Source organism: Strongylocentrotus purpuratus, unplaced genomic scaffold, assembly GCF_000002235.5.
Source record: "Strongylocentrotus purpuratus isolate Spur 01 unplaced genomic scaffold, Spur_5.0 spur5_scaffold_3, whole genome shotgun sequence".
NCBI lineage: Eukaryota > Metazoa > Echinodermata > Echinoidea > Camarodonta > Strongylocentrotidae > Strongylocentrotus > Strongylocentrotus purpuratus.
Window position 1 is genome coordinate 7065833 of NW_022145609.1, and position 123124 is coordinate 7188956.

General features: G+C 37.1%; 3 protein-coding genes and 2 long non-coding RNA genes across 8 annotated transcripts in view; all 5 read left to right on the forward strand.

The window, feature by feature from the left end:
- LOC115928451 (receptor-type tyrosine-protein phosphatase mu-like) overlaps positions 1 to 2142 on the forward strand; it is an 8857-nt gene extending 6715 nt beyond the window's left edge. Inside the window, exon 7 of the mRNA XM_030995622.1 lies at positions 913 to 2142. Coding sequence (XP_030851482.1) covers positions 913 to 1033 — 121 coding nt within the window. The 3' untranslated portion in view covers positions 1034 to 2142. The remainder of the gene's footprint in view (positions 1 to 912) is intronic.
- Positions 2143 to 18581: 16439 nt separating this feature from the next.
- Positions 18582 to 44351, forward strand: LOC100890772 (tyrosine-protein phosphatase Lar-like). The gene is made up of 14 exons (XM_030996682.1): positions 18582 to 18687; positions 19153 to 19284; positions 20293 to 20448; positions 22187 to 22324; positions 22615 to 22836; positions 35718 to 35949; positions 36383 to 36685; positions 37374 to 37691; positions 38783 to 39082; positions 40724 to 41017; positions 41428 to 41754; positions 42348 to 42485; positions 43212 to 43376; positions 44053 to 44351. The coding sequence occupies exons 1-14, from the start codon at positions 18637 to 18639 to the stop codon at positions 44349 to 44351; spliced, it is 3075 nt and encodes a 1024-aa protein (XP_030852542.1). The 5' UTR covers positions 18582 to 18636.
- A 464-nt stretch (positions 44352 to 44815) lies between these two features.
- On the forward strand, positions 44816 to 45990 carry LOC115928637. The gene is made up of 2 exons (XR_004066130.1): positions 44816 to 44904; positions 45918 to 45990. It is a non-coding gene; the product is annotated as an uncharacterized LOC115928637 (long non-coding RNA).
- A 626-nt stretch (positions 45991 to 46616) lies between these two features.
- Positions 46617 to 50603, forward strand: LOC115928864. Its single transcript, XR_004066260.1, has 4 exons — positions 46617 to 46821; positions 47521 to 47620; positions 48469 to 48712; positions 50580 to 50603. It is a non-coding gene; the product is annotated as an uncharacterized LOC115928864 (long non-coding RNA).
- A 14520-nt stretch (positions 50604 to 65123) lies between these two features.
- Positions 65124 to 116763, forward strand: LOC100890753 (receptor-type tyrosine-protein phosphatase F). Of its 4 annotated transcripts, none has more exons than XM_030996244.1 (44): positions 65124 to 66334; positions 72712 to 73026; positions 74210 to 74458; positions 74886 to 75017; positions 75651 to 75806; positions 77680 to 77817; positions 78805 to 78843; positions 79517 to 79948; positions 80367 to 80681; positions 81744 to 81811; positions 82685 to 82916; positions 83501 to 83803; positions 84411 to 84731; positions 85651 to 85944; positions 86939 to 87223; positions 87564 to 87890; positions 88489 to 88626; positions 89764 to 89934; positions 91697 to 91947; positions 92956 to 93031; positions 93953 to 94056; positions 94778 to 94988; positions 96017 to 96110; positions 96794 to 97037; positions 97690 to 97729; positions 98491 to 98590; positions 99475 to 99561; positions 100118 to 100158; positions 100848 to 101044; positions 101353 to 101440; positions 101821 to 101897; positions 102347 to 102383; positions 103349 to 103446; positions 103829 to 103942; positions 104664 to 104818; positions 105783 to 105918; positions 110835 to 110984; positions 111629 to 111728; positions 112152 to 112225; positions 113049 to 113183; positions 113617 to 113751; positions 114609 to 114763; positions 115118 to 115253; positions 115751 to 116763. In XM_030996244.1, the coding sequence occupies exons 1-44, from the start codon at positions 66256 to 66258 to the stop codon at positions 115826 to 115828; spliced, it is 7107 nt and encodes a 2368-aa protein (XP_030852104.1). In that variant the 5' UTR covers positions 65124 to 66255; the 3' UTR covers positions 115829 to 116763. The 4 variants fall into 4 exon arrangements, with proteins under 4 accessions (XP_030852104.1, XP_030852105.1, XP_030852107.1 ...); XM_030996245.1 differs by having other exon boundaries at positions 104667 to 104818; XM_030996247.1 differs by lacking the exon at positions 85651 to 85944.
- Positions 116764 to 123124: the final 6361 nt, after the last annotated feature.

Here is a 123124-nt window from a genome sequence, read left to right on the forward strand (position 1 = left end):
ATATTATTCATATTTAAGCATTCTTTTTCACTACATATATTCATTAGACCATTTGGAACAATAATAAGACAAAACAAATTAGAAGAGCCAGCTTATTCCTTATGTTATCTCTTGTTTTGATAATTTCTTATGTATTTCATTGTTTTTTTAACTTATTTATGTTATTGTTTTTTTTTTTCTTTTTCATTTCTTCCTACAATTCAACTATTTTGACTCCCAAAACAACCACCTAAACTTTAAACAAGACCCAATAACCAATGTTTGATCTATTTTTAGGAAAAATGACATTTCCATATGTTTTGTACACAAATCACAAAAATGAGCGATTTTCGGGCTGACATGCAAAGACAAAAGGTCACGTGACCTTGTAACTATAGGTCCGATTTTTTTTTTTTTTTTTTTAAAGATGCGCAAGACTCTAAAGAAAAAAGTCAGCGAGCGGCGAGGCGCCTTCCATATGCGTTCTCGAAAAATCAGAAAAATCGTGGAGGGGGGGCCATAATGGCCCCCCCCCCCGGCCTTATTAGGGTTAACTTGTCCCTCTCATCAGTCCATTTTCATCGAAATCCTCCATGCAAGATGCTAAAACCGTATGGCCATGTAAATAAAATCTAAATATGATTGTATTAAAAAAATATAGGCCTATATATAAAGTTATATTGTTGCCTTTTTTTTCTTCTTTCAAATGCTATTAAATGGAAATATTCTAAAGCATAACTCTTTTAGAATGTTATGGCAATCCGCTTGAAAAGACCTATTATGTTAATGATATGCATTTTAAAATTACCATACCACTTACCACATTTAATGTTGACATGTTTCTATATGTCTATTTATTGGGAATTGATAATTTGTTTAATTATGCATTTCATCAAGGCAATTTATGTATGCTTTCATAATATTAACTTTCAGCGATGAATCAGCCACTACTAGGTCTAAAGGGAAGGAGTCCGATTCGTCTCCGCAGTACGAAAACCCGGTATTTGATCCGTCAAAATATAGACGTCAATACCTATCAAGGCTTGAACACTGACATTCATAACTACCAAGATGTTAATACCGATGCTGTGAGCTACGGTAATCTTGCCGACGCTCAGACCGACCAAGATCCAAAGGAACCTGATCAAGAAGCTATATACGAAGACATCAATACAGAATATGTCAACGTGCTCAAGAAGAATTGAATACATTAGAAGAAGGAAGATCCAAGTCAATCGCAATGATTTTGAGTCATCAAGAATTTAAACAAATTAAGAGGGATAACATATTTTCAGTCTTAATTTATTAAAAATATATTTTCATGTATCAATCATTTCATCAAAAAGAAACCATACCTTAAATCTTATCACGAAATATTAAAGATTATCTTAATAGCTGAAAGAAAAACTATTCTGATGGACTTGGGCGTTTTTCTTCATGCATCCCATTAGAATACTATGACGAAAAGTTGTCAAAAACTATCATGGCTTCCTGTCCGTCGTCTTGTGCTTCTCTTTCTTTGTTTATTTACACCTTGTCTACTCGGGTTATTCCCAAATCTTTTGATATCGGGGATCACTCGAAATGTTCCCTTTTGAATAACATGATTCGCACAAGTCTAAAAAATTTGGGTAAAAATAGTTGTAGATCTTAGGTCCCACACTACATGAAAGTCAGGGTATGGGATGAGTTTCTTTAAATGTACATATGTATATATACTTATCCTCGTTCATTGAAGTTTGTTTTCTACTTTCATTTCCTGAATAATGTGAATGTATAGGAACGCATGAATTTTACATCATGGAGCAAGAAAGATAATTCTATTTTCGATTTTTTTTTTCTTCTCCCTTCTTTATCATCTGCTGAGATTTCTGATGAAAACGATTTTAGAAATATAAGATATGTTTTTGAATTATTCAATGCAGGTATAAGTATAAAGGAAAACTTATTGAGTCATGTATATACACGTGAAATACAAGGCATGTTCCATCATGTTAATCGTGTTTTGAGGTAGGCTATCAGTAGGACAATACAATATTCCGCTGTATGTTTTGTCTGCATGGATTACTAGTGTTAACGCCTGCTATTTCTGGTGTAAAGCATTATTACCCCATTCTTTGACAAGAATGAATAAATTACCAATTATTATTATTGTCATTATTATTATCATTATTATCATTATTACTATCATCATTATTATTATCATTATTGTTATCATCATTATTATTATCATTTGTATTATTATTTCTACTTCTACTAAGCAGTGGAATTCAATTTGATTAATAGGTCAGCGATAATGTGATAGAATGTGAACAATGAATTACGAAAATATAAGTTGTGAATATAAACATAAACTACGCATCATAACATTTATGTGAAAGCTTTGTGTCATGTAATGGTGGATGTTTAGGAAAAGAATTGTAAATAGTAGAATTAGAAGTTAATTAATAGAGTTAGATAATGCAATCCAAATCAACATTTATATATTTCCATATGAGCAGGAAATGTTTAGGCGCATATTAAATGTGAATACTGATAACTAAAAATATAGAACACACAATATGTAACCCTTAAAGAAGTGTAAACAATAAAGAATACAACAACAAAAATAAAGTTATTTTGTTTGGTGTAAGCTCGTCAATTAGCACTTTGAACGTTTCTCAACTAAAATGAATCCCTCAGATTATTAAGGCAGTTTGGAATTTGCAGACAGTGCTAACAGTCCGCCGAATACCAGCCAGATTACTTTGCGGTAACAATTAATACCAACAAAAAAATGCAATAATCAGGAAAAGATGATTATACAAAAATCACTTCCGAGATGATTTGCCAGTGTTTCTAACCGTCTGAGTATACTTCTTTTAATGGTGGATGATGGCGTTGTTGAAAAGTAAATGTCAGGCTGATTTGCATTTACAGAAGTTTTAATTGATGTTGTATTGCAAATTGTAAACACCGCGCCATTACACGTCGTTTGTAGATCTCCATTCAGATATACCATTCAATCTACCCTGACTTAGCAAAGTTTGTCCAACAAAAACCCAACAGAGAGGGCATTTCAATACTCATCTTTCTGGGGCCCGTTCTTCGATACCAACGACATAACAGTCACAACGATACTATTGGCGGGAAGAGGAGCCTACGCTTTGTTTTTGAGATCGGTCCCCTCAAATATTTTCATTTGATAGTTTAAGAAAAATACAACTTTATAATTTTCGTAGTCAAAATACGATGCTATGAAATTTGCGGTTGATGTTTTAGGCTTCAACAAAACAGTAAAATGACACAATTTAGTTTTAGTTCAGGTTTCAGTTTTAGTTGTCATATATATTTCACATTCAGGCTAACTTACGTTTTGTGAGTTGAAACATAAACTTGAGACTTGTTTAAATGTTTTAAACTATTTAGTTTATACATTTGGGATCTTGACATTAATATGGGTCTGAAAACTAGAGAATATACTTCTGACTATGGTTTGCCTGCGGTGGCAGATTAACCCTCCCTTCAAGGATTTACCGTTTTCAAAGAAAGAGTTGTAGAAAACTTTAACATGTAAACGTTAGGTCAACCGTTGGTTGTCAGAGACTTTAAGATGATCTAAAACCTACACCTACTACGAATCAGTTATATTTAGAATCGGTAAATCTTAATTTTTGTCATGAATTAATGTTCTTCTAAATACCTGCTTTGATCCGTGTATTCTCTTGTTTACTGTGTAATGAATAAATGGGAGATTTATGGGATATTAATATTACAAATGTTGAACCTCTTTATTCCATCACATTTTATAATGCTTTATATATCTTTAGTACCTTCCATGCATATCCCTTTACTTTTTTTGCAGGCCTATCTAACAATTTTCTTCGTTGTTTCTCCTTTTTTCCTTTTTTGTTGTTGTTGTCTTAATGTTTGTTAGTTTTCTTTATTATCATGTATTTTATGTTTCATTTCCCTTTATATTTTACGCAATAACCTAAGTTCAAAATATAAATTTGTAATAACAATGTGGAAACAAATGCGTAAAATCAGTTCAATTTAGTTACAACCTTAAATATGAGCATGACATATTTTCACAAATTAGTCATAATTGTATAAAGAAAAATATATCAAGAGTGTGCAGAAAGATCATAGCTGGAATATTCCGTGTCCCTTTTTGCCTGTCATAGTCTAGACTACCCGATAAATGACATGTGATAGCGCCACACATCGACTGAAAAGTTATAGAGATGTAACAGGGTTAGAGGCGTCATAACTTGTTATAGTCAGTATGTTGTCCTCGATCTCGGCAAAGACGGCTTCGTGAAAAGAGTAATAGGGTGCGTTTAAGCTTAAATTTTGAAGGCAGAATGAGCGATTTGTAACGCTCATCGTAAACGCTCATCGTAATCGCAGTTCCACGGTGTACTGTTTATGCTTACTTCTCTGGCTCCTCCAGGCAATTCTCCCTGTGTGGCCTTAATTAGTCTTCCAGCTGGATTCGCAAACCTTCACTGTGCATGCTACGTAGACCCACTAGAGGTCAGTGCGTTGACCCCATTTAAACGCGTTTACAAATTGTAAACGCATCTTTTTGTGAGTTTACGATCGGCGATCGTGATCGCCGTTTTTCGGTGATTCTACAAAAGTGAGCATGGACGCAACCGTGTTTTAAACTAAACGCGTAACAGATGCCTGATTCTGGCCAGAAAAAGTGAAGCATAAACACGCCCTTAGACAAGTAGCTGGGAAATTGCACTACATATAGTTAGCAGCTGATAAGGGGAAATGAATGTGTGACCTTGCATGTTAAAACGCTTATACACCTCATTCAAGATCGCGGTTGTTCATGCTATACATGCACAATTGACAAGGACATAACAAGGCAGTGAGCCACGAGGCGTATTTCATGAGAATATACTTAGCTCAACAGTAACTAGTTCAACGTTAAAGATAAACTTGAGTTATGGTAAAAAAAGAAAAATGAACTCTCACAGAATCAAACGAAACTTACACTGAATGTTCAAGATTACAAATAAATGTCATTTGCCGAACCATTTTGGTAGAAAATGTATACTGGCAGCTAGTATACATTTAATGAGCATAGCTTAAATACATTTAACCTTTTTATAAAGAGAATGTTTAAACAAAAACCTGTTTGATAAATGTTGCCTTGCCAGTCCCTATTCTGTGTTTTTATTGTTTCGTATTTTTTAAAAGCTTTAATGGCCTGAGTTTACAATGAACTGACAGTGTTACATTTAGAGTTGTTTGGATCCAGAAGGGCATTGATGCTGTATAACAATGATAGGAGTCAATGCCCTTCTGACTCCATACAGACAGAAATGTGGTGTTTGTATTAGATTTCTCATTTTGTATTTACCGTTAGAGTTTCTCATTCTGAATGGAAATAATCTCCACCTTCAATATGATATCATGGAATCAACAGAGATACAAAATGAAGCATTTATAAACATGCCCAGAAGGCCAGAACTGAGTACTGAAAAGGACGTCGTAAAGCTTACAGCTTGAAGTGTATGTCGCCCTCAATTTACATGTTTAAAAACAGAGTGGAGTGACTGAGACTGAGAGAGGGAAGTAACATGCCTATTACATGCAGTGTTACGGACAATGCCTTCTCGGCTCTTTTACACCTGCAGTGATACTATTATAAGGAAAAAATGACTGTTTTGAGGGGCACAGTTAAAATTAAAGAAAGAGAGAACTGTGGAACAGACTACTACAGAGAAAGAGAGAGAGTGAGAGGGAGAGTGGGGGAGAGAGAAAGAGAGGGGGAAGAGAGAGAGAGAGGGGGAGAAAGAGAGAGAATTGTGGTACTGAGGGAGAGAGAGAGTGAGAGGAAGAGAAATATACAGAGACGAAGAAAGTATAGAACATTTTTGTAAGAGGGAGAACGGTGGTATAGAGCGGGAGAGAGAGAGAGAAGGGGTTAAAGGAAAAGAAAGAGAGATAGAGAAAAAAGAGGAAGAGAGTATGGAATAGAGAACTGTGGTGCAGAGAGAGAGAGAGAGAGGGGGGAGGGGGAGGAGGGGTCAGGGGGTCCGCTTTTGTTTTTTGTTTAAAAAAAGGTTAAATTTACGTTATCATCCTATTTTTTTTTACCGTTTTGGGGGGCTTGGGGGGGGGGGGCCGGGCCGGAGAAATCGCCACGTGGATCCGCGCATGAGTAAGGAATTACATATCATTACTCCAAACAGCACTTGAAGATGTTGATATTCTGATAGCTTTAATTACAAGTATGCACATGGCGTCTTAGATATCAGGTAAAATAAACCATCATTCAAACCAATCAAAACCAATACTTAATTCTATGAAGTACTCTATATGCATCACTGTGACAACCTAACTTCAATTAGTTATCTAGTAGTATTTATCTTAACCTTCTCAATAGATTTGTTTTCTCATTCTCTGTAGACAGATGCTGTGTATAGTTTATAACGTCTGTCAGTGTGGTTCACGTTTTTTAAATAATACAATTTAACCTTTTTATAAAGAGAATGTTTAAACAAAAACTTGTATGATAATAGTAAAATCGTGCCTTGCCAGTCCCTATACTGTGATGGTATTGTTTTGTAATTTTTTTAAAGCTTGAATGGCCTGAGTTAACAATGTACTGACAGTGTTACATTTAGAGTTGTTTGGATCCAGAAGGGCATTGATGCTGTATAACAATGATAGGAGTCAATGCCCTTCTGGCTCCAAACAGACAGAAAATGTGATTTTGTATTAGATTTCTCATTTTGTATTTACCGTTAGAGTTTCTCATTCTGAATGGAAATAATCTCCACCTTCAATATGATATCATGGAATCAACAGAGATACAAAATGAAGCATTTATAAACATGCCCAGAAGGCCAGAACTGAGTACTGAAAAGGACGTCGTAAAGCTTACAGCTTGAAGTGTATGTCGCCCTCAATTTACATGTTTAAAAACAGAATGGAGTGACTGAGACTGAGAGAGGGAAGTAACATGCCTATTACATGCAGTGTTACGGACAATGCCTTCTCGGCTCTTTTACACCTGCAGTGATACTATTATAAGGAAAAAATGACTGTTTTGAGGGGCACATTTAAAATTAAAGAAAGAGAGAACTGTGGAACAGACTACTACAGAGAAAGAGAGAGAGAGAGAGAGAGAGAGAGGGGAAAGAGAGAGAGTGAAAGGAAGAGAAACATACAGAGACGAAGAAAGTATAGCAAATTTTTTGTAAGAGGGAGAACGGTGGTATAGAGCGGGAGAGAGAAAGAAAGAGAGAGAGAGGGAGAGAAAGAGAAAGAGAGAGAAGGGAGGGGTTGGAGGAAAAGAAAGAGAGATAGAGAAAAAAGAGGAAGAGAGTATGGAATAGAGAACTGTGGTGGAGAGAGAGAGAGAGAGAGAGGGGGGGGGGAGGGGGATCGACGCCTATCAAACATAAAGATAAAGAGTGTGCAACCATGGACCTACTACGAAGTAACAATGAAAGCGCTAAAACGTTTTTGTTCACCTCTCCCCAGAACTCAACCTTCTCATTAAACAGTACAAAATATTTATACCAGACTTGCGTGTCCAAGGGGTGGTGCCTAGAACCCAACTTTTTGCAACAACAGAAACGTCAACTCGTAACATGGTATATAATCGTTTAAACAAACAATCATTTTTGGATAGCTGGACTGCAGTAGGTCCTAGTTTAATTTTATGGAAACCAACATCAATGGCCACAGAATCTGAAGCAAAAGGTGAGGAGTTTCTTCCATTTCTTGCTAGTCTAATTTCAGGCACCCCAAAAAGAAAATGCAATAACAGGAACGTGCCTATACACATATACTAATATCAAGTAAAGGGTTCTAGGACAACTACCCCCTGGACATCACCCCCGGATAACCACCCCAGTCAACTACCCCCTAGGACAACTACCCACTAAGACAACTACCCCCTAGGACAACCACCCTCTACGACGACTACCCCCTGGGACAACTTCCCCCTGACAACTACCCCCGGACAACTACCCCTAGGACAACTACTCCAGGACAACTACCACCCAGACAACTACCCCCAGACAATTCCTCCTACGACAACCATCCTCTAGGACAACTACCCCCCAGACAACTATCCTAGGGGGTAGTAGTCATAGTTGCAGTTGTCTGGGGGTGGTTGTCCGGGGTAGTTGTCCCGGGGGTAGTTGACTCGGAGTGGATATCCGGGGGTTGTTGTCCAGGGGGTAGGTGTCCGGATACGCAAGTAAAGACATTATGTGATCCAATGATAAAAGTATGATAGATCTCATTTAATAATATTTGTATAATACAGCAAAAATTATAAGAAATACAACAAAAGTAATGATAAAAAAGAAAGTCTGAAATGAGTCTGGGGAATGACGCTTCATCAAATTAAACTAGGCGTGGTGGCGTGCGCCTGTAATCCAGCAAACAGTGGAAGTTACAAACTGATTCAGCCTAGGACGCAGGTTCGAAACTGAGTCACGTCTTTCGGATGGTGACGGTTAAAGGTCGGTCCATAGACGTAAATAATCATATCTGATTGATACACGTCTGTAAAAACTCAATACACACACACTCTCACACACAAACACACACGCACGCACGCACGCACACATACACACACACACACACACACACACACATCTAAATATGTACAATTCTATGCGCAGCCGGATATCTGACGCAACCGAGAGATTCTCGCCTGTGACACCGTACGACCCTACTAGCGAATATACTGGAGCACCACCTTAACTTTTCAAATTTTACCTGTCCTAGTTTACCCTCTTATATACGATTTCCCGCCGAAATTCGCGAGTTTGTCATTCGAATTCATTTATTTTGCATTAAAGTTAGCGCAGATCGGCTTTGCCATGCCAATTATCATTCAATTTTCCCGTTTTGGTATTTAATTTAGGATTTTGGTCGAAGGGTTTCATAGATCTGTCAATTATTTTAGAAACTGCTCAACTGGCATTCAAATTGGTCGTCACTTGTCGAGGCGCCATTTTTATCATTCAAATTAACACCTGTCATTCGTATTCGAATTGTGTTTATTCAAGTTAGGAATGTTAGGGGGAAGAAATGCAACACACGTTTACAGTTTTTTTTAAATGCAATTAAACGCATGATTTGCCATTGGGGTCTTTTCTGTTATTACATTTATTAATTTTGAGGACAATGCATATGGGTGTAGTCAGACAGTAGGTAAAAAAAGGGTGAAATCAAGGGATACGGCATTTTTGCATTTCATCAAAATGGAACCAAAAGGTGTTAAATGATCACCATTGGGTGCAAATTTCACTCCTTAAAGGGAGTACAATCATAACCTTGGGGTGCAAATTTACACCTTCTTATGAACAAAATTAATTTACCCCCTACATTGGGGAGTAAATTTACTCCCTGAGGGGTGTTACTTATGTGACAAGCAGTTACTCCCTATAGGGAGTCAATTTACACCTACTTTTCTCTGTGTGTACAGTCCCTATTTGGGAATCGCCAAGTAGCCAAATGTGGAACCGTAAGCTTCACCTAAAACACTGTCAAGTGCCAATCAAAATTAATAACGACAGAACTTGTACCTTACCCTAGCGGACCAAACAGTTGTAAAAAGACTGGTTTTGAAGAGCTACATGTACAACGTTGCGCTTGGATTATTCAAGAGATTCATTTTGGAGCCTGCAACTTAATTCAGAGGCCGTTATGTCCTGGTTGAAGTATTGAACACACTCCATTACAGAGAATTCATTTATGATTCGGAATGGTGTATAGAGCAAAGAGCTCCACTAATCACTGACAAGCCTATTTTACCTGTTTACTAGTGTGTTCACCTACGTATTATGGCGTCTTTACTAAGTTGGAGCAAGTCCTTTTCTGGACTCATGCTTGTATTGTTCTACATAGCTGCTACAAGTAATGGTAAGGAAATAATTACACATTATCACCTTACAATGTACCTTGTAAATAACCTCCTCTCATTAAAAAAAGTATTCTTGAATAAGAAGAAATCATTAAGCTATGCTTTAAAATAAAAAAAGTCAACAAGCAAAAGACAAACATACATAATAAATTCATCTTTTACAAGTCGATATAAGTCTATACATTTTATGTTATATATATCGGGATTTATGTTGCATAATGTTACTTTGTACTAGATGTGACAAAAAGAAGTAAATAAGAAGCTTGGACCCTTTTGAGTGTTAAAAGCTCAAAATTTAAATCTCCAACCAGATTAAGGGTTGCATATGGTATAATATTTAAGGATATTAATTTTTGTTTACATTATAGCTTTTTTGAAAATTCGAAATCGTAACATCCGTGTCAGCATTTAATTCAGAACACAAAAGTGCTGTTGCAAAATGTTTAAATCTCCTCTTATAACACAGGGGTAATGTAGACGAAGGTCGCTTTTCTCATTAGATCTTTTTCGCAACGCATTCAAATAAATCTTTGCATATTCATTCACCTGAATAATTGTATTTCAGTATGCACAATTGCATACATTACTTGTTGTTAGGTAGCGGGTATAGTTTCATTCTCGTACAAACGTGCAGAATCACATATCCTCCATGCAAATTTGCCTTTTATATGTTTAACATATATTTTTCGTCACATTCGTAGATATTTAGACGGGAAAGCCTTGTCCGTGCATCTATTAAACGTAGGCTTGACTATTGTAATGGATTATTGTTTGGCTTGCCAAATTCACAAATAATCAAGTTGCAGCGCGTTCAGAATGCATGTGCAAGACTTGTGTTTTATTCCTCAAAAGTTTACATATTACATCTGTTATTAGTTAAAGCCCCTCTACAGTGTTGGAGCCCCAATTCGCCAAAAATTTGATTGCCAAATTTCACTTAAATTAGTTCATCATGACTTGTGCAAGATGATGTCATTTAAGACACACTTCTGCAAAGATCGCCCTCAATAAATATTTTTGTAGACAAATATTGGTAAAAGAATACATAATTTGGCATCAATATTCGACATCAAACACATTTGTTTTAAAATTCTTACAGAAATGTGTCTTAAAGGTTGGTTGAATTCCAAATATATCTTAAATTCCAAAAATTATTGTCTAATTATTCTCTTTTAAATCAAGCCCATATGCACATAAGTTACGAAGTAAGCAGTACAGGCTACTTTTAAAACTACCTCACAAAAACAACCTTTGATTACGTTTTCAGTTGAGCCGCTCTAAAGCTTTGGAATAACTTACGACTAAACATAAGAAAAGTTTCATCTGTTGGTGTCTTTTAAGATTTGTTGACGACGCTAATTTTCAAGAGCTTTTGATTTAAAAAAATGATGACTGTAAAGAAGCACTGTTAGGAGTTTTGTTTTCATAACAGCGCAGTAGAATACATTTGTGTAGTAGCTGCGCTATATAAATTGATCGAATTATTATTATTATTACTATTGTTAGTGCAAGTCATAGTATCTGTCAGAGTTTCAGACCTATAGCAACAGCTATGTACGCAGTTCGTATTCTATTGAAATACAATGATATATATACAAATTGAATTAAATAGCTCTTTTCTAGGAAAACGTGTATGAATCTGATAATATTTCAGAATACATATCAAGAATGGTTCAATGACGATGCTGACAAAATGAAAACAGTCACCTGAGAGTTACAAAATCAACAAGCTCTCGGGAAAACGTCTCAATGCTGAGACATTATTGGTTATTGGAGTTTCTATTGGTAAGAGGCATACCAAACATGGATGAAATATAACTACGCCACGTCTGAGGCATTGTACGTTGCATAATCATTCTGTATTGATCTACTACGAACACACAGTAATCTATCTTTTGAGATAATACATCATCTGAAGTACAGTCAATATTGTCCTTTTGGACACATCTCTATAAAGACCACCTGTATAAAGTGGCCATGTATTTCCCTCGAGAACGAAATGTGTGTTGTAGGAACTGTCTAGAAAAGGCCAGCTGTCTACAGTGGCAACTTATTCTGTTTCCCCTGGGTGAACTTAATAGACAGGTTTGAATGTATTATTATGTTGATAGAAGACCGAGTGATTACGAGTTTAACAGCACACACGAGCAGCAACATCGGGCTCGAATGCGCAGAGAAAGTGTCAGAAGATTTGCGAGATCGAAGGATCCCTAGACATCTCATGAACACTTATAAAAGTTGTCAACCAATCTAAGAATCCGAACTGTCGGGCCGCTTGTCTCGCGGGCCGTCGGTCTCGTTTGCCGCAGATAAACTGCGACATCCTTGTTCGGAATCTACCCGTTAGCTGCATGTAGAACATGCGGGGAGGGGCTACCCAAGCTTGATCTAGACTCGAATACGTTGGGATGTACATCAAATCCATCATAATGTTAAGTCGGTCAGAAATGCAAGCTGATAATATAATTTTCTAAGTTCATGGCGAAAATACAAGTGCTCTCTCGGGAAGAATTTGAAGGATTTCCCAGGTTATTGCATTTTTATGGTTTATCACTTAAGATATATTGGATAATTATGAACAAGGACGTGAGAAGACACATCTCCCTACTCGGTTTTTCAGCTTTCTTTATATTTTGTATACCAAGTAAACCCCCTATCCCCACACATGCCAAATAATTGGATTAACCCTTCGCCGCTAATTTGCATATAATGGATTTGAATGAACTTTGACATTCAAGTGGAACATCTGTAGGAAATTATGAGCAGGAAATAGGACATGGTGAAATAAAGGGAATTTCCAATTTCTGTTACTTTTCTAGGCATACATTGAATTGAAAGTCCTTGAAGGAAGTGAACAAGAGGAAAGGGTGAAAATTAACTACAGTTTTACCTGAAAATATCAAAAAGGGATAATTTGTATTTAAAAGATGTGGTCATCTCTTTGAAATAGGCTTTCATGAGTTATCAGGTGTTGGAAACGAAACCAAGCCCCATCTTTGAAAGAGTCGAGATTAGAATTGGACGTATATTCACTTGACTTAATACCAATCTAAAATATATTCAGAGAGATAGGAAAGTGAAAATAATGATTTGTTTCCTTTAAAAAAAAGGTACTATAGAATTATGTAGCCAAAGTTTTGCGCATGTGAAAATGTACACCTCTGCGTGTTAGTTCTGTATTAACGGTAGCATTTAATACACTTTCAGTGAATTGCGGGGTGTTCTGGAAATAATTGAAAACTGTTTACTATTTAAGGCATTCAATACTTTCTACATGATTTATGATTGTGTTGTCAAAGATTAATTTTATCCTAATGATCCTACAAACCACTGAACAATTCCCGAACATGTCGAATGTAGGACCAAATACAAGTGCTCTTTATTTTTCCTAATAAGTAGCGTTAGAGGACTATTTAAAATGGGAGAGGGGTAGGGGCGGTCTGACCATTATGCCGACAAGATAGCCGATGATTTTCAAACAAAGAAATTTCATCATTTTATTGTGGGGGGGGGGGGGGTATTTGTCCACAGATAATAATAATAATAAAGATAACATAATAATAGTAATAATAATAACATAAATAGTGGTAATAATAATTGGATTTATATAGCGTCTTTTCCAAAGGACACAAGGCGCTGTCCCTTAGTCTATTAACAAATAAAAGAATCGATCGCTTAATCGTAGAGGTATCTTTTTCTACGTTTTTGAAAAAGTCAAGTGAAGTACTCTTTTTTAGGAATGCAGGGAGTTTATTCCGTAGGCATGGGACAACGGATTGAAGCCAGCCTGACATCATTATGACATGTATCTCGATCCAAGTAGCCTCTGATACAGTATATATTACACATGTGCCTGTTTAGGGTCCGACATAAGGAGGTAACATGCTCAGACATTTTCATTTCCCTATTTTCTACACCCACTCACATTGACTCAATCTATATATTAAATAAACTATGCAGGGAAACAGAAATACACTGGTTAAACACAAGTCATATCTGCTTGTATCCTACATTACAAATACTACAGATGAGCATGGTCTGTACGTGTTAAGGTATAGCAACCTGATCTGTTGCTACAGTGACAGGAAACCAACTTTTATAAAGGAAGGAAATGTGCCAGGGTAAGAAGCGGTCGGTCGACCTTTCAATATTCTTTTTTTAACAAACATTTACAATTTATATCGGTGAAAAAAATTGAGAAGAATGTAGTTATATATAATTACACACATTGTGAAATACGTCAGTGACAGTTTTACTTTTAGTTAAGGCCTCCCATAAAAGATATGCCAATTACAGCGGCAGTGTATAAATGTGTACGCAGGTATTTCAAGTTTATATGAAGTTTATCTAAAATAATCATATATTTATATTAAAAGAAGTTGTATCACGAAATTGATGAGTACTAATAGGTTAAAATTTGCTAGACCTCTTGAGGGGGGGGGGGGGGGGATGCAACACCCCCGCGTGCCAAAAGGCCTCTGCCAAATGTACGTTTTGTATCCTATAGAGTATGGAAGTGCCCCGGGAAGTGCTAAAGTCATATTCGCCCGTCATCCAGGTTACTGTTTCTAAGCAACAGAGCCTGCGGATGAAGTTCACCGCGAAATCATTCAAGCAACCGGGTGGAGCAGGCCAAATACAGTGATTGGCACTCGTGTGATCACCACGCCAAAAAATATCACAAAATTGTTTGGAACCAACAACCTTGACAAGTTGGTCAGGATGACGTCACATTTCGGTACTCCATTATTATTTGTTTAATGTTTAATGTTTAATTATCTTCGTCCTTGTACTTTAATCAAGAAAGATGGGTGTGTGTGTTCGCCCTCTGCATCTCAGTAGGCCAGATGGCACACACGGGCCGCTAAAATGGTAAAATAAACCTAAAAAGGTGTTTTATTTCACATTTTATAGGTACTATGTCCCATTTGCAGGTCAAACAAATTGAAAAGATTACATTCCAACGGTATTTTAAAGAAAATAATAATTTAGAATTCCCCTAAAAAAGGGGGCTTGAAAAAGAATGTCTTTAAGTGGGAAATAACGAATATTAGTTGTAGAATCGACTTAACCCTAAAAAGGCCTGGCTATTTGAGGTCTTAGTACGGCCGAAGGGGGGCATTATGGGCCCCCATAAGATCTCGGCCGTGAAGCGGCCGATCTCCGCGAAAATTTGCACGCATGTCAAGTGAAGTGTATAGAATACTATGATATTTTCAATTTATTTTTTGAAAAATTCACTTATTTGCATATTTATGGTAATTTATGCAAATAAGGTCATACAAATCACATTTTTACCCATAAATCATATATTATTCATATTTAAGCATTTTTTTTTCACTACATCTATTCATTAGACAATTCTGAATAATAATTTTAATGTTATCTTTTGTTTTGATAATTTCTTATGTATTTCATTGTTTTTTTAACTTATGTATTTTATTGTTTTTGTTGTTTTATTTCATTTCTAACTACAATTCAACTATTTTGACTCCCAAAATAACCACCAAAACTTTAAATAAGACCCAATAACCCATGTTTGATCTATTTTTAGCCAAAATGACTTTTCCATACCGGTATGTTTTGTACACAAATCACGAAAATGAGCGATTTTCGGGCTGACATGCAAAGACAAAAGGCACGTGACCTATAGCAATACAGTAAGTAATAGTCTGATTTTCAGACCATTGTACCGAATGGTTGTACGTTTTGTGCTGCGCAAAGATTCAATCAATTTAATGTTGGCCTTTACAAGAAGAGGGTTATTGATATTTATTTATTTCTTCCACAATGTGGAAATATGCTTCCTATCAGCATTACAATAATACAAGAAACAGAGTTCAATAATATGAAACATGCGATTCAATAAGGCAAACGATTTCAAAACAGAAAAAAATCTTGTCCTTTCACAGAATAATTTTTATGACATCCAAAATTGTAAAACTTCTTTTCTGATTAGATGATTAAAAATATCTCTCCACTGCTTTTAACGGGCTATTCAATATAATCATCATTGATGTATTAAGCTTTATGAGAACAAATTATAAATTCAAATAATTATGATCATTATTGCTATTGTTATTATTATTCAACGCCATCATTATCCGTCAAAATGGATAGATAACTGCATATCATTGTGGTCGTATTAAAATCACATATCCATGTATGTGTACTAACAGTAGTGGGTAATAGTGGGGAACTGAAATGTTGAACTGCTATCGTTTATTATCTCTTTACGAATTGGTTGAACATGTGAATAGAGTTTGGTACGAAGGATTGGCGGAAGCGTGCTCGGTTTGTGCGCGGGACGTTTAGTCGAATTCCAGAACGGTCGAAAGAAACATTACATCAATACATTGATGTAAACAAATGCTCATGTACCCTGTATAGCTCATTTATGTATGTTATTACTAAAGAAGAAACAAAGCCAGTCAATCACTCAATAGTGTCTGACAGTGAAGTGTAGCAAGTAAACGGGTTTCCTTGCATAATTTGAATATTAGGACACTGCTAACGTTTAAATTTCACAGACAGGACATACTTGACATATTCATAATTCCTGCTAAGTTCTACAGAATTTGATGTTGGCTCCAAAAGGGACATAGTATCTTTAAGCTGGATATGAATAGGTAACACTCAAACTGCGATATGAATAATAATCTAGGAGTATTTTTGGAAATGTTCCGCCTCCTCTTAATACATGGCGATTTATATGTACATGAGTAAGTCTCTGTAATTTCAGAACATTTTTTGTCTTCTAACACATTAAATAAGAACCCCATGTCCAAGCAGTGTTTAACAAGTTTTTTCTGTTTTCATGTTCCAGTTGTTGTTGTTGTTGTTGTTGATTTTTGTTTTTTTGGGGGGTGTCTTGAATATTCATGTACTAAGCTCTAATACGTCCATTGTGGTTCATTTTAATAACAGATTCAGACTAGCTACTATTTAACTTCCCATTTAGCTTAGGCCCAATTGCGAATGCTATTGAAGATGACTCCCCTTATTCAGGACCGGAAGCCTAAATGTTGGTCTTTGTAGTCCGCTGGGATGTGCATGCTATTAAATCTATTATTGACTATTGTTTTTTTTTGTTTAGGTGACATCGTAGACCTGACATTAGTGACCAATCACCCCCTCCTGGATCCTCCAAACACACGTGATCAATATATCGGCGCCTACATAGGACATAAAGATGCAAGCATCAGAGACAGTATCACGTTTAACCGAATTATCCGGACCGTTGGTACTGCAAGTCTCCCAAACTATAGCAACATAGTAAACGAAGGTCAACGTATAAGAAAGCTTATCTTCGAACAGTCTTACCAAACCAAGGCAATAGGAGCATTCCGTGCAACTTTCGAATATGATGGAATCACACGTATGACTTCAACTGTTGTCTTAATGCAAAATGGTGAGAATACATATTTGTAAAATAGAGAGCTTTTAATACGTCGGTCACACCGCCAAACCGACCAGTTTGGGCCTCTGGAGGTAATATAACACGTTTGTTGGGTCTGTAGTCAGTCTCATATCGGTCTCGTTGGTGTGACTGAAGAATAATGCTTGTACAATGCTTTAGTTTCTTGGAATATATAACAGCATGCACTGTCAACTGGGAGCCACCATTTTTCGGAAAATAGTAAAACTCAGGAACCAGATTATCGACCTCTAATTTAGGAGATTCATGTAACTAGCTTCAATCTAAAGGAAAACACATTCTCCAAAACTGAAAAATAATATTAATATAATCTTAGAACTTTTAAAAACGAGATTAGGGTAAAAGCAATTTCATGTATAAACACTGTCCTATTTCTTGAATTTGTAAAGAAACAAATCTACTTATGTACTGTAAGAGAACACTGAAGAAAAACACATCAAAGGATAGAAAACATTTAGAATAATTAAAAAACATTTTCAAAATTGCATTTCCTGATCATTTTCCCCTCATTCCCTGACCTGATGTAATATAATAATGATACGGTCTTCCCTGTCTTCGGGTAGCCTCGTCAATTTTAATAATGTTCTTCACGAGGGCCTTCAATAATTCTCCCCCACTTCTGCCGGGTGACCCTGATAAGGCCCCTAAGCATTGGAGGATTTATTCCCACCGGGTACCTAATCATTTGATAGGGGGGAGTGGCAAATGTAGAGAAATGTATTGCCAAAGGAAAGTATTGCCGTGACAGATATTTGACTCCGTACCATGTACTTCAGCGACTTTACTGCTAGACCACGACACATTCGATACAATTATTGTCTCAACTGCGTCAAAATATGTACATATAAGCCTATTCATACATCCAAATGGATACCCCGTTTTGACTTTTACATTATTTTAATGATTTCTATACTTCCAGTACTAATACTTATGTGCTTATGATCGGGAAAAAGAACCCCATTCATATACGTAAAAGCTTATACAGATCATACAGTCGATCAGCGACTTTAGAAGTAGCCTATACAATAAATCTATTTATTTTGAAGAAATTTCCCCCAAAACTGCTTCTACAGTTTATAATTATTTTCTCTGGTATATTACTCCCATCATGCTCCCATTTACTATACAGCGACAGTCTTGCCTGAACGAACAACTTTGACTGTCCATGCCGGGGAAACTGTAACAATCGCTGTCGTCACCAACATGGCGGAAGGTGACCTCCGGTGGGAGTTTAATGGTGATAGGATATCTGACAATAATGGAAAGCAAAGTCTAACTTTGGAGAACGTACAACTAAACCAAACTGGTGTATACAAGTGTTTCGTATATGGAAAACGATGGGATGCAGAAAATGCAATATTCCTTCTTCATGTCATCAGTAAGTTAGTAGCATACATATCGTACATGTATCTTACATAATATCTTATTCCGGAGTACCTTTCATTTCCAACACGATCGTTGAACTTGCAACAAAAGTAATTATAATTCTACATGATTGCTGTCAGCGAAATATCAGTGAAATTAATCCGAAAGGTCCTAAAAATGTATCTATGTTCTGTTGATTTAAGCGTATTTTTACGGCTTTTCCCATACTAACATGGCAATTTTTGTATAGATTCCTTTCCCTTAACAAAAGATAGAAGCAATAATATCAGCATATTGAAAATTGAATACTGAAAATTGTTATATTTGTTTTATGTGGGGGAGGGGCAATTTACAGATAGAAAGTGAGAATGCAGGTATATGTCGATGCATATTGGCATATCGGTTATCTACCTCTGATATTGGTTAGATGCTGGATTCGTATCCACTTTGAAATACTAATACTGTTTACTTCAAACAGGATGCCCAGCTTATCGTTGGGGATCTGAATGTGAACATACCTGTAATGAGTGTCTCAATGGAGGCAAGTGCGATGCAGACTCAGGAGAGTGTGTATGTCCTCCTGGTTTCAACGGGACAACATGTGAACACGGTATGTTTTACACTTGTATGGGTCCTCTGCACTTCGATACACTGACATACACATACTTCTTGAACGAGGCGGGGGTGGGGGGGGGGGGGGGGGCACAGATGGAGGATGACACACAAAATTAAAAGGTCACATACTCAAACAAACATCAACACACACGCACACACACGTACACACACGCGCGCACGCGCATGAACACACTAGTGGTATAGGTTTAAAGTCTCGACCTTTAAAGCTAAAGACCAGTTATGGACATGCAATTGCATAGTGAAAGAAACGTTGTGAAATCGATCAGAAAAAAATGTACACAGAAAGATGTATATGGGACTACACACACGTGCGCGACACGTGCATTTGTATCTCTTAACAGGTCAGAGATATACTAATTTACCAAATATATCAATTAGTAGGCGGTTTCCCGTCAAAAATGTTATCGTCATGTAATATTCAAAACATATTCTTTCACATGATTGGTAATAAGAGCTTCTATTTCATTTTTTGAAATTGGGGCGTTTCCAATACTGGTCTTTACCTATAAGGTTCCTTGATGACCCCTTTTTTCGAAGTGGATGATTCACCCCCCCCCCCCCCCCCAGACTACCAATATGTTCAACAGCAGTCAAACGAAATGTCCAATTATATAATCTTTTAATTTACATCTTTTAATTGTCACATGTCTTGGATTTAGCTCAATATGTTTTTGATGTGAATAAAAACGATGATTTCATTTTTAAATACATGCTTGAAATAAAGTGCTATCTGCAATACTATATAATTTACGTACAATGATAACAAAACAACATAAGTATTCATTAAGAACCATCAGTCGATGAGCGGCAATTTCGTATATTTTGATCGTTCAATACCCATTACTCTTTTCAATATATAGCTATCACGCAAATCAAAAGCAATTCAACTCAATGTCAATACAGTATTACTAATTTGTTGCGTGAAGTCATTTGCAGCTCTATTTTGAAGGTGCTTAATTGTTCCTTATCTCTTTATCCTAAGTCCTGGGCAGCAACTGGTTTGGGCAGGATGGCAGCTTTTCTTGTGATTCCTCAGGAGATGATCACAGTCCAGGGTGTCGGGGTAAACTCTTCTGCCTACCAGACCCCTTTGGATGCACCTGTGCAGCAGGATTCATGGGAATCAATTGTACAACAGGTACTTATAATCATGTAAATCAAATTCTGGAATCTTCCATGAGCGAATGTGTATACTATAAAGAGAACTCCCAAATACATAATCTTAAAGGAAAATTTGATATAACATACGTGTGTAAATATGGATTACTCATAAATGTACATAAACATGTATACTACAACAGTTCTTCACATGTTTATTCCGGCAAACTCCAACGCTTGAAATATTAGATATTCTCTGGCGTAAGTGAAGGTAACGAGAAAAGAGATTAAAGAAACAAAATCAACCTTGTCGCAGCTTTAATTATTAGCCCCGGCAAAAACTGAATACGAAAGATATGAGTGACGAAGAAGGTATATCTATATTTGTAGAAATGAAAGGGTTAAACCATTTGATTCTCAAGACTGAAAGAGAGGCTGCCCATGTGCGGCCTTGCAACTCGTGTGATGAGAAGAAGTATTTGTCTACATAGAAATGCTTTTCAAATGACAATTAGTGTTCTGATCATGACATTTTAGCACGGTTCAATTTGTTCCACTTTTAATTGTTTGAAACCTGAACTTAAAATAAGCACAATTATATCCTGAAAAATGTAATTGGATAGTGTGTATCAAGGAACATGGTTACATGTAACCATGAAATAGGTACCTTTTTTTAGGTTGAAATAGATTTCATCATGGGATATACTCTGCCATTCGAAACATCAGTTTGATATCTTTTAACAAGTGGTGCTTGGGTTGAAAGTGAAGGTGTTTTAGTTTTCATTATTCTGTCATGATCGAAACCTCAATTTTGTTATCTCTTAACAAGTAGTGCTTTGGTTGAGAGTAAATGTGTTTTAGTTTTAGTATTATTCTGACATCATGAAACTGAAAACAAATATGTATATTCTTTTCCAAGGGATATTAATCCCTTTATTCGTGTTTCGAAAAGCGAAAATAAAATACAAGGAGTTACATAAATCTGTCCAACAAAATAATAATTTGTATAGCGCCGTCTATCTAGAAATTATATTTATTATCACCCAGGCTTTAGCCTAGATGCCATTACAGCGCTCCTGTCAGGTACCCATTTACATCACCTGAGTTGAGTGTGGCAAATGTAGATCAATGTCTTGCTAACCGCGGACCTTGTGATCGACAGTCCGGCGACGTATCCACTCGACCACAACACCTCTAAGGGCAGAAGGTTGCATTACTATTAAAGACAACATGCATGTACAAAATTTCTTTGCTTTAAAACCCATGTACTGTAAACTATATTGATTCTATGTAAATCCTTCTAGGCGACCCCGTATGAATTTAATAGGTTTTTTAAGGTCTATTCTACAATAAAATGTATAAACTTGCATATCAAAATACCTAGGTACTTTATTCGATGCTGTACTGAATTTAAGAGTTGATTTAAAAATGATTGAAATCGAGCTTTCTATAATTATCACTAGATTTATCTAATTATTAAAGACGTTCTAAAGCACTTGTGGGCGGGAGGAAATCGAAGAAAATACCCCGAATCAGCTGGACCAAATCTACCAAGCATTCAAAACGCACCCTAGATACCTCAATGAACCATTTATTTAGGATTTGTTTGAATTCATTCTCGAAATTCAATATCAAGGCAACAATTGCATTAATGTATATTGGGTTCTTGGTCCTGCTCCTCAATGTGAAATTGTGATGTTTAAATAGTACATTTGGCCTACCAAATAATGATGTTCCTTATGTTCTATTACTTATCAATTCCCATGATTTTGTTAAAGAATGTAAGCCAGGAACGTATGGAGCCAATTGTTTGCAACTGTGCCACTGTTCTCCAAGTAACACCTGTGCCAAGGGTACAGGAGAATGCATTGATGGGACTGCATGTCAAGAAGGATGGACTGGTGTCAACTGTCAAGGTGATTTTTTTCTCGAACGTTCAGTTTACATAGTTAAGTTTTTTTTAATGAATTTATCTTAAATGTATTCAATATACTATATTATCACAAAATAAACACATCACGATTTAAGAGCCGCAATCATTTTATTATACTTGTCAAAGCAAAACGATTTTTTTTTAAACAGATTACTAGTTTTTAGCTCATTCGTGGCTATAATAATTTACTTGTTTATTATCATTATCCTTTTTGTGACAACTCAAGCTACTACCAGTGCTACCAACCCTGTCAGCACTACCGTCCCTCCACAGACTGTTCCTTATTACGCCATAGCGAGCTTCTACTACACCAAGGTTAACAATGGCGAACCTACAACATTGGTTTGTGTCGTGACAGGATCCCCTCCACCGACCTCCGAAAACATCATCGTCACCGATGCAGCCGGTGCAGATGAAGGGATTATCCTTCTGGGGACCAATGTCACTGAATCAACCAGGACATCCTGGTACCGGGTTATGGTGAATCTGGATGAGGTACCTCAGAATTTCATGTGTCTTTTGCGCATACCGGACAGGGAAAGTGTCTCGAAAGATCTGGCTGTCTCTGTTTATGGTAAGTAATTCTGAACCTCAATAGCATTTTGTTGTGCTACGATTAACCGAAAAGAGCTATAAGCGTCCTTTGTCAACAATCACTGTTAGTAGTATGATAATTTGTAACTTTGTTTGTATTGTCTTATCTGTCTATAAAAGGGTTTCCATGTGTTATTATGAAAGGTTTCGATAGTCAATTTTGGGGAATATTTTTTTTAAACCTCATTTGTGAAGGTCGTGGGCTCGATCGCAGGTACAGCACCGACGTAAAGCGAAACATGACTCTTACCACTCTGTATCCATTGAAGAAATAAATATGGACCTAGTGAAATGACGAAAGACATGTTACCACTAATTGAAAATTCCCTTCCTTATGCTCACGCTCACCATTGTCTGGAATTTTGTCCAGGGAGCAGAGATAGAGCACATATTGTGTTCTTTTAATGTTCCAGATGACGGGGAATATGTGTGAAACGTTTAGTGACGTTATTTTGTATCAATCGATATATATCCAGATATTCAGTAACATATTGCAACGCGATAGGTGGAAAATAGGCAAGATAATTCCATTATTTAAGAAGGGAGATAAAGCTAATCCTGATCATTATAGACCGATTTCTCTTTTACCTTGTGTGTCGAAGCTTTTAGAAAGAGTTGTGCAGCGGCAACTCACCCGTTTCTTGTCGAACAATAATTTGTTGGCCAAACAACAATCGGGGTTTAGGTCTAATCATTCGACGACCACTTCACTTATAAAAGTTACGGATGATTGGCTCATGTCACTGGACAAAGGCGTGTACACAGGCAATGTTTTTGTTGATCTTCAAAAGGCTTTCGACTTAGTAGACCACGGAATTCTTCTGGCAAAATTAACCTCTGGTGTTGGTCTACAGGGTTCATCTTTGAATTGGTTTAGAAGCTATTACCCAGGGGGCAAGACAGGTTCTTGAGACATGGAATGTTGTAAAAGGTTGTTGGGTATCAACCTGTTCAGAGGAACTCCCTTAACAATTTCTAGGTGGACTACCTTTACAATTTTTTGCCGGAAAAAAATGGCGGCCATTTTTTCAAAATGGCCGCCATGAAAAACTCATTTTGAACAATCTGACGATAATTTTGTAATAGAACCTCATTTTACCTTGTGTGTGGTATCATATGAAAGGGAATTAGATTTCCTACAAGATAATACCTCATTCAATAAGTTTTGGGATGATTTGCATACCAATTTTGAGCCAAAAATGTGAATTTTTACCATTTTTTTCAAAAATATGAATTGCGCCAAAATACATATTTCTCCATATTTATTTGATTATGATGCTGACTGACTTGAAACTTGCTTAAAAACTGTTCAGTACCCTGGTTGATATCATATCCACATTTCAAGTCTATTACTTTTCTAACTAAAAAGTTATAGCGCTCTAAAGTTGACACCTTGTTATGAGCCAAAATGGCAAATTTGGTTGCTAAGGGCTATCTTCTCCTTAGCAACGGTAACATAGTGGCTGAAAAATAGAATATATCACAAGAAATTGCTATCACCAAGCAGATGACTACTTTGATAGGAAGTATGATGTCAAATGATGCATTTTCATCATATTCTAATGATAAATATCGCTTAGTTCCCGTTGCTATGGTAATAATATGCCTAGCAACCGATATATAATGTGTTTTCATAGTCAAATTAGGATATGGGTCAAATAATACGTAAAGTCAGAGCTGTTCCAAGTGACAGACATAATTTGCCATCTTAAACATGTTCATAGTGCATGGTGTAGTTCAGAACTTTCACCCTTCCCCCTCCTTCCGCTGAAATGCCCCCCCCCCCCCCCTGCCATCAAAAGTAATTTTGGGGTGGGGCAGTATGTTGTTAAGGACATGATGGGTGTTCAGAAATGACGCAGGCTACTCTGTCAAGTAAAAATGAGTTCTGGATCCAGGTGATAATCATGAATTTTAGTCTGAATCATGAAGACAATGGATGGAGGGGTTCAGAATGTGCACCCTCCTTCTCCTCTAGAACACAATTTGAGCAATTTGTCCAAAGCTGTATGCATTACATTGCAATCGAAAAATTGGTCCATTTTTTTTTCTCCAAGAAATCTCCACAATGCATTTCAAATATAATGGTTAAAAACTTAAAATTGCATGAGAAGTTTGTCAATGTCTTCCTACCCCACTCCCCCCCCCCCCTGCCCCTATTAACCTGCTAAGTGTAAGATGATTAGAGACATGGATTCAAATGATAGACTGGTATCATTCTCTAAAAAATTGATTCTTAAGGAATCAAATCAAATGATGAGTTGGAGTGGGGCAGGGGGTGCAGCTCCCCTGCCCATTTTGGATGTATCCATTTATTGGGCAATCGTCACCTCTTATCCAGGCAGCAATGGGCTAGAATAACGACATTTACGAGTATGAGGCTAGTTGCTGGAATGCATCTTATCTGGTGTATTTTGATGACGAAATGACTTATTTACCGTAACTAGGTGTACTTTTTAAATGTTTGCAATTTGGAATTACATCACAATGGGCAAAAGGAGTCTTGTCAAATTATTTAAATATTTATAAGGGATTATAAATGCCAATGCCCAACTCTTTTTGTGTGTCTCAGAGTCCCTCCACTCTCCTTATAGACTTTGGCCGAAATTAGATTTTACAAATATTGCCTTCTGCAAGAAACCAATATACGTCATTAGTGAAAATACATGAGTCCAGTAAATGTTCATCATTAAGAGTTATGATTTATCCAGTTTGATCAAAAGCCTTCCAACCAATTACAAACCTATAGATTTCTATCTGTTTGGTACGCAGTGGCATCTCTATGGGGGTAGTAGCCTATAATCTAGGCGGAGTGCCGAGCTTTTTTCTTTGCTGCTAGACTAACCTTAAGCAGAACGTCTGATACGGCGAGACTACGAACCGTGAGCCGCGAAGCGGCTCACCGCCTATAATCACTGGTCTAGCTTTAGTCGTTTTTTTTATATTATCGACCATGAATCCGTGGCAGTTTTTCGTACGAAAAAACCTCATGAGCTAGACCAGTGATTATAGGCGGTGAGCCGCTTCGCGACTCACGGTTCGTAGTCTCGCCGTATCAGACGTTCTGCTTAGGGTTAGTCTAGCAGCAAAGAAAAAAGCTCGGCACTCCGCCTAGATTATAGGCTATGGGGGTAGGGGCACAATCATTTAAAGAGAGCACAAAAAGGAGGGACACAAATCGTAAAAGAGAGAAGAAGAAAAGGGGAGAAAAGAAGAAAAGAAGACAACTTTTGATCCTATTGAATAAATGCGCCTCAAGATGCGAGGCTAAATGCATTAGTAATATAATTTTGTTAAAGCTAGGTCGCAGCTCGCATTAGTAGGTTGCACGGGATCTCCTAATTTTGCACACAAATATAGATATAGTTTATAATTAGCATTTTTTTTAAATAGCTCCAAATTTGACACAGAAATGTAATTCCCCTTGCTTTGCCGTCTCTCATAAGTTTCACCAGCTTCTTGTGAGATATTGCACCCTTAATAACTGAATTTTTACAATGTGATTCAATTTTCTCAAAAGAAAATCATCTTCCAACCTTTGAAGAAAACTTCAACTCTTGAACAAATCTTATCTTTGGGATACCTTGCTATATATTCATTGACCGACGTGTTCGTTAATTTTGTTCACCATTTAAGTAGAAATGAATAGAAATCCCCTTTTCTATGATTAAAATACGAAACTATACATAGACCTACAACTCGATCGCTTCCCAACATACAGAGTTGTGAATTGATTTCAAGATATTCAAGATAACGTTGGTTTGGACAAGGAGTATTAGGCTCTTTAGTTGGATATATCACAACAAAGACGGGGCCCAGAATTCAAAAGATAGATGTGATTTAAGCACAATACCTAATTGAGATATACTAGACGGTTTGGGTTCAGAATTTGTACCCCACCCCTCTTTTTTCTTCTTTAGAATGAAAGACATCAATTGCAGATACTAGATGATAGCATCCTCTGCTGCTACCTGGTCTACAATTTCTCTTCCATGGTTCCACCTTCACTTTATTGTGGTTTTGGGCCATTTAGCAGCTTGTCGTAGGCAGTTGTGAGGGAGATCCCAGATGTAATTTTCTCATTGATTTCCCTCTTCGATTTGTCACAATGTGTTTGCACAAATCTTTGGTTCCTGTAAGAGTGTGTGGAGTTTGATATTATCTCCTCCATAAGCCACTCCAGCTACTTCAGGGAATCATTGGTGCTGTGGATGCAATCGGTGCATATTTACTTATAAATCTTGAACCACGTCTCTGATCTAGGACTGAAATACTCTGGAACTCCCGTTTAAGTGTATATTCGTCCGGTATTAATCTGTCATATCTACACCAAGTTCTTTAACAATTTTCTTGGTACATGTACCTGTTATGAAGTGATTCAACTAGCGATCATAGCAGGTCAAAGATGGGAGGAGCTTAATCCAGCTCATCCAAAAGCCGACTGAATGCAACATCATTATGATCATAAAGGTTCAATTTCAACAAATCAAAAGGAATACTCAAGGACTTTGAGTTATTAATAAAGGATTTATATGTTATGTTTTATCATTACATACCAAATTATAACCTCACCAAATTAAGCGAAACTAATTAAATGACATCTCAGCTAAGCCTCCTCGCTATTTCCTCATTTGATTTTTAAAAACTTGTTTTTGTTTGCATAACTTGCACATTGGCCCCTTTCCCCTTATAAGCCCCTGATTATTACAAATCTCTTAAATCGTTTAGACCCTGTCTGTCTGATGAATCCAAATCTCATGTTATTTCACTAATGACTTTACCTGGTTTCTTGTCCCTCAACAAATTAATCAATCACTCAATCGTGACAAAGAAAGGTAGATACTTATAGAAATCGACTTTTGTCAAACTTTAGAGAAAGAGGGAAATGAAGCAGGAAGGATATGGTGTTGGCATAATTATGCTTGCCCTTAACAATTCAGCCATAATTGATTAACGCTGATTTTACAAAATTATATTGTACTTGGCACTAATATCTAGTTTATCTACATATTATTTTCAACTAGGGGAGCGTGGATGGGCATGTCACACTGAAAGGGTGAGGTGCAAGTTATGACCCCATTACCAAGTGTGTAAATTTAAATGTTTCACAGTGTAAATCCTGTCTATTATTTTAATATAAGTCTAACCCGAACACCTTTGGAGTGCCAATTAAAGGGGCAAACCGTGATGCATGAAGAGGGAGTGATGGGTCCGTGGGGCAACCACTCCGTCCCGGGCAGATAATTACACAAATGGGACCACCTTTAATTTAGATTAACTACAGGATTCTTTAAAGACAACAAAAGGCACGGACACAGGCTGATTTATGTGTCACTTAATTATTTACTTTATTAAAATCATTTACACTTTCTTCAAATAATCATCAAACTACAGACTCAACGAAATATTTAGATTCGTTCACATAATGAGGTTAGTACGTCAGGGGAAGGGAAAGGGAGGGTATTAGAAGAAATGTTAAAGGGGAAGATGACTTACATGCACGCGGTAGTTACTTGCTTATTTCTTGTTCGCGACTTGACTTGGGACGAGACGCGACTGGGACGAACTTGGGCGTGACTTGGCGGGAACTGGACTTGGCGGGAACGAAGCTGGACGTGACTTGACGGGAATGAAACTGGACGTGACTTGGTGACTTGACGGGTACGGGAACGGGAACTTGACTTGGACGAAACTGGGAGTTGACTTGGACGAAACTGGAAGTTGACTTGGACGACACTGGAACTTGATTTGGACGAAACTGGAAGTTGTCTTGGACACTTAATTTGATGGTTGTGTGAAAGTCCTTTAGCTAAACGTTAAAGCTTTGTTTCAATTTAACTGTTGCTTTCTGCTGATCATGAAATGGCCACAACCTGACACCGTTGCTCTTTGTTAGAATATATCGTAGAAGGTTAACCAAAACTGTTGCTTCACTTCTCCAAAGTCCGAACTTGCTTGCAGGGCGTATAATTATTAGTAGATGAAATTAGAAGAAGTTGGGGTTCCAGGTGGGGAGAGGGGAATCCAAGAGAGGGGTTCAGCTAGGTGGGGGGTTCCAAGTGAGGGGGTTTCCAAGTGAGGATTGCATGCAAGGGAGGGGGTTCTTATACCTCATTACATATTCACAATCTCGATTCCGAGATCTCCTCCTACAAAATACTCTTACACTAAACTCCACTATTTCATTATAATTACAGTAGGTGACTGGGCGGGCGTAACACTTGATGGACACTCGAACAGTCATCCTGAACAATTTATCCTAACATTCTGATTGGGCGAAAGTAAAAATAAGGGGAAGGAGTAGAAAAGACAAAGGCTCATTGGACAGTTGGGTACATCCCTGCTTCTACTTCCTGCGCTGACTCAACTCCTTTTCCAAGAAAACAAATGCTTTGTCTACCAGCCCAAACTGGTATCCGCAGAGGCAGAGGGACAATTTATATGTTTGCTTATAATTAAAGATTGTCAACATTAACTTCCTCTCTCTGTGTTTCTAATCTTGGGGTAAATAAATCTAAGTCTTAAGTTTTGGCAACACTGGTTGAATAGGGGCTTTGTCTACTATAGGTCATGTACCTTTTCTATGTGAACAGATTTAATCCTAAGTTTTCATTCATGTGAATGGACCTAAACTCCAATAACATAAGGGGCATTCTCATTATCTACAAACATCCTATTCTTGGAATATTCGGACAAGTGGAAATGACCAGGTTTCATCTCACTATAGTTTGTTGACCTCCAGTAGAGAGGATGATGAAATAGGAGAGAGAGAGAGAGGGAGAGTTCACATGGTTTAAAGGGAAGATCTCTACCTCGCTACATAAGTCTCATTTATTCTGTCTTGTTAATCGGTTTCTGTCACAAAACTGTAGATTAGATTTTTGATTTATGACTTATCTGTCTGGATTTATTTAAAAATTCAAAGGGGAAGAGCGGGTAATGTCAAAATTTTCCCTGTATCATTTGATTCTTCATCTATTTTTAAAATTATGTATACTTTTGAAATAAATGATGCTCTCACTAATTTTGAGAGTGTGTATACGTCTCGGAGTCATGGGAGAGGGGAATTGGCATGTCACAGAAACGGTAGTGGCATTTGAATTGCAGGTTCTAATGACTTTCATCAATGTCTTTCAATCTAGCAAAACAAATATAACAGACGTACAAGTTTTGAACCAAACCGTCCAGTATCGCCATTTTTTGTTGCTATTAATAGCTTCGTAGCTATTGGATTATGCCAAAGGTTTGAGATGAAAATTATGGAGGGTGGGGGGGGGGGCAGGGCAGCAAGAAGTACCACTTACAGACAATTTCACTATAGTCTACCAAGAAATTACAGATGCTGTGTGAAGATTATATCAAATCTGTTTTGTTAACAACTTACTTTATTAATATAGCTTCGCACTAATTGCTCTAATTTTGTTCTAGGAGAGGGGGGAGGGTCACCGAAGGGGGAAAGGGTGCACATTATGAACCCCTACATCCATTGTCTCCATGATTCAGACTGAAATTCACGACTATCACCTGGATCTAGAACTCATTTTTACTTGACAGATAGCCTGCATCATCTCTGAACACACATCATGTCCTTAACAACATACTGCCCCACCCCAAAATTACTTTTGATGGGGGGGGGGGCATTTCAGTAGAGGAAGGGGGCAGGGTGAAAGTTCTGAACTATACCATGCACTACACTGTAAAAAATAATTTGTTCATTGGTAATTTTTACGTATTTTTTCCATGTAGAATTTACTTGTAAACATTAGTTTTGCCACTTACGCACTAAATTTAAGTCTTGCTAACTCAAACTTTCAATTTAGTAGAACATACGTGGAATATTTAAGTAAAATCAAATACATAAGAACTTTAAGTAATTTCAGCTTGTATTAATTTAGTAATTTTAACTCAAAATCAGAAATTATACGTATTACTCAAACAATTTATGTTGATTATTCTTATCTTTTTAAAGTAAGGACCGATGCAGTGCGTAATAGAAATATTTACATAATTTATGAATATTCATTAAGACCAAATTAAACTCTTTTTTAAATAAAACAATTCTTTTTTGTGGTTGAATGAAAATTTAAGGACTTTAAAACATTTACTAATTCATTTAACATGGCTAAGCAAAGACAAGACAATTTTTAATTGTTACCCAGTTCAAAACAAATCAAAACTTGATATTTCAGGAAATTGTCAACCAATTTTCCTTTTAAGATGCTACGATCAAGTATATATAAAATTTGGAGCCTTTCAATATGTGTCGAATTGAAGCGTATGTAATAGTTTGTGATGGTGGTAGATATATATATACGGTTAAATCTTAAATAGAAGTAGTGTTAGTGATTAATCTTAAATAGAAGTAGTGAATGATTAGTGGATGTTACTTGTTAGATTAGATGGGTACCAAATCGTGCAATATGTTATCCTATCATAGCTTTTTTTTAATTATCTAAAATGATTACAATACTTAAATTATTTACGTTAATGTAACTCGATTTAACTGAGTAAAAATTTATTCAGCAAAATAAGTAAATTCTACTTAAGATGCCGTAGGTAATATTTACTTAATAAAAATAAGGCAATTCTTTTCCTCAATTTTATTGAGTTATTTCGACTATTATTTTGTTACAGTGTATGAACATGTTTAAGATGGTAAATTATGTCTGTCACTTGGAGCAGGTCTGATTTTACGTACCGGGTATTATTTGACCCATATCCTAATTTGACTATGAAAACACATTATATATCGGTTGCTAGGCATATTATTACCATAGCAACGGGAACTAAGCGATATTTATCATTAAAATATGATGAAAATGCATCATTTGACATCATACTTCCTATCACAGTAGTCATCTGCTTGGTGATAGCAATTTCTTGTGATATATTCTATTTTTCAGCCACTATGTTACCGTTGCTAAGGAGAAGATAGCCCTTAGCAACCAAATTTGCCATTTTGGCTCATAACAAGGTGTCAACTTTAGAGCGCTATAACTTTTTAGTTAGAAAAGTAATAGACTTGAAATTTGGATATGATATCAACCAGGGTACTGAACAGTTTTTAAGCAAGTTTCAAGTCAGTCAGCATCATAATCAAATAAATATGGAGAAATATGTATTTTGGCGCAATTCATATTTTTGAAAAAAATGGTAAAAATTCACATTTTTGGCTCAAAATTGGTATGCAAATCATCCCGAAACTTATTGAATGAGGTATCATCTTGTAGGAAATCTAATTCCCTTTCATATGATACCACACACAAGGTAAAATGAGGTTCTATTACAAAATTATCGTCAGATTGTTCAAAATGAGTTTTTCATGGCGGCCATTTTGAAAAAATGACCGCCATTTTTTGCCGGCAAAAAATTGTAAAGGTAGTCCACCTAGAAATTGTGCAGGGAGGTCCCCCAAACACGTTGAGACCATCCAACCTTTTACAACACGCCATGTCTCAAAACCCCCCATATGGGGGTTTTGCCCCCTAGGTATATTTAAATGGTAGACGCATAATAACTTCGATTAATAATACGCTGTCGTCAGAACTACCCCTTACACACGGGGTACCCCAGGGATCTATTCTCGGCCCCATACTATTTCTTATATTTATTAATGACATGCCCTCTTGTTTTGAAAAATGTTCGGTTCACCTTTATGCAGATGACACCGTTATATATTATTCAGATAAAGACCCTTGTAATATTGAAAATGTTTTGAATATTGAATTGCATAAGTTATATTCTTGGATGAATTGTAATAAGTTGAAAATAAATTGTACTAAGACTGTTAGTATGCTGATAGGCACTAAATATATGTTGAACAGACACAATAGGTTGAACTTAAAAATTAATGATAATGATATTGTTCAAGTTGACAAATTTAAATATATCTAGGTATTTTTATTGATTGTGAATTAAAATGGAATGTACACACTGATGAATTATGTAAAAAGGTTGGAAAAATGATTAGTTTCTTAGGAAGGTTGCGTAACTATGTTAATGAGACTGGGTTAAAACTTGTATATAATGCCGCAATAATGCGACATTTTGATTATGGTGACGTGTTATGGCATTCGGGCACTAAGTCTCAAGTAGACATGTTACAAAAATTACAGAACAGGGCAGGTAGAATTATTCTTAAATATAAATTATCTGAACATAAACCAATTAGTGAAATTCATAATATTTTAAATTTGGAAATGTTAGAAAATAGACAAGTTAGGCACAGTTATACTTTGATGTATAAAATATTTCACGATTTGGCACCTGTATATTTGAAAGAGAAGTTTATTGTTAAGACTACTAACTATGCCCTTAGAAGTACTAATTTAGTTTTGCCTAAACCGAAAACACAGAATTGTAAGCGTATGTTTCTGTATCGCGGAAGTAAATTGTATAATGGATTGTCTATGCACATTCGACAATCAAGAAGTTTGGCTATATTTAATAAAGAAATAAAAAGTTTAGTTTGAAATGTTATGACAGAGATAATATACACTGGAGGACTTGGGAAGGGGGTAGTGGGAGGGGTTGGCAGTATCGAGAGGGTGGGGGGGGGGTGGTGAGGTTAGGGGGAACGATAAGGGGGGGGGGTAGTGTATTGGTAAATTACTATGATTTTTATAAAAATTGATATTGTATGTAAATTAATATGATTTTTGCTTTTGGACCCCATGGAAGAACGGGACCATTTTGAAAATGGTTCTGAAATGGGCTATCCAACCGTTTGTCTATACTTTACACATTTACTTACTTTCTTATCGTTTGAAATGTGTTTTATATGTATGTTTTTTTTTAAACTTGTATGTATATATGGATTTCGGAAATAAAAACAAACAAACAAACAAACAAACAAATATGTCTTAGGAACACGAAAAGTCCGTTGGCCATGATGTATTGATGAACGTGAAAGTTTGTACCTTTTTGAAATACCCCCAGAGTAAAAACATTTCACGCTTTGATCTACCATGGGCATAAAAAATGTCAGAAACTTTATTCATTCGTATCCGCTCTTGGGAACCATTTTCCTATATAAAAACATAGGATGACTTGAATCAGACCTGCATACAATTATCTGTTATATTTGTCTTTTGTCGTTATTGTTTTGTGTTTATTTCTTGAAGATCATTTCCAGTTGTTCGTGAGAAGGGGATCGAGATATGAAACTTATGTCAGTAAAAACATTTCCCTGTAACAACCATTATTTTTTTCACAATATAAAGTCTTAAAATGTTGATGGCTTCATGGAACTTGTTTAAAATTAAATTTTCGTTCAGAACCTCCAAGCTTTGATGAAGCTAACATACTCGTCCAAGACATGACATCTCACTCGATCATCATAAGGTGGGCACCTTGGAATGGGAATTATGATCATGGTGATGGGCCAGTGATTGGATATCAAGTCTACTACAAAATACACGGACAGGGTGACATAGCCAGGGCTTCAAGAGATCTCATCATTGATACAACTTTCACCATCACTAATTTGACACGGGACACAGAGTATGAATTCAGAGTGACTGCTTCTAGAGAGGGGCCAGCAGGTGAAGGGACGTACAGCCCAGTAGAAAGAGCTAGGACAAAGTGTTCTGGTAAGAGCAGCAGACTATTATCATAACAACTAATATAGGGTGGATCATCAATATCATTTTGTCGGCCGCAGTCAGGACGGAGTTCACTCTTTGACGTCACTCGTTCTTTTCAGTCATGACCTTAATCACGTCTTCTAACTTAAGATTGAAATTACGGTCAAGTATATCATTGCAAATTATTGGTGGTTAAAGTAAGTTAAATGAGTTCAATTTATCTGTTGTCAATTTTTTTTACAAAGATGATGAAGACTAAAGCTGTTAACAAAACGTTTACCTAACAGGTTCCGCCATTTTCATTCCTCGAGCTGAAGAGTTATTAATAATAGCAAATATAGTGGCGACATTATCATTAGTAATGATAAATATGATAAAAGTGAGAGTATATTTTATTGAATATTATGATTACTTTTTCTCTCCTGACCATTAGAACATAAACAGTGATCCTTTGACGTTCCAAAAACCTATATTACATTGCGTTCTTTAAAAGTTTTCGATTGTTACATTTCCCGCTCTCAAATATGAGGCTGGTAAATATTGACTCACTGCAGTAAATTCACCCTAAAAGCAAAATATGTGTAGACATTACAATATTTACTTGACGTAAATATTGTATTGTTAGTTGTAATAACCACCAACTCAATTAAAACCAAAACAACTTAATTGTCATCATTTTTTTTTGTAATTCCCCTTTTCAGCACCTTCTGAGGCGCCTGTTCTGTCTGTCAGAAACAAAAGTCAAACAACTATCATTTTGGATTGGGAGGTGAGCTGAAATGATTTCATTGCATTTGATTTTCTTATTATTAACTATAAAGGGACACATTTCAGTTCAATTTACTTAATATCAATGATAACAAATCGCTTAGTTGGGAAATGAAAAAATTGGGTTTAAATTTTAAGTATGAGCGCTTATAAACGGACCCAATACTTTAATTTAAAATACAAAGAGAGACACATATTGCTAAAAGTCCACTCGAAGTATCATCAATGTTTTTTTACGTTAATTAGTTTGGATAAAGCGTTTCGTATGTTTACTCCGTATATATAAAAGATATAAGAAATCATCAATGAAGATTCGTCCAGATTTTATTCGAAAATTTAAGGTTTGACGGTGAATATGGCGAACTTAACGTTTGCAAATTAGTCAAATTGGTGCATTCTTCCCATTTTTCATATTCATATTAATAACAGGTAATACCAGAGGAATCATGGGAATGCAGTGCCCTGTCTGAATTAGAAATCAATGTTAGCACCGACGGACAAAATGGCTTTCCGCGAACCTTGTCATTTGATACTATGGCGGGTACTGCTAACATTGAACAGCTTGAGGATTGTTCTACGTATAACATCAACGCAGCATTTAGAAACAAAGACGAGTTGGGGATCTCTTCAGAAATATTGTCAGTGAGCACGTCTTTGATACGTAAGAATATTTTTATTCTCGTATATATATATATATATGTATATAGATATAGGAGTTGGAAAGGTTAAACTTTATTGGTAAGAGATATACAGACTGTTTCGCTTGGGCTGTAATTAATTAATTCATTCATTCATTCATTCACAATACCTCATATCTTATATCTTATATCTTATATCTTGAGAGATGATAGACAATTTACCAGAAATAATATATCACTACTCTAAAAGTGTAATGCACATCATTCAATTATTTTGTAACTTTTAAGAAAACAGGTTTGTCATGCGCGGACATTTCAGAAGTACGTGGTAGTAATATGGTCTCAATGCTATCATCACTCATACGTTTAACGACCTTCAATTTGTTTTCATAACATTTTCTTTCAATTTGCAAATTGCAATTTCCGTTTACATGTATATTTCAAATTTATTTCCAGGACCCGCAAGTGTAGAAGCCCTACATATGTCACCTTCAACCACAGAAATTGAAGTCAGCTGGGAAACGTCATCAAGTCCATGCTCCCCTGACTATTATATCATACGCTACAGTCTCTATCAGAAGCTTGCCTGCTCCTCACTAGAAACCACCCCAACAGAGTTTGAAGTGAACTCGAGTGTCACACAATACAATAATCTAGTGGGGTTGGAGCCTTACTCGCGATACCAGATCACCGTTACAGCTGTAAATGGTGCCGGGCAGAGTGAACCCGCGATCGGCTATTCAGATACCAGGCCGGGACGTGAGTAATGAACTAATAAGCAAAATATCCTTTCCCCATAACAGCTTTAAGAAATGTACAAGGTTGTATACTTTGTTATCCGTGTTGTAATTATGAATATTGGATATATCTTACAGAAACAAAGTTGCGATTGGTCCAAAGCTCGTCACGTGATATCGATGTGAGGATCGTAAAAATCCATTTATTACTCAAGGGCTCCGTCTTATAAAGAGTTGCGATTGATTTGGAACAATCGTAAGTCATCCCATCAATCGCAAGTTTGCAGTCTCTTATGTACATCGTTGCGATTGATATCAATAGTAAATAAGTTGCGATTGATATCACCTCTTTATAGACGGGGTCCCGGTCAGCAAAGGATCATTTACCCTCGTGATTACAACTCCCCTCAGCGCTGTTCGCTTCGTGAAAATTTAACCCCTTTTGAAAATATAACTCCCTTCGGTAGTCCAAAAATATTAAATTACACACATACCAGTCAATATATGCATTAGATTCCCTTCATATTGCATACGCATTGGTGTAAAAATATAATTTAAACAAATGTTGCCTTATTCAAATCATTAGAAGTACAGTTTGGTTGCGATGAACATTCCGCTCAACCTTCACGCTAGCCTTACTACGTAAGCGAATAACACGTCAAGTTTTAACGGATTTAGGTACGTTCTCTTATATTTCTGATTCACTTTAGCTACGTCCAACATTACAAATGTCAGGGTTAACCCAGAAAGAACGTCTCCAACACGATTAGGATTCACCTGGCAACCTCTCAACTGTGGAAATGTGAATGGAGTGTTCTGGTACTACTATCCAAGAATCTACAAGGATGGTGATAGACATGAACTACCGGCTAAGAAGACGTACTTGGATGATGACATATCATACTCCTCAGTAGAGTTCAATGGTCTTGAGGCATGCACGATGTATGAACTGAATTTACATGCCCGCAACCGTGACGTGCCAACTCCTGGAAACGTGTCTAATGCTATTGGTGTAACAGGAGTTACTTGTAAGTGTTAAATACCCCCTCCCCCACACAGTGTTATTAAGAGTATGCGTTTGCATGTTGCCTCCCTTTGAAAGCATACCCCTATCTCCGGCGTGAAAGTCAATAGGGGCAGGACTTTGTCACGCGAAAAGTACACCTTTACCAGAGATTTCGGGAACACGCATGCGGTCCCTTTTTGACCCCGGAGTGGGGGGGGGGATAAAATAGTACAACGATAATACTTTTTAGAATCACCTTTCTGATGTCAAATAGAATTGTCATGTATTCTTATTATATGAATTTCGTTTTAAAAGAGCGTATTTTAATAATATTTGTAGGAGAGATCCATATTCCTAATATAGTGATACCAAGGTTTCCTTGGCAACATAATGTCCATATGCATGTACATGTACAACATTATATCTTTGAGACATTTAGGGATTTTCACGGAGGGATTAATATATTTTACCCCCATTACAAAGTGTCGTTTTTTAAATTTTCATTTCTTTAATTTTCAGTCATTAAGTTTTATTGGCGAAGAACTTTTCGAGGAATTTTCATAAAGAATTTCACACATTAAAATATTAGTACGGGGGCGGGTATTCTCGACTTAATATGTAAATATCTTTTTATTTAATATTTAAATACGTCATGCATTATGATTTTATTAATAATTACAATAATCAACGGTGGATCAGATATGGACCCTGTATTGACTAGAGAGTTTACAAATATCATTTTTAAAAAGGGTCCAAGTAGAGGATAACAAAATAAAAACCGATCAAATCCGTTTCTTGTATCACGCTTTGATATCCTATGTTGGATAGAGGTTATTACATTATTTAACTTTAAATAAGAAAAAGGTAAAAACTGTTTCAATGTTTACACACGTAGAAATATATTCAGCTTCATCTTTACCTTATGAGAAAATTAAGCTCGAAAGTCCATTAAAATCTAATACGATGGAGTTGCACGACTAACAAGCGGTTCTCTGTGTAATAGTTATTGGTGGTGTAATGTCACCCTTCTAGAATACAAACCGCTCTCTTCAAATATACTATATTTCGCAATATTACGAATTTACATTTTTTTCTCTCTTTGAATTGAAAAAGTCACAAGTGCATACGCTTATGCAACTGGGAATCAACTAAGAGTTCAGTGGAGTGTTCCGTCTCAATGCAATGTGGATTACTACAGATTATCATATCACCTCATCTCACGTAAGGCATGTCAAGATGTTCCTGTAATAGATGCTCCAGTCTACGAACTCAACGTCACATCAAATACCACATATGTCTCCGAATACCTTTCAGACTTGGAATACTACGCAACTTATAGTATCTCCATCATAGCTGTGATTAGGAGAGCGGAGAGCCTACCTAAGAATGTTAGTGGAGACACACGAGATGGAGGTATGTAAACAATGCTAATACTACCCATAGGAAAGTGAAAAGTATGCCGCAGACCTGCCGCAGATCTGCAGCAGACTTTTAGTCTACGGCAAAGAGTATGCCGAAGTACGCGGCAGAAATAAATTTTGCTGCAGACTTGCCGCATACCAGTTTGCCACAGGAACAGTCTGCGGCAGATCTGCGGCAGATCTGCGGCAGGATGAAACTTTGCTCTAGACTTGCCGCATACTAGTATGCCACAGGAACAGTCTGCGGCAGATCTGCGGCAGGATGAAACTTTGCTCCAGACTTGCTGCATATCAGTATGCGGCAGGAACAGTCTGCGGCAGATCTCCGGCAGGATGAAACTTTGCTCCAGACTCGCTGCATATCGGTATGCCGCAGGAACAGTCTGCGGCAAATCTGCGGCAGGATGCAACTTTGCTCCAGACTTGCCGCATACCAGTATGCCACAGGAACAGTCTGCGGCAAGTCTGCCGCAGGAACAGTCTGCGGCAGGTCTGCCACAGAAAAGTGGGAAATTATACAGTCTGCAGCAAGGCTATAGGCGGCCATTTTGGAGGACCATGCAGGGCCATGAGGTTGCAGGCTGAGCCCATGATCTTGTACATTCCTGTGTTAGCACTGTTAATTGACTTTTTAGCTTCTGTTAAACCAAACAATTTGCTTCAAGTTCTCAGTGGTTACCATAAGAGGAATTTGTTACAGAGGAGACTGAGGTATTAACGGACCGTCACTTTTTTGTTGTAACTAGCACATGCATGGATCTGTGACTCTACTCTGGACTATGTGTATGCAGTTATTGTATTCCTATTCCTCTACCTCTACTTCTGCATTGTGTTTGACCCATATTTGTAGAATTGTTGAAGCAATTCCGCCTGTTTTAGCTGTTTCTACTAATTCAAGGTGCTAGAATGTAATGATGCAATGCATGTTCTCCAGCATAGCCTTCCTGCAAGACTGCATATTTAATTGCCACGTACTGGATATGAAAGAGTATGCGGCAGGTCTGCAGCAGGTCTTTATGAGATATGAATATTCCTGATGAAGAGTCTGCGGCAGGTCTGCAGCAGACTCTTTGTCATAGCCTTTTCTATAAATATACATGATGAAGAGTCTGCGGCAGACCTGCCGCAGAATATTCATCATACTGAAAGAGTATGCGGCAAGTCTGCAGACGCCTGTTGTTGTGCATATCACCCGGGGCTCTTGAGGGGCCCGTGAGGGAGCCGTAGGGTACACGTACGGAACCCTTGAGCACCGCAAGGCGCCCGTAAAGATTTTTCATGAGAATTGACCCCCAAAATCGTGAGGGGCCTGTCCGGGCACCGTCCGGAGCCCGCATGGGACCCGTAAGGTGCCCTACGGATCCTTTACGGGCTTTATACGGCCTAACGGTCAGATAAAAAACGCCGGGAGAATTGAGAGCAGCCAACTCAGCACCACGGCGCCCGTACGGCTTAAAAAACTGTCCCGGCGCACGTAGGAACTTTACGACAACCGGCCGGACACCGGCCGAACATTCCCAAAATGTCTGTTTTTACTCGCCGTACGGGCCCCGGAGTGTATTATGTGAAAGCCCCATAACATTTGTTTTGTTGGTTAATAATTAACTATTCAACGTTTTGATTTTATTCACAGACCCCTCTGCCATCGAGACAGTGTCGTACACCTCTACTGCCAGCTCCTTGCGCTTTGTGTGGGAGGAACCCTCTTGTGAAAGCCTACATGGTGCTTTGTATGGCTATGAATACGATCTCTATGATCCTACTGGTGGGGGAAGATATGTCCGGCCTTCAATGACTATCCGAAGAAACTATGTACTAATACCTGGTCTTGATGCTTGCACAGAATATCGCTTCAGAATAAGAATAGTTACTACCCAGCTGAAAAGGAGTGAATCGCATATGGCAATGGCAATGACTAATATATCAGGTTTGATAAATGAGATATTGGCCTACCGTATATGTGTATTGGTTATAAAAACATGAATTGTGCAATTATTCGGTTGTACACATTGACATTGTGGGCGATTAAAGAAAATTGGTTCTAACGGAAAGCATGGTAAACTGCATGATTCAAATTGCAATTCAAATCGGCTTTAATACAGTCCATCTCTTGACGGTGCTCCAAGATAGGTAAATAGCTTTTACTGCGAGCCTAGTTAAAGGCTCATGAATAATACTAATCTAACATACATCAGAAAAAATAGATGTAATTGAAGTCAATACATATTCTAAAGATAAAGATTAGATTTAGTAAACTCTCAGTGTAATCAATTAATTATCGGGAACCTGAATTCGCTCGAATGAATTGTTTATCCTTCCTTTCTGCACACGTTTCAGCTCCTGGAATGCCAGTTATTACAGAGCTTACCCCGCATCAGGAAGACATAGGCACTACTGGCCTAACAGTATCATGGCAACCTCCTTCCTCACCTCCATGCCAGCCTACACATTATGAAATCAAGTACTATGTTCGTCAAGGCGATATGTGTGAGGATATCCCGAGTGATCCTAGAATGAATTTAACAGGGACCGTCAATGGTTCAACTTTTACCTTCAATGTCCTGGAGTTGCGTCCATACTCTGAGTACATGGTGTTCGTGAGAGGCAGAACCAGTAGCGGTTATGGTGATTCGGATTCCGAAGTAGCTACTACAGGATATTCACGTGAGTATTGTGTGTGGGTGTGTGGGGGCGGGTGAGGGTGTGTGTTTATGGTGTGAGTTTGAGGGTTTGTGTACGGGTATGTATCAATCACATATATTATTTACATCTGGGAAAGATCCTTTACCGTCACCATACGAAAAACCGAAATCACTTTCTAATTGCGGTCCGTCTGAGTCAGTTGTAGGAAAAAGACAGAAAGCTTAAAGTACCGCTACACCAATTATAATCTCAATATCTACTTTGCACGACGCTAGAGTTAGGTCAATTCTTTATTTGACAAATTTGAACAGAAGGAGATTCATAATCTAAACTCGTAGTTGTACGAATACACTTTGAATAAAACCTTGCAAAATATCATGGGAGAATATGTTAAATGAAATAAGCTGGCCTGAAAATTCAGTTTAGAAAAAAACACACAAAGAATTATTTAAAAAATTATACTACAGGGATTAGAGAATGGTTACGAAGACAGAGAACGAGATTATGAACTCGCTGAAAATGTAGATTAGCTGATATTAAAGAAATGTAGATGAGGTAAAAATTGAATACTAAGGAAAATGAATAAGAATGAGTTTTCCTCCTTTATTTTACAGATCCTACTGGTCCTCCAACTAATATTCAGTCCACTTCAATCAAGAAACGCAGTATTGTCTTCACTTGGGAGAAGCCAGAATGTAGTGATCGGAATGGACCAATCTCAAGCTACGAAGTTATGCTCTCCAATTCTACAGGTAACGTAGTAAAACCTAAAGAGGAAAGAGGGAATGAAAACCTTGTCGAGGACTAAAAGCGGTTGTCTAGCTTTCTCCCTTGTCTATATAGTAAATATTTCTCACCTTTAAAAAAAAAATTCTTATCATTATTGTAAGTTCTTAGTTTGCTGTAAGTTTTCCTTACTTCTGTACTATCTATTTTCATGTTTTCAATGTCTATAGGGACCCCTCTGTAAAGCAGCATTGTTATGCTAACAACGCTGAGTAGAGCCATCCCTCCGTCTTCCTTTTTATAAGTGTGTCTTCATGATTGTTAATGTATATTTGTTGATGTTTTTTAAATGACGGAAAATAAATACAATATAATACAATATAACCTTAGGTGTAGAAGAGTCCATACAATTTTGTTCGATACAATTTTCAGCTTTCCTTCAAAAAACATGTAACCTAGCTACTTTATGTCTTCGAGGGACTAGTTTCATACTCCTGAGTAAAATTGACGCTTGATGTTTCGTAGAGGTTTTGTAGTAGTCTAATGGATAAGTCGCCAGACTGTAGACCACAAGGTACGGGGTTCAAATCTCAGCACGGCACTAATGTACTTTAGCAAGACGTTACTTTTGCCACTTTCAACACAATTGTAAATGTATCTGATATGCCTGAGCGCTAGTTACTTTGGCGGCTCGGCTATAAGCAGGATAATATTGTATAAGGGCCATCATTATTCCTGTTGTTCATTTCCAGGAGACGTGGTTTATCATGGTAATGCCTCAGCTAGCGCAGGACCTGAGCTATTTGAGATATTTGACCTCATCCCCTATTCGATCTACAGGATTAGGATCAGAGCTTGGAACTATGAACTAGCAGGGGAGTATGGTCCAGCGATTTGGGCACAGACAGATGAATCAAGTAGGTCTCAAAATGCATGTCTTCTAGTTCTATTTTGATAACGACGAAAATTATATATATTTCCAATATATATTTGTTTACAATGTCAACGGTGTATCTACAGAACCAGAAATACAACTCTGATAAAAATCATTTTGTAATCAACAGTTTGGAATTGATCATATACAGGAACTAATGTCATGCGAACATGTACTTGTACAAATCTTTAATTTGTTTTGTTGTTACATTATTCGCCCTTTTTTGTATTCCCTCCTCTTTCAAAATCAATGGAAACCTAATTAAGTATTTATTTCCAGTCATAAATAAGACGTAATGGAGTAATCTTGAATTCTAGATTTCGTGCACCCAAAACCCTCATTGACAGCTGTCCAGGATGGGTTACTGATTCTGAGTGTGCTTGTGTACAATATGCGAGTGAAAGAAGACAATATTATTGCTTCGAAATATTTTGCTCCTTTCAAAAGCACAGTAAAAGTTATAATTATTTAATGTTTTTAACATTGCTCGTTGAATTCTATCTTCCGCCAACATTGCTAGTCAGTGGATTCTCTTTAGGAATTTTCGACAGAAAACGAAACATCTATTTTATACTTTTTCCAACGTGTCAGTGATAGATCATTGAGTTGTTTCGTTCATAATTATCCTACGAATTTTCTCTATGATATGTACATTAAAGAGCCAGCGCCACCAATCGGAGTAAATCTGCCATCTTCCGACCAGGAGAGCATCACAGTAGAATGGATGTCACCCAACCCTCCTCTGGGCAGGATAATAGGTTACTACATTCTCTACTGGGAGGCGGATGATGTTGGTGCCACTCCTCAGACCTTCGGCATCGAGTGTCGGGACGGGCTGTGCTCTGACATTAACTACAGGTTTTCCACAATTATTCCCCATCTCCAGCGGGACACAAATTATTCCGTTCAGGCAAGTGTGATTCTTGCAGGCGTTTTGTTAATGGATTCTGTATATTAATAATAAGATGTACATTATTTTTTCATTAATAATATGATAACGAACTCAAGGTTTAAAATAGTATCCATCCGTAAAATGTGTTGTGAAGATACTACTAAAAGACGTAAAGCTTCACGATATTAAAGACAGCTCATTATAGAACTTAACGGATGTCTTTCAAAGGATGACGCGGGATAGAACAAGGAGAAGCGAATTGTAGGTTTGCCGACCTTTCTAATGGAATATGAAAAAAGAAAAGAAATATGAGTATGGTGAAGAAAAAAAAATTACACCATCGTGGTATCTATATTCTTTCTGATGAAATGCTTTTATAATAAACCTTTCATGTTAAATAAAAAAAAGTCAGGAGGTCCATATCTTCTCCTTCCATCCATTCAAGGTCAATCTCTAAATTGTCCATAATTTATTCTACTCTGTAAGTCGTTTCCCGTTCTACATCTCTCTTTTCTATCACCATGTTTTTCTTCCATTATACAGGTCATGGCGGAAACCATTCTAGGTTTTGGTAGCCCAAGCCCGGACCCACCCGTTGTCAGGATTACATCAGAAGGAAGTACGATATTCATTTTCTCATTTCTATGATGTCCCATGTAGATCAAAATAATTATTGTAGAGATATTATCACCCCATTCAAAAAGGGAGAAAAAGAAAAAAACGTTGAGTAACATGGTAACACAAACTATATAAACATCACATGTTCATTTAACACAATCGCAGAGACTTTTAAGAAATCAACTCAAGGGCGATTTCAATACCGTATATCGTATTGGCTATGTAAAAGACATCGTCAGATTACGTAATAACGCCGTTGAAAACTTCGCACACTTTATTAGATGAGCCACAAGGCTATTGAAACTGCCTTATGTCAATAATTTAAAGATTTTTCGATGATAATGATAGTAATAATATGTCTTATTTACCCAGGGTAGCCTCATTTAAGTGTTTAAACTGTTCTCCCTGAGGGCCCTGGAATCATGTCATTACCCCCCCCCCCCCCCCCCCCCGGCTTTAGCCGAGCTACCATGAAAAGGTGCGCAAGCATTGCAGGAATGTCTTCCTACTGGGCACCCATTCACCTCACCTGGGTGGAGTGTGGCAAATGTAGATTAATATCTCGCCAAAAGACTTGTTAATAGATGGAAGTGTGCATGTACATGATGTAACTAATCATGAGTGTTTGTTTGGACATCAAGAGATCCCATAATCCCCGAGTATTATCCAGTTATCAGTTAAGTGTATGCAAGGAATGACTGCATGGCTACCTACAAATAAAGGATGACGAATCTTATCACCATATATTGCAAAAGTGATCAATAGATGTAGTTTTGATCTCAAACTGAACCTCTCATTCAAATGACACGAATCTACAGTAGATGTTAAATCACTGATATTCCCTTCATAAATACAGCGCTAAATAATGCAAAGAGAGAGAGAGAGAGAAAGAGAAACAAAAATATTTTGTCAATGCTATAATTTTTGAGAAGCTTCTACCCTTAAACAAGAAAATCGTATACAAATACTGACTTGTATTGTACTTTATAAATAATCTTATTTCCTGCTTTACAGTTCCTAGTGAGCCCCAGGAGGTGGCTGTTTCCAGCAGATCAAAATCTTTGCTGATTACCTGGAAGGAGCCGAGGTACCCCCGAGGAAAAATATCCTATACGGTAACCTCAAAACTAAAATTCAAACGAAGATCTAATGATGGTTTCTGTGTATCCGAACTGTATGTAATTATTGTTCTAACATTCTCTCTGGAGTTCTCTTCTTTATCAACTATTGTTTTCTTCTAAAATAAGTTACCAGTATTTTCTGTTTGATTAATGCAAAACGTGAACTATTATGGATCATTGAATGAAAAAGAACTTCTAAACTAGTACTGCTGCGAAAATTTTCGGCAATATGTCGCCGAATGGTTTCATCCGATTGCTGAAATAGGATCGAAATCTTGATGTATAATTATATTTAAACAATTTCTAAAGGAAACATGTTTTTGTTTAAATATATGAACAAGAAGGAGTAAATTCATGACCAAACTGTTCATTTCTATGCTGAAGTATGGGTAGAATTGTGGCTTTTGTCCAACCAATATTTTCAGATGAGCCAAATAAGTTTCTCAGTGGAGTTTACCAGTTGGCGATTCAAGTCTCAATAACAAAACTCTTTTGGACTCCCCCCCCCCCCCCCCCCATAATTTTTGTTTCGGTCGCTCCCTTTCTCTCTCTCTCTCACACCTTTAAAAAAAATCTTTCTCTCTAGCTGGCTTACAAAGTAAAAGGAAAGCCATACGACAGATCATTCCAGCCAGGAGATTCATTTACAGTGAAAGAGGTAGCGGGAGACTATTCGAGCTTTGTACTTGATGATCTGGAGCCAGCTACACTCTATGAGGTCTACGTGGTAGCGTCCACTAGCAAAGGGGAGGGAGAGTCTAGTCAGCATGTTGAAGAATTTACGGAACCTCCTGCAGGTATTGGAAGAAACATGTTGGAAGTTGGAAGTTTGGAGACATGACCATACTTTAAAAGGGATCATACTTTTGTGAAAGGGGAGTGTCAAAATTGTCGTAAAGGTCAAATACTATTGTAAATTTACATGATAAAAAAGTAACAAAAAGAATACGATTGTAAATGGTTTTATCTCCATCTTTCTTGACAATGAAGTTGACGACAATTGGACAAACCCGTTAACACTAAACTTGTCTTTGCATGCATGTTATCATAAGTTTGATGGGTGTTTATCTCTGACCACAGACCCCAATGTTTAACCATTTCAAATCTCTATGACACCTCCCATCAAATTATTTAAAAACACTGCTTACACGATTCTTTATAAATCGAGATGATGGGGTACGATTTACAGCAGGGACAACAAGTCCAGGAGCCACGTGGTAGATAGAAGGACTTTACTGCAACCGTCTTCTACTTTAAAAACAAATTAGTACCATTAATATCGAACTTTTATTGCTAACATATGCAGGATACAAGTTCTAACCGACGTGTACGGCTGTGGTCAAGAGATAATTAGAATTTTCTTACTAGTCTTGCAGGTTTACTTAACGTGTGAAACTCTAAACAGAGAATATTTTTTATTTTAATATTGGATAAAAGTCATCGTTCAATGATGTTTAAGTTTGATGTTGAAATCTCTTTTTTGTAACGTGCCATAGCTGACGAGCTTCCAAAGCCCAACCCACCAGTGATAGTGTCTTCACCTGACGGTTCGCCTACCATTCAGTTTAGCGATGTGCTTGAATCTCCATATATAACGTAAGTATATAGCTACATATTCCAAGCGATGATTTTTTACCTTTAATGATATAAATCTTTGAATCATGTGTATGTGAATAATTAGGCCAGCGCTTAGAAACAGTAGTAATAATCGCTATATAGATGCTATTACGTTATTTTCATCGTTATTATTATTATCATAATTGAAATTATTATTATTACCAATGATACCATCATCGTCATTTTTATTTTATCGTTGTACCAATGTCTGTCTTTCTAGCGCACTGCTCTTGATCTGCGCAATGCTTTTTTTTAAAGGGAGAAGCCGGGAATACATTTAGTGGGCCAACGGGTTTCACTCCTGTTTTTGAGACAAGACGGATGGCCATTTCTAACGTCAGTGTGAATCCTCATTCCTCCTATATTTTCATCAAAGACTACCTCTCACAACTTTTTTAATGTACGAGCCCTTGGTAAATTAAAGACGCTGTAGCATGACGAGGCTATGTTTCTTTCCCGTGGCCCTTCGGGGCCAATCGGACGACTACGGATGACGCGACATACGCGAAACCGAGGCGTGAGGAGAACTTCAGTCTGTTTCGCGCCCTTTCGCGAACACTAGCGCGCTGACTCAGTTAATCACTGACCTCTACCTCAGTGCAGTTAATCAAGTCCATTCGTTTTTACTTGCAGTTTTCCAAAAGAAGACGTAGATGGCGTCAACCAGTATTTCCCATGCTACAGCCCCTCTAATTGGTATATTGGTAAATTCATTCATTCATAAATTGTGAATGCTACTTTACATCAAGAAGTAATATTACATTTGGTCTGCGACTCAGTCATGTCAAAAGGGTATAATTATGACAAATATCCCTTTGAACTCTCAGGCACATACTTGTTGCTGTTGAAGAGAGAATTCCGGTAACAAGGCGCCGACGTCAAAAGGCAGCGTATGGATCCTATGCCGAGAATCCTTCCTCATACATAGCAGCTAACATCAGCAAAGATGATCTTCCGATAGAGCTAACTATAGGGGATAACGAGACTTATGGACATTACCACAATGCACCCCTCAGAGACAAGGCGATATATGATGTACGAACAGGTGTTGAGAGCAACGTTGGAGGACAGGTACGATTTTTCGTTGGACGTAAATGTCCCAAGTGACTGTCGGCCTACCCGATGTAGTGGCCTACGGTTTCGTGGCCTACGATTTCGTAGCATTATTATATTGTGGAAATAATGTTTAGGTGCAAATATCGGTGAAAATGCCTAGGTCACATTTGCGGCGGCGGCCGTGCAGTCTAAAATATCTACGGCCAATAGCAATTATAGGACCGCCGCAGCATTCCCACGGTCACATACGGTGGCGGTCACATTATTATGTTTAGGTAGCCGCACGGCGTATTTTGAATATGTGGAGACAGAAAATCTGCGACTGCCGTACGGCCTTTGAAGTGATGACGCAAGGTCGCCTTAGGGCGTCCCTGCGGCGGCCGTAGCTTTTTGACATATACTAAGGCAGACGCAATGTAGCCGCAAGGTGCCCGCAAGGCGGCCGGAGGGGGACCATACGGCTACTGTGCGTCATCACTTCAAAGGCTGTACGGCAGCCTCAGATTTTCGGTCTCCGCAAATTCAAAATACGCCGTGCGGCTACCTAACATATATGACCGTGGGAAAGCTGCGGCAGTCCTATAATTGTTATTGGCCGTATATATTTTAGACCGCACGGCCGCCGCCGCAAATGTGACCTAGGCATTAGGAACAATCATGAGGGGCGTAAGAATTTGAGGTTGCGTCGTGTGTAACTGAAATTGTGATCATTGTCTAATTAAATTTTGCTTTTACACTAATTCTACATATCAGAAATATGCAACGTGCGGTTTTTGTGGAAAAAAACACAACAACACATTATGGATCAAAGAATTCAAGTGTTATAGGTTAGCCTTTTAGAGAATAACAGTATTCTGTAAAGATTCGTGCTACATAATTTGATGGACCATTAAAGATAAGCAAGGTTTTTAAACTTAAAGAGGAATTAACCTCGCGACTATGATTCATTATCATGACATGGAGAGTAAAACAATGTTTCATTTGATATAAAAAGCATTGCTGTAGGCCAAATAATAGCGTCTTGCAAGTCCAATAAAGGGACCCTAATTCGCCATATTTCAGACGTCGTCTGCTGCCCAAGGAAGCTGCCATCGTGTCGAAATTTCCCTTCCACAACTTCCGGGTTGTGACGTATCGCACGGAGAACTGATGTAGCGCGGCGCGCGTGTTAAATGCAATATGCGTCAAACATAGTGTACTGCCAAGAGTTTGGGTGTAATAATTGTTCCAGTGTAATTGTTCCTGGAAACCAGGGGAAAATCGTTTCGTCGATTTCCAGACCCACACAATCGCAATGAGATTTTCAAGCTATAACAGCTCTGAAGGTGGAACAATTTTTGTATAAAAAGTACAAGTACGACAGGAAAGACGATGTGATCTGCAGTGATCATTTTATAGTGCACAGCAGGGAAACCTACGTACGCAATATCGGTCGACTCCATGCGAAACGTCACAGAACGGGCCGCGCGGAAGCACAATGACGACGTACTTCAAGTTTCCAGAGCCGCGAAAGACGAAGGATTCTGAAGAAGAGTTACGTCCTCCCTTTCGTCAAAATGTATGTTTTTTATTTTTCAGATAATGTTTTTAATGACCTACAAACTGGAATTTACATGCAGTTTGAGGTTAATTCCCCTCAAATCGCCGTTATGAATTCAAAACAATTGAGAGTGGGCTAACTACCAGTCAAAACCTAAGTTCACGTGGAAGTGCAGAATATTTGGCCATTGTATGTATATCGTAGAAGCGTTAAAATGTGCTATGCGCTTCACTGGTACAGAAAAGGTTCTACTAAACTTCCTTAAAACTGCCACTAGATAAATACACGAACATTTCATTTAAAAAACATTATGAGCTAATTTCTTGATTACCTTTTATTTAGAAATCCACCCTTTTCGGAGATCCAGCTGAAGTACAGCCAGGTAGGAACGCATATTTTATTAGATTCTTGAACATTTGTAGTTTGAAAGTGCTTTAGCTTTTGAATGGATATTGGCCTACGATTTAACAGATATGGCACATTTCCATTACTTAAACGTTTAAATTCTTTTTCCGAACTTACGGATCTCTTCACTACGTTCAATATCACTGCTCTCAATATCACAATTAACTACGAATAAGTAAGCATACATTGTTAATTAATACCTAACCAAAAATTGTTCTCTACGATCCGGAAATGAAAGCGGTAAATGCAGTCAAAATTCATTGAGCAGATTTCTCGAAGTTAATGACTTTTGCCCAAGATTCCTGATTTGCATCAATTTTGGATCCAAGGTCTGGCTTAGTAATGAATATCTATACGACTATAGCTATGTTTTAAAAGCAAAAGTTTCTAAAGCTTGGTCGCTTTGCTCATCGCGTATGTTCACAATATAAGATATCAATTTGTATACAGTACTCTCTCAAGAGTTCTAGATATTTTACAATGCAAATGCCTTTGCGTGCTCCCTATTTCATGATTTTTGTTAAACATATATATAAGGCAAAGGGGAAATGCAAAACCGTATAAAGTGATTTGTAATGGTTCAAAATTCAAAAGAAATTGAGCTATTTTTGCCCTTATCCCTCGATACGCCACCGAATACGACATTTTTTTTTTATAGATGATTTGACAAGAGAGTCCAATTAATAAAACACGTATCGAATCATGAGTTTGTCCTGGTGAACTTTTACCCTATGTAGTGTTCTGTAGGCCCGGGAGCGCATATTTTATTTTACACAACTGTTTAGCCATTTTCGCGAAAACAATCCTAGAAATGGTCTGGTGAAAGAGTCTAAGTCGTCAGCGCACAGGTACACCCAGCGCATACACCCAGGGAAGGGCAGATGATAGGAAAGGGAAAACAAGAGGAGTGGAATAGATATGGAGAAGGAAAAACAAGGAAATACATAAGGAAAGAGAAGAGGATAAGGCAAAGGAAGAACATAGAAAAACATAACGGAACAGCTAAGAGGATTATAGATTCGGGTATAGACTATAAGGAAAAACAAATTATAGATGACGAAGGAGAAAAGGATAGATTGAAGTAGAAACAAAGAATTACATCAAACAAAAGAGAAGAGGATAGAATAAAGGAAAACAAAAGAAATACATAACGATCGATTGAAGGAAAAACAAAGAAAAAAAACCATAACGAAGGAGAAAAGAATAGATTGAATGATAGCTTCAGCAATCCCAAGATACTGCTAAGTATATTTGACTGAACTGGCTAAACAGTTGTGATACAAAAATATGCGCGGCCCAGGAAGACCAATGGCCTACTACTTTTGTTGTTATGGTCGTTATAACGGAGAGCCTTACGTTACCCTTACGATGAGATTATAATTATAAGAGAATTTTTTTTCAATATCCGTAATGATTACCTCTATTTATTTATTTTTGCTAGTAGCCAACCTATTGGGAACGGTTTGATTGCATGCAATTACAATTAATTATGATCATCTGGTAGTATCTGATTTATTTATCACTTATCTATCAACTCTGATGCTACCTTGATATGTTTAACACCTGTCTTTTCTTTTCACTACCATCCGTCTTCCAACAACATCCTCTTCACCTATTGTCTCTTCTCCATCAAAATCAGCTTCAGCTGGAGTCCCTTCAGGTTCCATAGCAAGCATCGTAGGAAGCGCTGTTGGTGTTATTCTTGTGATTGTTATCCTTATAATTCTCATCATCATCTTTTACAAGCGAAGAAGGTTAGAGAGATACCTTGTGCTTAACTTGTCCCTCTCATCAGTCCATTTTCATCGAGATCCTCCATGCAAGATGCTAAAACCGTATGGCCATGAAAATACAAATCTAAATATGATTGTATTAAAAACATAAAGGCCTATATATAAAGTTATATTGTTGCCTTTTTTGTCTTCAATGCTATTGAATGGAAATATTCTAAAGCATAACTCTTTTAGAATGTTATGGCAATCCGCTTGAAAAGGCCTATTATGTTAATGATATGCATTTTAGAATTACCATACCACTTACCACATTTAATGTTGACATGTTTTTGTATGTCTATTTATTGGGAATTGATCATTTGTTTAATTATGTATTTCATCAAGGCAATTTATGTATGCTTTCATAATATTAACTTTCAGCGATGAATCAGCCCCTACTAGGTCTAAAGGGAAGGAGTCCGATTCGTCTCCGCAGTATGAGAACCCTGTATTTGATCCGTCAAAGACAGACGTCCATAACTACCAAGACCTGCACACTGACATTCATAACTACCAAGATGTTAATACCGATGCCAAGAGCTACGGTAATCTTGCTGACCCTCAGACCGACCAAGACCTAAAGGTACCTGATCAAGAAGCTATATACGAAGACATAAATACAGAATATGTCAACGTGCTCAAGAAGAATTGAATACATTAGAAGAAGGAAGATCCAAGTCAATCGCAATGATTTTGAGTCATCAAGAATTTAAAAAAATTAAGAGGGATAACATATTTTCAGTCTTAATTTATTACAAATATATTTTCATGTATCAATCATTTCATCAAGTAGAAACCATACTTAAAATCTTATCACGAAATATTAAAGATTATCTTAATAGCTGAAAGAAAAACTATTCTGATGGACTTGGGCGTTTTTCTTCATGTATTCCATTAGAATACCATGATGAAAAGTTGTCAAAAACTATCATGGCTTCCTGTCCTTCGTCCTGTGCTTCTCTTTCTTTGTTTATTTACACCTTGTCTACTCGCGTTATTCCCAAATCTTTTGATATCGGGGATCACTCGAAATGTTCCCTTTTGAATAACATGATTCGCACAAGTCTGACAAATTTGGGTAAAAATAGTTGTAGATCTTAGGTACCACACTACATGAAAGTCAGGGTATGGGATGAGTTTCTTTAAATGTACATATTTATATATACTTATCCTCGTTCATGGAAGTTTGTTTTCTACTTTAATTTCCTGAATAATGTGAATGTTGTATAGGAACGCATGAATTTTACATCATGGAGCAAGAAAGATAATTCTATTTTCGATTTTTTTTTTCTTCTCCCTTCTTTATCATCTGCTGAGATTTCTGATGAAAACGATTTTAGAAATATAATATATGTTTTTGAATTATTCAATGCAGGTACAAGTATAAAGGGAAACCTATTCAGTCATGTATATATACGTGAAATACAAGGCATGTTCCATCATGTTAATCGTGTTTTGAGGAAGGCTATCAGTAGGAAAATACAATATTCCGCTGTATGTTTTGTCTGCATGGATTACTAGTGTTAACGCCTGCTATTTCTGGTGTAAAGCATTATTACCCCATTGTTTGACAAGAATGAATAAATTATCAATTATTATTATTGTCATTATTCTTATCACTATTATCATTAGGCCTATTATTATTATTGTTATCATCGTTATCATTATCATTATTATTACTATTTCTACTTCTACTATACTTCTACAGTGGAATTCAATTTGATAAATAGGTCAACGATAATGTGATAGAATGTGAACGATGAAAAACGAAAATATAAGTTGTGAATAAGTTGTGAATATAAACATAAACTACGCATCATAACATTTTGTGAAAGCTTTGTGTCATGTAATGGTGGATGTTTAGGAAAAAAAATGTAGATAGTAGAATTAGAAGTTAATTAGTAGAGTTAGATAATGCAATTAGTAAAGTTAGATAATGCAATCTAAATCAAAATTTATATATTTCCATATGAGCAGGAAATGTGTAGCACATATTAAATGTGAATACTGATAACTAAACGTGTAGAACACACAATATGTAACCCTTAAAGAAGTGTAAACAATAAAGAATACAACAAAAATATAGAGTTATTTTGTTTGGTGTAAGCTCGTCAATAATCACTTTGAACGTTTCTCAACTAAAATTAATCCGTCTGATTATTAAGGCAGTTTGGAATTTGGCAGACTGAGCTAACAGTCCGCCAAATACCAGCCAGATTACTTTGCGGTAACAATTAATACAACAAAAAAGTGCATTAAAGATAAAGTTGAATTCTGGTCATGCGATTGCATTGTGAAAGAAAAGGTGTGGAATGGATTAGAAAAAAATGATCAGGTAGTATGTAAGTATTGGTGTGTACTGCAAGGTTCTGGAATCATCAAAATCATAATAAATTTTATGGCGGATGATAGTGTTGTTGAAAAGTAAATGTCAGGCTGATTTGTATTTACAGAATTTTAATTGATGTTGTACTGCAAATTGTAAACACCGCGCCATCACACGTCATTTGTAGATCTTCATTCAGTCATACCATTTAATCACCATGGCTTAGCAAAGTTTGCCCCAAAAATCCAACAGAGAGGGCAGTTTAATACTCATCTTTCTGGGGCCCGTTCTTCGCTACCAACGACGTGACAGTCACAACTTGATATGCTACGGAAATGTCTCTGATCTTCCTAAACCGTTTCAAAAAAGCTCCCTAGCTAAACATCTCATGATAACGATACTATTGGCGGGAAGAGGAGCCTAGCCTTTGTTTTTGAGATGGGTCCCCTCAAATATTTTCATTTGATAGCTTAAGAAAAATACAACTTTATAATTTTCGTAGTAAGAATACGATGCCATAATAGTTGTGGCCGATGTTTAAGGCTTCAACAAAATAGTAAAATGACAACAATTTAGTTTTAGTTCAGGTTTCAGTTTTAGTTTTATTTCATATATATTTCACATTCAGGGTTGCTCACGTTTTATGAGTTGAAACATAAACTTAAGACTTTTTTTATATGTTTTAAACTATTTATTTTATACATTTGGAGATCTTGACATTGATATGGGTCTGAAAACTAGAAAATATACTTCTGACTATGGTTTGCCTGCCGTAGCAGATTAACCCTCCCTTCGAGGATTTACCGTTTCCAAAGAAAGAGTTGTAGAAAACTTTAACATGTAAACGTTAGCTCAACCGTTGGTTGTCAGAGACTTTGAGATGATCTAAGACCTAGACCTACTACGAATCAGTTATATTTAGAATCGGTAAATCTAAATTTTTGTCATGAATTAATGTTCTTCTAAATACATGTACTTGCTTTGATCCATGTGGTCTCTTGTTTACTGTGTAATGAATAAATGAGAGATTTATGGGATATTAATATTACAAATGTTGAACCTCTTTATCCAATCACAATCACATTTGATAATGCTTTATATATCATAAGTATCTTCCATATCCCTTTACTTTCTTTGCAGGCCTATCTAACAATTTTCTTCTTTGTTTCTCTTTTTTTATATTTTCTTTTTTTTGGTCTTAATGTTTGTTAGTTTTGTTTATTATCATGAATTTTATGTTCAATTTCCTTTTATATTTAACGCAATCACCTAAGTCCAAAATATATATTTTTAATAACATTGTGGAAACCAATGCGTAAAATCAGTTTAATTTAGTTTCAACCTTAAATATGAGCATGACATATTTTCACAAATTAGTCATAATTGTATAAAGAAAAATATATCAAGAGTGTGCAGAAAGATCATAGCTGGAATATTCCGTGTTCCTTTTTGCCTGTCATAGTCTAGACTACCCGATAAATGACATGTGATAGCGCCACACATCGACTGAAAAGTTATAGAGATGTAACAGGGTTAGAGGCGTCATAACTTGTTATAGTCAGTATCTTGTCCTCGATCTCGGCAAAGACGGCTTCGTGAAGAGAGTAATAGACAAGTAGCTGGGAAATTGCACATATATACATATAGTTAGCAGCTGATAAGGGGAAATGAATTTGTGACCTTGCATGTTAAAACGCTTATACACCTCATTCAAGATCGTGGTTGTTCATGCTATACATGCACAATTGACAATGGCATAACAAGGCAGTGAGCCACGAGGCGAATTTCATGAAACTATACTTAGCTCCACAGTTACTAGTTCAACGTTAAAGATAAACTTGAGTTATGGTAACAAAAAGAAAAATGAATTCTCACAGAATCAAACGAAACTTACACTGAATGTTCAAGATTACAAATAAATGTCATTTGCCAAACAATTTTGGTAGAAAATGTATACTGGCTGAGTAATGAGCATAGAAAGATAAGGAAATCAAGGAAAGTAGGCCCGACACCATTTGTGTAGTCCCATATACATCTTTCTGTGTAAAGTTCTTGTTACTTTACCAAGACTGGGCCAAATTTATTATGATTTTGATGACCCCAGAACCTTGCAGTACACACCAATACTTACATGCTACATGATCAACTTTTTCTGAACCATTCCACACCTTTTTTTTCACAATGCAATTGCATGACCAGAACTCAACTTTATCTTTAATCACATCGGTGGTTAACGACTATGAGGAAGCGTAGTGCATTTAAATATGGTTTTGTATGAAATAGTCTCATTCGATCATTTTACGTTATTATTGGAATGTGAAGTTGTTTTGTCGACGTCATTAATCGATTTTTTTCATACTCACTCTCTGAGCAGGAAATATTGAGAAAAAAAACGAATTCCTTGTTTTGTTAACTTATCGCAACAAATGATTGGCTTTAATAACCTGTGATATGAAGTGAATATATGTACATCAATACGTGTTGTAATGTTTATCTTTTATATTTCAATCGTTATTCAATATTATATGGATTTATAAGGATTTTGAAATCTTCAATACGTTTGTATATATGTCTTTGTATATCAGTATTTCAATGCAAATTTTCACATAAGTTGATCTATTTTCTTTGAAAATCTACATTGTATTGTAGCCTTTTAACACATCAGGATATCGACTTTAAGCTACATGCAAAAGGGTTGACAGCACAATGGCTGTGTGATAGAGTTGGTCTTGTAACTGAGATCCCATAGTTCAAACCGAGTCGATGAACAGGTGTCCTGTAGTAAGGCATTCAATCTCATCACCTCAGAGAGCACTTGGATATGTTGATAACCTAGAAGCTTATTTACAAGCATGCATGCACAGGGCTTATTAGCTATAAAATAAACCATCAGTCAAACCAATCAAAACCAATACTCACTTCTATCATTAACCTATTACGGATGGACATTCATCGTTTTCTTAACGAATTCATTGTGATTGTCTCCGTCAATGTCGTCTCAATAACATTCCCTACATGTTTCTTCAATTTGATCTTATCATGGTCGCCGCCAAAGAGCCGGGACAGAATCAAGATAGTGATTTTAAACATGTTAATATACATGCGCAGAAGATAATAACTCGCTTAAATCCTGGAAAATCGATGTGCAGTTCTGGTTTATAATCGGAAATTGTTGTTCCGTGTACTGTATTTTATTTTGAAAACGTGTTGATATCACTAGATAGAGGTTATATTTGGATTGGTTGTGATTCAAAATCCCGTTTCCCCCAATTTCCTCATAATATTCCAGAGTTACAACGCACAGGGCTTATAAAGATCATGGCCTTCTAATTGTTTTATAAGGTCATGGGTGTGTGCGAAAGTTTGCAAATCAGTAATAATAATAATAATAATAATAATAGATCACACTTATAACGCGCCTAATACATTGTTTCTAGGCGCAGTGGTGCTGTTGTCCCAGCAGCCATTAAGTGAAGTAATATCCTTACACGAAATAAAGCCGGGACGACAGCACCACAAGTACACAATATTATTCAGTACACAATTACAGTATGTTATGCTATGTTACGTTACAAAATCAAAATTACAGTTTGTTACAAATAAATGAATAAATCAGCTTAATCTAACTTAAATTCTGCTAAAGATGACTTATTACATAACAAATAGAAGTACAACATCATTTATATATTTGACATGTTTAGAGAGACAAAATTCATGGTATGTTTTTGAACAGATGGGTTTTTAACATTACTTTGAAAGTGGATGTAGAAGGAGCATTTTGAATGTAGGACGGGAGGCTATTCCACAACTGGGGGGCAGCTACAGAAAGCGCTCTATCCCCGTATCTGGTTTTCACACGAGGGCCAGGAATTAGTTGAAGGTGAGAGGAAGTAGAAGCACGCAACCTGGAGGAGGGGGGTTTGGATTTTACAAGACTGGAAAGGTACGTGGGGCATTCACCGTTACGGATTTTAAAGGCAAGGAGAAGAATTTTAAATTGGATACGTTGAATTACTGGCAGCCAGTGGAGATTGCGGAGGATTGGAGTAATATGTTCATAAGGTCTTGAGCGGGTAACTAGACGAGCGGCAGCATTTTGGATACGTTGAAGAGGAGCAAGGTTTGAGGGTGGCAAATTAACAAGGAGGCCATTACAGTAGTCTAAGTGGGAAGTGACAAATGCATGAATCAGTCGTTCTGTGGTGGGTTTATCTAAAAATTTCCTAATTTTGCCAATTTTGTGGATACCATAAGATGCAGCTTTACATACTTTCCTTATGTGAGCCTTCATATTGAGAGCAGTGTCTATGGTAACACCCAGGTTTTTGGCCGATTCAGAGGTACACAATTTTGTGTCATCTAAAACAAAATCTGGCAAGGGCAAGGGTTTACGAAACTGAGATGTGATGTGAAGTAATTCAGATTTGTCACTGTTGAGCTTAAGATAGTTTTTCTGTGCCCAACATTTCACATTACTAATACATTCTTCAAGATTTGTTAAGCTAACCGACCGGTGACGGGGTTCAAGGATCACATACAACTGTGTATCGTCCGCATATGTTACATGGTGTATGCATCCATGTCCATTTATTACATCGCTGAGCGGACTCGTGTATAAAATAAACTCGAGCGGCCCGAGGACCGAACCCTGGGGCACGCCATGCAAAAGAGGGAAAGGGTTAGATATACTTTTGTTGATTACAATTCTCTGTTCTCTATGTTCAAGGTATGATGTAAACCACTTTGAGGCTGTGCCACCAATCCCGAACGTGTGGCAGAAGCGTTCAACCATAGAATGATGATTGATAGTGTCAAACGCTGCTGAATAGTCTAACATTACTAAGGCTACTTCTTGACCCTTATCAACTGCCAATAGTAAATCATTGTACACTTTGAGCAGTGCAGTCTCTGTAGAGTGAAACTGCCGGTAAGCTGATTGCATGTCAGAAAATAAACAATTATCATTAAGATATGCTTTCAGTTGATTAGCTACAATACGTTCCATGATTTTAGCAACAAACATAAGATTCGCTATAGGGCGATAATTCTTTAAATCATTACGATCTAAATGGGGCTTTTTCAACACCGGTGTTACATGAGAAGTTTTAAACGCACTTGGGACAATACCAGTACATAATGACTGATTAATAAGCTTGGTAATAAACGGAACCACTTCATCAATAGAATCCTTGAGGAGAGTTGTTGGTATAGGATCAAGCCTGCATGACTTGGAAGGACTCTCCTTAATAGTTCTTTGTACAGTTGCCTCGGATACTACATCAAATCCATTGAAGGAGTGGTTGCAGGGAGACGAGCTGTCAGCAAGATTGCAATCACCACCTAAGGAAGAGACGATGCCTTGAACTTTCTGGTGGAAGAACTGTCCAAAGTCATTAGCTAGCTGCACATCGGATGAATGTTCAGGAAGGATATGTTCAGACGCAGGTGCAGTAAGTTTCTTCACAAATCTAAAAAGCTGTTTAGTATCACACTGTTCTATGGTTGATGTTAAGTAGTGTGACTTAGATTGTATCAGAAGTTGGTTGTAAGAGCAGCACTGATCCCGATAAAGCTGACTATGTATTTCAAGACGAGACTTCCTCCATTTACGCTCAGCTTGACGACGATGCCGTTTCGCCTCTCGAACTTCATCATTAAACCAAGGGGCAGACGGTCGAAGAGAAACGGGGATTGTGCGCTCTGGTGCGTGTTTGTCCAAAAGTTCGCGCATTAAATTACAAAATTTGTCTGCGAGCAGTGATGGATCCTCAGAGCAATATTGTTGGAGGCTGGAACTCATAATGTCACTCCTGAAATCATCACGATTTATCTCACAAAGCTTTCGGCCCCTGATGAATTTCTTTCGAGCCTGGGGGCGCTGAAATTTTAGTGCTATTAAAATAGCTTTGTGATCTGATGGGAGTCCAGACTTCAAATCAACGTTAGTAACCAAGTTACTACTTTTATCAGATAAAACGATATCCAAGATATGACCAGCTTCATGTGTGGGAGATGTGACATGCTGTTCCAAGCCAGCATCTTCAAGCATGTCAAGGAAGACCTTGGATTCTCTGTTGTGGACATCATCAACATGGATATTAAAGTCACCTACCAGGATAGTACTGCATTCAGATGATGAAGTAGACTCAATTAGGGTAGAAAACTCTTGCATGAATGTATCAAACTTCAGGCCATTCTTTTGAGATGGAGGAGGTCGATAGACTGCACACAGTGCAAAAATATCCCTGGGTGTTACTCGCACAGACAAGTACATAAGTTCAAAAGATGAGAAGCTTGAATGATCCACATTCTGTATGGTTATGCATGATCTATGTATGATGCAAATTCCTCCACCACGAGATGAACGATTGTGGTGAACTACCGAATAATTGGGAAGAGTCATGTTTAAATCGGCAATAATGTGATGATCACGAGCGTCTCCTCGTAACCATGATTCTGTCACGATCATAATATCAATGCCGTTACCCAAAATAAAATCACATATAGGGGTAGTTTTATTGTTCATGGAACGGGCATTCCAATGGCTGACGCATATGGGAGTAGATTTTCCACCTGCCTTCACTGGACGTGCGATCCTTAATCGTTTTAATCTTGGAACACTGATCAGGTTACTCTGATGATGAGTTCCCTGTTTCAGAGCATTGTTCAAAGAAGGTCGGTTACATGTTGTAATACGTACTGGGATAGGTCTCTGCTTTCTCCTTCCCGCCCTTTTCCCTCTGTGGCTCTTCCATTTTCTCCTCTCATTTCTTCTCTCAATACCAAGACAGCAAATGTTCTCTCTTACCTCTCTCTGGAGTTCGGTTCTCTGTTGTCCAGGTACATGAAGCTGTATAAGTTCATACCTGCTGTATTTTCGCGGGTTGTTTGGAGGTAAGGTAGTTGATGTATGGTTCTGCTTTTCCAAGGTCGAGTCATTGCTGATAGGCCCAGGGTTCGGGTTCACGTCCCCCGCTATCAACAGTTGAAGCTGAAGAGTTGATGAAGTATTTGCATAGTATGCAAGACGACTTCCCAGAAATTTCAGGGGCTTTAGTTTTAGCTTGTACTGTACACCACTTAACAAGCCACTGTTGAAAGTACAGTGCCCAGTGAATGCACTTCTTCCCAGGGTAGATACAAAGAGTACAAAAGTGATCAGCTTGACCAGCTCCATTGTAGATCCAAGTGACCATTCATGAAGACAATAGCGAGGCTGCTTGAGTGAACTTCACTGCATACATTTCATATCACCAAAATCGTCTGCTTTTCAACTTTGCTGCTCCCCTTTGGGGATGTGTTTATTTAAGACACACTCTTACAGAGCACACCATCCAAACAAAACCAAAGAGAGGGAAACTGCTCCTTTGTCAATGACCGAAAATTCTTGCGCAGTCGTTATTGTTAAAAACAGCTGAATGGTCTTATTAAGATGCACATACTCAGAAGGCGGTTACTATCATTGGATCAAAGAAAGAATCACGTTGAATGTCCATCCGTAATAGGTCCATGCTTCTATGAAGTACTCAATATGCATCACTGTGACAACCTCAATTCAATTAGTTATCTAGTAGTATTTATCTTAAGCTTCTCATTCTCTGTACATAGACAGATGCTGTGTATAGTTTATAACGTATTTCAGTGTGGTTCACGTTTTTTTAAAGAATACAATTTAACTTTTTTATAATGAGAATTAAAATAAAAACATTTATGATGATAGTAAAATGTTGCATGGCCAGTCCCTGTTCAGTGTTTTTATTGTTTCGTATTTTTTAAAAGCTTTAACGGCCTGAGTTTACAATGAACTGACAGTGTTACATTTAGAGTTGTTTGGAGCCAGAATGGCATTGATGCTGTATAACAATGATAGGAGTCAATGCCCTTTTGGCTCCAAGCAGACAGAAATGTGATGTATGTTAGATTTGTCATTTTTTATTTACCTTTAGACTTTCTCATTCTGAATGGAAATAATCTCCACCTTCAATATGATATCATGGAATCAACTGAGATACAAAATGAAGCATTTATAAACATGCCCAGCACTGAGCACTGAGAAGGACGTAGTAAAGCTTACAGCTTGAAGTGTATGTCGCCCTCAATTTACATGTTTAAAAACAGAATGGAGTGACTGAGACTGAGAGAGGGAAGTAACATGCCTATTACATGCAGTGTTGCGGACAATGCCTCCTCGACTCTTTTACACCTGCAGTGATACTATTATTAGGAAAAATGACTGCTTTGAGGGGCACAGTTAAAATTAAAGAAAGAGAGAACCGTGGAACAGACTACTACAGAGAAAGAGAGAGAGAGAGAGAGTGAGAGAGAGAGAGAGTGGGGGAGAGAGAGAGAGAAAGAGGGGGAAGAGAGAGAGAGAGGAGGAGAAAGAGAGAGAATTGTGGTACTGAGGGAGAGAGAGTGAGAGGAAGAGAAATATACAGAGACGAAGAAAGTATAGCACATTTTTGTAAGAGGGATAACGGTGGTTTAGAGCGGGAGAGAGAGAGAGAGAGAGGGGAGAGAGAGAGAGAGAGCGAGAGGGAGAAAGAGAGAGAAGGGAGGAGATTAAAGGAAAAGAAAGAGAGATAGAGAGACGAAAAAAGAGGAAGAGAGTATGGAATAGAGAACTGTGGTGCAGAGAGAGAGAGAGAGAGAGAGGGGGGGGAGGGGGATCGACGCCGATCAAACATAAAGATAAAGAGTGTGCATCCATGGACCCACTACGAAGTAACAATGAAAGCGCTTAAACATTTTGTTTCACTTCTCCCCAGAACTCAACCCCCACATTAAATAATACAAAATATTTTTACCAGACTTGCGTGTCCAAGAGCTGGTGCCTAGAACCCGACTTTTTGCAACAACAGAAACGTCAACTCGTAAAATATTATATAATCGTTTAAACAAACAATCATTTTTGGATAGCTGGACTGCAGTGGGTCCCAGTATAATTGTATGAAAACCAATATCCATGGCCACAAAATCTGAAGCAGAGGGTGAGGAATTTATTACATTTCTTGATTGTCTAATTTCAGTAAATTCAGGCACCCCAAAAAGAAAATGCAACAGCAGGAACGTGCCTATATACATATACTAATATTAAGTAAAGACATTACGTGATCCAATGAAAAAAGCATGATAGATCTCATTTTATAACAATACAACACAAATTATAAGAAATACAACAAAAGTAATGATAACAAAGAAAGTCTGAAATGGGGAACTAATCCAGCTAATAATGGAAGTTACAAACTGATTCAGCCGAGGACGCAGGTTCGTCTTTCGGATGGTGATGTTCAAAGTCAGTCCCCAGACGTAAATCATATCTGATTGATGCACGTCTGTAAAAACTTAATACTTTTTTTTTTTTTTGTTAACAAAAAAAAAAATACACAAACACACACACATACACACACACACACACACACACGCACACGCGCACACACACACACACACACACGCACACTCACACACACTCACATCTAAGTATGTACAATTCTATGCGCAGCCGGATATCTGACGCACCCTGAGATTCTCGCCTGTGACACAGTTTGACCCTATTAGCTATATAATACTGGAGCACCACCTTCACTTTTCAAATTGTACCTGTCCTTGTTAGGGTGTTTACCCTCTGATAGTAAAAGAGTAAAAAACAAAGCCAAGTCATAAAAATAAAGCCATTTCATAAACACATTAAAAATACAAGATATCCACATGTTTCAAACAAGCATTTTTATGTATAAATATTTTCATAATCAACTACCATCCCAATTTCACAATATTTACAGTTTAAACTCAAACATTCGCAAATATCCCACCCGTTGTTCAACTAAATATCACTTAGAAAATCCTAAAATATTTTTAGCCCAAAAGTCAGTAGGACATCATGGACCAGATGTTTGGAACTCCTTACCAAATTCTCTATTCTTTTAAAGCATCTTTTAACAAACCCTTATATCGAAGTATCTACATGACTGATTTCAACATGTAGGCATATGTCATTGATAATCTCAAGTTTTGGTCACATTGCAACTCAGTTTTGAAAATTGTGTATTTGGGTATTTCGTATTCTTGGTTTCCTTTATTGAAAAGGCTATTATAGCTCAGGGGGTACTCCACTATACCACACAGAGCTACGTGCACTTCCACTATTCGTTACACACCCATACAAACACGCACGCTTGCGCGCACGCGTACACACACACGCACGCGCACACAAACACACTCGCACACAGAACCCACACATTTATAGGCTTATTACAGCAGATCTAAATATAACCACCGCTAAAAAAAAAGTTTTAAAACGTTTTGAAAAGGAGTCGACGGCATGTAACCAATGGAATTATCATGTGCTTTTCGTTACAAGCTTAGCTTAATATCAAGAAAAAATATTTTCGATCTAAACTTGTACTCCAGTTCCAGTAAGCTTCCGCCTTGATATCCGGTATCGTTGTGGTATTTTCACCTTTGAATGAGGCAAAGATCAGACACAATCTATCGGAGCACGCTTCCGGTTATTTATACTGGCTGTTTGGATATATGAGGTTGTTTGAATCGCACGTGTGTGATTAGGACGTCGTTATATGCTTTAAAAGATTTCAGTGACCCCAATAGACGGATTTCCAACACAAGGAAATAAGAACACTCATGAATTTAAATTGTGAAACAAGGAGGAAACTTTGTGCTCTCGAGTCTTGGCAAGGCTATTGTCGCTGATTGAAGTAGTTTGCAGATACTTTTCCCAATGTCTAGGACCACTATCTAAGGTTTAGACCTGACTTTTGTTGTCTGAACTTGGAGAGAGATACGACACAATCACAAATGGTGCAAAATTAAGCTCGGCCGAAACGTTCTTCTTCTTGGATGATTTCATTTTTTGGGGTGGTTTATCTTTGATTGATATATAAATACAAGACTAAATTTTGTGTGCAAGGGAAGACTACTCCTGAATATGACCTGGACAATTTCTTGTTGCCTCGTTGATGTTTTCTAGATTGATAATTTCAACCAGTCCAGACTGTAAATATGTGGATAAGGTTCGCTCAACTGTTCGTCTTCAAGGTTTACAAGGTCCTGATCTTCACTAGACCAGCTAGATTAATGGAAGCACGATGCTGACCTAATATTGCTACATTTGCGAATCATTATCTGAGTTTTTGTATATATATAGAAAGAGAGAGGCCTTTATCATAGTCCTTATTTGGGAATCCCCAATTAGCCAAACGTGGAACCGTAAGCTTCACCTGAAACACTGTAAAGTGCCAATCAAAATGAATAACGACAAAACTTGTACCTTACCCTAGCGGACCAAACAGTTGTAAAGAGACTGGTTTTGAAGAGCTACATGTAGAACGTTGCGCTTGGATTTTTCAAGAGATTCATTTTGGAGCCTGGTTGAAGTATTGAACACACTCCATTACGGAGAATGATTAAGGATTTGGAATGGTGTATAGAGCACAGGGCTCCACTAATCACTGACAAACATATTTTACCTGTTTACTAGTGTGTTCACCTAAGTATTATGGCGTCTCTACTAAGTTGGATCAAGTCTTTTTCTGGACTTATGCTTGTATTGTTCTACATAGCTGCTACAAGTGATGGTAAGTAAATAATTACACATTATCACCTTACAATGTACCTTGTGAATAACCTAACTCATTTAAAAAAGTATTCTTGATTAAGAACAATTTAATAAGCTATGCTGTAAAATAAAAAAGTCAACAAACAAAATACAAAAATACATAACAAATTCCTCTTTTTCAAGTCAATATAAGTCCATACATTTTATGTTATATATATATATATATATATATATATATATATATATTTATCGGGATTTATGTTGCATAATGTTACTTTGTACTAGATGTGACAAAGAGAAGTAAATAATAAGCTTGGACCCTTTTGAGTGTAGGTTTGCATATAGTATAACATATAAGAATGTTAAAGTTCAAGAGTGATATTTTTTTGAAAACAAATATATTAATTTTTGTTTACATTATAGCTTTTTGAAAACTCGAAGTCATAACATCCGTGTCAGTACACGACAGTGCTGTTGTAAAATGTTTAAATCTCCTCTTATAACACAGGGGTAACGTAGACGAAGGTCACTTTTCTCATTAGATCTTTTTCGCAATGCATTCAAATCAGGCCTGATTCAAATAAATCTTTGTGTTTTGCCTCGGTACATATTTCATTCACCTGAATATTGTATGTCACTATGCACAATTGCATACATTACGTGTTCTTAGGTAGCGGGTATAGTTTCATTCTCGTTCAAACGTGGAGAAGCACATATCCTACATGCAAATCTGCCTTCTATATGTTTAATATATATTTTCCGTCACATTTGTAGATATTTAGACGGGAAAGCCACTGAAAACCTTGTCCGTGCATTTATTAAACGTAGGCTTGACTATTGTAATGGATTATTGTTTGGCTTGCCAGATTCACAAATAATCAAGTTACAGCGCGTTCAGTATTCATGTGCAAGACTTGTGTCTTATTCCTCAAAATTTTACATATTACACCTGTTATTAGTAAAAGCCCCTCTAAAGTGTTGGAGCCCCAAATTTGCCAAAAATTTGATGGCAAACGAGATGGCCTTGCCTTTAGTGCTCACACTACCCCCCACCTCCCCGGGCAATTTTCATATTCCCGTCGCAAAAACGGGAAAAAAGTTATCATCCCTACGTCTTAATGAAGAGAAAGTATTTGTGATTGGAGTTTATATTGGTAAGAGGCGTACCCAACATCGATGAGGCATTGTACGTTACATAATCATTCTGTATTAATCGACAACGAACACTCATTATTCTATCTTTTGAAATAATACGTCATCTCAAGTACAGTCAATGTTGACCTTGGGGACACCTCTATATAAAGGACTCCTGAATATAGTGGCCATGTATTTAGTTTCACTCAAGAACGAAATGTGTGTTGTAGGACCTGTCTAGAAAAGGCCGGCGTCTACAGTGGCAACTTTTTCTATTTACCCTGGGTGACCTCAATAGACAGTTTTCAAACTATTAATATGTAGATAGAATACCGAGTGATTACGAGTTCGACAAGCACACAAGAGCAACAACATAGGGTTCGTGCATGTGCATAAAAAAATGTCTGAAGATTTGCGAGACCGACGAACACGAAAAGTCAACAAATCTAAGAATCTGAATTGTCGGGTCGCTTGTCTCGTGGGCCGTTGGTCTCGTTTGCCCCAGGAAAACTGTGATATCCTTGTTCGGGATTGACCCCGTTAGCTTTACAACATGCAGGAGGGGGGGGGGGGGGAGGGGGCTATCCGACATTGCCCCCCAACCAAAAAAGTGGGGGGGGGGGGGCAAAACGCATTTTTGCCTCACCAAAACGCCCCCCCCCCCTCCCCCAAAAAGGAATAAACATGGTTTGTATTTTTAACCCAAAAGAACATAACAATAATAAAAACCTGAATTAAATCACATATAAAATTCCATTAAAAAAAAAGAAAAGTTAAATTTCCAAATCATTGCGCATGCCACCTATGTTTATCAATTAATTGCGATACGCGCATATCGTGGACATATTGTGAGAGAATGGAAAAGCGTGAATGTCTGTTTTTTTGTTATAGGGGTGAGAAGACATGAGCTCCTAAACGCTGGCGTACTGATGGGGGGTATTTCTTATTCGATACCAGTGATTTACAAATGTTGATGGAATGACATGACTTGCCGGTATTTTTTTCTTTATTTTTTTGTAAGTCATACCTTTTTATGCGTTTGTTCGAAAATTAGTTTTGAAAAACGTTCCGCGGGGCCTGCATGTAACGTGTAAGAGTGGTGGTGATGCAGATTTTTCTTCTGCTCCACCTTCCAAACGTTTTTGCTCATTACGTCACTGCCCCTGGAAGGTGAGCCCCCTGGACTGTTTGCCTCCCTCCCAAGCCCAAACTGTTTCCGGCGCGCCTGCTACCCGAGCTTGATCTACACCCGAATTCATGGGGATGTACCGTATCCGGACACATACCCCCACCCCCGGATAACCATCCCCAGTCAATTGCCCCCTAGGACAAATACCCCCTAGGGCAACCACCCTCTAGGAAGACAACCCGCCTCCGGGACAACTGCCCCCGGACATCTACTCCCGGACAACTACTAGGATAGTTGTCCGGGTGCAGTTGTAATAGAGGATGGTTGTCGTAGGGGGTAGTGGTCTAGATATCCATGGGATAAGTGTCCTAGAACCAGATGTACATCGAATTCATTATTAGTTAAATTGGTCAGAAATGGAAGTTGATAATATAATAAGGATATCCCAGGGTATTGCATGTAGTATGGTTTGTCACTTAAGATATATTGGATAATTATGAAGAAGGACATGAGAAGACACATCTCTTCGCTCGTTTGATTGGATATCTTTGCATTTTGTTAACCAAGTTAGCCCACCCCCCCCCCCCCCCCACAAAAAACCCGCAAACATACCACATAATTGGACTCACCCTTTGCCGCTGATTTGCATATAATGGATTTGAATAAACTTTGACATTAAAGTGGAAACAGCTGTAGGCAATTATGAGCAGGAAATAAGACATGGTGAAATAAAGGGATTTTCCAATTTCTGTTCCCTTTCTAGGCATACATTGAGTTGAAGGTTATTGAAGGAAGTGAACAAGAGTAAAAATGAAAAATTTACGGTTTTACCTGAAAAATTAAAAAGGGATAATTTTTAAAGATGTGGTCATCTTTTTGAAAGAGGCTTTTATGAGTTATCAGGTGTTAGAAATGAAACCAAGCCCCATCTTTGAAAGAGTCGAGATTTGAATTAGACGTTTATTCACTTGCGTTAATACCAATCTAGACTCTATTCAGGTCAGATTTTATCATAATGGTCCCACAAACCACTGTTTTTATGTTCAATTGTCCTAAGACTGAACAATTTCCGAACACGTCGAATGTAGGACCAGTTACAAGTGCTCATTATTTTTCTTGAACAGTAGCGTTAGAGGACTATTTAAATGGGAGGGGGTTGGAGGCGGTCCGACTATTATGCCGACAAGATAGCCGATGATTTTCAAACAAAGACATTTTATTGTGGGGGGGGGGGTATTTGTCCACATAATTTTTTTAATGAGGGTGACACAAAGACAGGAAATATTCTAGAACTATTTTAATTGCATTAGTCATTAAATAAAGGTTAGTGAGTGCTGAAAGGAATATTTCTATCAATCTATTATCCAGATAGATATAGGCCTATGTAAATGTTATGTCATGCATGCCGTGGTTTAAAGTGCAGATGTAGTTCCATACTGCTGTTCACGTACATCCGCAAGAAGTCTCTACGAAGTTATAATGACTAACTTGTATTAGGCTTGAGACAAATGGGTGATATCTTTACTTATTTTGTTCCTTCATCACCACCATGTATTTCAGAAATAGAAACATAGAGTATGTACATTGCTTGTACACTCAAAACTTTCTTTTTTCATTAGCGATACAAATTATGTTACTAGCAATGAGAACTGGTATGAACTGGCACAAAATGCAAGGTACTTCCCATTACATAATAATGTACTCTCTTGTTCTGTTGATGATTTTTAAGAGGGATCTGCTCATTGAAATCAAATTTCATTTGTCCTATTATGATTAAGATCGATGGTTATATCATAATTTATTCTATCCCATATATTTAGCAGATATAATTCACTCGTCATATTAAAGAAATATTTTAAAGTTAGTTTAATTCTGTGAATTGTATACCGCTGTCAGAATTGTCTTCCCCTATCATACCAGAACGGCACATAAGAGGCTTTAATTATACAATTATTAGAATAATTATGATTTAATAATCATAATAATAAAGATAATAATAATCATAATAACAATAATAATAATACATGTATTAATAACGATTGGATTTATATAGCGCCTCTTCCAAATGACATAACGCGCTGTCCCTTAGTCTATCAACAAAATATAAAGAAGAATTGTAGAGGTACCCTTTTCTACGTTTCTGAAGAACTCAAGTGAAGTACTATTTCTTAGAAAAAAGGGACTTTATTTCGTAGGTGTGAGACAATGGATTGAAATGATTGAGGCCAGCCTGAAAACATTATGACATGTTTGTCGATCCAAGTAGCCTCTGATACAAATAATATTATAAATGTTCCTGTTTAGTGTATGGCATAAGGAAGTAACATGGTCAGACATTCTCACTTTCCTTTAAAACACTACACCCACTCACATTGACTCAATCCATATATTAAATAAACTATGCAGGAAAACAGAAAGACACTGGTTAAACACATATCTGCTTGTACCCTACATTGCAAATACTAGAGATGGGTATGATATATACGTTATAATGGCATGGCAACCGGATCTGTTGCCACAGTGACAGGAAACCAACTTTTATAAAGGAAGGAAATGTGTCAGGGTAAGAAGCGGTTGGTCGACTTTGCAATATTCTTCTTTAGACAAACATTTACAACTTACAAAGGTAAAAATAATTGAAAAGAATGTATTGATATACATTGACATTGTGCAATACGTCAGTGACAGTGTGTTCCTTTAATTAAGGCCTATTATACATAATAGGCAAAATTATACAGTGATATATAAAAGTGTTTGCAGGTATTTTAAGTTAATATGAAATAGCATTTGTTCATATGTTTATGAGAAGTTTAACACTAACGTATCACGAAATTGATGAGCAATAGGGTAAATCTTCCCCGGACCTCGGGGTGGGATGGGGGGGGGTGATGTGGTGTGACACCTCCGCGTGCTGAAATCCCTCGGTCAGTTTTATGTTTTATATCCTATAAAGTACCCCAGTGCTAAGGTCATATTAGCTCGACATCCAGGTTACTTATTCTAAACAACAGAGCCTGCGCATAAGGTTCAACGCGATATCATTCAAGCAACGAGGTGGAGCAAGGCAAAGTCAGTGTCTCGTGCTCGTGTGATCACCACGCCATTGTTTACCAAACAAATTGTTTGGAACCAGTACCCGTCACATTTCAGTACTCCATTATCATTTTGTTAATGGTCACTTAATTATCTTTGTCATTGTACTTCAATCAAGAAAGATGGGTGTGACTGTTCGCCCCCTGCATCTCAGCAGCCCAGATGCCACATGTGGGCAACTATAATAATCAAATACACTTAAAAGTTGTTTTACTTCACATTTTAAGCTGAGTTTGAAAAGGTAACACGCAAACAGCGATATGAATACAAATCTAGGAGTATTTTGAAAATGTTCCGCCTCCTCTCAGTACATGGCTATTTGCATGTAGATCAGTAAGTCTCAGTATCTCGAAACGTAATTTCAAAGATTTCTTGTCCGTCTTACAAATTAATTAAGAACCCCTGGTCGAAGCATTGCTGATCAAGTTGCTTTCGTCTTTTTTTCGGTACTAAACTCTGATACGTCTATTGTGGGTTAAAGCCTCTTTCTGCGAGCATGTTAATGAATGATTCAGATTAGCTACTATGTTAATGCTCGGTATCGTGTCATGACCTAGTGTCATCATACATATTAATTTGAACTCCTCCTTGTGCTTTTTTTTGTTAGCTGGTTTGTTTGTGAAATGTTTTACAAAAACATTTTGATTACCTTCATGCTATATTTTGCAGGTCTTCTGGGTGCACCAGTTGGTCGGGAAGAGGGACCATTACGGTTACAGTGATTTAGTTTGCTTTCCTCTTCCCCGGCAGCCAACAGATGCACTCAGAGGACCTCCAGGAAAATTGTGCATTTGTAATAAATGTTATTGTTATTATTAATGTTAGTTTTATACCTATATTTACATTGTTATATTTTGTTGTGAATTGCCGAATAAATAATAAATAAAAATAAATAAAATGTAACTTTCCATGTTGCTTAGGTCAAATGGCGGATGCTGTCTCCCCTCATTCAGGACCGGAAGCCTAAATTCTGGGCTACGTAGTCTACTGAGATGTGCATGCTATTAAATCTATTATTGACTATTGTTATTTTTTTCTAGGATACATCGTAGACCTGACATTAGTGACCAATCACCCCCTCCTAGATCCTCCCAACACACAGGATCAATATATCGGCGCCTACCTAGGACAGAAAGATGCAAGCATCAGAGACGATATCACGTTCGACCGAATTATCCGGACCGCTGATACTCCTGTTCTCCCAAAATATATAAACATAGAAGACGAAGGTCAATTTATTAGAAAGCTAATCTTCGAACAGTCCAATCAAACCAAGGCATTAGGAGCATTCAATGCAACTTTCGAATATGATGGAATCAAACGTATGACTTCCATTGTTGTCTTAATGCACAATGGTGAGTATGAATATTTTTAAAATCGAGAGTCTTTAATACGTCGGTCCCACTGCCAAACCGACCAGTTTGGGGCATCTGGAGGTAATATAACTTGTTAACCGGGTCTGTAGTCAGTCTTTTATCGGCCTCGTTGGTATGACTGAAGAATAATGCTCGTACAATGCTTCAGTTTCTTGGAATATATAACAGCATGTACAGTCAACTGGAAGCCACCATTTTTCTGAAAATAGTAAAACTCAGGGACCAGATTATTGACCTCTGGACGTTGCCTAATAATCTAATTTAGGAGATTCATGCAACTAGCTCCAGTCTATTTAAAGGAAAACACATTCTCCAAAACTGGAAAAAATATTAAGATGATCTTAAAACTTTTAAAAACGAAATTAGGGTAATAGCGATTTCATGTATAAACACTGTCCTATTTCTTGAATTTGTAAAAAAACAAATCTACTTAATACTGTACGAGAACACTGAAGAAGACAAAAATCAACGGATAGAAAACATGTAGAATCACTAAAAAACATGATCAAAATTGCATTTCCTGATCATTTTCCCTCATTTCCTGACCTGATGTAATATAATAATAATACGGTCTTCCCTATCTTCGGGTAGCCTCGTCAATTTTAATAATGTTCTTCACGAGGGCCTTCAATATTTCTCCCCCTTTTCAGCTGGGGGACCATGATAAGGCCCCCGAGCATTGGAGGATTTATTCCCACCGGGTACCTATTTATTTCATAGTGGGGAGAGTGGCAAATATAGAGAAATGTATTGCCAAAGGAAAGTATTGCCGTGACAGATATTTGACTCCGTACCGTGTACTTCAGCGACTTTACTGCTAGACCACGACACATTCGCTACAATGATTGTCTCAAAAAGTCGTCAAAATATGTACATATACGCCTATTCATACATCCAAATGGATACCCCGTTTTGACGTTTACAATATGTTAATGATTTCTATACTTCCAGTACTAATACCAATATGATCGGGGAAAAGAACCCCATTCTTATGCTTAAAATCCTATATAATACAGATCATACAGTCGATCAGCGACTTTAGAAGTAGCCTATACAATAAATATCTTTATTTTGAAGAAATTTCCCCCCGAAGCTGCTTCTACAATTCATTTTTTTCCTTCTTTGGTATATTACTCCCATCATGCTCCCATTTACTTTACAGCGACAGTCTTGCCTGAACGGACAACTTTGACTGTCCATGCCGGGGAAACTGTAACAATCGCAGTCGTCACCAACATGACGGAAGGTTCCCTTCGGTGGGGGTTTAATGGTGAAAAGATATCTGACAATAATGGAAAGCAGAGTCTAACTTTGGAGAACGTGGAACTAAATCAAACTGGGGTATATAAGTGTTTTCTATCTGGAAAACGATCGGATCCAGAAAATGCAATATTCCTTCTTCATGTCATCAGTAAGTTGAAAGTTTACCTATCCGTACATGTATCTTACATATTCTCTTATTTCGAAGCAACTTTCATTGCAATAAAAGTATTTACAATTCTACATTATTGATGTCAGCGAAACATCAGTGAAATTAATCCGAAAAGGTCCTAAAAATGTATTTATGTTTTGTGGATTTCAGCATATTTTCACGGCTGTTTCCATACTAACATGGCATTTTTGGGGTATAGATTCCTTTTCCCTTAAAAAAAAAAAGGCAATAATTTCAGCATATTGAAATTTTGATATTGAAAATTGTTGTTAAAGGGTTTTACAGATAGAAAGTTAGAATGCAAGTATGGCAATGCATATTGGCATATCGGTTATTTACTTCTGATATTGTTTAGATGCTGGATTCTTATCCACTTTAAAATACTAAAACTGTTTACTTCAAACAGGATGCCCAGCTCATCGTTGGGGATCTGGATGCGCATATAACTGTACTGAGTGTCTCAATGGAGGCAAATGCGATGCAGACTCAGGAGAGTGTGTATGTCCTCCTGGTTTCAACGGGACAACATGTGAACACGGTAGGTTTTACACTGGCATAGACATACTTGTTGAACAAGGTGGGGGCGAGTGGCACAGACGGACACAACAAAATAACGAGTCACATACTTACAAATAAACACACACACAAGCACGAACACACTCATAACGAGCATAGGTTTAAGGTCTCGACTTTTAAGTTTCATGGATGACCCTTTTTTCAAAGTGGATGATCTTGTGCCCCCCCCCCCCCACACCCTGAATACCCATATGCCTAGACACCAAGCTTCCGAAGCGAAATGTCGAGTTATATCATTGTTTAGTTTAGACATATTTTGTCTTGGATTCAGCTCAATATTTGTTTGATGTGAATGAAAAAATGATTTCATGTAAAATACATGCTTGAAATAAGGTTCAATCTGCAATACTCTTCTAATGCATAGTGATGAACATAACAACATCATCTTTCATTAATCAGATTCAATTCATGAAACCCTTGGTTAAGAAAACAGCATTGTTTCATCGGCAAGTTCGTACATTTTGATCGTTCAATACCTAAAACTCTTTTCAATAAAGCTATCTCTCAAATCAGAATCAAATCAACTCAATGTTGATAGAATAATACTAGGAACTCTATGATGAAAGCATTTATATCATTATCTCTTTATCCTCAGTCCTGGGCAGAAACCGGTTCGGGCAGGATGGCAGCTTTTCTTGTGATTCCTCAGGAGATGATCACAGTCCAGAGTGTCGGGGTAAACTCTTCTGCCTACCAGACCCCTTTGGATGCACCTGTGCAGCAGGATTCATGGGAATCAATTGTACAACAGGTACTTATAATCATGTAAATCAAATTATAGAATCATCCCTGAGCGAATATGTATACTATAAGAGACCTCCAAAATACAAAAAAAAATTGATATAACATACGTGTGTAAATATGGATTACTCATAAATGTGCATGTACATGTATACTACAACAGTTATTCTCTGGCGTAAGTGAAGGTAACGAGAAAAGAGATTATTAACGCGGGCAAAAATTAAATACGAAAGATATGAGTGAATAAGAAAGTATATTTATATTTGCAGTAATGAATAGGTTAAACCATACGATTCTGATGTCTGAAAGAGAGCATTTGTCTACATAGAAATGCTTTTCAAAAGACAATTAGTCTTCTTGTCAAGTACATACTAAGGCGTTTAGACATTTCTCACGGTTTAATATTTTGAAACCTGAACTAACATAAGCCTAGGTATATCCTGAATAGACCAATTCAAGAGTAATGTTATGAGTGCGTTTCAAGGAACATGGTAACATGATAATACCATGGACCAGATACCTCTTTGAGGATAAAAGACATTCCACAATGGGATATACTCTGCCATTCGAAACCTCAGTCATATTATCTTTTAACAAGTGGTGCTTGGGTTGAAAGCGAAGGTGTTTAGTTTTCATTATTCTGTCATCACATAAAGGAACAAAAATAATTATATTCTTTTTCCAGGGACATCAAGTCCTTCATCCGTCTTTCGAAAAGACGCACTAGGTTAAACAAGCGAAAATGATTTTTGTAATCGTCAACATTTTTGTACATGTATTCTACATATGAGGAAGAGCTGGAAAGCCATGGAATATTTAAGTAACCATTAATGATCAAGCACGTAGCCCTTTAAAATTATGCTTGATAAGAAGGAAGGAAACTGAATTGGCAATATTCCACATTATGAAGGATGATTCTTTCTTATCCCACTTCATAGCTAGGTGCTACACAAATTTGTCCAACGTATAAAGCAATGTGCTAGCCAAATCATGTGAGGGCAAAATGATGCATTACTAAAACAACATGCATGTTCACAATTCCTTCGCTTTAAAACCCACGTTAAAAATAAATGTTATCGAGCAAAATATATTTATCATTAGAAAGATATATCTAAAAAGTATTAAAGACGTTCTAATGCACTTGTGAGCGGGAGCTAATTGACAAAAAAAAAACGAATTAGCGGAACCAAATCTACCAAGCATTCAAAACGCACCCTTGAACCCTCATTGACCAATTTATTTAAGCTTTGTTTGATTCATTCTCGAAATTTAATATAAAGGCAACAATTATATCGATGTAACTTGGGTTCTTGGGCCTGCCCCTCGACGTACGTATCCGGACACCTATCTTCTGGACATCCAGCCCCGGATAACCACCCCAGTCAACTACTCCCTGGGACAACTACCCCCTAGGACACCTAACCCCTGGACAACTACCCCCCGGATAACCACCCCTAGAGTAGTTGTCCAGGGGTAGTTGTCCTAGTGGATGGTTGTCGTAGGGGGTAGTTGTCTGAGGAGATTGTTGTCCGCGGGTAGTTGTCCCGGAGGTAGTCGTCATAGAGGGTGGTTACCCTAGCGGGTAGTTATAAAAGGGGGTAGTTGTCCTAGGGGGTCGTTGCCTTAGGGGTTAGTTGTCTGAGGGGTTGTTGTCCCGGAGGTAGTCGTCCTAGAGGGTGGTTAATCTAGCGGGTAGTTATACAAGGGGATAGTTGTCCTAGGGGGTAGTTGACTGTGGTGGTTATCCGGGGGTGGATGTCCAGTGGGTAGGTGTTCTAGAACCCTCAACGTGAAATATTGATGATTAAAAAGCACATTAGGCCCACTTCATAATGATGTTCCTTGTCTTCTATTACTTTATCGATCCCCATGACTTTTAATAGAATGTAACCCGGGAACGTATGGAGCCAATTGTTTACAAGAGTGCCACTGCTCTTCACCTAACATCTGTACCAAGGATACAGGAGTATGTATCGATGGGACTGCGTGTCAAGAAGGCTGGACTGGTGTCAACTGTCAAGGTGATTTATTTTTCAAACAGTCAGTTTTCATAATAAGGTTGTTTTTATTTTTGATACACAATAATATCACAGAATAAACACATCGCGATTGAAGGGCCAAAATCTATTTCGTCCTTTATTATTTCTTGCGCTTGTCAAAACGTGTTTTGATTAAACATGTTACTAGTTTCTGCTGAGTCGTGGCTAGATTTGCAGTTAGTTATCATTTGACACTTATTCCCTGTTTTTAATAATGCTGAGTTGAACAATAAAAATGTTCTCCAATCATACATGAACATATAGGTAGACCAAAGGTAACACATTATCAGTAGCAGTTCCTCTTATGTTTAACTATGTAGATTCATTTTATATACTTTAGGTTTTTTATAAACATCTGATTGTCTGGTAAATAATTAATGCAAATGCAATCGAAGCGTTCTTTGTGATAAATATATTGATAGGAATGGTGCTAAAGAGTTTAATTATTTTGTTTATACGATCTAATAGTCTGAGCTCGTGTCTTGATATTTAATTGTAGGATATAGACCCTTGAGAACCGAATATCTAGTATCAAGATTAAGATTTCGCACATCAATAATGTTAGACGAGCTGCAAGTACTTCAATGATATTCTCAAGTACGTGTTTGTATTGGATTTTTACAGACGTGTATCAATCAGATATGATTGTTTACGTCTGGGGACTGACCTTTAAACGTCACCATCCGAAAGACGTGACTCAGTTTCGAACCTACGTCCTCGACTGAATCAGTTTGTAACTTCCACTGTTAGCTGGATTACAGGCGCACACCACAACGCCCAGCGCTCTTCAGTTAAAAGCTATATTTTTAAAGGCATCGTATTTTGAACAGTTATTGTTCTTCCCATAGTGGTAAATTTGAACCCTGCTGTGTGTACGCAAGATGTGTTGGATGGACGAGAGGACGAGTGTATTTGTCTAAAATACCTGATAATGTCCTTGTTTATTATCGTTTCCCTTTCTTTTTACAGTTCGAAGTTCCCCCATTCAGGACGTTGAAGATGATACATGTAAGCTCACATGGGCTCCTAGTTCAACATAATAATAGATCGAGACGTGTTAAGATAATTATAAAGCAGAAAACCTCAGAGACTTATTTTATATAACGTGTAAATGAATCTCAATGGCGGGCAAAAAATAAAAACAATATTAATTATTTAAAAAAACTTCTACTACTGCTACTTATATTAATTATAATAGTAAAAATAATAGGCAGTTGTACTGCGCCATCTATTTAGAACTTCTATTCAGAGGCGCACAAGGAGAAATAGATCAGAATAAGAGTCTGAATAACAGAGGCTATGTGCTTATTTTGAGCTCTGCGTTTAAGATACAGAGATGTGAAGTTTATTACACTTTACGTCATCACAACAACAAAAAACTACTGCAGTTTACCGCTAAACATCTGAACGAGTTATGTACACAAATATGAGAGGCATTACCATTTCTGCTGTGATAGGAAGAGATTGATACGTTTTCAAGGGGACATAAATATAGACTAAAAATATAATTGTCCTGCGAAACTGCTACTGGCTATTATTAGATCAGAATACCTAGAATTTTGTTATCTAAACATGTATAAGCTTGTGTGGATAAAGAGTACGTGTGTGCGTGCGAGCGTGCGTAAGGCGTAAAATCAGATATTTATGAAATGTTTCCTCTTCTCTTCATCTATATATTCAGCTATTCCCGGTACAAAATCGGCAAGTTCTGGTACCACTTCCTCAATCATCCCCACCATTGAAACCACTTCTGATATAACTGAAGCTACTACCAGTGCTACCACTCCTGCTCCCACTACCATCCCTCCACAGTCTGTTCCATCTTACGCCATAGCGAGCTTCAATTACACCAAGGTTAACAATGGCGAACCTACAACATTGGTTTGTGTTGTGACAGGATCACCTCTACCGACCTCTGAAAACATCAGCGTCACCTATGCAGCCGGTGGAGATGAAGGGATTGTCCTTCTGGGGACCACTGTCAATGAATCAACCAGGACATCCCGGTACCAGGTTATCGTGAGTCTGGGTGAGGTACCTCTGAATTTCACTTGTCTTTTGCGCAGGCCGGACGGGGAAAGTGTCTCGAAAGATGTGGCTGTCTCTGTTTATGGTAAGTAATTCTGAACTATAACAGCATACCTGTTTTTGCTATGATTTACTGAAAAGAGCTTAGCGTCCTGTGTAAACATTCATTGTTAATGCGAATGGAATTAAAGATGCTTTGTACATCTCCATGTACGTCACAAACAATGAATATAAATAATAAACACAATTTGTCACGTTTTTATATTGCCTTTTCTGTCTTTAAAATGGTTTCCATGTGACAGGTGGCTATCTCAACAACTCAGCTCTCAATTAACATAAGAGAAAGAGGACCATGGGGGAACAACGGTGGCCGCTTAGGCATTGTTTTCTATATATAGGGAGCAAGTAGCTACAAGTAGTACAGTGGGGCTTTAAATATGTAGTATCATAATTTGGATGGCTTCATACACATTTTTTTCGAAACTCAATTTACGTTCTATCAGAACCTCCAAGCTTTGTTGAAGCTCACCTACTCGTCCAAGAGATGACATCTCACTCGATCACCTTACGCTGGACACCTTGGAATGAGAATAATGATCGTGGTAATGGGCCAGTGATTGGATATCGAGTCTACTACAACACACACGGACAGGATGACATAGCCAGCGCTTCAGGAGATCTCATCAGAGATACAAATTTCACGATCACTAATTTGACACGGGACACAGTGTATGATTTCAGAGTGACTGCTTCGAGAGAGGGGCCATCGGGTGAGGGGAGGTACATCTCAGTAGCAGGAACTAGGACAAAGTGTACTGGTAAGAGCAGAAGACTATTATCATAAGGCGAGGGATGATGGTAGCCCCGAGATCACCGAGGCGATGATAGTTTGTATCCATTGCCCGAGTAAAAGAGTTTAATATTTGTTTTATATCCCACATCGGCAATAAGGTCTATTTAAAGTGATTTTTACATAATTTAAAGAACTGATTCTGCAGACAGTTTAGCTTCAGCTAGATTTTACAAAGCACAACATGCATACAAAGTAATAAAGTCGATGCGCGCTCATTTGACATTGACATTGACATTTCGCGTAACCTACTTTGCTATGCTTATTTTAATGGGCAAATGGGGCAGCAGCAAAAAATTACTGTACAAAAGTCCTATCGCGGGAGATAGTACTTATCTATCATTGATCATGTGACCTCGTTTAGACCAATCAGATTGCAAGATTCTTAGTATGCGGGATATAACAACTAATAATGGGTGGATCATCAAGATCATTTTTACGGCCGCAGTCAGGACGGAGTTCACTCTTTGACGTCACTCGCTCTTTTCAATATTGAACTTATTAACGCTTTCTAACTTAAGATTGAAATTACGAGCAAATATCATTGAACATTGTTGGTGGGTAAAGTAAGTTAAATTAATGGAATTAATCTGTTGTCAAAAATTGTACAAAGATGTTTAAAACAAAAGCACTCAACCAAGCGTTAACTTGCAGGTTCCGCCATTGTCATTTCTCGAGAGTTGCTAATAATAGCAAATATAGTGGCGAAATTATCATAAGTAATGATAAATAATGTAAAAATAACAGTTTAGTTTATTGGTTATTATGATTACTTTTTCTCTTGACCATTAGGACCTTAACAGCGATCCTTTGAGGTTTCAAATTGTTCTATTGTTAAATTTCCCGCTCTCAAATGTTAGGCTGGTAAATATGGACTCACTGTAGTGAATTCACCCTAAAGGCAAAATAATTTGTAGACAGTACAATATTCACGTGACATGAATATTGTATAGTTATTTGTATTAACCAGCAACTGAATTACAACCAAAACAACTTAATTGTCTTCGTTTTGTTGTAATCCTTTTTGCAGCACCTTCTCAGGCGCCTGTTTTGTCTGTGAGAAATAGAGGTCAAACATCCATCACTTTGGATCGGGAGGTGAGCTAAGAATGATTTCAATGCATTTAATTTCTTATTATTTCTATCAAGAAGCACATTTCAGTTCACTTTACTTAAATTAAATAATTAAAATTTGCTTAATTGGAAGAAGACAAAAAAAAGGGTTTAACTTTTCAGTTTGAGCGCTTATAAACGGATCCAAATACTTTAATTTAAAATACACAGAGATACACATGCAAAAAGTCCTCTCGAAGTATCATTTTTAACATTAATTAGTTTGGATAAAGCGTTTCGTATGTTTACTCCGTATAAAACATAAGAAATCATCAATGAAGATTCGTCCGGATTATATTGAAAATCTAAGGTTTAAAGATAAACTTGAGTTCTGGTAAAAAAAGCAAAATTAATTCTCACAGAATCAAACGAAACTTACACTGAATGTTCAAGATTACAAATAAATGACATGTGCCAAACAATTTTGGAAGAAAATGTATACTGGCTGAGTAATGAGCATAGAAAGACAAGGAAATCAAGGTAGTACCAGCCCCGACACCATGTGTGTTGTCCCATATATAGCTGTCTGTGTCAGTGCTTGTTACTTTACCAAGACTCGGTCAAATTTATTATGATTTTGATGACTCCAGAACCTTATAATAATAATAATAAAAACGTTACTTATAAAGCGCTTACCACCGAAGTCTCTAAGCGCTATAAACTTGCAGTGCACACCAATACTTACATGCCACATGATCAACTGTTTCTGATCCTTTCCACACCTTTTCTTTCACAATGCAATCGCATTACCAGTACTAAAGTTTATCTTTAACGGTAAATGTGGTAATTTTACATTTCGCTGATTTGTCAAATTGGCGCACTATTCAATTTTTTCCTATTCATATTACTATCACTCAGGTAATACCAGAGGGATCATGGGGATGCAGTGCCCTTTCTGGATTAGAAATCAATATTAGCACCAATGGACAAAATGGCTTGCCTCGAACCTTGTCATTTGATACTACGGCGGGTACTGCTAACATTGATCAGCTTGAGGATTGTACGACGTATAACATCAACGCAGCATTTAGAAACAAAGACGAGTTGGGGATCTCTTCAGAAATATTGTCAGTGAGCACGTCTTTGATACGTAAGAATATTTGTTTTCTCTTATTTGTTAATTTATTGCCTTGAGTTGTACGATGAAAACGCTCGGGCCGAAATACATTAATCTTATTTCTTGTTTGTTCGATCTTATGTTTGATCCTATGTTTGACCTCATGTATGTTTGATCTCACTCTTATTTGTATTATTATATATGTATGATTTATTGAATAAAGAACAGATGTATACGTTTTGGTTTATAATTTTTTAGTCAGACTATAGTGCGCTTAGAGACACCAGTATTAAGCACCTAATAAATATTGTGTATTATTATTATTAATACCTTATATTCGCTTATTCATTATGACAAGTTAGTTTGTTCTCTACTCCTTCTTCATCTTTGACGGATGATAGAAATTCACCAGAAAGACTATATCACTAAATGTATATCATTGAATCATTTTATATCTTTAAAGAAAAAAAGGAAATTTCAGGAGTACATGGTAGTCAAATATGGTCTAAATGCTATCATAACTCGTACGTTTAACGACTTTCAATTTTTCTCAAAATGTTCTTTCAATTTGAAAATTGCAAGTTTCGTTTACCTGTATATTTCAAATTCATTTCCAGGACCCGCACGTGTAGAAGCCTTACAGATGTCTTCTTCAACCACACAAATTGGAGTAAGCTGGGCACTATCATCTAGCCTATGCTCCCCTGACTACTATAGCATACGCTACAGTCTCCTTCGAAAGTTTGCCTGCCAATCACCAGAAACCACCCCATCAGAGTTTGAAGTGAACACCAACGTCACACAATACAATAATCTAGTGGGGTTAGAGCCTTACTCGCGATACAAGATCACAGTTACAGCTGTAAATGGTGCCGGGCAGAGTGAACCCACGATCGGCTATTCGTATACCAGGCCGGGACGTGAGTAATGAACTAATAAGAAAAATACCCTTTCCCCATAACAGTTTCAAGAAATGTACAAGGTGATATATTTTGTTATCCGTGTTGTAATTATGAAACAAAGTTGCGATTGGTCTAAAGCTCGTCATGGGATATCGATTGTGAGGATCGTGATTATCCATTTATTACTCAAGGGCTCTCTTATGTACATCGTTGCGATCGATATAAATAGCAAATAAGTTGCGATTGATATCAACTCTTTATAGACGGGGCCCCGGTCAGCAAACGAGCATTTACCCTCGTGATCACAATTCCCCTCAGCGCTGCGCGCTTAGTGAAGACAAAAAAACCTTTTGAAAATATAACTCAATTCGGTAATTCAAAAATGTTATATTACACACTCTACCAGTCAATATATGCATTCGATTCCCTTTATATACCGTACACATTGGTGTAAAATTATTACTTGTCAAGATTGTTTACTGTATTTAATTATGAATGGTACAGTTTGGTTGTCATGTATATTCCCTTCAACCTTCACGCTATAGCATTACTACGTATTAAGCAAATAACTCGTCAGGTTTGAGCGGATATAGGAATGTTCTCTCATATTTCTGATTCTCTTCAGCACCGTCCAATATTACACATGCCAGGGTTAACCCAGAAAGGACGTCTCCATCAAGAATAGGATTCACATGGCAACCTCTCAACTGTAGAAATGTGAATGGAGTGTTCTGGTACTACTATACAAGAATCTACAAGGATGGTGATAGGGATGAGAAGCAGCATGCTGGGAGCAAGTACTTAGATTATAACATTTCATACTCTTCAGTTGAGTTCAATGATCTTGACGCATGTACGGTGTATGAACTGAATATCAATGCCGTCAACAGCCGTGTGACAACTCTTGGAAATCTGTCTTACGCTATCGGTGTAACAGGTGTTACTTGTAAGTGTCAAATAGTACAAAGATAATATATTCAAGAATCACCTTCGTGATGTGACATTAGGGACTTTAGGGCTAATGTGACGTCCTTTTAAGGCACTGCCGGGTACAGCCATTGCCTTAAAAGGACGTCACATTGCCTCAAAAGGATGTCACGTAAAGCAGTCCACGTTCCCGTCGTGCAAAGCTAAAAGTCCTTATTACCCTGTTGTGTGAACGTATTCCAATTATATGAATTTCGTTCCAAAAAAGTGTATTTAAATAAAGAATTGTGGGAGAGATCCACGTCCATATAGTGATACCAACGTTTCCTTGGCAATATAATCCATATTATGTACGACATTATATTGCACATTTACGGATCATGTCTTTGACAAAAATTAAACATTTTCAGGTAGGGATGGCTATATTTTTCCGAGTTACCATAAAAGTGTCGTTCTAACGATTTAAATTTCTTTGAAATCTCAGTCATTAAGTTTTATTGGCGAAATAACCTTATATTTAAAGTATTTTACCCATTTTAGGGGAACTGTCATAAAGAATTTCACACATGGAAATGATAGTACGGGGACGGAGATTCTTAACTGAATATGTCAGCCTCTTTTTATTTAATATCTAGATACGTCATGCATTGTAAGTGTATTAATAATTATTATGATCCACTGTGGATCAGATATGGACCCTGTACTGATTAGAGAGCAAACAGTTATCATAAGAAAGGGTCCATGTAAAATGATAAGAAAAAAAACAAAACATAAAATCTGTTTCTTGTATCACGCTTTGGTCAACCGTGTTCTCCGTCTTATGGTCATTGGTTGGTGTAGTGTAACCCTTCTTGAACACAAACCATTCACCTGGATTGTGCTTTATTTCGTTATATTAACAATTAAGACCTTTCTCTCTATTTGTGTTTCATCAAAAGTCACAAATGCATCCGCTTCTGCAACTGGGAATCAACCCGGTCTGACAGTTCAGTGGAGTGTTCCGCACCAATGCAATGTGAATTACTACAGATTATCGTATCACCTCATCTCACGTAAAGCATGTCAAGATGCCCCTGTAATAGATGCTCCAGTCTACGAATCCAACGTCACATCAGTTTCCAAATATATTTCAAACTTGGAATATTACGCAACCTATAACATCTCCATCATAGCTGTGATTATGACAGCAGAGAGCCTACCTATAAATATTAATGGAGACACAGGAGATGGAGGTATATAAAATATAACATGCTAATACTCGCAACGGCGTATTTACGGGGGGGGGGCAGAGGTGGCACATGCTCCGGATGGCACTTGAAGTGAGCACCCAAAAAAAGGGAAGACGGAAAAAAACAAGAGAAAGAGAAAGGGGATAAAGGGAAGAAAAATAGGATTATAATATGAACCCTAAATATGCAGAATAAACTGCATTGTAATTTTATTTGTTAGTGAGGTTTAAATGCGAAAGGTTTTCATGCTTGGTCCCTTTGCTCATTGCGTATTTTCCTTTAGGAACGAAATTTCACGCCTCCTTTAATTTAGGATACATTATAGTATCCTGTGAATGGTTCAAGATCTTTAAAAAATGCAATTGTCTTTGCTTGCTACAAATTTTATAATTATCATCAGCCTCTTGTTAAATATAAGGCAAAGGACATAGGAAAAACCATATAAAGTAATTGCAAAGGGTCAACATTTAAAAGAAATCTGAAATTTCCGGTTTTTTTTTTGTTTGCCCCGGGCACCATAATCCGGAGATACGGCGGGATTACTAGCTTATGTAATGAATGCCATGATAATTAAGTCCACTTCGTAAATCACGTACCGAATCATTATTTTGTCCAAGGACACGTTTCACAAAGCTTTCTTTTAATGACAAGTGACAAAAATCAGTGACAAATCTGCTGATAACCAATCAGAAGCAAGGATTTCACTAGCTTATAACAAAACCTGTCATTTGTAACTGCATGATGACAAGTTCTGTGAATCGGGGCCCTGTTATACGTCTACCCTATGTGGTGTTATGTACGCCAGGTAAGACAAAAGGCCCACTGCTTTTGCTGTAAGGATCGTTATATCGGAGAGCCTTACGTGACCCTTACGATGAGATTCTAAATTATAAGAAAAATATTGTCACTTTCCATAATTATTACTTTTAAGTACACCTGTTTACGATTTACATTGACCACATCTCATTTATCATTCAACGTTCGATTTTCTTCACAGTACCCTCTGTCATCAAGTCAGTGTCGTACACCTCCACTGCCCACTCCTTGGACTTAGTGTGGGAGGAACCCTCCTGCGAAAGCCTACACGGTGTTTTGAATCGATATGAATACGATCTCTATGGTGGGCAGAGAACTGCCCGGTATGCATTGCACACACGAAGGAACGATGTACAAATAACTGGTCTTGATGCTTGCACAGAATATCGCTTCAGGATAAGAGTAGTTACTACCCAACAGAGAAGGAGTGAATGGCATATGGAAATGGCAACGACTAATATATCAGGTTTGATAAATGAGATATAGGCCTATCGTACATGTGTATTGGTTATAAAGACATGAATTGTGCAATTCTTATGTTGTACACATTAATCTTTTGGCGATTAAAAAGTATTTGTTTCCAAGGGAAAGTATGGGAAACTGTATGTTGCAAAGTCCAATGCAAATCGGCTTTGATAAGTCCATCTCTTGACGTTGCTTCAAGATAGGTAGATAGCTGGGGAGTCAATACATATTCTAAAGATAGATATTAGATTTAGTGTAATCACAGTGTAATCAATCGGTTATTGGAAACCTGAATTAGCCCGAATGAAATATTTATTCCTTCCTTTCTAAACACTTATCAGCTCCTGGAATGCCGCTTATTACAGAGCTAACCGCACATCGGGAAGACAGTGGCACTACTGGTCTAACAGTAACATGGCAACCTCCTTCCTCACCTCCATGCCAGCCTACACATTATGAAATCAAGTACTATGTTCGTCAAGGCGATATGTGTGAGAATATCCCGAGCGATCCTACAATGAATTTAGCAGGGACCGTCAATGGTTCAACTTTCACCTTCAGTTTCCTGGAGTTGCGTCCCAACTCTGAGTACATGGTGTTCGTGAGAGGCGGAACCAGTAGCGGTTATGGCGATTCGGATTCCCAATCAGCTACTACAGGATATTCATGTTAGTATTATGTGTTCATGTACGTAGGGGAGGGTGAGGGTGTGTGTTTATGGTGTGAGTATGAGGGTTTGTGTACGGGTATAGGTATCAATCACATATATTATTTACATCTGGGAACAGATCCTTTACCGTCACCATACGAAAAACCGAAATCACTTTCTAATTGCGGTCCGTCTGAGTCAGTTGTAAGAAAAAGACAGAAAGCTTAAAGTACCGCTACACCAATTAAAATCTCAATATCTACTTTGCACGACGCTAAAGTTAGGTCAATTCTTTATCTGACAAATTTGATCAGAAGGGGAACCATAATCTACACAGGTAGTGGTACGGATATACTTTGAATGAGACCTTGCAAAATATCATCGGAGAATATGTTACATGAAATAAGCTGGCCTGAAATGTCTGTTTAGAAAGAAAAAAGAATCATAAAAAAGTATACTACAGGGGTTAGAGAATGGTTTAGAAGACAAAGAAAATGGTTACGATCTCAATGAAAATGTAGATTAGCTGATAGTAAGAAAATATAGATGAGGTTAAAATGGAAGACTATGTATAAGAAAAATGAACGAGAGTGAGTTTCACTCCTTTAATTTTACAGATCCTACTGGTCCTCCAACTAATATCCGGTCCACTTCCACCAAGAAGCGCAGTATTGTCTTCACTTGGGAGACACCAGAATGTGGTGATCGGAATGGACCAATCTCAAGCTACGAAGTTATGCTCTCCAATTCTACAGGTAACCTCAAGAGAAATAAATACTTTGTAGAGTGCTAAATGAGGTGAAATGCCAGATATTGCTTGTTAAAAGAAAATACTATCTTCCATTGCAGAATAAAGTGCCATTTAATAACTTTAAATGATTAAGCCCTCCGTATTCTTTAATATATCTAGGATTTTTCTGAATGCGTTAAGAATCTCGGATCAATGATGAATTCTGGTCAGTACTAGAGTATTGCTGGTAATTAGATGGTGTATTTGTCAGTGATGTGTGGATAAAAATGTTCAGAAAAATATTGACTAAATGTCAAATTTTCAAATTTTGAGACCAAAAAAAAAAGGAAAAAAAGTGTCCGCTTACCCCCCCCCCCCCCCCCCCCCCCCCCCCCCCATGAGCGACTTTTCGGCCGGCGCGATTTTCAAATTTTCGGGAGCAAATTTTTCGGGCCCGATTTTAAAACCCCCCCCCCCCCCCCCCCCTTGAAAAAATCCTGCGTACGCCACAGGTGTTGCATCATGATGATGAGTGTTTTGATTTAGTCCATCAATCATACATGTACAAACAAATGCTCTCTATTGTTCAATTCCGCGGAGTAATTTGTTTAACTTTCCTTAAATAAACATGTAGCCTTGCTACGTCTTCGCGGTACTAGCTTTATACTCCAAGGTAAAATGTACGCTTGATGTATTGTAGAGATGTTTTAGTCCAATGGATGATAATAATAATTATAAAAACGGTGCTCATAAGGCGCTTACCACCGAAGTCAAACAAAATACAATGATAAACAATTACATCTTAAACAAAATAATGCACATAAACTAAACCTATAAATTACAATACATAATTATAAAATATACATCAATGTGAACAGGGTAAGTTAATCATCAAAAGCAATTTTGAATAGATGTGTCTTAAGACAAAAAGGTGCGGGGTTCAAATCCCAACACGGCACTAACGTACTTTAGAAGACGTTACATTGCCACTTTCCACTTAATTGTAAATGGGTACCTGATATGCTTGAGCGCTAGTTACTTTGGCGTGTCGGATATATTAAGCAGGGTAATAATGTAAAAGGGCTAAGGGCCAACTGTGTGATGGATGATAATAATCAGGTCTGTATGAGAAGCCATTATTATTGCTATTGTTCTTTTCCAGGAGACGTGGTTTATCATGGTAATGTGTCAGCTGGCGCAGCTAGCGCAGGACCTAAGCATGAAATATCGGACCTTATCCCCTACTCGAATTACAGTATTAGAATCAGAGCTTGGAACTATGAACTAGCAGGGGAGTATGGTCCAGCAATTCGGACACAGACAGCTGAAGCAAGTAGGTCTCAAAATGCATGTCTTTTATTTATATTTTGATAACGATGAAGAAAAGAAATATTTGCGTAAAGGACGAAAATTGTTCAAATATAGTCGTTTTTTATTAAACGTTGTCAACCGTGTATCTATAGAACCGAAAATACAACCTTGATCATTTTGTACTCAAAATTTTGAAAATTTAGACTTGGTCATTTACAGGAACTAATGATATGTGAACATGAACAGGAACAATTCCTTAATTTGTTTTGTTGTTACATTTCTCATCCTTTTTTCATCCCCTCCCCCAGCGAAAATAAAAAAGAGTGTCGAGAAATCATTCTTTTTAAATAAATGGAACCCTAATTAAAGGGACTTGGTAACATTGTTCAGGTGAGAGATAATAGGGACTTTTAGATTTGCACGAGGAGAACGTGGACTGCCACATGTGACATCCTTTTAAGGTAATGTGACGTCCTTTTAAGGAACTGCCATTGCCTTAAAAGGATGTCACACGTGGCAGTCCACGTTCTCGTCGTGCAAATCTTAAAGTCCCTAATGAGTGGACAAGAACGGCGTGAACGTCCACTGATCATGAGTGTCTATGGCAAACCGTTTTCACATTTATTCCTATTTCTTGATATCAAGAAATTATTTTCTGTTGTAAAGCAATGGTAATTCTTGATATCAAGATATAGGAATAAATGTTAAAACGGCTTGCCATAGACAGGCTTGATCAGTGCACGTTCACGCCGTTCTCGTCCACTCACTAGGGACTTTTAGATTTGCATAACGTCAACGTGGATTGCTAAGATCGACGTCCTGTTAATGCACTGCATTGAATGGACGTCACACGGATCAGTCCACGCAAATCTAAAAGTCCCTAATATAAAAGTCCCTACTAGTGACTTCAATGCTAGATGTACAATTGAAGAAAATCTAAAAGTTTCAGTGAAAATAGACAATTATTAATGATACAAATTGGGAGAAACTGATCTGATCGATTCCTTAATTCTCCAAACTATAGTATTACAATTTAATTACATTTTAGCTGAGTGAAAATCGTCACAAAGAAGAATTTACTTCATGTACCATTCCAGACATTTAAGTGTCGAAAGATTTTTAAAAGCCCGTTTTATGTCTTATTTTCATGGAAAAAACGGTTGTGTAGATTTTAAAAAGGTTTGGAGAATTTAATGTTAGAGAGTGTCGCACAGTTTCCGTCGCCTTCAGTGAAAACCATAATTATCTTTGAGGTATGAGATTTTGTTCAGGATTCTTTGCATGTTAGAGGGTTAGACAGTAGAAGGAATGTAATAAGTAACACTTCATACACAAATTACGCAGTTTGTTTCATCAACCTTCAACAATGTTACCGAGTCACTTTTAAGTATTTTATTTTTAGTCTTAAAATAATACGTAATGGATTTATCTTGAATTCTACATTTCTTGCACCCAAAACCCATGTTGACAGCTGTCCAGGATGGGTTGATTCTGCGTGTGCGTGTGTGATATGTGCGAGTAAAAGAAGATGATATTATTGCTTCCTTCGAAATCACAGTCAATGTAGCCTAATAATTACCTTGATTTTTAACATTGCTTGTTGAAATCTATCTTCCGTCAACATTTCCAGTCAGTAGAATTCTATAAGAATTTCTTTTATTGATATGAAATGACAGAAAACGAGACATGATACTATTTTATACTATCTTCAACGTGTGATAGATTATTAAGTTGTGTGGATCTTAATTATCCTACGTCATTTCTTAATGATGTGTACATTACAGAGCCAGCGCCACCAATCGGAGTAAATCTGCCATCTTCCGACCAGGAAAGTATCACAGTAGAATGGATGTCACCCAACCCTCCTCTAGGCAGGATAATAGGTTACTACATTCTCTACTGGGAGACGTTTGGTAATAGTTCCACGCCCAGTAACGTCACCATCCCGTGTTGGGACGGGCTGTGCTCTGACATTAACTACAGGCTTTCCGCAGATATTCACGATCTCCGGCCGGACACGAATTATTCCGTTCAGGCAAGTGTGATTCGTGAAGGCGTTATCTAACAGGGATCTGTACATTGATAAGGATATACGCATGATTTGATAACAAGAAGTGACGTGAATGATAAATTTTTTAAAAATGTTATCGAAAAGAGGCATATTAAAGCGTGTGGCCTTGTACTCATCAGAATAAAACCCAATAAACGCAAATTATACCACAGAGCTCGGAACTAAAGGGAACAGAGCGCGCAAAAAGGAAACGAACTATGATTAGATGCCGATGAAATGTGGACATGAGCCTAGCAGTTACCGGCCACTCTACCAGGCTGTGAAAATGGAATGGACTCACCAGACCAAGCGCGTACGCAGGGGGGTGGGGGTGGGGGGGTAGGGCGGGGGTAACAGCACATTTTGTTTTGTGTCCCAAAATTTGAAAATTGGGCCGATCGAATATTTGGTTTCCTCGGGGGGGGGGGGGTTTCCACCAAAACACACATAAAACAAATTAAAGGGGGGTTCAACCCCCCCCCCCCCTGCGTACGCGCTTGGTGTGGTGAGTCGTGTGACCGTTATGGTGTGAAGAGGGGTCAGGTGACAAAACATAAGGGAGAGGGATTTCTTGTAAAAGGGTGTCGGAGTGAACAAAGGGAGTAAATGACTGTTGCATGTGGGGGATGTGAACATGAAAAGAAGAACATACTTGGTGGTGAATAGGAACGCAGAGTCTATAGAAATTAAAGAGGCTAATTAAACCATTGAATCATTGAACTTACAACTTTTAGGAAAACAAAGTGAACTTCAAAGGTTAAATTTGAGTACAATACGCAGCCCTACATTGGTATCTTTATTCTTTCTGATGAAATGCATACATGATAAACCATTCGTGCTTATTGGAAAAAAATGTGCGAGGATGCCCATATCTTTTCCGTCCATCCATTCGAGGTCAATCTCTAAATTATCGATAATTTATTCTACTCTGTAAGTCATTCCCCATTCTAACTCTCCTTTTTATATCACAATGTTTTTCTTTCAACTATACAGGTCAGGGCGGAGACCATTCGTGGTGTTGGTAACTCAAGCCCGGACCCACCAGTTGTCAGGATTACATCAGAAGGAAGTACGATATCTGTCTTCTCATTTCTATAATGCCCCCATGTAGATCAAAATGATCATTGTAGAAATATACTCACCCCCATTAAGAAAGGGAAAGAAAGAAAGAAACGTTCAGACACAGGGAAACATAAACTATACAAACATCACATGTTCAGAGAACACGATCGCATAGACTTTCAAGAAATACCGCATCGTATTGGCTACGTAGAAGACATCGTCAGATTACGTAAGAATGTCATTGAAGCGTTGAAAAGAGTTTGCAATGTTAACAATATGACTGTTTACCCAGGTTAGCCTCATTAGTATTGATACTGTTCACCCTGAGGGCCCCATAACTATTTCAATACCCATCGGCTTTAGCCGAGCTACCATGAAAAGGTGCTCAAGCATTCTAGGAATTTATCCCTACAGGGTACCCATTTACCTCACCTGGGTGCAGTGTGGCAAATGTAGATTAATATCTCGCCAAAAGACATTAGTGCCGCGGCGGGACTCGTGGTATGGAAGTGTACATGTACATGATGTATTTATCCATGGGTGTTTCTTACGATAGCATGATATCCCATAATCCCCGAGGAATAACAGGTGTAATGTTCAGTGCATGCAAAGAGTGACCGCGTGGGCACCCAAAACACAAGATGATGCATCCAATCCCCAGGTATTAAGAAAGTAATCAATAACGAATATTGAAAATCTTTCAGCCAAATCTCAAACTTAACCTCCAGCACAAATGACACTGATCTACAGTAGATGTTAATTCACTGAAATTCTCTGCATAAATACAGTGTTAAACAATGCATAGAGAAACAAATTTGTCAACGGAATGATTATTTTGTTTTAGGTTCAAAATCGAAATTGGACAATCGTACACAAAAAATTTGACTTGTATTGCACTTTTTTAATGATCTTATTTCCTGCTGTATAGTTCCTAGTGAGCCCCAGGCGTTGGCTGTTTCCAGCAGATCAAAATCGTTACTGATTACCTGGAAGGAGCCGAGGTACCCCCGTGGAAGAATCATCTCCTATACGGTAACCTCAATACTATATTACCAGGAAAGATCTCCTATTGCTTTATGTGTATCCGAACTGTAATCCGTTTACTAACCTTCTCTTTGGAGTTCTCTTCTATATCAGGCAATATTTTTTCTAAGTCGAAGTTTCCAGTATTTTCGGTTAGACTAGGTGACTAGGCTTTATCTGATTGCTTGAATAGGACTGTTATCTTGATATACAAATATAGTTAATCCATTTAAAAAGGAAACGCATTTAAAAAATAAATATATCAACGAGCAGGAGGTAATTCACGACCCACATTAATCATTTCTGAATTACTGAATCATATGCTGAAGTATAGGTACAGTTGTGGAGTTTTAGATGAGTCAAATAAGCTTCACAGTGTTCATGTAGGTTACCAGTTGGCTATTCAACTCTCATTAAAAAGAATCGTTTGAACGCCCACTCCCCTCCCCCCCCCCCCCCCCCCCCAAAAAAAAAAAAATTAAGCAGATGCATTTTACCGATCTTTTACAATGAAAGGACACAGACTTTTCTAGTTGTTCCCGAGTCAAATTGCAAATATCCATAAGGTGACCTTAATACACATCAGTTGATGATAGTATTATTCACAATTGCGTTATCTTTTTCTTTCTCTCTCTCTCTCTCTCTCTCTCTAACTTTTTTTCTCTCTTTCTCTCTCTCTCTCTAACCTCGCTCTCTCACTCTCTCTCTCTCTCTCTCTCTCTCTCTCTAGCTGGCTTACAAAGTAAAAGGAAAGCCATACGACAGATCATTCCAGCCAGAAAAATCATTTACGATGAAAGAGATAGCGGGAGCCTCTTTGAGCTTTGAACTTGATGATCTGGAGCCAGCTACACTCTATGAGGTCTACGTGGTAGCGTCCACTAGCAAAGGGGAGGGAGAGTCTAGTCAGCATGTTGATGAATTTACGCAACCTCCCGCAGGTATTGGAAGAAACATGTAGGAAGTTTTGACATGACCCTCCCCCAAAAAAATAAGATAACAAATAAAATAAAAATAACAAAAAACAAATTACAAACGCAAAAAATTGCAAAATATAATAATAATAATAATAATAATCATATAAATAAATAAATAAACAAATAAATACGAATAAACAAAGAGCCTACATTAGTATTTGAGTAAATAAATAGATAAAATAAAAATATTTAAAAACGGATTATAATATTGTGAATGGTTTTTGTATTCCATCTACTGTGACAATGAAGTTGAAGGCCATTAGACAAACCCTTCAACACTAAGTTTGTCTTTGCATACATGTTAGCATTAGTTTTACAGGCGTTTAATTCTTACCATCTCTCTCTCTCTCTCTCTCTCTCTACGTGCCATATCCTGAGACGTTGGCGACCATAGAGTGCCACAACTCTCTATCCCATGTTCTATGAAGTAATTCATTCTCCCCGAGATCAATTCCACATTCAGAAATCCCACTCCTTAAGCTACTCATCCACAGTATCCTCCTGTCTACCCCTACTCCTCCTCCCCTCGATTCTCCCAGTCAGTGCAAGATTTTCCAAACCATTCTTCCGTATAACATGGCCCAAGAAGCTCAGCTGTCGACTAACTCTAACCATAGACCCCACTATTTAAGCTTTTCAAGTCTCTATGACACTTCTTATCACTTTATATTAACAAATCGAGATGAAGGGGTTCGATTTATAACAGGGACAATACGTCCGGGTCCCAGTTCGTAGGTAGAAGGACTTTACTGCAACCATCTTCTACTTTTCTTTTCGAATAAGAAAAGAAGAAAATAGCACCACTATCCAACTTAATTGCTACCAGACTACATGTCCTAACCGACGTGTATGGCTGTGGACAAGTGGTCTGTTTAACGTGTGCAACTGTAAACAGAGGGTTTTTCTAATTTTAATATTGGACAAAGGGCATTGCTCAATGAGGTTTAAGTTTCATGTTGATATATCTTGTTTGTATTGTGCCATATCTGAAGAGCTTCCGATGCCCAATCCACCAGTGATAGTGTCTTCACCTGACGGTTCGCCTACCATTCAGTTTAGCGATGTGCTTGAATCTCCATATATAACGTAAGTATTCTTGCAAGCAGTGTCTCGCGTGCTCCAGCTACATATTCCAAACGATGATTGTCGACCTTAAATGATATAAATCTTCGTATCATGTTTAAAAACCATGTGTATATATAGACCACGGTTAGAAAAATACATTATGCTATTATTCTTATTATCATTATTATTATTGTCATAATTGTAGTTGTTATTACCATTAATAATACCATCATCAGTATCTTTATATTCCCATTATGTTGCCAATGCCTGTCTTCCTAACGCACTGCTCTTCATCATTATGCGCATTGCCTTTTTTAAAGGGGAGAAGCCGGGAATGCATTTAGTGAGCCAATGGGTTTCAGTACTGTCTTTTTCGGAGACAAGGTGGATGGCCATTTCTATCGTCATGTGAATCCACATTCCTGCTATATATTCGTCATAGACTACCTCCCACAACTTTTTTAATGAGCTCTTAGTATAATACTTCCTGAATGTGATCATTCTTAATTTGTGAAAGCAACTTTTTCTAGAAAGTCTGCCAGTCAGTCTCATGTCATGTAATGATGTATAAAAGCTGGAGCCCAACATTATTTCCACAAGGGCCTATATAAATTATGGTTTTCCTCGTCCTTGCTTTATAACAAAATAATACTTATTAAAATTAAGGAGGTATAATCATGCCAAATATCCCCTTGCACTCTCAGGCACATACTTGTTGCTGTTGAAGAAAGACTTCCGGTAGCAAGGCGCCGACGTCAACAGGCAGCGTATGGATCCTTTGCCGAGAATCCTTCCTCATACATAACAGCTAGCATCAGCAAAGATGATCTTCCGATAGAGCTAACTATAGGGGATAATGAGACTTATGGAATTTACCACAATGCACCCCTCAAAGACAAAGCGATATATGATGTACGAACAGGTGTTGAGAGCAACGTTGGAGGAATGGTAAGATATTAACGGTGGATATGTTCATATGTATGTCCCAAGTGATCGCCTGTCGGCCTACACTATGTAGTGGCCTACGGTTGGAAGTGATACTTCCGTGCAAATATCGGTGATAAGGAACAATAATGAGGAGCTTAAGAATGTGTGGTTCCGTCGTGTGTAACTGAAATCGTGAATATTGTCTACTCTTGTAGCTTGTACACTGTGTTCCTTCTAGATATCAGAAACATGCTATGTGCGGTTTCTATTAAAGGACAGTTTCCGTGACAAAAACACAACAACCCCTTTTTGGATCAAAGAATTCAAGTGTTATGTGTTAGCTTTTTAGAGAATTACAGTATTTTGTAATACGACTCCTACTACATAATTTGATGGACCATTAAAGAAAAAACCTTTTTTTTTAAAGTTAACCGCAATTATGAATTCAAACCAAAGTGGTCTAATTACTTGGTCCTTGTCAATACCAGAACTATTGTGGAAGTGCAGAATATTTGGCCATTGTATGTATATCGTAGAATCATTAACACGCGCTTTGCGCTTTCCTGGAATAGAAAAGGTTCTACTTTACTGTTTTAAAACTACCACTGGATAAATACATCAACATTTGATTTCAGAAAATGATTTACCGATTTCTTGTTTTCCCTTTATTCAGAAATCCACCCTTTTCGGAGATTCGACTGAAGTAAAGACAGGTAGGGAGGCTTATTTTATGAGATTTTTTAACTTTGATTTGCTTTTGCTTTTGAATGGATATTGGCCTACGTTTAAACAGATATGGCACGTTCTCGTCACTTGAACTTGTAACTTCTTTTCTGAATGAACCGATCTTTTCATTATGTTCAATATCACTGCCAAACTAGCTATGAATAAGTAAGCATACATTGTTAATAGTAAAACAGATCCGAAAATCGAAGTGATAAATGCAACCATAGATCATTGAGCCAATTTTTTAAGTTAATGGCTCTTTCCCAAAATTCCTGATTGGCATCAGTTTTGTTTGCAAGATTTTACTAGTCTATCTTATGATTATATATACTACAGTATCTATACTGTACGTTATCTAGAAGTCTACATTAATATAACAATTCAATACAAATAGAATTTAGTAATTCCGCCGAGAAAGGATTCTTTAATCTCTTTTAAAACGTATGTCTGCTCTTCGAATGAATTGAGTGATTTTTTTTTTACAACAAAACTACAAGAAACTAAACTGAAATGCTGATAAATATAACGGTATTTAATTTTCTATGTGGATACAAAACATGGTTCTCAGGAATAATTTCTCTTAGCAGTGCAAAAAAAAAAACTTTAGGTGAAGCCAATTATCACCCATTTCAGGTTTGACATTTTCATTTAGATATTTCTATGGCGGAAAATGCACTGTGCCTACTGTAATTTCAGTCAGAATTGAAAAGTTAAAATTCACCTCTCCCACGTCCTTCATCTTCCTCAGGGCCAACAGGTGGAGGTAACTCTGTAGTCCCTGTGGTAGTAGGGGTCATATTTGCTCTCCTCCTCGTAGCTGTGGTGGTAGTCGGTGTTTTATATTACAGGTAGGTTAATGTGGATGATTCTGTGCAGTATGACACGCACTACATATGTCTTTGTTTGTATTTTCTTTGTTTTAACCATTGAATAGGCCAAATGGTGCTTTCTCGTATTCATTACCGTAGGACATATAGTCATATTAGATTCTCCATTCGTGGAAGAAAATGGTACTTAGACGCATATGTCGCACGGGATAAATTATATATTGCTCGGAATATCTTATATGTCCTAATATGGTATCAGCAAGTGCCTTCATTACCGATACACGTGCGCATTATATTCCAAAAATCCGAATAGGACAACATGATAATATATATTTGGTTGGCAATTACTGTGGCTATTATGTTCTTAGTAAAGAGGAGAAAAGTTGACTTGAAAATGAAAATCTAGTACTTTATTTGCAAAGAGCAGCTCGGGTAATTAGCACTGTAGTACTGGGTAACTTTTAACAAACGTGTTGTTTCATTTTCCACACATTGATTTTAGCTTATTCAACTACAGCATGGTACCTGTTTTCCTAAAATGATAATTACAATTTGGCATATTTTAATTGTATAGTGCTGATACCTTCGGCACATAGCGCCCACCGTATTACGACGGCTATAACGATTTCGGCCTACTCAAATATTTCCCCCTTATCATACAATGACCAAGCCCTCTTACACATTGGTTTAATATGAGATAAAGGTGAAAGTTGGCCACCAAATAACAAATACCACTAACAAAAATTTGATGAAATTAAGTAAGATGAAAATACACAGCCTCTCATTATGTTGTACATATCGTACAAAAATGCCTTACGTAATTTGCTAGGCAATGCTATGGAAATGTACCAGTTAAAAGTAGCAAATGAACACACTTCTGGTTGTTACAATCCTTTTACAAACAGAAAGAGAAGAGGGAAGTTCAGTAGACTTCCAGCGTCCATCCTAAGACCGCGGAGAACCCCACCTGTCAGAACCAACAACAGAAATCAGTGAGTCCATACACCCTCTCAATTAAGTTTCGTTTATATATGTAAAAGAATTGGACATACGTTGGATAACTTGAAAAAATGTTTTGTAGATAACTAGATCGATGGTTATCAATATATAAGCCTCAGGTATTGTAACAGTATGATTCTTTGCGTTGGCTTACATGGCATTGAGAAGTAAAACGAGAAAATTACTGATTTTTCACAATTTTACAAAAGTATTCTGAAGCGTTTCTATACTACAAAAGAGGGTAAAACATCATACAATTTTTACGTAACGTTTTAATGGATTGGAGTGCATTTCAGTAATAATGGGTATGAAGTTAATTGTATAATTATAATGTCTGGGGTAAATATCAAAGAGAGATGACTACTTCGGCGCAAAAAAAAGGATTTTTTAATTTATTCTAGGTTCAACTTCCACTAGCGTTTCCCCAATAGTATGAGTTGGTAATGTGTTCCTTAATGGGCATTCAAATGCCCATCTACAAATGCATGTATATGAATTTCCAATACAAATGAGAACATTAAAGAAATCTTCTGTTTTTCCCCCATTCAGGTTCAATGACAATGTGCCAATGAGACAAGTGCATAGCCTTGGTAAGTTATGTTAAAATGTTTCAATTCATGTACACCTAAATAAACTTAATGATTTATTTGATTGAATAACTTGACTCGAGGACCCCTACAACTATCGGGATCAAGGGGCATTGGTATCATGTTTTACCCTGATCCCTGGTTTGATTTGTGGCCCGAGTTCGAGTGGAACTTTCACTTAGTCAGCACTCTCTAATGAAGGAAATACAACTATTGTTGAGATGTCATAGGCCTGATTCCTATCGACCAATCACAAACCGTTTCTGGAGGGGGAGGCAGACAGAATGTATTATGGAACACACGAGTGACTTAAGTTTGTCCTCCTTTGGTCAAATCACAACCTTTTCAAGAGTTTTTGCGCCTTTTCAGGAAAAATGTACCCCCTTAACAAGTTTAACTCCCTCGAACATGATTTCTTAGATGTTATCTACTCGATTAAAACCTCTAAAAACACCATTCTCCCGATGTCTGTGGTGTATTTGACACTCTTTATGCGTCACGTGCCTTAACGAACAGAAATGCCATTTCCACGCGTTTTTTTTTTTGGGGGGGGGGGGTTGGGGGTTGCGCGTGTGAACACCACTAAATGTGTTTAAAACCGCCTACACCATATTTTATCATCATATATTATATTTAGAACCAGGGCCATTCGAACATAGATGCTGACAAGAAATTCTGATCAATTTGTGTAGGTCGAGGTGGTACACTTCTCAACGCGCCCTCCGTTGACGGCTTAAGTAACGCAGCAGATAACGGAGAAGACGGGGCTATCTATGCTAACCTACAACCGGAAGAAAATGCACATCAGCCTATCCCACTTGACCAACTCATCACCTATGTGGCTCAGAAGAAGGCTAGCACAAAGAATGGCTTCAAGCAAGATTATGAAGTGAGTGCCGCTGGGTTTTGCCTTTTCACGTTGGAATGCAAATTAAACAGGTCGGCTATTAGGCACAATAATTTGAGAAGACATAAATTATTTCCTACATTCGTAATTATTTTGAAATATGTTTTCTTTCAATTCGATTGCAAACGGTAAATTACTGTTACTTTACCATATTTGCATTTTTAAAGATATTATATTTTGTTCATAAAAGATACGATTTGTTATATCCATATGGACATTTGTATGAACTTTAACTTTTATATGCTTCTGGTGGTTCAAATGTCTAAACGTTTTTGTTTCTTCTAAACCAGAGCATTCCAGGTGGGCAGCTTCACCCGTTGGATGTGGCTAAGAAGATTGAGAACAAGCAGAAGAATAGATACATCAACATTATAGCCTGTAAGATTATATGGTTTCCCATGTTAAAGAACGCTAACACTAGCTTAAATAATTAATATTGCTTGGTTTGGATTTAATACTAGTGGGTTTAACAATGAAGTTGTAAGAAAGGTTTACTGCTTATTGTATTACAGGAGTTTTTTAAAATAAATTTTGTCCACACATCTCTTTTTATGAGACTCTCTGGAATCTTAAAATGTTAATAATATGCTTCGCTTTAAATAAATCTTTCACTTCCATCATGGTGTTCATGAGAAAATCCACATCTTTGCGTATGATTCGATTTGTAATTATATTTTTAAACGTGCATAAATAAGCTTTATCTGCAGTCATCATGGCAACTATATATATATATATATTATAATCAAACTTTTCAACAGATGATCACTCCCGCGTCCAGTTGCCTTTTCTTGAAAACGATCCACATTCAGACTACGTCAATGCAAACTTCATTGATGTAAGTATCTACAGATTACCCCTAGAATTTAGAGCAGTCGTTATGGTGACAATGCTTTGGCGGTTTAGGTAAAACTTGCTCCATACATATTCTTAAAATATGTATTTTTTCAACGTATCCAGAAACAATTTTATATTACATGTATTATATAATTTTTCTCTATGGATAGTCATTTCATACCTGCTATTGTAGAAAGTGCACCAAACTACACTTCTGAAAATTATATTTTATTCTCTAACAATATTAAATATGTATCTGTGTTTTTCCATCATAAATATATGAACATACTCGTTTAGTACTTACCTGTAGGCCCAGTCATTCATGTTGATTGAAATTGATTTCTATATTGTTTATCATTCATTATTTTTTTTTAGCACACGTATGGTGGCAGGAAAGAAAAAATGTGTTGATATAGACTTATTAATGTCAAATATGTTTTGGTTCTACAGGGTTACAATTACCCAAGAAGGTACATCGCAGCCCAAGGTAAATATATTTCCAGAAAAATAAATAACCGGTAACTTTTACAGTGTGTAAAATGAGTACATGAAATAGGCACAAAAAGTGTGTAACTCAACATCACTAGCATCTTTTGCATCAGCATTAAAATTAAAACATCAAATCAATTAATCATAACCTAGGATATAATATATCTTTATATATCCCAAAATACTAAAAACAGAAAAATAATTTAATCAGGTTGTAATAAGTAGATTTATTGCAGATATGAAATAGAAGGATTCCCTGTTTGATAAGTGTTGGTATATTTTCTAATTACAATCCAGAGATTATTGATCATTTGCTTCTGAAAATCAATCCAATCTAGTTCAAGGCAATCTGATCCACAACTTATAATAACCCATGATCTCAATCACATTAGGTGGGTGCTCTAGAATTTCTTGACCTAGCAGGCAAGAAACTTTATCTGGAATAGCTTGCCTTTTGCTTGACCCGCAAGTGTAATACTTTGTTAGAGCCATGATAATCTTCTGTAACGCACCTGCACAATGATTTTTTCAATTGGATTTGTTTTATTATTGAGCAATTATCCACTAACAATAGATGGCCTCCTCGTAATGAGAAACATATCACAACACCGACCGCTTGTAATCTGCTGATAGTAATATAAAAAAGCAGTTACCATCTTCATACTTATAATTGCAGAGAAAATACTTAAACTATAATCAACTTTACGTGGAGTATCCACATGATTAAAATATAGAGAAGGCCCACCTCTCTTCAGATCATTTTCATCCACCAGTGCTTGCAATTTTAGGTCATTTTTGGTTGCAAAGTTGCGTTATCCTAAGAAGTCGTTTAAACAATGAAAAAAGAAGTCTATTCATTTATGGAATTTTCTACAATCACTTTGACTGACAGTAAACAATTTTGATATCTTTTTCACAAATTACAAATGCCTGAGTTTATGTTTTTAACATTTCATTCACTAGGTCCCAACGTAGCATCGGTGAAGGATTTCTGGCGTATGGTATGGGAAGAAGACTGCGGCAAGATTGTCATGCTAACCAATACGGTAGAGGGTGAAAAGGTAACAAAATTTGTCTCTTCTATATATCCGCCAGTTGATTTTGAATTCATCTGCATTATTTTGGCATACTCGATGGATTTCAGCCTCTATGCAAAGGAAATGTCTAGATTTTTTCTACATTAGTTGCCTAAAGGCTATGATCTTGATTTTAGGTTTTGTCGTGAGAAAAAGACGTTTGTCTCGTCGCCATGTAACTTTTAATACTGTATTATCTCTTAGCATCGTTTCATCGTTCAAAATTACTTTCATGCTTTGTCTATATAATTTGTTTCAAATGAAACACAATGGCAGCGACCCCTTCGTACCTATTCTTGATCAGTTCGTGCAGTTTAGTTTTATTTATGCCATTATCAAACTTATTGTGTCTTTCTTCTTCTCATAGAGAAAGTGTGAGAAATACTGGCCTGACAAGAAGATGATATATGGAAAAATCACCGTAACGATGAAGAGTGAAGAAGTGAATACCCATTACACGGTCAGGACATTCAATGTCGTGGTAAGTTATTGTACAGCTTTTGAGGCTGTAATATAAATTAAAAGGTAGTTGTAGTGCAGTATAAACTAGACAATGTTTTCCTTATCACTGTAAAACGGGTATCGTGTCTTTAATTTGAAAGCATTGGTGTTAAATGGGTACCCGGTAGGATGCGACCGTCATTGTTTGTCAAACAGTTTTTGAGCGTCAAATAACGCCTGGCTGGAATGCTCCCTAGGGAGTGTAGATTGTGCACACAGTGAATGCGAGCAAGCACTGAATCCGACGACCGGGGTAAAAGTATATCTGTAAAGCGCCTAGAGACATTGTATCAAGCGCTATGTTAAAGCGGAATACTATTATTATTACAACGTAGGCATTAAAGAACAAACAATTGCCAGTACGCATGATTTGAAATTTGCCATGTTTTTTTTTCTTTCATTTGACCATATTGCCAGTTAGACTGTAGAGCTACCACACGTTGTCATACAGTATTTGATCCTGTTTCCATGATAACGATCGTCCCATGGTAAATTTATTTCGAGAACAATTTTACCGTTACCTTTTAGCCTCCCATGGTGGAAATTTTCAAAATATTTGACCAAGTTAACATTTTGGTCAAGTGAAGTTTTCAGTATGACAACACAATTACCACATATCTTGGTTTAGATCTGATTCAAACTTATAAACATAGTTGGCACTCGATCTGTTTATATTCACTGAATATATATAATATCTGTAGAAGTTTGGGGAAAACATCCGTGAAGTTGTCCAGTTCCACTACACCTCCTGGCCTGACATGGGTGTACCCAAGTACACCACACCTCTCATGAACTTCATCAGAACCGTCAAGCAACATCATACCGATAGCCAAGGAGCCATCGTCGTCCATTGCAGGTAGGTTTTTTTTTCTCATTGAAGAGAAGAATTGATTTTGTTATTGAAGGACAGCCGTACTTACCTACCAACCTCCTCGACAACTACCCCCCAAAAAGACCATTTACTGAGCTGTGACATGCTGAATAGCAAATTCACCGGGATTGACATAGCAGATGCTTTTTAATACGACGTGTCTCTTACTTATGCTAGATATTTGGAAATAGTTTTGTGAAGACTCGATATAATAATGATATAAACATCTATACTGAGAAACATAATCTCATCAACGACACCCCCATTATCACTATGAACATGACTGACAAAGAAAGCGGACAAAATATACAGTTCCTCAGGTAGACAAAGGAACATCCCTTCACTGCTATTATGTAAAAATGTGTAGAACAGGTATCACATGCATATTCACCTTTTTACATAATAGCAGAGAAGGGGTGTTCCTTTGTCTACCTGAGGAACTGTTTATTTTGTCCGCTTTCTTTGTCTGTCATGTTCATAGTGTATACTCCTCAATTCCACTATTCTTATCAGGCCTTCCATTCCTGCAATTAGTAATGTACATGTATGAAGTGCATTAACATGCAGTCATATCAGGGTGATCTATATACCTTGATTGGGTCTTAAGTGTATGATTAGGGTTAGGATAGTGTGAGGGTGTGAGGGTAAGATGTTGGGTGTAAGTAGTTCTGAGATGTAGTCTGGACACATGTTGATGAGAGATAGGATTATTATACCGTAATTGCTGGGGAGAAACAGTGTTGGATACTCTATACAGAAATCACCCACATACCCATATTTTTTTTTCGTAAAAATCTGCTATAGTCATGATCCTCTGCATTAGATTTGCATTTTCCATTTTTACAGAACAATGACAAATTTGAGATTTGTTTCAATGTCTGTAACAATACACATCCCGCTTGAAGGGTCCTTAAAATTTAATCATCTACTTTGTCTTTCACCGTTTTAGCGCTGGTGTCGGGCGTACAGGAACGTTCATCACATTGGATGCCATGTTGGACCAGGCAGAGGCAGAGAATACCATAGATGTCTACAATTTCATCACGGGCATGAGGCAGAATCGAATCAAAATGGTTCAAGTAGCGGTGAGTTTATTCACTGCAATGTTAATCTCACAGGGTAAAATAAAGCGATTCATTACACCTGTTATACAAAAAAAATGAAATGGATTTATATAAACAAATTGTTGTCGGGCAGGTCCAAATGATTTTCCCATACGTTACCGAACACGTCTAAGACTATATCTGATCATCGCATTGAGTTAATAGCACCTCTAAAAGGTCAGATAATGACACATTTGATGTCAATGTAGGTGTAGAACTACATATTACATATATGCAACATTTAAAGACATATCTCAGCTTGAATGGTGAATATGAATGTTTATCCCAATGAAAATACGAATGACCAGCTTATTATTGAATTTTTTCTCCGATATCATTAAATTCTTTCAACTTTGACAAAAAGGCCCAACATGATTTACAATGAGTTATATGATGATATGATGGTATGGTATGGTATGGTATGGTATTTATTTCATTCTTCATAAAAAAACATATACAATACATACAGAGTATTAAAAAAAAAAGAGAAATATATAAATACATGTAGAAGGGTAACATTACAGATAATATGAATAAAATAAAAATAACAAGGAAACTAGTTAAGAAAGAAAATTTATGTCGAATGAGGGGTCAACAAAAAAGAGCATTTAGCCTTGTTAAACGTTGACCCCTAAACAAGTACGTAATTAACATAACATTAAGAAGAAAAAGAAAGCAGGTAGAAACAGTAAAACGGAAAAGGAAAACATTATACAAAAAAATAACATATATATATATACTATGATATTCAGGTTGTTGAGTACAAATTTGATAAAAACAATCGGAAGGAACGTTTAAAACTATTTAAGGAAGGTTGATTCTTTAGATGGTTTGGAATCGTGCTCCATAGATGAGGACCTTTATAAAAAATAGTAAACTTTGAAATATTAGTTCTAACTTTTGGCAGATGGTATTCAACAGCATTACGTGTATTATAATTATGTATGTTACTATTTAAAATAAATTTTGATGTAATCGGAGATGGTAATAAGCCTCTAGAACACATAAACATAAATATTGCAATATTCAATCTATTAATGTCATAAACATTTAGGAGATTTAACCGGGAAAAGATTGGCAAAGTATGAGCATGATATGGTGAATTAGAAATTATTCTTATGGCTTTTTTCTGCAAAACAAATAGTTTAGTAATAAAATAATCATGATTGTTTGACCAAGCAATATTACAATAATTGACATGGGAGAAAATCAATGCATAATATAACATAACTAAAATATGTCTTGGAAAATGTCTCAAACGGTAAATAATGCCAACAGCTTTGGCAACACGATTGCATACGACACCAACGTGTTCATGCCATGTTAAAGATTCATCGATATGAACACCTAAAAATTTCACACAAGAAGTACGATTAATTTGATGACCATAAAAATTGATTGCAAAATTATCTTCAATACGTCGTTTAGTGAATACAATATATTGGGTTTTAGCAACATTCAAAACTAGTTTATTGTTGATCAACCATTCACTTAATTTATTTATTTCAGAATTGAATGAATCAACTAGCGTACGGAGATTATTATGAGACATGAACACGCTGGTATCGTCTGCAAATAATATAAAATGTAACAAATCAGATGAACTCACAATATCATTAATATAAATTAAAAAAAGTAAAGGACCAAGTATTGAACCCTGGGGCACTCCACAACGAATGGGCAAATATGAAGATTGTTGATTTTGAATAGAAACAAATTGTTGACGATTTGATAAATAATCTTTAAATAATTGCAAAAGAATTCCACGAATACCATAAGCCTCTAATTTACGTAACAAAATTACATGATCTAAAGTATCAAAGGCTTTACTTAAATCAAGAAATAAACCAATTGTGAACTGTCTAGAATCAATTGCATAAGAAACTTTATCAATGAAATTAAGAAGAGCAGTCGTTGTGGAGTGTCCCGTTCGGAAACCATGTTGATTTTCAGACAAAATATTGCACGATGTTAAAAAAGTACTTAAACGCTTATATAAACGCTTTTCAAAAATTTTAGAGAAAATAGGGAGGACAGAAATAGGCCGGTAATTATGTACATTAGTGCGATCACCACTTTTAAAAACTGGAATAACTTTGGCTATTTTCATTTGATTAGGAAAAATACCAGTTGACAAACAAGAATTGAAAATAGAACAAAGAGGTACACAAATCAAATGTATAATTTTCTTGACAACAGTAATATTAATATCATCATAACCAGCACTGGTATTCTTCAAACAACGAACGATATCGATAATTTCTTTACATGATATAGGAGTAAAATATGCTGATTTGTCATTAACAAATACATTATCATTGTAGAAACTGTTGGAATATTGCACATTGTTTGTCAGATTGAAACCAATATTAACAAAATATTCATTAAAGCTTTTAGAGATATCTTCTTTGTTTGTAATTGTGGAACCATTTACATCAATTTTTTCAACACAATGTTTGACAGATTTCGTACCAAGTTCTCCATTAATAGTCTTCCAAATTAGTCTAATATCACCCTTATCATGATTAAATTTATCCTTAAAATATTGATATTTAGCTTTCTTAATTTCATTTGTAACTTTATTTCTGTATTGTTTGTAAACTCTTTTCCTATATTCAGTTGAATTTTTCAAAGATTTTTCATACAATTTCCATTTCTTTTTAATTTTTTTCATCAATACTTTATTTATCCATGGTTTATGCTTACGTCTATTAACATTTATTTCTTGCAAAGGAAAGCATTCTTCATAAATGCGAATAAATTTTGACAAAAAGCAACTATAGCTCACATTACAATCACTTGATTTCAAATTCCATCTGACATTTTGCAATCGTTTACTGAATTCAAAAATATTACTATCATTAAACTGTCTTTTGCTTATTACATATTTCTTTTCCTTGATTTTATGATGACAAACACTAAATACAGGAAAATGATCTGAGATATCAACTAAAATAGCACCGTTTAATTTATTAGTAACATCATTAGTAATAATATTATCTAATAAAGAAACACAACGATCGGTCACCCGAGTAGGGTGATGAATGAGTGGATACATAGAAAAAGTTACCAGCATATTTAAAAAGTCATTAGCTTTATGACAAGATGTGGTATTTAATAGATTAATATTGAAATCTCCCATCAGATATACCATTTTATTCTCTGTGTTTATTTTATGAAGAGCTGAACCAGTTATATCTAAAAATTCTTGCACAGACTGATCAGGTGGCCTATAAATTACTCCTATAATTATGTTCTTATTACATACATTCTCTATTTCAATAAATATACTTTCTATTACTCCATTGTTAATATCTAAATCACCTCTATGTTTATGAATCAGATTTTCCCGAATGAACACACCAACACCCCCTCCTCTCCTCTCAGCTCTACTATTATGTAAAAAGCTAAAACCTTGAATATTGCACAATAATGAGTTGTCTTTCAGCCAAGTTTCAGTTACGCCCATAACAGAAAACTGAAAATTCAGACTATTTAACAAAGCAGAAATACCATCAAAGTTACTTAGAATACTACGACAATTCATATGTAATATGGAAAAATTTGTCGAGTTCAAAGAATATTTCAAAAGGGTAGAATTAAGGTCATCAGGCAAATAAAAAGATTGATCTATTCCAAACGTCTCATTATCTCCAATCATAGGTGACAAAATATGGGAAACTGTACTCAAATCAACATTACTGATCGCACGTTCATATGATGCCCGAAGGGTCATCATTCACACGTATACACATAAATACACAAGAATAAATATTCACAAAACCAAAGTTATTACTACTATTACATTGAAAAAAAAAATTAAAAAAATGTTCCAGGAGTACAGAGTACTGCAGATTTGGAATGCACCACAGTAATTGCATGATTGATAACAATGGGGAAATGGGTCTCTGTAGAGTCAGTGATAGCTTCAGTGCTAGAGAAAAGTCTTTAATAGTCACTTTAAGTCATTTTCGCTCGTAATTAATCGTTTAATTTGTTTGCCTCCACTCGTTGGGAAGAGGCCGAGTATTCTGCCATCGGAAGACCATGCGGTAAGTGTCTTCTCACAATTTTTCGCTTTTGCTAGTAAGTTAGCGTTTGTCTTGGTAAGGTCCTCGTCGATCCCCATTCTTGTGCCTTTCAGTTCGCGTCGCTTTGACAAGACAAGACTCCGCATACGGTACGACACGAATTTAGCGATGATGACGTCAGGTTTTGTTCCGTCATTGCGTTTGTTGCTTCTTGTTGAACGGGCAGGGGGATTCACAGATTCCGTAGTCTTTGTAGGCAGGCGGTGTGATCGTTCGATGTCCTCTTTCTTCAAGGTCACTTTGAGCCTTTCTCGAGCAAGCTCACAAATGAGGTCATCAGTGTCCTTTCCCTCTTTGTGTGCGACACCGTAAAAACGCAAACAATTGCGTCGCGAGTATTGTTCTTGGATGTTGGCTGTGCGCTGGACCCTGGTCAGCGATGATTGTTGGTCTTCAATCAACTTTTTTAGATCAACGATCTCCTTCTCCCTTTCATTGAAACGACATTCTAGGTCCATGATCTTCCCTTCATTTATATCAATTCTATTCAAAAGCACGTTGATCTCTTCATGAAGGGCTTCACGGACTGTTTGTCGGATTGAATTAAGAAATTCTTCTCCCTTTATGTACCGCTGGATAGCGTCATTAGCAACGGATTTCTCCGTATATCTGATACTATTCATCATAATCGCTATCATTAATTTGGCGTATGGGACATGTTTCACGAAGCCGTCCTAAGTACAAGTTCGTCGACGTCCCAATGGAATGCGTGTATTAAGCTCGACACCTGCTTCAAAGGGTTGTTGGTGAGCTTGTACTTTAATATGACGATTTTTTTTTAAACAGTAGCTTGTTGTTTCCTTGCAGGAGCAATACCAGTTCATCTACGATGCCTTGTTGGAGACCTTTGTCTGTGGTGATACCAGCATAGCTCAAGATCTTTACCTTCAGCGATACCCCTCCTTGCTAGCTCCTAGTCCTGATACCGGCTCCACACTACTACAGGAACAGTTTGAAGTAAGTTCTCATCGAGTTGACTAAGCTACCCCTTTCTTAACTTACACCAGAAATATGAGTGGAATGAATAGAAAACTTGTACAGAGTAATTTCAGGGAGATGATTGGACCATTGAACATTATATTCTCATCAAACAGCTATTTGCTTTGAGACTGTGACCGATAAATGTATTTTGGGCTTACTTCTCACTGATAAAGTTATTTTGTTATTGTTCCATGTGTTTATTACAATGTGAGAATAATTATGTATTATTTTATAAGATAAATAATTCTTACTGCAAATATCGACAGTATGATGATTTGAATCAATCATAAAAATTTAATTTATGCATTTTCAGTGCTCTTAATTGTTCGGCTGTACGACATTTGCTCCTGTGACTATTGATGCGCGACCATTTCCTACACAAACCATATCTCGACTCCAACTCTGACCCCTATACTTCACCCAACATTAACCCTAAACCTAACCTGTAATCCAATGATAACCCTAACCCTAGCTCTTTACTTTTGAGGAATTAAACCGCCGGCGGAGAAATTGTCGCAGGAGATAATGTCGAATCGCCTGTTATTCACGATGAACAAAAACTATAAGCTTAGAGATGAATCGAGATTTCGTTAATTTTGTATTTTGTTTGTATGTTTTAGCGTCTAGACATGTTTACCATCAAGCCGAGAGATGATGAGCTGAGGACCGCCAGGAATTCGATGAATGTCCACAAGAACAGATACCATGACAAGCTACCAAGTTAGTCCTAGATCATTTGCCACTAGATAGATGAGAAGACGAAGCTACCTTTGTTGTATCAATACTGCAAAGACAATCACGTGATTTATCCTACTTCAAGAGAGTCGGATGAAATCCTAATAACAAGGATATCCAAGCTCTTTAAAATTCCCAGCAAAATATGTTTGTTATACATGTTAAAAATGAAACAGAAGTATACAAAAAACTTTAACAGAGTGTCATGTAACTCTTAGCATGCTGATAAGCATTTTGACAATAATACATGTAGGTGTAGGTAACGCCCTTAGCAACCTGATATTCCCTTTGCATGATATTTGAAGAGACTCACTACCATTACTATTTCATTTTCGGTGAATATCCTCTAATTGTTTTCCTCCCTTGTGCGACTTACTTTATTCTCTGTTGTCTTTTGTCTCCTATTAGCGGACAAATCTAGACCATATCTAATCACAGAGGTGGAGAATGGAACCAACTATATCAATGCCTCTTTCCTACCTGTAAGTACATATTTCTAAACATCAAAACATCAAATCATCTGTTATATATGTATCCCTATTTCATCATAGTCTGGTATATAAGATTTCAGCAAGGGCTCTAATTGGACTACACAAATCACTTTCCAGGACAATTGCAAACGCTACTTTGAAATCAAGTACATTATCATTTGACAAATACTGTATTTAATTACTTTAAACAAATCATTAGGAAAGCAGATACCACGATGGTCACTAAATATTAAGGCATGAATTTCCCTTCATTTTAGAAACATTAATTTTAGACTTCTGATTTCCAAACCATTGTATCAGACTAATACAGGCTTAGTGCATATTGCAAGAAGTACAATTTTGAATCTATTTCTGGCACATAAGAGCAAGTTTTGCTCTGGTTGATATTCCTGCACCTTAAATGTATCGTTTAACATGTTTAGGGGCCGCAGTTTTCAGGGTTCTAATTCCATGGTGTCCATCCGACATCAGAGGATCATTTGGGGGTAAATTGCATATCAAAGAAGTTTACACGGAGTGAAATATTCAGATGTATTTATCAAACGAATTATATGGGATAAATGAAATTCTCCTGTATGGCTTTCTCTTGAAATTTTAAAAGGAAGGAAAGATAGACAATTCACTCCCGCTATTTTAAATTGTAGACATTCCATAGTACTAAATTGTTCATTATTGTCTCACTTTCACTATAGGATCACGGGTTGTGAGACGGGGGGGGGGGGTAGAGTGATTCAGTTCGCTTTTCCCCTTCCAGGCAAAGGTGGCGCCAAATACTTGAATAAATGATAATAATGATACTATTTTTCTCTGATAGGGATACACCAAGAAGGACATGTTCCTTGGTACCCAGACGCCTCTCCCAAACACAGTGGGAGACTTCTGGAGGTTGGTCTTTGACTACAAGATTTCCACCATCATCATGCTCAATGGCTTAGCCTCAGAGGACCAGGTATCTATTCTCCCAGACTCAAGATAATTCATGTAATACATTGTTATCCTCATGAAAGAATGATAGTGGACATTGTAAATTGTAAAAGCTACGGAATGAAATTTCGAGAGAATGTGTTAACGGTATGATGCAGAACAGTTTAATTGAGAATTGCACTTATATATTCAGCGTAATTTTTTTATTTCTTTTCACAATTTTCTCGATTTCTCATTGTATGACAAGTGCGATATCTGCCTAAACTTAAGATTCAATCCCATTATCTACATAATATCTGTTCAATAGTTAACCATGCTTTATAGAGATCTGCGTCATATTCGTAAAAAGATATGAACATGTATTGGTTTGGAGAAGAAACAAAATCCACCGGTGGGCCTATTATTTCAATTCGGTGTACTAACTTTGGATTTTTCATTTTTCTATTTTCCTCCAATAGTCAATGGCCGAGTACTGGCCGGATGAGTCTGAGAGTGAAGTCACGTTTGGTCCTTTCACCATCACACTCATTGATGAGGAGCACTATGATGAAATATCATGTAGGACTATGGAACTCAGAAGCACTACGTCCAAGGTACGTAGCTCGTATGATCGTACGAAATCTGGTCTGGTAGGAATTGTTGAGTGGTCAATTTATTAGGGTACAATTTTCTAATTCCTGACTTCAGCTGTGAACCCAAGACTAGAACTTACTTTTTTAAATCAAATATTATTATCAATTTACTTATGAGCGCCTCAAGTTGTAAACATGCCTGCCTTACCTACTACACCTGATATTAACCACACTCATTATGCAAAGTTTTACTCAAGACATGAACTGACATCGATGTATTTGATTATGTGTGATATTATGATTGTGGCAACCACAGTCTATTCATATACGATTTTAGTTATTTATCGGAATATCCAGCTCCATTATGTAAATTAGTTCAACTATTGTTATGTATTTTTTTTTTTTTTTTTTTTAAATCCAATTTTGTTGCAATAAAGTATTATTCATAATACTTCAACGCCTCGCCTAACTTCAAACCCAATCGCAACCAAAACTCAAACCCGTTATCATTTACGAAGATCATCGAATCACTAATTTGTAAATGTTTTGATTAACACGAAATCTCTCTCTCTCTCTCTCTCTCAAAAAGAAAAAAAGAGGAAATTATGCTTAGTAACGCAAATGAAAAGTCACTATATCAGTTCAGGCTTATGACAGTGAATGATATTCTAACATTACTTATGATTACTGTGAACAGATGGATCATCAGAATAATTCTTGACATGAGTTATTTTTTTCTACCTATACCAAGATATTCATTCAGCTTCATTAGATCTAACAGTGTCTCGTTTCAAAATGTAGATGTAACATATGTGTTGTAATGAATTACTTATACTTGTTACACAACGTGAATTCAATTTCCTATTCATCCATTGTAGTCTCGAGTTCAGACCGTGTACCAACTGCAGCTCACCACATGGCCCATAACATCTGAGATATGTGCCTCGGCCATCTCCTTTATGGAGCTTCATCGCAGGGCTATGGTATGGAATGAGGCCAATGCTAAAGATGCACCGATCATGGTCCATTGCAAGTAAGTACAAGACTTACTTTACGGAAGAATAGGAATTTCACATGGAAATGTATACACTTGTTTATACAGCGCAGGAAAGAATAAGATCAATAGGAAAATAGAGGGGAAGATGAGGGGTGGGGTGGCGAGAGCGAGAGAGAAAGAGAGAGAGAGAGGGAGAGAGGTTGAACTTGGCAGAGATAGGAACATATAAGTTATTAACTAATTTTCTTTTTCATGTGATATAAAACCTGTAGTTCATCATCTTATTACCTTGTGGTGAATACAATGTTCCCTGCAATGGTTGGATCTTGACGAATGTATTTCACACAATGATTACATCTTGACGAGTGTGTGTGTAAATTTTTCTTGTAGGGATGGTGAAGGAGCTACAGGAACATTCTGTTCTCTTTCATCGGTGCTAGAGAGACTAAACGTAGAGAAACTGGTTGATGTCTTCCAGGCTTGCAAGAAAGTTAGGGCAATTAGACGAGGGGCAGTGGCATCATTGGTAAGAGACTGGAAAATGCGGTTCTAAACTGCACGACCAGTTCTTCAAAGTTCGTTCATCAAAATGTAATACAATGAAATATGTATGTTTTGTCAAAGTTTACTTAAAGTTTGAATTTACAACATGATGACATGATTTATGCAATTGATCTCCTATATTTCCATATCTTCATATGATAAGACGGGCCATTATTTATTTCAAAATCAAATTCAAATCAATATACAGTCAAGCGCAATCATTTTGCGTCGCCGTTTACCACGTCCAAGTGTGATTGGTCAATTAAATTCGAATCTCCATTTCATAAGCCGCCAACCGGATCATATCAAACATCTAGGGTTACCGGTCTTCTATTCAAGATGTAAAACTATTAAAGGCTCTCTGTTATTTTAAATTTCAAGAAAAATGAAAACTGAGTTTGTATGCTTTTATATGTTCAAAAAAATCTTTGAGGTTCGGAAAAAGACTTTTATTTAAATCAAATATTTGTTTTATTCCAGGCCCAATATGAGTTCATCCACTCTGTTCTTCGACTGTATCTGGATTCATATGACATCTACGAGAACTACCGGACATAGGATGGTTCTGTTTTAGTCAGCACGCTCATCCAGTTATGAATAATGTGGGATGTCAAAGTGGATCTGCCTTGTAATTTCAGCATTCATATCGTCGAATGAGTCGAATGGTTAATGTTCTTGATTTGAAATTTTAAAGAGCACTTTTACACATAATGTGCTACAGATTTGTATTTTGTAATGATTACTTTATTCATGTTGATGGGAATAGCCTAATACCTTCTTTGGATGTATATAGAGTCCCTTTAGCGTAGGGTTAATGCTATCTTGTATCGAGTTTTCGTAATATCGAGATGTTCTTGCTATAACATGTGTGCCATCATAATAAATACAACTATGGCTTGTGAATTTTAGTTAAATGTGGAATAGGAGAAAAACACTTGTTTTAAACTTAGGTGAATAGTAATAATAAAACGTCGTCTTTCTGTTTTCAATTCCACGTACTCAAGGATAAATTTTCTTTAACAAAAACACAATGGTTATGAATAATTCTGAATATTAGCCTTAACCTGTTAACTCGTCGCTTTAAAACATGAAATACGATGACACATGAATGGACTGAAGAAAAATCAACCTTTTTCTAATTCTTCAGGTTTACAAATAATGTGAAAGAGTTATTTTATGTCGGAACTTAATAGGCATCCAAACACCTCGTACCATAAAAAAATCATATACTCTGTTGAAGGTAATCACAAATTGCAATATATCAGTGCATCAATATTATGTAATAGTATGTATATATCTATGGTATGTCTAAAGTTTTACTTCTGTGCCCTTTGGCGGACATTTATATTGCCCTATTTTTGTTCTGTGTATCATATATGCAATACTAAAAGTCTATGCATCCGAAAAATTTCCTTGCATGTATCATATTTTAGATTTAGTCGTCCGTCTTCATCACTGTTGTACTTTGTAAAACGTACTGATAACTTAAAGGTGAAGACCAGTAAAGGTAAAGACCAGTTATGGTCATGCGATTGCATTGTAAAAGAAACGTTGTGGAATCGATCAGAAAAGGTTGATCATCTAGCATCTAGCATCTGCAAGGTTCTGGAATCATCAAAATGATAAGAAATTTGGCCCATTCTTCGTAAAGTTACAAGCACTATACACAGAAAGATGTATATGGGACTACCCTATATCTCTCACAGTCAAATAGATATAATAATTTACCAAATATATCAATTAGTAGGCGGTTTCCCAGCAATTTTGTTATCATTATGTATTAGTCAAAACATATTCTTTCACATGATTGGTAATGAGAGCTTCCATTTCATTTTTAGAAATTGGGGCGTTTCCAATACTGGTCTTTACCTTTAACGTAAACAAAATATATAGCGCACATTGTATGGGCCATTGGTACTAAAATTGTATTGCAATAATATGTCAACATGAATTTGTGTGTAAGATTATACACTCATAAACACTTTCTAAGCATTCCAAAAGGTATCATCCTAGTCAGTACTCTCTGAAATGTTTCTATCTTAATATACATTCTTAAAATCTAATCATGAATTAAAATGTGGATTTTATGTATTTGTAATTTGAAATGCAATGTGTAAGTACAAGTACGTTTAATGCTGGTGTGCTATAACATTACAAATATGCAAGCATAGAAAAATCATACAAAAATTAGATATATGGATTTGATGTATATTATAAATGAATTTGTAGTGTATTTGTACATGTATGTTAAGGTCGTTTTGTTATTACATTAGATTTATGCCAGCATTATAATATGATGTGTTTTTGTTTACGTACATGCACATGTGTACGTACTGACTGTATATAGAGCAGATCGTCAAAATGTTGACTTAAATAAAGAATGTACACTCAGCAACAAAAACCAAAAGGAAAGTGGAATCACTCCGAATCAAAATTTTCAATATAAACCGATAATAAAATATAACAATATATATGCAAGTATAGACAAAGTATTATTCTACCAACGTCAATGAATATCAAGTTTGTAACTTTCATGCTTGGATTGACACAGATTAAGACTTGCCTTTCCGTTCCACCCAAGGTCGTGGAAGACCTAGGAGACCTCCAATGCTCACGAACATTTGAATGGCCAGATGCCCACTACGGCAATTTTTGCCACTTCCTTTAGAGACTCATTTATTGGTAAATGGTTAATATCCTCTCTCATTTATGAAGGGCAAATTCAAATGGCATATCATCTTAAGCAGAATTATGAATATACATTTATTTTGATATATGAAATATAAGTTTACATGAAGTATTGATCTTGAAATCTTAACTATGAATAGTGTCCACATTCCTTTTTTGCTGAGTATATGTAGCTGCAATGGCCAGTCATGTAAGATGCAAGTGTCCATACTACACAAATTACTTATCTAGAGAGAATAACACGCATGTAGTTGAGGTAAATTTATGATGATGTCAACTTCATGCTTGTGACTTTTTATTTACTCGGTCATTTTCCGTGTGAACCACGAAATGATTTTTAAAAATGCGTCATTTTCATAATATTTTTTTCCGTCAGTTACTCTTCAAAACGTCGTTCATGAATGTCTTTTTTGATAAGATTGTAATGTAGTTTAATGAAATCAAATTTTAGATCCCTAGATTCTCTCATTTGGTTGAAATTTACGAGCGATTTATTATTTAATCACGTACTAAAACCATGGAAAGTAGTAAAATGTAAAAAAACATTTTTATGTAAACACTGTATTTAGGTTCTGGAAATTCGTTTTGCGCTAACAATTTAAGAATTGTATACATGTACCGTGTCAGTAAAAAAAAGATTGTCATTTATTTTGAAAGTCAGCTATAAACGAAATGTTATCATACATCTTTTGAAAGAATGTTTTATCCCGAATCGTTTGTTATCATTTATGTGTGGTATGTGTTCACGCTCGGATGAATAGGAGGTATTGTTTGTGAGAGTGCAAAAATCGACTTGCGCAAAAGTATTAAATTGAGAGAATAAATTGCATGTATAAAATGAGATGCATTGCATATGCTTTTTTCAAAATCACACACAGACACACACACACACACATAAGGAGCACCCACGCGCGCGCGCACACCCACACACACACACGCACACACACACTTCCGCGGACTCGCACAAAATACACGCAGCCAAATCTTTATTACGTAATGAACATTTCTGTAAAATCGCGAATTTTCCATTTGATATCAAAAAGGAATTTTAATTTAATCATATTGCCATAATGAAAGTTTTGTACATTAATCGATTACATATACCCCCCAAAAATCACATCATTAAAGAACCGATAGTACGCCATTAGGGTCCATTTCAGAGGTTGATGGATACGGGTGGGTATAGAACTTCTGTATGAGAGTGCCCCCCCCCCCCCGGTTTCCATCCCAATGGAAAGAACGAAACAAGAAGGATCTACAACATGTTGTACAGTCATTGTGTGCAAAACGAAACATGATCCTCACACAGGCACAAGCTTATTGCAATTTTGCAAAGTTTCACCTGTTAGAAATTTTCTGTGTACAATTATAATAAACCAGGAATGTATATTGCAATTAATACGGAATATCGTCGCTGTGTTCTTTAATCAGCGAGGATTCGTCCCCGATAGATCATACAGAACGGCGAAGAAAATAATTATCTAAAATGTTGTATTCAACTTCAGGGCCCTGGGAACGATTTCTTTCACCGGGGGTGCTGAGATATATACAGTGCGTCCCAGCAACGAAACTCCGTTTCGTTGACGATCAGCCATGCACAAAGAAGACGAAATACCTGATGAACGGCTGATCTTTAACGAAACGGAGTTAAGTCTTTTGTCAACTCTGTTAGTTGCTACGGCAGGCAGCCAGTGAAAACGAACTCGTTTGATCAAATTATGGAAATGCAAGCATTACTTTAAACAAACAGAACTTTGTTATTCCTGGCTCATTTTACCTGATGGAGGTGTCATATAAAAGAAGAGAAATTGAACTTTCTAGAAATGTGATTTTCTCCTTGAAATTCAGATACCGCCCGCCAAATGACTTTTTGGCTTCCTCTCTTCAAATTGCTTTTTATCACTCATGCGTGAGATATGAATCATATGAGTTGCATCAAATGAAAGAAGAGGATCTAAGCTTTCCAAAGTCTTGTCATTAATTAATTACAATTGTGATTAAGTTATGATAAAATATCGATAGTTCTCCGTTTCGTTTTTTCTGGGACGCACTGTATATACATTCTTCTTCTTCCAAGAGTAGGAAGCATTTGCAATTTTAGAACCACATTAGGCGCATTTTCAGGCACCTCCTGGAGTAATATGACATGAAATTGCTTGTCCTACCCTCTCCAAGTGTAGGGATCTTTTGCAATTTGAGAACCACATTTGGCGCATTAAAGTCCACCGGCACTTTCTGGAGAAAAAAAAACGAGGCCTTCTGATTGGTTAGAAGTTAGAGAAAGTGATCTGTCACGTCGTGATACGTTGTAAAGACGTATAGTTAAGACAAATTAGTATTAGAAATATCAATTCAAATTCGTAATAATGTTTTCTGGAATAATAACTTGTTTTACGTGGTCAACTATCTCCTCTCTGCATTAATCTATTTCGATATCGTCTTCTGATAACTTAAATATACATGCATTATTAATAGAAGGGGAAAATGCTGATAAGGCTTCTGCTAGCTACCCTGGGATTCTGCACCATCATTGAGAGCACATCTAGGATAAAGCCGTCCCCTTCTCCGCTGCTACAAGCTAGCCTACATGCCAGTTGCAGTACTTCAGCATGGAAGGAGGGGGGGGGGGCTTGCTAAATTGGGCTAATTGCGTCAATTTCGCCCCACAAATGATTGAATATAACTGAATTCAAGCGAGGCACAGATAGAAAATTAATACAAGAACCCAAAGTCTCTCCCCCCCCCCCCCTCCCAAAGTTACCCGAAGCCCCCGTTATTTTTCTAGAACCGTGCCTGGATGTACTAAAGTTCGGAGCTGAAATAGGCTAAGTTTGTAAATCCCACCCCAAAAATTACTGTTTATAAATACATTTAAGCGAGGCTCAGATAGCAAATCAATACAAGAACCCCCAAGTCCCCCCCCCCCCCCCCCCAAGTTCATCGAAGCCCCCAATATCATTTTAGAACCGTGCCTGCTGACTGTGTCAAAGTACATGTAGGGCCCAGTCTTCAGTCAACTTAAAACTCCAAGCAAGCCTTGCCTTATGGAAGAATTAACAGATGTCCGAATAATAATCATAATTCATCATGATATCAGAGTTTTATCATCTCACGATGACGCAAGTAAAAAGAAATTTCTAAACACGATACTAATGCGTGTTTCGTCGACCTTTACGGGGAAGTTCAAATCGTGGAATTTGGAACTGCGTGCAACATGTGTATGGGAAAATATCTTAAAGGAAACCTCACCCCAATAAATAACTTTTATTTTATTCTGAGAGATTTCTTATATTCTTGGTCATTAATCTAAAAGATTCCCCACCAAAGTATTAGAGAGAGGTATAAAGCAGGAATAATATACCGTTTCTCAGCAGGACATTGGCATCGCCATTTTCTTGATAACGTGACGGTCTATGCCAAGGCGTTTATCAACTAAATGTATTCAAATGTATGGATGCTTCCTTTTCCTTACGTTCAAACTTGCATTCTGACTTGAAACGTAGTATCCCTTCCCAACAGGGGCATATGAGAGGAACAGCTAGTATCACGATTGATGGGTGCAAAATATTAATTAAGACTCAAGGCCAACTTGGATCCATTTGGACTCAATGTGATGTACATTCCTTTGTTTTTAACTTGCAAGAATAGTTCTCCATGTATGTTAAACTAGGTCCGCGGTGGCCAAACTTTGTAAACAGATGGTTCTGAAAATCGTAAAAGAGATGCGGGGGGGGGGGGCTGGGAGTCAAAGGTCTGCCCACTCGTTACAATATTTAGCGGTCACATCACTGACTGAATAGGTCCAACATAAATTGTCTAATAGGAAATAGGGTCCCCGTGCACCATCGACTTTTGTTTGTATATACCCAGCCTTTTGTAATGCTTTAAGTGTCTATTTTACAAATTGTTATGTTTCCATCATGAAATCCTATCCCGTGGGGTAATAATGGGAAAGTATTGCCATTTCTGCATTTAAGAGCGTTTTAGTATGGTCAGCTAAATAACAACTCTAAGATTGGATTATAACGGTTTTCATGCACACAAAGAAATCCTTTGCCTATTTTGTGCAAAATACCATCGACATCTGAGTATTAGAGGTGACACGCCGACTGAGGGACTTATGTCACTTTTATATTTTCGTAGTGTACAAGTACAGCCACGCCTCTTCTTTCTGACAATCTTTTGGCCATAGGCCTTACATCTATAATTTTAGCGAGCTCGTGATAACTAAACAAGACGGAATTTTTGACATCGTATGGTGTTTGGTGCATTGGGAAGATTGGGTGTAACCCGAAATTGGGGTATGTTAGGGCTGATAAAGGTCTATGTCTGCCACAAATATATCATATCAAAAGGAGGAAAGATATCAAACTTGTCAATTGGGACGAAAGCAAACAATGATATAGCTGCAAATGTGGTTGGGCTTTTGTTTGCACAGGGAGAGATGAAATTTTATTTAGAATTGAAGAACAGAGGAGGTAAGTCCACCAATCATCGGGGGGGGGGATGTTTGGGTAATTGGATGAAGCTGGCTACGCTCGATTTTGAAATTTGCCATTGGCATCCGATTCGCATATGAGAAAGGCCAATAAAACACCCTTCGTATGACCATTTTGAATGTCAGAACTTTTGAAGTGTTGATACGTGATGAAAACAATATCGCTGCAGGAAGGAAGATGGCTCACCAGTTTTGTGATTCTCGTAATTTTTACCAAATCCAACAAAGTTTAACATGATCACTGTCGTATGCATAAAAAAGGCAACTGTTATCTGCCACAAGAATATCATACGAATATGTAGGTACGTCAAAAGAAGGATAAAGATAATCAGATGACACGACATCAAATAATGCCTCATGTAAAATTAGCAGATGTTAGATTAATAGTTATATCATCATGATGTCAGATGTTATTATCTCACAAAAAATGAGGTCGTAAAAACATGCTCCAGGCACGTGTCTGAAGCATGTTTCCAGTATAAATCAATTACGGTACCAGTGGACTCAGTAAGTTTTTCTGAGTTTTTTCTTCTGTCGAGACCAATTCCACAAAAAAGGATGGGAAAAATCAAAGGAAAATCTTCATTAGAGGCTCAAGTTGAATGGCAACAGAATTTCAACTGGACAAGAATTGCATATTACAGCAATTAATGTAGTAAAAAACAGAT

What these genes read in the sequence shown, in the direction of transcription:
- LOC100890772 (XM_030996682.1), top strand. Translation starts at nt 18,637, where the DNA reads ATGGAAAACGATGGGATGCAGAAAATGCAATATTCCTTCTTCATGTCA. An exon ending in CGGGACAACATGTGAACACG is followed by an intron (nt 19,285 to 20,292) that starts GTATGTTTTACA and finishes CTTTATCCTAAG; the next exon opens with TCCTGGGCAGCAACTGGTTT. An exon ending in AGCTACTACAGGATATTCAC is followed by an intron (nt 41,755 to 42,347) that starts GTGAGTATTGTG and finishes TTTATTTTACAG; the next exon opens with ATCCTACTGGTCCTCCAACT.
- LOC100890753 (XM_030996244.1), top strand. Translation starts at nt 66,256, where the DNA reads ATGGCGTCTCTACTAAGTTGGATCAAGTCTTTTTCTGGACTTATGCTT. An exon ending in ACACGAATTATTCCGTTCAG is followed by an intron (nt 91,948 to 92,955) that starts GCAAGTGTGATT and finishes TCAACTATACAG; the next exon opens with GTCAGGGCGGAGACCATTCG. An exon ending in CTTGAATCTCCATATATAAC is followed by an intron (nt 96,111 to 96,793) that starts GTAAGTATTCTT and finishes TTGCACTCTCAG; the next exon opens with GCACATACTTGTTGCTGTTG.